At 39.0% G+C, this 144,179-nt stretch overlaps 5 protein-coding genes across 5 annotated transcripts; 1 reads left to right on the plus strand and 4 right to left on the minus strand.

Annotated features, from left to right (window-relative positions):
• The first annotated feature begins 13,168 nt into the window (after positions 1-13,168).
• Positions 13,169-38,172, plus strand: LOC110788425 (actin-interacting protein 1-2). The gene is made up of 7 exons (XM_021993064.2): positions 13,169-13,720; positions 15,513-15,674; positions 19,484-19,670; positions 23,945-24,364; positions 26,224-26,631; positions 36,527-36,989; positions 37,927-38,172. Exons 1-6 carry the CDS (start codon positions 13,323-13,325, stop codon positions 36,782-36,784), a joined length of 1,833 nt encoding a protein of 610 aa, XP_021848756.2. The 5' UTR covers positions 13,169-13,322; the 3' UTR covers positions 36,785-36,989; positions 37,927-38,172.
• A 13,384-nt stretch (positions 38,173-51,556) lies between these two features.
• Positions 51,557-52,502, minus strand: LOC130469247 (putative calcium-transporting ATPase 11, plasma membrane-type). Its single transcript, XM_056838300.1, has 2 exons — positions 52,343-52,502; positions 51,557-51,696 (listed from the first exon to the last, which is right to left on the minus strand). The coding sequence occupies exons 1-2, from the start codon at positions 52,493-52,495 to the stop codon at positions 51,577-51,579; spliced, it is 273 nt and encodes a 90-aa protein (XP_056694278.1). The 5' UTR covers positions 52,496-52,502; the 3' UTR covers positions 51,557-51,576.
• Positions 52,503-68,680: 16,178 nt separating this feature from the next.
• Positions 68,681-84,424, minus strand: LOC110788416 (uncharacterized). Its single transcript, XM_056839491.1, has 2 exons — positions 84,317-84,424; positions 68,681-70,876 (listed from the first exon to the last, which is right to left on the minus strand). Exons 1-2 carry the CDS (start codon positions 84,422-84,424, stop codon positions 68,681-68,683), a joined length of 2,304 nt encoding a protein of 767 aa, XP_056695469.1.
• Positions 84,425-121,640: 37,216 nt separating this feature from the next.
• Positions 121,641-123,341, minus strand: LOC110788415 (uncharacterized). Its single transcript, XM_021993058.2, has 2 exons — positions 121,976-123,341; positions 121,641-121,888 (listed from the first exon to the last, which is right to left on the minus strand). The coding sequence occupies exons 1-2, from the start codon at positions 123,339-123,341 to the stop codon at positions 121,641-121,643; spliced, it is 1,614 nt and encodes a 537-aa protein (XP_021848750.2).
• Positions 123,342-143,660: 20,319 nt separating this feature from the next.
• Positions 143,661-144,074, minus strand: LOC110788414 (uncharacterized). The gene has a single exon (XM_021993057.2). The coding sequence runs from the start codon at positions 144,072-144,074 to the stop codon at positions 143,661-143,663; it is 414 nt and encodes a 137-aa protein (XP_021848749.2).
• Between the last annotated feature and the right edge of the window lie 105 nt (positions 144,075-144,179).

Here is a 144,179-nt window from a genome sequence, read left to right on the forward strand (position 1 = left end):
TGGATAATATTTATATTTCCGATACGATCCATATTTCCGTTTCCGGCAACATCATCGTTTCCGGAGTATTCATTTCTTGCCTGTGACGATCTCAGCTCCCACTGAAACCAAGATCCGTCGATTCCGAATATCCATAGATGGAGTATCTAATGCCATTAAATACTTGATCCGTTTACGTACTATTTGTGTGACCCTACGGGTTCAGTCAAGAGTAAGCTGTGGATTAATATCATTAATTCCACTTGAAATGAAGCGGCCTCTAGCTAGGCATTCAGTTCACTTGATCTCACTGAATTATTAACTTGTTAATTAATACTGAACCGCATTTATTAGACTTAACATAGAATGCATACTTGGACCAAGGGCATTATTTCCTTCAAAAATCAGCCAAACACTTGCAACCCAAATAGCCAAAAATCCTAGTAACCTTAAGGGCGATTCTAGTTGGTCAAGCTTAAGGCGGATCCGGACGTGCTGTGGACTATCTACGGAGGGACGACACTTGGAGTCCTAAAGACTTGTTCTTGTTCGGTTCGGGCGCAGCTAGGGAGGGCACGTTACAAAGTGTATGCATCTGAATTATGCTAAATGATTACTCCCTCCGTCCCGGAATAGTTGACCTGTTTTCCTTATCGGGTCGTCCCTTAATACTTGACCTGTTTCTAAAAATGGAAATATTCTAACAATATTATATTATTTCTCACTCCACTCCTATTAACCCACCTACCCCCTACTCCATACAAAAAATAATTAAAAATTCAACCCCTACTCTCCCCCAACCCCACCTCTTAACCCACCTCCCACTAACTACATTAAAATAATACCCCACTATCAACTACTACCTATTAAATTAAATAAGTCAATTCAAGTCCCTTAAACTCTGTGCCGGTCAAACCGGGTCGAGTATTCCGGGACGGAGGAAGTATGTGTAAATAATATGTTTCCTGGCTTTATGGTTTTTCCGCATGATTTATGTTTATTCATATGTATCATAACCTAACAGTGGTATCACGAGCCTCTTATTATTTTCATAATCTAAATTTCATGAACATGGTTAAATTTTACAAATTTGCAAAGAATTAAAGGGGTGATTAATTTTCGTAATTAATTGCAAATTGCATTTATTTAATTATATGTACGCAGTTTTTCGGCAGTTTCTTCGTTACTCATCCAAATCGAGTGAGTTTTGTGTCAATTCCGCATGTAAAACGCATTCTAAAATTTTGACAAAATTCCCAAATTCGAAGCCTAACTATGACTTTTCGGAGGTTTTAGTTTTTCGAACGCAAAAGTTTGTAAATTTAAGATGTTAAATTAAGTATTTGCGATTCTTGTTGATAAATCTTGAGTTTTGATTGACCTACAGTATATGTTTAACAATTATGAATGCCTAGACTTGTTAATTATACAACCTAATTTGTAATTATGATTAATTTGTTGAAATTCGAATAATTTAGAATTGATTTGATTTTCATAATTAATTAATAATTTAATTAGGTATCCATGATTAAAATCCACCATAAAATTGTTAATTTATGTTAAATTTTTAATTTTTATGACCTAAATTTGAATCCATGTTAATCGGAAATTAATTGATTAATAAATTTTCAATTTTTCGCCCTAAAATTATGAAATTAATATGTTTTATTAATTCGTCATTAATTTTAAATTAAAAATTTTAAATTTTTAAGAAAACGCTCATGAATGTTGCACGCACAAAGAAATGGAAGCTACGTGTTACCCTTAAGGGGTGTTGTATAGTGCGGGCACGCGACGACGAGCAAAGGAGCTCGTCGCCCGTGCGGTACGAATGCAGCGAGCAACAAAGCGTGGCGCGCGCGCAAAGCAAAAGAGCTGGTCGTGTGTGCTATGTGATGGGCGAGGGCGAGGGACAAGGCAAGCGAGCAGTCGCGTGTGGGCGGCAAGCGAGCTGCGCCACAGCGCGTACTACCGCGCGCAGCGAGCGCTGGCCCACGTGCAGCGAGCGCTGCCTATGAATACATTTTTATGTTTAAAATTAGTAAAGCATATGAATTTATTGGTTTAAGTGGGAGAAATTTTAGTCATAAACTCTTGATTAGATCTACAAATCCTTTAAGGTTAAACAACTTGATTAGAATTAATAAGGACTGAATAATTGGTAGATTATTGGTGCCCTTAATTAATTGCTGCAAATATTTATGTGATGCATACAATGTGTTTTAACTAACCAATTATGTGGGCCATTCATGATAATGAATGGATGAATGGTATATATATTGTATATGTACTATTTTGCAGGTTATGAAGTGACTAGTATGGCCCAAATAGGATAGAAATATGGTCTGCGTACCATTAATTTGAATGTAATTGGTCTAAAGCACCAAATTTGTTTTTCAATTCAAATATGGTCAGCGTACCATCAAATAGTTGTAATTAGTTTAATTATAGCTTATCCTACTTGAAGAAAATGGCGCATCCCACGGTGAAATTCAAGACGGAGTTTCCAATCCATTTTCAAGACGAACTTTGAAGTTGAAGCTTCAAGATGAAGTCGGGCCATACTAGATCACATTTATCTTATGCATGCTTTAAGTTATTTATTGCTATTAAATATGTCTTAAATATGCATGAGATCAAAGCTTGATTATGTTGCATGATTAAGGATTTTAGTTCACTTAAAATCTAACCAACATAGTAAGAGCCTTAAGTTCCAAACTTAAAAATTGAGTTAAAAGGTGCCATTCCAAAATAACACTTACTTGGATATCCTTTACATCGATATTAGTAATAGTTTTCCGCCATAGCGAGGTGTTACTTATCGATACTAAAGGGGTAAGGTACACAAATAATTGTGAGTACATGTTAGTTTTGGTGAAACTCAACGATATAAGTAAGGAGTCCTTTTATGTCGTGGCAAAATCGATAGGTTTACCTAATAAGTTCTTAAACGTACCTATCAACCAAGAGTAGTTTCTAGACTATTAGCAAAAGGCTTTTGCTTACCTAAAATATTTTAGAATTGAGTCTAAATACATAATGTGCTTAATTCTTCAATGGTTTTTAGGATCTTGGAATCATTTTATTCACACCTGCAGGAACACATAACTTGAATAAAATGCTTAATGAACATTGAATTATGCATGTATGCTAGAATTTAAGTTTATTAAGAGAAACTGTGAATGATTATTTATTTGTTTATTCTTTTTTCAATTGTAGTTTTACTATGGCAAACAACAATCAAAACATCATCATGGGTTCTGAGCTTATGGTCAAGCTGAACCTAACAAATTTTCTTGAATAGGAAGCTAAGCTAGTTGAAATAGTCAGACTCAATGGACTTGAGTATGTACTGTTACATCCCATGCCAAGCTACTATGCCAGAGACATGACCCCTGAAATATTTTCCGCCTGGGATGCGGATCTCAAAAAGGTTATGAGTCTCATGCTGAACAATATCCCTGATGAATGGGCTAGAAGGTTTGTAGCTTATGAACCTTTTACGCTCATCAAGAATCTGAGGGATATCTGTCGTGGAAGCACGGAGGACAGGGACCTGAACGTCCATGAGTTGATTGAATCAATGTCTGGTCTAAAGGTTAGTTCTCCCAACAGGTTTTATAGGATGGAAGTCCAAGAAACACATGTTCAGCTCCTTCGCACTAAACAAAGGGTAGGCGTCCCACTAAGGTTCCATGTGGATCTTATGCTTTCATATTTCGATCGCCTAAGTCTGCTAGGAACACCAATAAGAGAAAGGATGGCAGTCTCTATCTTGCTCAATTCACTGCACAGTGGGTTTGGTCGGTTCAAGCAACTATACCTAAGTGAACCAAGAGAAGAAACAATTGCAGAATTTGTTCACCTTGTCAGAAAGGCTGAGATAATACTGGATTGTGAAGCCAAAGATTTACTCAAGGCTAAAGGGAGACCGTTCAAGAAAAGTGGAAAGTCCAAGGGCAATGCTAAATCAAAGCAGGACAAGTCCACATCAAGCTGTCTTTATTGTGATGGAATAGGCCATTACAAAAGAGAATGTCCAAAGCTAAAGGAAGATCAAAAGAACGGAACAGTCGTTCCATCTTCAGGTATTTTCGTTATAGACTGTATACTTGCTAATTCAACTTCTTGGGTATTAGATACAGGTTGTGGCTCACACTTATGTTCCAATTCACAGGGACTAAGAAGAAGTAGAAAGTTAAGCAAGGGTGAAGTCAACCTACGAGTGGGAAATGGAGCACGGATTGCTGCATTAGCTGTAGGAACTTATTATTTGTCGTTTCCCTCTAGGCTAGTTTTGGAACTAGAAGAGTGTTTCCATGTTCCAAGTCTTACTAAAAACATCATTTCTGTTTCTTGCTTAGATGCTAAGGGATTTTCCTTTTTAATAAAAGACAATAGTTGTTCGTTTTATTTTAAAGAGATGTTTTATGGATCTGCTAGATTAGTCAATGGACTTTATTTATTAGATCACGACAAACAAGTTTATAACATAAATACCAAAAAGGCCAAAAAGGATGATTCAGATCTCACCTATCTGTGGCATTGTCGATTAGCCATATTAACTTGAAACGCATAGAAAGACTTCAAAAGGAAGGAATTCTAGAACCATTTGACTTAGAGGATTATGGTAAGTGTGAATCATGTTTACTTGGAAAAATGACAAAGCAACCTTTCTCTAAAGTTGGAGAAAGAGCAACTGAACTATTGGGTTTAATCCATACAGATGTATGTGGACCAATGAGTACAAATGCTAGGGGTGGTTTCAGCTACTTTATCACTTTCACTGATGACTTCAGTAGATATGGTTATGTCTACGTAATGAAGCATAAGTCTGAATCCTTTGACAAATTCAAGGAATTTCAGAGTGAAGTAGAGAATCAATTAGGCAAGAAGATTAAAGCACTGCAGTCTGATAGAGGCGGTGAATATCTGAGCTATGAATTTGATGACCATCTGAAAGAATGTGGAATTCTATCAGACTTGACTCCTTTTGGAACACCACAATGGAACGGTGTGTCGGAACGGAGGAACAGAACCTTGCTAGACATGGTTAGATCAATGATGGTTCAGGCCGAACTTCCAATAGAATTTTGGGGACATGCACTAAATACAGCCGCACTCACTATAAATAGAGCTCCGTCTAAAGCTGTTGAAAAGACTCCATATGAGTTCTGGTTTGGAAAGCCTCCAAAAGTGTCTTTTCTTAAGATTTGGGGATGTGAAGTGTACGTCAAACGATTAATTTCAGACAAACTTCATCCAAAAACTGACAAATGTATCCTTGTGGGCTATCCAAAGGAAACAAAGGGGTATTACTTCTACAATACATCTGAGGACAAGGTGTTTGTTGCTCGAGATGGTATCTTTTTGGAAAGGAATCACATTTCCAAAATGACAAGTGGGAGAAAAGTAGACCTCGAAGAAATTCGAGTCGAACAACAAACTCTAGAGAATGCTCAAGATGACATTCAGGATGAAACTTAGAGATCTTTAGAAGTTTCTGGTGAGAATCATGGACAATCTAGAGATGTAACCCCGCGTAGATCGCAGAGATATAGATCTCAACCGGAAAGGTACTTAGGTATTTTGACGAACGAGAGCTATGACGTTCTATTACTTGAAAGTGATGAACCTGCGACTTACAAACAAGCTATGACGAGCCCTAGCTCCAAGCAATGGCAAGAAGCCATGCAATCTGAATTAGACTCCATGTCTGAAAACCAAGTTTGGGATTTGGTCGATTTGCCAGATGGCTACCAAGCCATTGGAAGCAAATGGGTTTTCAAACTGAAAAAGGACAAGGATGGGAAACTAGAAGTTTTCAAAGCTAGATTGGTTGCAAAAGGTTACAGGCAAGTCCACGGTGTGGATTACGATGAAACCTTTTCACCAGTTGCAATGCTAAAGTCTATTCGGATAATGCTAGCAATCGCTGCATATTACGATTACGAAATATGGCAGATGGATGTCAAAACCGCTTTCTTAAACGGCGTTTTAACATAAACTATGTTTATAACACAGCTTGAGGGTTTTGAAGATCCAGAGAATGCTAAAAAGGTATGCAAGCTAAAGAAATCAATCTACGGATTGAAGCAGGCATCCAGGAGCTGGAATATACGTTTTGATGAAGCAGTCAGTGACTTTGGTTTCATCAAGAACGCAGACGAATCTTATGTATACAAGAAGGTCAGTGGGAGCAAAATTGCTTTTCTAGTATTATATGTCGACGACATATTACTTATCGGAAATGACATTCCTATGTTGAACTCTGTCAAGATTTGGCTTGGGAAATGTTTTTTGATGAAGGATCTAGGAGAAGCACAGTACATATTGGGCATCAAGATTTACAGAGATAGATCTAAAAGGATGATTGGACTTAGTCAAAGCACTTATATCAATAAAGTACTTGATAGGTTCAAGATGGCAGACTCCAAGCGAGGCTACCGACCCATGTCTCATGGAATGACTCTAAGCAAGACTCAGTGCCCAAAAACACTTGATGAGCGTAGACGAATGAATGGGATTCCGTATGCATCATTGATTGGTTCAATAATGTATGCTATGATATGTACACGCCCGGATGTTGCGTATGCACTTAGTGCTACGAGCAGATACCAGTCAGACCCAGGAGAGGCACATTGGACGGCTGCCAAGAATATTCTGAAGTACCTGAAAAGGCACAAAGATGACTTCCTGGTCTATGGTGGAGATGATGAATTAATTGTTAAAGGCTATACGGACGCAAGTTTCCAAACCGACAAAGATGATTTCAGATCACAGTCTGAGTTTGTCTTCTGCCTCAACGGAGGAGCAGTAAGCTGGAAAAGTGCTAAGCAAAGCACCATTGCGGATTCTACAACTGAAGCGGAGTACATTGCTGCACATGAAGCAGCAAAGGAAGCTATATGGCTAAGGAAGTTCATAGGTGAACTTGGTGTAGTCCCCTCCATTAAAGGACCAATAGTCTTGTATTGTGATAATAACGGAGCTATTGCACAGGCAAAGGAGCCTAGACACCACCAAAGAGTCAAGCATGTACTTCGTAGATTTCACCTTCTACGAGAGTTCGTTGAAAGAAAAGAAGTCGAGATAAGCAAGATTGGAACTGATGACAACATATCAGATCCATAGACTAAACCTCTGCCGCAGGCGAAGCACAACTCGCACACTGCAGCTATGGGAATCAAGCATATTGGAGAATGCCTTTGATGTCCTTATTTAATGTTTTAAAGTTTTAGAGTTTAATACTTTGTAAAACATTATTGGTTAATCATTCACAATAAATGAATAGAATTCATTTTCCATTTAATTTGTGGTTTATTAAATGATGAGTCCCTTCAATTTGACGAAATATTCAAGATAGACTGTCAGGACCAGTCCTGTGACTAAGAAATGTCTATCAAGTGAACTTGAATGTCAAAAGTTGAAAATGGTCCCTGGTCAGAGTTTTCTATAAAATTGGACGCATAGAAAACGTTAGACGACTAGAATGCCAGATGACTAGTAGTTCTGTTTCTTGAACTATGTGGACATGGGAATGTCATAATCATTTGCATAGATACTTACTTTGGGAAGACTAGTATCGGACAGACCTATGAAACTTTACTATAAGTGATGAAAATCTGTCATAAGTAAATTTCATTAAAATTATTAGACACTAAATCCTAAATACCTGAGTGATTTGAGATTACTTGTTTGAGAACTGGTTACTTTGACGTTGACCAACCGTCGCACCGTAAAAGGAGGCTATAAAGGCAACGCTCAGGTAAACACCTATCAAACGAAGTATAATCTCAAGATCGCAAGATTGGGATTGTCCTCCCGTAAATCGGGATGAGATGCTTAAAACTTGTACAAGGCCACCCGGAGAGCTAGAAACTGTAAAATGCATCGCCGTGCTCGGATGAATCATAGGCTATGATTATCTGTTTATTTGATCAGTTGAACTCTGAAACCGAGAAACACCTCTGGACATAATAAGGATGACAACTCTTACCTTATGTTCAAGAGGAAGCATCGAGCGACAAAGGAATTAGGAAATGCACACTTGTCCCTAAGGACAAGTGGGAGACTGAAGGAAATAATGCCCTTGGTCCAAGTATGCATATAATATTAAGTCTAATAAATGCGGTTCAGTATTAATTAACAAGTTAATAATTCAGTGAGATCAAGTGAGCTGAATGCCTAGCTAGAGGCCGCTTCAGTTCAAGTGGAATTAATTATATTAATCCACAGCTTACTCTTGACTGAACCCGTAGGGTCACACAAATAGTACGTAAACGGGTCAAGTATTTAATGGAATTAAATACTCCATCTATGGATATTCGGAATCGACGGATCTTGGTTTCAGTGGGAGCTGAGATCGTCACAAGTAAGAAATGAATACTCCGGAAACGATGATATTGCCGGAAACGGAAATATGGATCGTATCGGAAATATAAATATTATCCAAGTCGTAGATTTTGCCGGAAACGGAAACATGGTACGTATCGGAAATATTATCGGAAATGGAAATATTGCCGGAATCGGAAATATTGCCGGAAACGGAAATATTGTCAAAATCGGAAATATTATCGGAATCGGAAAATAATTCCGGAAACGGAAATATTAAATATTTGTTCGAAACGGAAATTAATTCCGGAATCGGAAATATTAAATATTGTTCTTATCGGAAATGAATTCCGGAATCGGGAATTTAATCGGAAGCGTATCGTACGAATTAGCATTGGACGAGGCTTGCTAGACGAAGGCCCAGCACGAAGCCAGGCCATCTCCCAGCAAGCCACACGCATCACCAACACACGCCAAGCCTCGACCAGGCCCAACGCAAGGCCAGGCCCAGCCAAGGCCTTGGGCGCGCGCGTGGACACATGCAGCAAGCATGGGCCGAGGCGTTGTGCGCTCAGCGTGGGCCGCAAGGCCTGCGCGAGTGTGCGGTGCTCGTGCGATGCTCGTGTGCGTGCTATACGAATCCTAAAGCTATCAGGATTCGATATATGATTAAATTCCTAATCCTAAAAGATAAATTAATTAAATAAGAGTTCTACTAGGATTCTAATTTAATTAATTCGTATCCTAGTAGGATTCCAATTCTCTTTCCATACCCCTATAAATATGTGGCCTGGGTTCACAATTTATATCGAGATTTTGAAGTATTCAAAAGGTAAGATTTTCAAGCAAAAATCAGCCAAACACTTGCAACCCAAATAGCCGAAAATCCTAGTAACCTTAAGGGCGATTCTAGTTGGTCAAGCTTAAGGCGGATCCGGACGTGCTGTGGACTATCTACGGAGGGACGACACTTGGAGTCCTAAAGACTTGTTCTTGTTCGGTTCGGGCGCAGCTAGGGAGGGCACGCTACAAAGTGTATGCATCTGAATTATGCTAAATGATTATGTGTAAATAATATGTTTCCTGGCTTTATGGTTTTTCCGCATGATTTATGTTTATTCATATGTATCATAACCTAACAAGATGTGATTTTGGGAATGGACTGGTTGGCAATTGTCAAAGCTAAGATTGACTGTGAGAAGCAGAAGATTCACTTGAAGTTTAGTCTAGGAAAGGTTGTATCGTATCGCCGTTTTGGGAAACCTAGGAGTGTAGGAATCATCACGACAATGGAGCTCGTGAAGCTAGTACACAAAGGGAACCCTATTTTCTTATGCAACGTAAGAGACCTAGACCATGTGATGAAAGAGCAACCAGGGGATATTGCAGTGGTGAGTGAATTCCTGGACGTTTTATAAAAAGCAAGGAATTATTAGGGTATCACACGAATCCCTACTCAAATCTACAATGTTTTCTACTCTTTTACCTTTTTAAATCCAAAATCCTATGATGTTATCATTAGGGTTCATACCCTTGATTAACTAGGAAAAACAATGCCAAAGGTGTCATCTTTGTGAGGTTTCACTCTTGAAACCCTCTCCAAATGATTTTCCAAAACACCATTTCCATTATGTCATACAAGATTCAATCTTTATTCCGAAAACGATTAGTAAAGTTGACACGTTTACTCTTAAAAGTGTTACTTACAACAACCACACATTTCTACAATATCAAAACCCTTTTATGATTCAAATACAAGTTATGGATTCTATGATGTTTAAGGTTGTTTGTAATCACTTCCTTAAACTAGAATCAATGTCAAAGTTATGGAGCACATTAAAGTTGAGATCTTTTTCACATTAAAAGATTTAGACTTTAAGCATTTAGCCTCCTAAGTTCAAGATTCAATATTGAAGATTCAATATTCAAAGTTCAATTTCAACAATCAAAATCTAAGACACTTTGGGATGAACAACTTATCCTAAAGTTGAGATTTTTAGAATTGAAGCACTTATTATTAAGTAGTCGTTTGGCGTTCGAATCTCAAATACAATAATACAGTTTCAATATCGCAATTTCAATATCGTCATTCAATACTGCATTTCAATATCGCACCTTTCAATATTGCACCTTTCAATACCGCGTTTCAATATCGCACCTTTCAATAACGCATTTCAATATCGCACCTTTCCATATCGCATTTCAATATTGCACTTAATTTATTCTTGCTATTTCAATTCCGCACTCTTTACTCACCTTATTTTAAGGTGATGTGGTTTTGTACGCACTTTCAATAATTCCTTTACTTATTGTGATGATGCTTTACTTGTTTATTGCTTTCATCACCTCACATGCTAAATTAAAAAAATATACAAAAGGTCACATCACGCTTAACAAAGATAATTCTTGGACAAACCGGCCTTAGGTTCCTTTAATTAACTTTAAAGCAAGTGATCACATACAAGTAGCAATATTCATGTTCTAAATGCATGTTCAAACCAACATAGTGTCATGACTAGGGTTATCCGAAAATGCTTCTTGTCATGTACTCGAATACAATTTTAAAAGCTCGTAAAATAAGCATCTCGTTTCCTTTCCCGGATCTCACCCATTCGTTTCTAAGATTCAATGCCTTATCCACAAAGAGTCAACCTTGGTCTTTCCAAACCGGACCCTTAAATATTGTTTGGTGACGACTCCTTCGAAATTCAAAAACTTACAAAACCCCGTAGGGAGATAAAAAAACGTACAAATAAACACCGCCCAAGTAGCAATCCCTTGACTCCGCCCAAGTTGATCCGCCATCGTCGCCGCCGCCAAGAAGGTTGAAGTGGAGGTTTATAGTGGAGTTTTGGGAGATTCCGAAAGATCCGACGGTGGAGGATTCGTCTAGCCTTTTCCATTAAACGAAAAGAATACAATCTCAGAAGTAGAAGACGAAGATGAATCGAAGAATGGAAGATAGAGAAAGGGAGATGATGAATATTTACCATGGTTGCTACTCAGGGATCGGTTTGGAATCTCTAGGGTTTGGACGATGAATAGAAGAATGGGAGATAGAGAAACGGGAGTGAGGAGAGAGAAAACGACGGTGGAGGAGAGAGAGCGAGAGAAAACGGGAGGAAGGAAAGCATTAAGGGTTGAATACTTGAATGTATCAGGGTATTTTAGTCTTTTTTCTTGGGGATACGAAAAGTGTAGTTACTAAACTGCCCCTCCCCTCTTGGCTTATATAATAGAGATGAGCACAATCAAATAAAACATAAAATTAAAAATTTCTCCTTATATTAAGGAAAACTAAAAAAGCAAGGTCAACCAAAACAGAATTTCCTAATGTGGGTTCATCTCATAATTCAAAATCGTTCAACAATTCCACAAATAAACATCAAATTCAATAAATAAAAAATTAACCATTGTTGTTAAAACTTACGTATACTCGTATCTTTCATAGGAGCCAAGCTCCGACCCATTCCCCAGTTGTCAAATGCACAAATCTCCATACTCGCATTCCCTGCACTCGCATCATCCACCGTTGATTCATCATCATTGGGTACCTCAGCCCCAACCAACCCTTTGATTTGAGGCCCCACGAATCATGTATTCCAGCTAAACCTGATCATTCAAAATCATCAAAATTTCAACTATAAGTTCTTAAGCCTATCTTCAACAACAACAACCTAAATAGATTGGAGATCATATTTCAATTTTATGAATAAAATTCAATTTAAAATTCCCCCAATAAATTTAAATTCTAATTGAGAAAATCCCAAATCCAACCATATTAACGATGAAATTCAATAAGCAAGAACCCTAATTAACAAAACTACAATTACACATTACCTCCAACCATACAAATTCTAATTAACCGGGGCTTCAATTGAAAATTCAGCAAGAAGTTGAATTGAATTGAACTGAAACTCTAAAACCAGATTAGACGAATCAATCACTGAATTGAAAAAGTGGAGAGAGAATCTTGAAATTAAATCTGAAAGGATGAAATTGAGGGTGAGATCTGAGAATTATAGCTACGTACCAACTTCTTGTTGCAATCTTCTGATATGTCGGTGCCATAAGAGCCTCTTTGTTGAAGAGGTTACCGAGGCGATCAATTACGCACAACGGCTTCAACGACTCGTTCGAAAGCGCGCAGGTTGTCCACTTGGAGAGCCGCTTCTCGCTTGGGTCCCCTATATCTGGCTTCTTCTTGGCGTACATATTCAAGTAGCAATCCCTTGACTCCGCGCAAGTTGAACCGCCATCGCCGCCGTCGCCAAGAAGGTTGAAGTGGAGGTTTATAATGGAGTTTTAGGAGATGCCGGAAGAGCCGACGGTGGAGGATTCGTCGTCTAGCTTTTTCCATTAAATGAAAAGAATACAATCTCAGAAGTAGAAGACGAAGATGAATCGAAGAATGGAAGATAGAGAAAGGGAGAGGATGAAGAATTACCATGGTTGCTGCTGAGGGATCGGTTTGGAATCTCTAGGGTTTGGAAGATGAATCGAAGAATGGAAGATAGAGAAAACGGGAGTGAGGAGAGAGAAAACGACGGTGGAGGAAGAGAGAGAAAGAGGGAAAGCAGGAATAGTTTAATACTTGAATGTATCAGGGTATTTTAGTCTTTTCGCTTGGGGACACGAAAAGTGTAGTTACTAAACTGCCCCCACTATTTTAGCTTATACAATAGAGATTATTTTAGATACCGTAAAACTAATTATCAATGATATATTTTTTTTAGGTAATGAAAAAATAGACCTATTTTCTAAGGTCAGTTTTCAATTCAAGTTATTTTTGACATCAGCATTAACCGGAGACAACCCTATTGAAGTCCATGTAAGAAGAAAGGGCGGACAGGCCAAGGGCGTTAGTTTTACCGTTAGTACTCCCGCCAGTGATCAAACCCCAAAACTAGGTGAAATATGTCTCCTCCAATTCCTAAAATTCCCAATAATTTTCCCACATTGTCTCCATTCTTACATTCCTCCTCTCATCTCCTTTTCTCTCTCATCCAATGGCGCAGGTGCAGCTAACAGAGACCTATGCTTGCGTGCCCTCCACCGAGCGCGGCCGCGGAATCTTAATCTCCGGTGATCCGAAATCCAACAACATTCTTTACTGCAATGGAAGATCAGTGATCATCCGTAACCTCGACAATCCTCAGAATGTCGAGGTTTACGGAGAACACGCTTATCCGGTAACCGTCGCACGGTATTCACCTAATGGCGAATGGATCGCCTCCGCTGACGTTTCCGGCACCGTTAGGATCTGGGGGACTCACAATGGTTTTGTATTGAAGAATGAATTTAAGGTTTTATCTGGTCGGATTGATGATCTTCAGTGGTCCCCTGACAGTCTTCGCATTGTTGCTTCTGGTGATGGCAAGGGCAAATCCTTGGTCCGAGCTTTCATGTTAGTTTTTGATTTTGATGTTGAATTTTGGTGAATTTTATTAATAATAGTAGTGATTGATTTTGGACCCTTTTTGTGGAACTTAAAACTGTTTGATGATAGATTGTCATTTTCTTTTTGTGGAATTTTCGGAAATGCTTATGCAATTGAGGTTAATTTGAATTTAAATGGTATTATTCTGCTACCTCTGTTGGTTTATCAATTTGATTTCTGAAATAGCTTTTTGTTGAGTTTGTGATTTTGTGAAATTGTTAAAGGGTAGGACGGTTTCGAGAGGGTTGTTGCTGCTCTTATATATAGTGGAATTCTAGGTGTTAATAGATCATATACAAGATGGAAGTGTTTTTGACACTCACTTCCAAAAAAAAAAAAAAAATGTGTTTTTGATGGCAGTAAAGTTGTATTGTATCTATTTTATGGTGTATTGGCATGATTAATAGGTTTTGCGTAATTGAGCTCGGTAAATTTTGCATTTCATTCCTTCCATTTGACAGTCTCTATATCCTAACTAAGTGTCGTTTCTGAAATTGTTTCGGCTAATTTTCCTCAATCTCTGCGCCAAACAAGGAGTTAAGCTAATATTTGGGAATCACCTTTCACATTCACCGTTGAGGACCTCCACTTTTTCTTTTTTTTTTCACCTTTTGGACTTACTATTCATTTTCCGGCCAAATTAACCAAAGCATAGAAAAGTTTAGTCCCTTTGGTTAAAAGTTTGGGTCCTTGATTATTGGTGCAATTTTGAAGTGTACCCAAAACAACCAATTAAAAGAAGGGAAGTTTTGATTATTGGCTAAATTACTCTGCATTTGATTATTAAGCAATTTGCTAAAGAAGTGTGGGATTTTCTTTAATTTTCAAAATTAGTTTTCAATCTGATTGTTAGTTAGCCAAACAACAATCAGAATTATTAGCTAAAAAGTGTGTGTCATGTAGATTGCTTCTCAAATGGTTCCTCATGTGCTAGTTCATGTAGTTTGCTTCTCAAAACCCAAAACGTCCCCATCAGTTATAAGGTAATTTTGGTGAAAGAAAAATGTGAAAACTTGGATTGTTAAACCACCACCATTGAAAAAACATGTTATTAAAGGAGCAATTTGATTTTTCAGGATTACAATAAAAACAAATGTTGCTAAGATCGAATACGAAAAATATAAACAAAGTAATAATGCAATGATTTGGTTTACTAGTTTATGTATCACAAAGATAAAACAACGCCTTTGAATTTACCATTGGCATGTTATTACTGCTGGTCCTCAAAACACTTTTGGTGTGGGATATGAAGGACGACACCAACCGTACTTGGGGCGTAAAAAGGTTTGTTGATCTTACACGTATTAATTGGAGTAGTATCAACGTATTTGCTGATGTGTGGCTGTGGGGCTGCTTATCAAAATGGAACAAAGAGCAACATTTATTTCCCTTTGTTTTGCATTTACCTACTTTTTTTTATATAAAATAATGTTGGTATGGTTAACGGTGGGTTAACATTAGGTTAGTTGACCGGAAAATGGGAATGAGGTTTGAAAAGGTAAAAAAAAGGTGTAGGTAAAGGTGAAAAATATAAAAGGTTAAAAGGTTGGCCCTAGCCTTTAACTTAACTCGCCAAACAAGTGGTCAAGCAAGCCCTTTAACGTTTTTCCATTGTAATGAAATGAATTATGTTGAGCTTTCTTTTTCCCTCATTTGGTCACTGTCCTTTTATGTTTTATGCGCTTGATTTATCACAATTTTTTTTTTTACTGTTAATGATTGAAACAACAGACTTACTTTTCATAATGACCTTTTGCAGGTGGGATTCTGGATCTACTGTTGGGGAGTTTGATGGTCATTCGAGGAGGGTCCTTAGTTGTGCATTTAAACCATCAAGGCCATACCGTATTATCACCTGTGGAGAGGACTTTTTGGTGAACTTTTATGAAGGTCCCCCTTTCAAGTTTAAGCAGTCGCAAAGGTTATTTTTATATTACTCCCGTCGCCTTCATATGCCTATTCTTTGTTCATTACATGAATTTAATCTTCATGTTATATGGCATTGGTTCACTTATAAGAAGATTGTAATATGGAGCAGGATGGTATCGATGTCCAATTTCTTATTAGGGGTTAGGAGGAGGGGAAGGCGGTTAGATGGTTGTGCCACTTGACTGAGAGAGGCGGCCTTCCCTTATAGTTATATCCGATAAGTAACTAATTCCTCAAACACATGACGTAGGTCGATTCTCCAACTACTTTAATCAGTGAATTTAATGGATCAAATTTTAACAAAGATGTTTAGTCTGTATAGCAATTAGCAAGTATCCAATTGGGAAAAACAAAATTTGGGGTACTCAAATGACAAATTTAGGATAAAGAGTTTCTGTAAACTCCTAGAAATATACTTTCTCCTTTCTTTTTTAGTTGACACATTTATTTTATCACGTTTGCCAATGCAATATTTCAATAATTAATATCTGTAAAAAGTGGAAATTATAAATCTATACAATGAAACGATTATAACAAGAAAACACATTACTATATTTTTTCTTAAGTATAAATCACAATGATAGTCAAAGTAGATTATATGAATAGTGTCAAAAGTCAAACTGTGTCAACTAAAAAAGAGCGGAGGAAGTATTTGCACTTTTTCATTTCTTAGAGATATTCTTGATATTTTAGTTCCTTTTTTTAAAGTTTCTTTTGTAAAATGCTTTTTACCATATTGTATTAGGTATATTAGATCACGCATTGAGTCCTTTTGTTCTTCGTACACACTTAATTCCTCGCCCCTCTCATCGTAACTTAGCCGGAAGGTGGACTTGATGAGAATCGGACTATATACATGTATTCATCTGTAGGTGCATATAAGACACATACACACAAAGGCATAAAATTTTAAATAGGATTTGGGTTATAAGGTGGCCAATGCTAGCCAAGCCATGGTTAGGTGGCTGTTGGAAGGATTGTGGACTTAACTTATCGCTTTAGAACTTATATAAGTCGTATAACTATACGTTTAGAGCCCTTTTGTCCTCACACGTTATGGGAATTTGAATTGCGTTCAGAGATTAAAATAAAATAAAATTCTTTCTTAGTGTTTTATGGTTGACAGGTTTTCCATTCTCCATGGTCACCCTGAAGTTATGTGTATTAAATTTTGTTGTTGGAGCTAAGCACAAAAGTTCCAGCTTTTTTCTGTTTGGGCATGACAAATCCTCGGGGTTTCACTTTAAAATTTCTCCTGGAGTTATGAAAGGCGGTAAAGCAGGATTTATTTTAGGATTGTTAAAATTTTTGCTGAAAATGGGACTGTAGCTGAAGTTTAAATTGTTGGAAATGAACACTGCAAAATCAGAAAATGGTTAATAACAACGTTGGCCGAATATTTGATTTAGTGTAGAGCTGCATGTATTTGAAACACTGTCTTAGAAGTAAAGACCTCATTTTGTTGAGAGGTTTGGGGGAAAAATTAGAGGTTCTGACCACTTTGGAAGGTTTGACTCTAATAGTGGTGTTTAGTGGGAAGAGAATTGGAAAAGTGGATTGAGCTCAAACCTCCAATTTCAAAAACGTTGTTGGGAGCAGCATTTTCAAAAGAGGATTGAAATGGAAGAGTTGAAAAGTCAAGTTTGCCCCCATCATCACCCTCTTCTCCTCCAACTTCCATCAACGGATCCAGATTTTTCTGGTGATAAAGCACATCGATTGCTTTCTCTTGCCGCAGAAGTCAATCATTTCAGCCAAAAGATTCTTTAATGCAGCACACGGACAAAATACCTGATTTCTAGCTTGCTTAAGAAGATTCACAGTTTCCGTTGAGCTCTCCAAGCTCTACATACCATGAAAATCGAATTTGAGCTTTTGCGAAAATTTTAGATTCAAAAACGAAAAGTTGAAAGTTGGATTATACTTCCGATCCTACAAGATATTAAGGTTAGGGTTAGTCCTTTAGATAAATTCTTTTAAACAATTAAACCCAAATTGTTCCCAGGGAGGAAGGAAGACGATGGTTTGGATATTTTGGGAGTTTTCCTTTTTTCTTTTCTTTCCTTTTCTTGAACTATAATTTCATTTTCCTTTTTTTTAAGAAAGAAACAGTTGCAACAACATTTAAAACTGAGTAGAACAGACTTTGTAACTGAAAAGTTTCATAAATCAGAACTCCCAGTTACAACATGACCCTTCTAGCCTATGCCACAACTTCCATTTGTATTATTACATGGAAATTTGTAGATGAGGTTTTAGTTTATTTTTCTGAAGGTCAAGTAGTTGGGTTGGAAAATCAGATCTGGAGTTCTAGGCACGGGAGTATCATCTGCCTTTTTCTTTGTATATGAGATGATGATCCAATATTGAATGTTTTTATTAGAGAGGTATTCCAATCTTAGTTTTAAAAAGCGCGAAGCGCACTGAAGCGCAAAAGGGCCCTAGAGCATAAGCGCAAAGCGAAAGCGCACGCTTTTCATAGGCGAAACACACCCAGAAAGAAATAATAAAATTTCAACAGTTCAGAAAATATGGAAAGAAAAGATGAAAAAAAAAGAGTTATCAAAACGATGAAAGAAAAATTCAGAATCCGACGAGAAGGCCAGAGAAATCCGGCTATGGGAGAAAATTGCACTAGGGTTTTCAAAAACTTCCCAAATATTCGCTTTTCAAAAAAAAGAAATCACGTGATACTTTAAAAAAGAAGATTAGAGTCACGTGGTTTTATTTTTTATAAAAAAGAAGGGTCTGATGTGCCCAGACTACAAGAAGCGCAAAAGCGCTAGGAAGCGCAGAAGCACCAAAGCGCTAGGAAGCGCGCGCTTCTTGTATGTCGCTAGGCCAGAAGCATTTTGCTGTGAGCTTCTGAGCTTCCGAGCTTTAAGCGCAAAAAAGCGTGCTTTTTAAAACTATGATTCCAATCGAGAGAAATCCTTAAGAACAGAAATTAGGTGATTTGGCCATTATTATTAGTAGTGTTTCTGATGATTTTTCATATAGGATGATGTAGTTGGATAACTTTTTTTTCTTTCTTGTTTTTTTGTAGTGCTATTAGAGGTCAAAACCTTTAGAATAAGTATGATATCTTCAATTTTTGTTTCTCATGTCTTCATACTTTCTGTATATTTTGGAGGAGATTGTCTATAGTTATGGGAATACTTGGGGTTTGCTTACTTTTTCTCTTGTCATATCAGAGTGGCAGGATATCTTTGGAATAGGATGACTACAAATATTTGAGTACATTGGGTTTACTCTATGTTCTGTTTGGTATTATCCGTGGTCTCCGATGTTAGCGTTTGAAGTAGGCTGTTCAGTAGGCTTGGCTGTTTTTCAGATTATGGTCAGAGAGAAATGACCATAAGTTTTGGAATAAAGCTATTACCGGAAGGCTTTTTACTTTGTAGAATAGAGTTGTGTATCTTGCGTCCCTTTGGTGTTACTTAATGTGGATTTCTTGGATGTATTTGTGGATGTAAAGCATAATTACCCGTTGTATATATTTTCCCATTGGATTCTTTACAGGATTCCTTTTCCTTGAATTTTGTGCTCATCTCTTCAGAATGAAATGTTTCCATGTATTGTAAACAGAATGAGAATCCATGCAGAGCACAATAAGATAATCCATTCAAATGCGACACAGAAGGAACTTAAATGCTCTAAATTACAATCTAAATGCACCTTAAAAGTTAAAATTGTTGATGATACATCACTAAATCAAATTTGATCAAGTCAATCTAATTGGATCAAAGCCAATCTGTGATCTTACTTGCCATTGGAACTAACTTGTGTTTTAATCTGTAGGGAGCACACAAATTTTGTCAATTGTGTGAGGTTCTCTCCCGACGGAAGCAAATTCATTACTGTCGGTTCTGATAAGAAAGGGATAATTTATGAAGGGAAGACAGGAGAAAAAATTGGAGAGCTGTCTGCACAGGACGGACATCAAGGTAGTATTTACGCAGTTAGTTGGAGTCCAGATGGTAAGCAGGTAACTACGTTGTATAAATGATGAACAACTTGTGTTTCAAACTTCCAATGCATGCCTTATCAGTTACCAATATGTTAGGTAAGAATCTGTTTGTTACTTATAAATTGTTCTCTTCTCTTTGGTGTGAAATATGGAGACACGACATGTTATGTTGAAAACTGTTCCTTCTCTTCTCTTTTCTGTTTTGGATTTTAAGAGTCAAAGATCCACTATTCTTTGTTCATTGGACTATAATGCTCTAAATTAAACTACGGCTCATTTCTATGCTTGTGTTCCTTATTCATGTCTGAATATAGAGAGTCATTGTGTATTAGATTAAAGATAAATTGGATTGTAGGGGTAAGGCTGCATGTATTCGACCCCTACATCCTGCGCCTCTCATGGGGTATAGGATAACCAATGATATTGTTGGTGGGCTGGGGAGAAGAAGAGTTCTGTAGAAACTAAGATCCATGTATGAAGACAAGCTGGTCACTCAAGTAAGACTGAAGACATACCAACAACACAGTTTCAATGTATACTTTGATTTGAGCTCTTTGCTGCAGTATATGCTGGCTTTTGTAGAATAGGGTGTTCTAACTTCTAAGAAAATAACTAAACGACATACTGTGGCATTGAGTGTTCTCCCATTGAATCCAAAAGTATATTCCGGATGCACTGTAAATCATGTAAACGACCTGTTGTGTTGCCAATTTTTGTATTCATTCTGCAAATTATGGCTGCCAATTTAAGAGAATCAACTTTAGCAGGAATGTTAATCTTCTTGGATGATATGGTAGATGTTAAAATACTTAAATTGCTGACTATTATTAGGTTAAGAAGTTAGTGATTTATATGAGAAAAGACTGCCTCCGTATCAATACCTATGTTACTTGGACTCGGGTACAAGTGTCGGACACGGGTACGTGTCTAAGTGTCCGACTCGGCTAAATTGCGAAAAATTTCTAGGATTTAAGTCGAAAATGAAGTGTCGGAGTGTCCGTACCCTATGTCGGAGTGTCGAGGATCCGACACGGGTACTTGAGGTAAAATGAAGAGTCGGAGTAACATAGATCAATACTAGATTGGTGATTAGAATTAAGATGAGAAGTTAGTGATTTATAAGAAGTAAGACTCGGCTCCATATCAATAACAAAATATTTAGACATTCATACACTTAGAGGTTGGATAACCGGAGAAGCTAGCTTTTCCAAAACTATTGACTTTTCCTAAATACTCTGCACATGCAAAATTGATTTCTATGTCACAAGTTAAGAAAGGAACTGTGATATGAGTGTTAATGTTTGGTTCTTCCATCTCTTTCTTGAGATTTGTTGTACTTTAGTCTCGCCGAAGCATACTGATGTATGGTTTCATCTAGAGATGGCCTGTTGGTCGGGTCTGACACAACCCATAGTGGGTCACATTGGTCGGACCCACTTATGAGTTATGACTCATGACAACAGTCACACAAAGCCCAACCCGGATTTTTTTATGTGTCGTGGGTCGAGTTTTTTCAACACAATTCATTTCGACCCACCCGACACAACCCACCACAGCACACCTAGCCCACCCAAACCCAATCCACCAACCCACCTGACCCGCCATCCTAATTTAAACTATTTTGCATGTTTAAGTTGCTAATAAATTTTAATATTATTGTTCAAATATATATTACCTACATAACTACATTTATGCGAGTATTTCAATAATATAAAAGTTAATCAATTTAAGTTCATACTACTTCCGTTTCTAAATAGTTACATCATTTTGACTTTTGGCACTATTCACTTACCTAGTTACCCTACTTTGACCGTAATTTTCTACTAATAAAAAAACAAATGTTATTATGTAAAATGTTATTAGATTTGTCTCAATGTTTATTTTAAGTATATCAAATTTTTTTTATAATTACATAATTGTATATATTGATGGTCAAAGTTATATGTTCACAAAGTTGAAAGTCAAAATGGTGCAACTCTTTTGAAAAGCGAAGTATTAATTTTGTAATTGTCTTTTACACTTAAGTAATCGTCCAAACCCGTCTGATCCGTTCAAACCAAAACCACCAGACTAACACAAGTACCCACATTAGCCCCAAAACTCATCTAAACCCGCCAGACTCGCACAACCCACTTACCCACGACCCACCTAACCCACGACCCTAACAGGTATTGTGTTTGTTTTCCCATACATAGCCCACGACCCGATCCACCCTGACCTGCTCTTGTTCAACCATCTCCGACCCAATAAACCATACCATGATCTACCCAACCTGCCTAGTTGGCTGTCTCTAGTTTCATCTAATGTGAAGAGTTAAGAATGGATTCCTTATTTGAGTCTTAGATTTTGGTTTTTGCCTCTCTAAGTCCTTGAAGAATTTTAAACAAACCCTACTTTGACTTCAAACTTGATGCTCTTGAATGCATGTAATGAAAGAAGAGATACAGGGAGTATTTAATTGAAATATGTTGCCTGCAAACATGTTACTCGATTTTTAAGTTCATGAGAATTTAGAGAGATATTTTCAGGGTAGCATATGCTTTATCTTGCAGAAATTTATCCTTCCATTGTAGAGGTTAAATATCATATCTTTCGACTGGTGCGTACTCCGTGTTAGGTATTGCAGTTGGTGAGAGCCTGGATGTGGATTCCCCGATGGTATATCTCCCGGGTGTGATGAGAAGTTACATGATACAGGCTGTGTTTCCCAATTTCTTTTCTCAAGTCTCCTTATCTTCAAAATCTGGCAACTGTGGTCGGGGTCAATGCACTGAGCTAACAGGACCGTGTTTCAATGCAGAAAAATCAATGGGCACGCAAACTTGAACTAAGTCAGTTTGAGAGTTGATGTTTATTTCCGACCCAATAAACCAACCCATGATCTACCCAACCTGCCTAGTTGGCTGTCTCTAGTTTCATCTAATGTTAAGAATTAAGAATGGATTCCTTATTTGAGTCTTAGATTTTGGTTTTTGTCTCTCTAAGTCCTTGAAGAATTTTAAACAAACCCTACTTTGACTCCAAACTTGATGCTCTTGAACGCATGTAATGAAAGAAGAGATACAGGGGGTATTTAATTGAAATATGTTGCCTGCAAACATGTTACTTCTGATTTTTTGAAGTTCATGAGAATCTAGAGAGATATTTTCAGGGGTAGCATATGCTTTATCTTGCAGAAATTTATCCTTCTATTGTAGAGGTTAAATATCATATCTTTCGACTGGTGGGTACTCCGTGTTAGGTATTGCAGTTGGTGAGAGCCTGGATGTGGATTCCTCGGTGGTATATCTCCCGGGTGTGATGAGAAGTTAAATGATGCAGGCTGTGTTTCCCAATTTCTTTTATGAAGTCTCCTTATCTTCAAAATCTGGCAACTGTGGTCTGGGTCAATGCACTGAGCTAACAGGACCGTGTTTCGATGCAGAAAAAGCAATGGGCACACAAACTTGAACTAAGTCAGTTTCAGAGTTGATGTTTATTTCCACGGAGTCAAGTGGAGTTGCGTTATGTAGAACTTGGCTTCACCTCTGCGAAAGCTCTAATATTTTGTCTAATAAGCTCTACGGAGTGAGAAAATCTCTCGCCATAGTTCATGACCTATGAGTTACTTATAAAGTTTTTACCCCACTGTTGAGTGTGTTTACCTCTGTATTCATAAATTGATTTAACTTTTCTAACCCAGTTCACATCATCTTTTTCATATAACGTTCTCTTTGAAAACAATGACCTATAATCTAGTCTTTGAGAAGATCTTTGTTTACTTTTCTTGGGGTTCTAGATGATTTCACCCTTCTGTTCCCGCCCACCCTTTACATTATCAAAAATACAGAACCCCTCTGATTTCACAGTAGTATTGTACTCTCTTTACAGTCTGGATAATTGTTTATTGATTCCCTCGTTAGCTGAGATACTTCCGCAGTTTAAGCTACAGAAGGAAAAAGTGACCTGCATTTCCAATCTTTGTGCAGGACACCTGTAGTGTAATTCTTTAAGTTCTCTCTCTCTCTCTCTCTCTCTCTCTCTCTCTCTCTCTCTCTCTCTCTCTCTCTCTCTCTCTCTCTCTCTCCCTCTCTCCCTCTCTCTCCCTCTCTCCCTCTCTCCCTCTCTCTCTCTCTCTCTCTCTCTCTCTCTCTCTCTCTCTCTCTCTCTCTCCCTGAATGAGTGTCTTTTGAATTTATATGCAGATAATATTTTTTCAATTTTTTTTGGTGTTGCTGCATCTTTTTATTTGTTAATTAATTCAAACCAGCTGTCTGTATTCTGTAACACTATACTGATGGAAGTTTATTCAGGTGCTGACTGTATCAGCGGATAAAACTGCAAAGATATGGGAAATCTCACAAGATGGCAATGGAAAGGCTATTAGAACACTGTCTTCCGGATCTGGCGGAGTGGAGGACATGCTTGTTGGATGTCTTTGGCAGAACGATCATCTAATTACCGTTTCACTTGGTGGTATTATCAATGTATATTCGGCAAGTGATTTGGAGAAAGCCCCTCGTACAATCTCTGGACATATTAAAAATGTATCTGCTTTGATTATGTTCCAGAGTGATCAAAATATGGTACTCTCATGCAGCTATGATGGAGTAGTAGTTAAATGGGTCCGTGGTGTTGGATATTCTGGAAATATAAACATGAAGGATCACGCACCAATCAAATGTTTTACTGCTGTGGAAGGCGAGATCATTTTGTCTGGATTCGATAACAAGGTAGGGATTATGGATCTTTCGGGCCACAAATTATTATTTACATGTAAAATAATGATAGGCCCCATAAATTAAAATATCTGCTTCAAGCACACATAATCTCCATTTATGTGGAATTTAGGAAATTTTTAATCAGGTCACCCATCCTGATACTGATTCTAATGGCGTGGCCTCCTCCTATAGTTATTACATGGTGCTTATAAATAGAGACCCCTGGCTACACAATCCGTCACTTGTTCTTCCACTACACTTAATCCATTGAAATATACACCCTGGGAAAGTTTTTAGGTCAGTCATTTAAGGAGTATATTAATATCTGGGTTTTCAAAAGTGAAGGTGCATCTTTAGTATAAATAATGTCACCAAAAATTTTCAAAGACTCTCTTTCAGTGATCACCTAGTGGTACAAGCACACTTTCTTGGAAATTCTGTTTCAGGAGGAATCCTCCACATGGGAAGTTGATGGAGCTTGCTAGTTGGTTGAGCTTTATTGAGTAAATTTTTTTTACAGCTTGTTTTCACCTTTACTCATTGACTACACATGTACAGGAGAAAAACTAGACTCACTTTTCTTCTATACGTTACTTTATTTAAAGGCTGAGATACCAAAGAAGTATGCAATGCATAGGGTATATAGGAGGGGTACATTGGGAAATGTCATTATGATTCAGTTAGAGGTAGCTTGAGCAAGAGGAAGAGGGGCATCAGAGTCTAAAAACACAGGAGTTTAGTGGAAGGGAAATTTAAAGAAAATTGACCACAGTACTACTTAGCTTTCAAATTCCTTTTGGCAGAGAATCATGCCTCTCAAAGAGTCAAAGCCCTGAATTCCCTTTTGTTTTCTGTAACTCCTACAGTTATTCATTTAAAGTTCTCCTGATAATAATGATTTTCATATAAGATATCGCGGCAGTCAGTAATTTTTGCTCTCATTTCCCATTGAAATGTCTTGGCTTCCTATGTATTTTGAAGTGGTAGATGATTCTTGCTACTTCTATGCAAGGTCTACTTGTTCTTATTTAAAAAAAGAACAAGGTCTAATGGAACTGATCAACTGACATCTGATCCCCTTTCCCACCTCACCCTAGATGGGTGCTTTGTTAGATTATTGTGGGAATTTGGTGGAGACAAATTAATGTGCATTCCAAGATTATTTGTCTAGTACTTTTTAAAATGTGCAGGGAAGTTAGTGTACTCGCCTGTCTCTTGGCTCTATGCTTATACTACGTTCCAGGAATCCCTTACTCAGATACACAGTGAGACTGGGACACTGTTTTTCTATCTTCTGAATCTGTATTTTACTTTTGGTTCTGCTCTCTTTTGCTATTGATTAACTGTTTCTTTAGTTTGAAGAAAATGCTTTGACACATTGTGCTCTGGACCTCTTTCTATAAAATTGAACCAATGTTAGTGTCTATCAGACAGTTCAGACTTCAGACTGAACATCGATCCAGACTAATAGTTACGTGAATCTTCAGAGAATACATTTTTTTAATAGTTGTTTACCTTTGACACCTAATTGATCTCCATATTATCAGAGATTCTTTAGCTGAAAGATTTATAATACGCTTAATGATATCAGGTGTAGATATCATATTGTGTTATCAGTATGGTTACATGCTAAGGAGTAATAGTTTTGATCTCCAAAACTCATAGACTAGTAACTGGTGTACACTAGTATATGTGTTAGGACTCTGATTTAAAGTTCTAATATGTTTCACTTGGTTCAACGAGCAAGTGCTGAAATGCATTATTGATAACTTGAAGGGAAAGTTAAACCATGTCATTATGTTAGAGCTTTGTTTTCAACAGAAACTTTCTGATGTACAGCAGCTTCTGAATCCATGTTGTTTAACTGCTAGGTGTGGAGAGCTCCCATCCAGGCAGATGAATGTGGACCTGCTGAGCATGTTGACGTCGGAAGCCAGCCAAAGGATTTGAGTGTTGCTATTAATGCACCTGAAGTTGTGTTAGTTGCTACTGATTCAGGAGCTTTGCTGATTAATGGTATGAAAGTTTTGTCAAGCATTAACCTTGGATTTACTGTTACTGCATCTGCCATCTCACCTGATGGAACTGAAGCTGTATTGGGTGGGCAAGATGGAAAACTGCACATATATTCTGTGTCTGGTGATACTTTGACAGAAGAGTCTGTTCTTGAGAAGCACCGGGGTGCTATTACTGTTATACGTTACTCTCCAGATGTTTCCATGTTTGCTTCTGCTGATGCCAACCGAGAGGCCGTTGTGTGGGATCGTTCTACCAAAGAGGTTTGTTGAAATGGTTTTTTCTTTTCCCGTCTTGTTCTATACTATTTTGGTTTCTTGTTTAGAAATGGGAGTTGTCTGTCTTTTCTTTAATAAGTGCCGATGTTATGCTCAATTAATTGGTTTTAGGTCTTATTTCGTTTGTTAGACGTCTCTTAATAACCATCATGATGACTGGAACGGTACATAAAAAAAATGTACTTAACTGCACAGCTGAGTTCATAAAGCATGTATACTTCCAACACTTGCATAACTAAGGGGTTAGCTTATTCTACAAAACCCCTTCCTTGGTGCTGTGTATATTACTAGAATACTAGTAGGTTTCCCATACTGACTATGCTTTCCTCTTGGTATGTACTTGGTATTTTCTGTTAGTTGACTATTCAACCAAGAGACAGCAAAGAAAAAAAATTGTGGAGAAGATTCTGCTTTTAAAGTATCTACGTGAAGAATAGTTATACTTGATTTAGGGTTACCTCAATCTACAATACCCTTTACCCCAAAAAGAGGCGTATATCTTATTTGTTTGGGCATAGGTAAGTATCTTAAAGCAATTTCACCATTCTGTCAAAAGGACATAAAGCTTTTTAATATCCATATAGCAAATTTCTATGTTCATGAAAGTTTATTGTTTTTGTTAATGATATGTGCAATGATATTTTTATTAACGATATCTCACCAAATTTAATTTTCCGTGAGATACATGTTGCATACACATAAATACGTGTGGGACTGAAACTGAAACTCAATTTACTGTAATGGGTAGCTGGAGGAAAAGTACGTTAATCCCTTTGTATAAGAACAAACATAATGATTGTGTCTTCTATTGAGGGATCAAAACTAATGATTCATAATATGAACTTTGGGAGTGAGTGATTTGACAGAGGTTAAGGAGACGTGTGAAGATTCTGAGAACCACTTTGGTTCGATGCGAGGAAGATCAACTATGTAGGCCATTCATCTTATAAGACGACTTTGATGGAGAACTACCGAGATAAGAAGAATGATTTCATATGGTTTTCATAGATTTGGAGATGGCCTATGATAAAGCACCGAAGGAAATACTTTGGTGGACTTTAACAATGAAAGACATCTCACAGAGATATGTTACATCATTAAGGACATGTATGAGTGAGCTAGCACGAGTTTGTGAATCTTTGTTGAAAAACAGAGGAGTTCCCTATCACGATTGGAGTAAATCAAGGTTCTGCACTTATTTTTTTTCTCTTTGCCATGGTTATATGGAGGAAATGACGAGTTCAACTATACCATGGTGCATGTTGTTTGTTGATGATATTCTGTTGGTTGATGAAACGAAAGAAGGTGGGGAAAGTAAGTTGGAATTATAGAGACATACTTTGGAATCTCGTGGCTTTATTATGTTGAGCAGAAGTAAGACATAATATTTGGAGTGTAAATTTAGCGGTGATAGAAGCAGAGAGATAGGGACGATCACCTTGGATGGGAAGACTGCTGAAGTAGATTTCTTCCGCTGTCTAGGACCTATTATCCAAAAAGATGGGTAGTTCGATGGAGATATTGCCCATAGAACTAAATTAGGTTGGTTGAAGTGGAAGAGTCATACAAGGTTTCTATGACATACCCCATAGAATAAAGGGGAAATTTTATTATGACAATTAAACATGGACTATTATCTGTAGGGATGGAAAACGGGCGGGGTGGGTACGGGTACCCCTTCCCCCGTACCCACCAATTTTTTTGATACCCACCAGGTGGCGGGTACTAATCTAACATCCTTACCCGCCTACGTGGTTGTAAACCAATATCCACACTCGCTCCACAACCCACTTAAACCCACCTGTACCCGCCAAAACTGCTTAGCCAACTGACCAAGAAGATGAAGATTTGTTCGATTCAATATGTTATTTTCTGCCTTTTGGAGTATAAATAAATAAATGCTCTCAATAAAAGTGAAATTATCAATGTACTTAAAGCTTACATGAAAGTACGAAACCTAACAACTATTATATTACCTAAATCCACAAATTAGACGAATACTGATAAATATTTGCCAAATAGTATTCACCTTCATCATTACACTTCCACTACATTATCAACTAACATAATTACACAAAACAAGAATTTAAAGGATGAGAATAAATAGGCTATTAAATTTACAAAGGGGCAAAAATTAGATTATACGCAAAGAAGAAAACCTCTGGCTAAAGTAAAATTAGACTAGCAGGAGGCAAACACCATTCAAAAAAACTTCCTTCTAGTTCTCCGTAGGGCGGGCGATGTATCGACAATTATTTTGATCTATTCCTGTTGAAACTAGAAAGAGAGGGAATAAGAAATTGATACTTGAGGAATGGGTTTCATACAAAAGGTTGGGTTCATGTGTTATGGCCTGTCATGCCTTTTTTTTTTTTTTTTTAAGTCAAAAGTCTTAAATTAAACAAACATGGTTAGTAGGTACGTGGGTCGGGGCAGGCGGGTATTTGGCGGATATGGCATCAAATCGACCACCTACCTGCTATCTATGGCGGGTATGACTTTTCGTATCCATACCCGCCTACTACCCATCCCTTCTCCAGCTGGCAGGTGCGGTGCAAAATCCGCAAAACTATACTCACCTGCCATCCCTAATTATCTCCCTAATTATCTGGCAGAGAAGGTTGGTACAAGGTTGGTACAGAAGTTAGGTTGTAAAACAATGTCACATTGATAAGATGAATGTGCGGAGATGCGTATGTTGCGTTGGATTATGACCATCATAGTTTTAAAAGGCACGAAGCACAAGCCTAGGCGCAAAGCACAAGGAATTGCAGATGCGCACCTTGAGTGCCAAAAATCCTCTAAATTCAATTTTAAAACATATTTTGTACTCAAACAACATAATAGTTATATTATAAATGCATAAATTAACAAAGGGAAGCATAGTCCATTGTTCCTAAGGAAGGTGTGCTTGACCCCTCATTGGTATCCATCTCACTCTACAAACTACAGTCTAATAAAACCTGAAATAAAAAAAAAAAAAAACCTATAACAAAAGAGACTTTAGACAAATAAATAAAAGAAGGAAAGAAAAAAAGAAGACCTGAAAGGAAAAAAAACAACAATAAATGTAGAGTTTTTGTTTTTCCTGAAGATTAATAAGGTTTGGAAAACAGGCAGAATAAGTTTGGGAAATCGAAAACGAAGATGAGAGAAGATGGAGAAATCCAAAAAAACAGATGGGAAAAGATGGAGAAGTAAAAAAAGATGACGTGAAAAAGAAAGGGTAAAAATGAGAAATCAAATAAGAAGATAGTAAAACAATAGAACAAACCTGAAGATTCAGATTTTCCGACAAGGAGATGGTTGGACGACAGTAGCAAGAAATCGTGGCTAGGGTTCCCTCCAAAATCCCTAAAATATGGAGTTGATCTCTGTCTTAAAACTACTATTTTGACCGGGGACACTAACATTGTGTTTGGAAACCTAGTTAAAGGATAAATGTGAGGGAAAGTAAAACTATGAAACTAAATTTGAAGAAATGTGTGGAAATCTAAATTTTTTAATTTGTTTAGCTAATTATTATGGAAAACTATAGAAAATGGAATATTATATATTTTTCACTTGTTTAATTTTGTTTTCCACAGTTTTTCAATCACTTTTGACAGGAGAAGCGTGGAAAATAAAATAGGCAAAATTGGGTTGATTTCCACATATTTCCCACATTTCATTTTTCTCACTTTTCTATTTAAATTACCAAACAGCTGTAAATATTTCCACAATTTTACACACTTTTCGTCATTAAACTAGAGTTCCCAAACACACTGCAAACACAAATCAACTAAAAAAGAGTCTCGTGATACTCGTGTGTTCTATTTTTAATAAAAGTTGATTTTCCAAAAGTTGTGCGTTCGCCTCCACAGAAGCGCACAAGAGCGAGCGTGCACCTCTTGTAGATAACTCCACCTGGGGCGTTTCCGGATGGCCCCACTCGCCTCTCGCTTCAGAAGTGCTTTTTGAAACTAAGGTGGCTACACAAGAATGAACCGGTTTAGGAATGAGTTGATTAGGAAGAAACCGTAGGGGTAGCACCGATTGATAACAAGATAAGAAAGAATCAACTAAGGTGGTTTGGCCATGTAAGACGTACAACAAATGGTACGCCTGCGAAAAGATTTGAAGAGTGGCAAACTTTTGGAATTGTTAGGGTAGGGGAAGACCAAAACAAACTTGGAATTGATAGTGATATGAGTTTATTGGGGATTGAGAAAAATATGGCAATAAATAGGGCGAAATGGTGGGAGATATTATATGCCAACAACTCAACATCATATCCGACATCAAGAAATCGCGGCTAGGGTTCCTCCAAAATCCATATAATATGGGCCTTTTTGGTTCTCTCTCCTCAAACAACTATCATGACCGGGAACACTAATAAAAATCAACTAAAAAAGTGTCTCGTGATACTCACTAGTTCTTTTTTTTTATTTAATTACAAAAGTTGCTTTCCATAAAGTTGTGCACTCGCCTCCACAGAAGCTCACAAAAGCGCACGCCTCTTGTAGATTGCTCCACCAGAATGCATTGGTTAAGGAATGAGATGATTAGGAATGGGCTACACCGATTGAGAACAAGATAAGGGAGAATAGACTAAGGTGGTTTGGCCATATAAGACGTACACCAAATGGTACGTCTGTTAGAAGACTTGAAGAGTAGGAAATTGTTGGAATTGTGAGGGTAGGGGAAGACCAAAGAAAAGTTGTAAGAGGGTTATTGATAGTGATATAAGTTTATTATGGATTGAGAAAAATATTACAATAGATAGGACAGAATGGTGGGAGATATTATATGTCGACGACGACTCAACCTGATCTCTTTTTTTTTTTTCCTATTTTCTTTTACAAACTTCTCTCATTTTTTACATTTTTTTTTTGGTTCCGTACATCTTTGTTCCCTATTTCTTTTAACTGGCCTTGTTTTCTTGTGCCCTTCTTCTCGTGTCTCATTCACGTCGCCTTCACTTTCTCAATTTTGTATGTTTACTCTTTTTAACATAACCTTTTACTTTTCTTGATTTGAAACTGACGGTTCCTTATGAAGGTTAATATTAGTCGATCTCACATCATTTTGGACCTATGGATTTGTTGTTGTTGTTGTTGGGTAGCTTGGATGGTTGGCAAAACTGCAAAAGTATGTATGATGTAATAGGTCCAAGCAACATTAAACATGTACTTGTGAGTTTCTTATGTTCAGTTTCTTGTAATCCTTGCCCTCTCCACAATGGTCACTATCAGATGGGCCATTACCTCACACTGCATCTTTCTCTCTCTTCTTCTACCTCTCCGTTCTGTGTCTCTCACCATTCACCATGGTCCCACCTGTTGTTATTAAGGACACTCAGGACACAAGTTGATTCGACTCTATCCACAAAATCTACCAATAACTCTTAGGCCCGGTTCGGCAAAATTAGCGGGTAGCGTTTAGCAGTTGTGTTATTCGGGTGCAACACTGCAAGAAGCTAAAATAATTGCGGAATTTAAAAACTAAAAGCTATAGGAACACAATACACAAGAGTAATTTTCACGAGGAAACTTCTCAGGCCCAACTAGAAAGAAAACCTCGACCCACTCGAGATTTGCTCTAACAACTCAGTTACAAACCTATTAGAAACTCGGACCTTACTTCCTCTACGAACTCAAGTTCCCAATAGTTGTTCCCTGAAACAACTACGCTTACTCCTTCTACTCTGAAGCTTTCTCTCTCTTCACTCAGGCTCAACTCAAAGCCTACACTATATGAGTTCACTCAAACCCTTACCCCAAACAAGACTTTACCTAGAGTCTCTCTCTCTCTCTCTCAAAGTAAAACAAACGCTTGAATAATAAACACTAAGAAACAGGAACACAAAACTCTAAAGGAACATAAACCCATTAGGAACTCGAAACTCTAAAGGAACTCCGACATCCAACAGGCATGTCCTCCAAACACATTGTTAGTGTCCCCGGTCAAACAGAGAACAAATCAACTCCATATTTTAGGGATTTTGGAGGGAACCCTAGCCACGATTTCTTGCTACTGTCGTCCAGCCATCTCTTTGCCGGAAAATCTAAATCTTCAGGTTTGTTCTATTGTTTTACTATCTTCTTATTTGATTTCTCATTTTTACCCCTTCTTTTTCACGTCATCTTTTTTTACTTCTCCATCTTTTCCCATCTGTTTTTTTGGATTTCTCCATCTTCTCTCATCTTCTTCTCCATCTTTTCCTATCTTTTTTTTTGGATTACCTTATTTATTATAAGACTTTTAATCAAATTAAAACTCTTAAATAGATTATCCTAAGTGCACGTTTATATTCTAAGTTAACTGACAATTAGATTAATGCTTATTGATGTTATATTTAGGATGCATACCAAGTTCCTAGACACGAGTTCTTCATACTCGAGTTCCAGTTTCCTTACATTGAAGCCCAGAATGTAAACTCATACAAACAGACTTCCTCTCTCCGAGTTCCCCCTCAGGAACTGCTGCTTCTCTTTCGTAGTTCCTCTAGCTTATGTGCAGGAACTTTATAACTTCCAGCTTCTCTAGAGTTCATCCTTAGGAACTGATTTACAGTTCTAGCTCTGGATTTTATGCATCTTTGTTATAAGCATCTCACAATCATCAACTTCCAGTAATCGCTATTTATTGATGACTTGGGCACAACTATTCATTAATGATCCTTGCACGCATACAACTTGAAGATGATGTTAGTTGATTACTTTAGTTTGTCATCATCAAAACCCTATTGGCTCAACACGTTGAGTAGCTGGAGTAGCGGGTAACGGTCAATAGTAGCGAGTAACGGTTAGCTGTCAAAGTAGCGGGTAACTAATATGCGTGTTTGGTAAGAGTAGCGGTTGTCATTGTAAAATACAATAAAAACTATATATATTGTTTAAAACTTGATTATAATTTTATCAAGCGCTACTATTTTTAACGTTTGACAAAAGCTACCCAGCCGTTATCTCTACCGCCAACCGCTTCCTCACCCGCTACCACACCAAACACTTACAAATTTTACAAGTAGCGTTTTGAATAGGTCAAAATGCTACCCGCTACCTCAAACGCTACCGCCGAACACGCCCTTAACCTATCCTTCTTTCATCTTTTTTGCCAACCACTTAAAGTGTTAAATTATTGGCTTTTCTACTGAACACAAAATTTGAAGCGCAATCAGTCAACCCTTGTTAATGTGAACTAAATCATGGGATAGTTTTGAGAAAACTGGTCACTGGAAATGGGATTATCTTCAGCCAAGTACGTGATTACCTAGCTGATTAACGTTCTATTTTGGTTGGTCTTAACTTGGAGGACAAGTGGTGGAAACTTCAAGGGGAGAAACAACTAAAATTTGTGGAAAAGGTGGCAAGTGAAGGTATTTGGGTCGGGGATATGGATTTGGATATAGACTCATTATGGACAAGAATGGAGCACACCATAAAGGGAGTGGAGAAAGAGGTCCTAGGGGAATCTAAAGGAATCATGCCACCAAGTAAGGACACATCTTGGTGGAACGAAGTTGTGCAACAAGCTATAAAGAGCAAACGAGAATGTTATAAGGAGTTGGGAAAATGTAGAAGTGATGAGAACTACGAGAAGTACAAGGAGGCTAAAAGGGAAGCAAAGAAGGTCGTAAGAGAGGCTAGAGCAAAGGTGAATCAGGATCTTTACGCAAGATTGGATACAAAAGAAGGGGAAAAAGACATCTATAGACTTGCTCGAATGAGAGATAGAAAGACGCGAGACATCGGGAGAATTAAATGTGTGAAAGATGTTGATCAAAAGTTTTGGTGGGAGATAAGGAAATCAAGGATAGATGGAGGTTCTACTTTGATAACTTGTTCAACGGGGATCAAGGGCGCGATATTGGGGATACAAATATCCATCGGGATATGGTTAACCTAGACTTTATGCGAAAAATTCAAAAGAGAGAAGTCGAAATGGCACTGAAAAAGATGGGACGCAAGAGGGCAGTGGGGCCCGATGGTATACCTATCGAAGTATGGAGATGTTTGGGAGAGAGGGGTTGTATGGTTAACAACTCTTTTCAACAAGATTTGGAGAAGTAATAGGATGCCAGTAGAGTGGAGGAAAAGTACTATCATCCCCTTGTACAAGAATAAGGGTGATGTCCAGGATTGTGCCAACTATCGAGGAATCAAACTAATGAGTCATACTATGAAACTTAGGGAGTGGATTATTGAGCAAAGACTGAGGAGAAATGTGAAATTTTCGGAGAACCAGTTTGGATTTATGTCTGGGAGATCGACTATGGAGGCCATTCATCTTATAAGGCAACTAATGGAGAATTATTGGGATAAGAAGAAGGATTTACATATGGTTTTCATTGATTTGGTGAAGGCGTATGATAAGGTACCAAGGGAAATTCTTTGGTGGGCATTAAGTAGGAAAGGAATTCCGAGGAAGTATATTGATATCATCAAGGACATGTATGAGAGAGTTAGCACGAGTGTGAGAACTAGTGTTGGTAAGACCGAAGAATTCCCCATTATGATTGGAGTGCATCAAGGTTCCGCACTTAGCCCGTTTCTTTTTGCTATAGTCATGGACGAATTGACGAGGTCAAACCAAGATGGTATACCCTGGTGCATGATGTTTGCAGATGATATTGTGTTGATTGATGAAACAAAAGAAGGAGTGGAAAGTAAGTTGGAGTTATGGAGACAAACTTTGGAATCTCGGGGTTTTAGGCTGAGTAGAAACAAGACGGAATATATAGAAGTTTAGTGGAGTCAAAGATAGAGAGACATGGGGGATTACCTTAGATGGGAAAATTGTCCAAGGCTCTGAAATGTTCCGTTATTTAGGATCTATTATCCAAAAGGATGGAGAATTGGATGGTGATGTGGCCCATAGAATCAAAGCAGGTTGGTTGAAGTGGAAAGGTGCCACAGGGTTCCTATGTGATTCAGGCATGCCCCAAAGATTGAAGGGAAAATTTTACCGCACGGCAATTCGACCAGCTTTGTTATACGGCACGGAATGCTGGGCAGTGAAACATTGTCACTTGCACAAGATGAATGTGGCGGAGATGCGCATGTTACGTTGGATGTGTGGGCATACAAGAAAGGATCGTTTGAGGAATGAGATTATTACGAAGAAAGTAGGGGTTGCAACGATTGAGTTTAAGATGATGGAAAATCGTTTAAGATGGTTTGGACATGTAAGCAGAAGATCAAGTGATGCCCCGATTAGGAGGATAGAAGGGTGGCAAAATTATAGAATTGCAAGGAGTAGGGGAACCCCTAAGAAAACTTGGAGGAAGGTGATTGAGCACGATATGAACTTTCTTTGGATTGAGGAAAATATGGCGTTGGATAAGACAGAGTGGAGGGAGAGAATATATATTAATGACTTCATTTGACTTATACAGCTTTCATGTTTCTGTTTCTTTCTATTTTTTAATTTATTTTTATTTTTATTTTTATTTTTTATTTTTTATTTATTTTTAAAATTCTTTTGAATATTTTTATTTTTACATGCTATTTTGAAATGTACATATTTACTTATTCATCTATTTTAAACTTTACTTAATTTTTATTATCTCTTACAATATTTCTTCTATAATATATATACATTTTTCTCTTATCTTGCTTTCATTAATTTCACCTTCTCTTCCTTGCTTTTTTCTTTCTACTTCCTTTCTGGTTTGATTGATGACAATAACGATATCCTGCGACGATTCATGTTAGCCGACCCCAAATCATTTTGGGACTAAGGCTTTGTTGTTGTTGTTGTTGTTGTTGTTGTTGTTGTTGTTGTTTAACTTGGAGGACAGTTAAAGTATGTTGACATCATTAATTGACTATAAACCATACATGCAATATTTTGCTGTGGTCTGATTAGTCATTTCTTTAATTTTAATGTGCTTTTGCAGGTAAAGCTTAACAACATGGTGTACCATACTGCTCGCATAAACTGCTTAGCCTGGTCTCCTGACAGCACTATGGTTGCTACTGGCTCTCTTGATACTAGTGTCATAATTTATGAACTTGGGAAGCCTGCTTCATCTAGGATGACACTGAAGGCTGCTCACTTAGGTGGAGTATATGGTGTGGCATTTTCTGATGAATGCAGCGTTCTTAGTTCGGGTGAGGATGGCTGTGTGCGTCTGTGGACAATAACCCCACAATAAAGAGAAATTAAGTTGCGGTTGAAAGAGTTAGCTTTTTGAAGCAGAATCAGTTTTTGTTGACGATGTATTATGAAGTAGTGGTGTGGTTTTTTCCTGGATCGTGGTTTTCTGGTTTCAGTGGTTGCTTACTTCTCAGAGCTAAAAGAACTGTGAGGAAAATGGTATCGGTTAAATGTATTTATAGCACAAATTTTCCATAAACCAGGTTGGTTTTCTTGCATTTATTCTGTTAACTGTTGTTTGTGTTCAAGTGGGTCATTGAAAAGATGTCATAGACTTTTTGGTGTCTGCAGAAATTGCATAATTTTTGTGTTACAGCTTCGTGTTGAAAATTCTTTTGTGTTGTTTGAATTAGCTGCTATACCCGATAGTGTTGTTTAAATTTACTGTCATCGCTACTTTTTGAGTAATTGGAAATACTTGCAACATGCATTTATCACAGAAGAATTAATGCACATTGAGATGTACACTTAGACTAAACGAGACCCCACCTCTCGTAATCACATCGGAAACAAATGTGTCCTGGAATGAACATTTTGGCGGATAACTTTGGAATGAAATGTGGTGGCAGTCACTTATTTAAAACTCGAAAGTTAAAGCACATGGGCAGATTTTTTGTATGCAGATACAACAAACATGGAAAAGGTTCAACGTTCAGTAATATTTTGTTGTTGAAGATAATAGATGTGCTTGATCTGCTTCATGTAACTTGTCCACGCATTCCATTTTTAATCTTGAAAGAATTCATTAATCTGAATCCTTGTGGATTTATCTACATTTGCTCCTTGTATAAACAAGTAACTGCCATTCCGCTAAGCTGCCATCTAGAAGAGCCTTTTGACAGACTATGTGATGGAGAACAGGAGAAGCCTCAGAAAAGGGACTTACATATTCTAGCTAGATAAAATGGGATAGCATTTATTTGTTGTCTGTGAAAAGATAAAGAATTACCTGCTTTATGTGAAGAAAATGTCTCAATGATTCCTTTGGTAAACATGTCTTAATTCTGGTGCAAAGGTTTGATACAGTACTGTTAATTCCCACCCTTCTCTTAAGGCACGCATAATGGATCCTTTTGATTAAGAGCGTTTTTCCTTGCTATGGATTTTGATGTATGTTTATTGCTTATTTATCTTGTGCAGGCTTGCGTTGGTGGACTCCTGTAGCAAGTTTTTTAATGTTTTCCGGAGAGTGTTACACCCTCTTCACTAATGAAACTGCATAGCAACAATTCTATTTTTTTTGTTTGAGGTATATAAATTTGTGGTTATAACTAGAAATGTTTGACTGTTTGAAGCGTGGAATTTCAAAGATTTTAAGACGTGAACTTTTGAATTTGACATGTAACTGCGTTGTTTGATGCAATTGCTGTCTTATTGGCTAAGCCATTTTCGGTGTTGTAGTTGCATAGAAGGTTAGATGTGACCCTGGAATATTCGCAAACCAAGCTTGCCATTTTTTTGGAGTTTCGTTATTTTTCTCCCGAAATACAAAATGCTACTCTGTACTGTTTTTTTTTTAATAGGTAAGAAGAATAGACCCTACTGAACCAGCACCTAGCATAGCTTAACCAGTCCAGCTACGCAGGTCTTCCCTTGAGCCACTCCCAAGCATTTTTGCAGCTGATGTGGCTCGACCCTGTGACATCCAAGTCACAAGGTGAGTTTCCCACAAACTCCACCAATTTATGTTGGTGCTACTCCGTACTTATTTAGGTGATTTCTACTGAATAGTCCTGCAAAGTACCAGAACACTAGAAGTTTACCAAGGAGGCTAAGAGTTACTCCCTCCGTCCCATTTGGCACGGTTTTTAGGGACAAAAAGAAGAAAAGAAAAAAAAAACTTTTTAATATTTTTTATTGTTAATGGAAGTGGTCCTTAAGACACATTTAATTTCATTAATTGGAATAAATATGTAAATTTATATGGGCCCACTTATAATATGGATATGTTGCACTAACTATGGGACAACTATAAAAGAGAAATGTGGCACTTAAAATGAAACGCAAGGAGTATAATGCCAACTAGATAACCAATGTCGGAGACTAGGTGATTGAAACTACGGATTTTTCATGAAATAACCCCGAGTTTTGGCGTAATTCACCAAATGTCCATCGACTTTCAATAATACATAAAATACTTTTATTTCAAAACTTAATACATGAAGTAACCTTATGACGTCATCAACCCTAATTAACCCAATTAACTCACCCATTAACCCATTTTCCCCAATTAATCCCCTAAACTTCTAATTAACCTAGTTTTCCTTTTTTCTTTCTTCTTCTCTCTCACCTCTTTCTTCTCATCTCCCCCATTTCACTGGGGAACTCCGTCGTAACGTCGGAGTAGGTAAATCGTATCAAAAAATTCACATATCCTCTCTCTTAGACACCACCACGGATCCACCATCACAACCACCGCATTTCAATAATCTCTCTATCTTCTCAATCTCCCATTATGCAACAACGACTCTGATGGCTCTCCGAGTGGCCTTGTACAACTTTTAGCATCTCATCCCGATTTATGGGAGGCCAATCCCAATCACGCGATCTTGAGATTAGACTTCGTTTGATAGGTGATTACCCGAGCGTTGCCGTTATAGCCTCCTTCTACGGTGTGACGGTCGACAACGTCAAAGTAACCAGTTTTCAAACAAGTAATCTCAAATCACTCAGGTATTGAGGATTAGTGTCTAATAATTTTGATGAAATTTACTTATGACAGATTTTCATCTCTTACAGTAAAGTTTCATAGGTCTGTCCGATACTAGTCTTCCCAAAGTAAGTATCTATGCAAATGATTGCGACATTGCCATGTCCACATAGTTCAAGAAACAGAACTACTAGTCATCTTGCATTCTAGTCGTCTAGTGTTTTCTATGCGTCCATCTTTATAGAAAACTCCGACCAGGGACCATTTTCAACTTTTGACATTCAAGTTCACTTGATAGACATTTCTTAGTCACAGGACTGGTCCTAACAGTCTATCTTGAATATATCGTCAAATTGAAAGGACTCATCATTTAATACTAAACCAAGATTAAATGGAATATGAAAATACATTTCATATATGATAAATGTTCAACCCCAATGTTTTTCAACCATGGGCCTCAAACCCATTTTTAAAACAGTTCATGGAATTCAAAGTTATGCTTGATTTCCAGTGCTACAATGTGAGTGTTGCTTCTCATTTGTTGCATAGGTTTAGTTATCATGCTTTGCCAATCCTAATATCATTTTCATCAAATGTCTTTCGAGATAGGATGATAAGATCTTTTGAGTTTGTTTATTATGTGATCTAGTCTTTCTTACTTCAAAAGTAGTTCTACGCATTTTGCAATGAAGGACCATTAAGTCAACAGACATGTGATCTACCCAAGTTCAGTGGAGAACTCTTTAACATAAACAACCCTATTTTATTGCTTCTTAGGCAATAAGTACTTTTACTTCAACTGTATAGGTTGCTAGTGATGCTTTGTTTGGATTTTCATATCCAAGCAGTTCACGGATATGTGGAATACTTTCCAGCTTTATCTTAGAACATAGAAATTAATATTTAATTTCCCACGCAACAACTCATGGTCTCTAATCCATGTTGCCATTTCAAAACATGATGCTCTTTAGCTCGTCCTTACCAATGGTTAACTCCAAAGGGATCTTTCTTGATCCTTTGCCATTGTTTATGCGTGTAGCATCAATATTTAGCATATCTTTATTTCCTTGAATCAAGAACTAATCCTATGTACCTTTTCAAGTACCATAAGTTTTTCTTGATCTCAATCTAGTTGATCTTTACTTAGACCAATAGAGATTGGTATGTGTTCGTTATGCCTAAAGCCATACGTTACATTTTTGGCGATCCTTATATTATATCATACATGATAAATTCGTTTGCAGAATAATTCCCAATTGAATTCTATCCATGTAACTTTAGCTCATCTAATTTCAGTAGATACTAAATCCAGCTAAATTCTTTGACATATAATATAGGTTAAGAATCTCATTTAGATCCTTTGATGTTTAACTTAGTAAATTCTTATACATAGTTCAAAGATTCTTTACTTAGATTTATTCATATGGGTCGAATATCTCCAATGGAGTCTTTCGTGTTTGATTTAGTAAATGCCATTACTTAATCCAAAACAATATTATAAGATCTTTGTAAATAGATCTGAATACCCAGTATATGTACAAAGTTTTGCCTTGGTCCATCATTGATGATGAATAATTTCAAATCTAAGTCATTAGCATTTGAATGTTATTTCACAATAGAGATATATGTGTGTGATACACATAGGACCAATTAAGTTTTATGTACTCCCACTAAACTTCTTATATATCTATAAGAATCATGTACATTTTATGAAACTAAAATACTTATTAGCTTCACTAAAATACAATTCCGATTCCCAATTGCTTGCTTAAATCTGTACTTAGATTTCATAAGCTAGCTTTCCTTTTCAAGTATTTATTTGGATCCACAAATCCTATGACATACCATGTACATAGTTTCTTCCAACATTTGATTGAGGAAGATGTTTTGTCATCCAATTGCCATATGTACCAATATGCAATCATTGCTTGAATTATAGACTTGAGCATTACGATTATGCATGAGGTTTCAACACAATCCACGTCGTGAATTGCTTGTAACCTTTAGCAACTAATCTAGCTTTGTGTGAAGACACAATTTCATGTTTGATGGTTTTTATCCTTAAAACAAACTTGCAACCAATAGGTGTGAAACTATTCTTGCAAATCAACAAAATGTCAATTTTGTCATCAAAACATTGAGTATGTTTTATGGCCTCTAACCATTTAAAACATTGAGTCTATATATGGCCTCTAACCATTTTAGGGAATTCATATTTCGTCATAGCTTTCTTATAAGTCACAAACTCATTATCATCTTGATAATAGTTTGACTGCAAGTTGTAGGTTTCTTCACTATCTAATAGAAGAATCTCATAGCTTCAATGACCTGAACTACATGTTTCTTCACTATGTAATAGAAGAATCTCATAGTTTCAGTGACTTGAACTCTATGCCTACTTGGGTATAGAACATCAAACAATAGAATATCAACATTTTGAGAGTCCTTTGAATATTCTGTTCTCCTTGAAGCACTTGTAAAGTCTCCTAAGAGATGTCTAGTCTTTAAAGCCACTTCTAAAGTCCTTAAAGAATACGTGTTCGGTTTTCTAAAGAACTTCGAAAAGCCTCGGGAATGTCCGTTCCGTTTATGTTTGTTGTTCTCCTCGAATACTTTCGAGGTCTATTTTCTCCCACGTGTCATTTTGGAAACGAATCTCCAAAAGGACTTTATTTCGAGCAAACAAACATTATGTTCTCAAAAATTCGTGGTAGAAACAATACCCTTGTGTCTCATTTGAATAAATCACAATGAAACATATATCTATTCTTGGGCCTTAGTTTGTTGAATAACAAACACTAAGCTCCCACTGAGTATAGCAACTCTTTAGATATATTATATATTATTGAAAAGATATTCTGAAATTACTTTTCAATAGCTTTGACGAATTTGGTTTAGTTTGGTGGTAGTTGAGCATTTTGTTTTAGAAATTATAGGAAAAGTCTTTATGATTCATCATTGATCAAATCAAGCACTAATTGACTTCGATCATTCCAACTTAGATATGCCATATCTTATGGAGCTATATCGTGAAATTACAACACACAATCATCGATGATCATTCTTGACTTAAGTAATCATCAACATGATTTAACCTAGATATTTATGATTTCTTGCCAAGTAGGTTTTATACTTCTGAATCTTTGAACTAGCCAAACAGATTCAATCTTATATCACATTTGAGTAAATAAACCTAATTCACTCAAATCCATGTGAAATAATAAAGTCATAAATTCTTTCTTTAGCTCTGAACTCTATTGTCTAGGCGTTCTAACAATAGTTCATATCCTTTGTTACTTTCAACAAGTAAGACTAGCTTGTCTTGAATTGATCTAGAAATCAACCAACTTTCAAAAGTCCATCAAAATAGAGCTTTTGAATGTTAACTCTATTGAATGTTAAATAGAGTTCTACAAACCTAAGCAACAATCCTAAAGGTTTGTAGAACTCAAATCAAGAGATTGATTTGAACCTAGTAAAGTTCTTATTGTTAAAGATTTGTTTGTTTTAATCAAGCATATTGACTCAACCCGTAAATGACCATTTCATCCAAATAAACAAACAAACATTGTTTTTGTTTTTCTTGAATGCGAGTCTTTCTGTGTTTGAAAAAGAAATTTAGGTATGCTGATTATGGAACAAAATAGCCATTAAGTTCCAGCCTTGAAAGGACTTAAAACAAACTAGATGACTCTACAACTAATGTAGCATTGCCATGCTTCATTTCCCACTTGTAGGTCATTAGTATAGCCTAGCTTCCATTGTTTGAGTTATTACCGAAGTAAGAACCTCAACCGGTATATGATACCAAGGAAGTTTGATTGCTAGGTCACTTCTCTTTAAACATAAACTTTTAGGTAGAAATGGAATCGTAAATTCCTTTCATTTGTTCCTTGTTTTCCTATTTCTTGTACCCTTTTTTATAGTCTCAAGAATTGACTTCTCTAGTGTTTACTTTTATACTTTGTTAGACATGTCCAATGTCACTCCAGGAAAGTTCTTACCATTTTATTTATGTTGAATATTCTTTTCAACTAGATGATCTTACCAGAAGCTTCTAAAGTTCTCTAAGCATCGATCTATTCGAATGTCTAGGGACTAGACTCATTCGAGAATTAAATGGACAAAGATATTAGGTTGTTAACCATTGGTAAAGCTGAGCGTTTAAACTCAATGCTTTATGATCTCAAAACTACATTGTATTTTGAATTCACAAGCACCAATCGGTTTGCCATTCGACTTTGATACTCGAAAACAACCATAAAAGTTGATGTAAGAAACGTACATATAAATTGCTCATTTTCTCTCATTTCCGTGAATCGTTCTTGGATTCACTACCAATCGAGGAAATTTATTGTTACCTTTCTAAAAGGATTTACTGCAGTGCAAGATATTTAATCATGAACATAAGGTAAGAGTTGTCACCCTTATTATGTCCAGAGGTGTTTCTCGGTTTCAGGGGTTCAACTGATCAAATAAACAGATAATCATTGCCTATGATTCATCTGAGCACGGCCATGCATTTTACAGTTTCTAGCTCTCCGAGTGGCCTTGTACAACTTTCAGCATCTCATCCCGATTTATGGGAGGACAATCCCAATCTTGCAACCTTGAGATTAGACTTTGTTTGATAGGTGATTACCCGAGATTTGCCGTTATAGCCTCCTTTTACGGTGCGACGGTTGACAACGTCAAAGTAAGCAGTTCTCAAACAAGTAATCTCAAATCACTCAAGTATTGAGGATTAGTGTCTAATAATTTTAATGAAATTTACTTATGACAGATTTTCATCTCTTACAGTAAAGTTTCATAGGTCTGTCCGATACTAGTCTTCCCAAAGTAAGTATCTATGAAAATGATTGCGACATTGTCATGTTCACATAGTTCAAGAAACAGAACTACTAGTCATCTTGCCTTCTAGTCGTCTAGCGTTTTCTATGCGTCCATCTTTATAGAAAACTCCAACCAGGGACCATTTTTATCTTTTGACATTCAAGTTCCCTTGATAGACATTTCTTAGTCACAGGACTGGTCCTGACAGTCTATCTTGAATATTTCGTCAAATGGAAGGGACTCATCATTTAATAAGCCACAAATTAAATGGAAAAATGAATTCTATTTATTTATATGAATGGTTAACCAATAATGTTTTACAAAGTATTAAACTCTAAAACTTTAAAACATTAAATAAGGACATCAAAGCCATTCTCCAACATGCTTGATTCCCATAGCTGCAGTGTGCGAGTTGTGCTTCGCCTGTGGCAGAGGTTTAGTTAATGGATCTGAGATGTTGTCGTCAGTTCCAATCTTGCTTATCTCGACTTCTTTTCTTTCAACGGAATCTCGTAGAAGGTGAAATCTACGAAATACATGCTTGACTCTCTGGTGGTGTCTATGCTCCTTTGCCTGTGCAATAGCTCCGTTATTATCACAATATAGAGCTATTGGTCCTTTAATGGAGGGGACTACACCAAGTTCACCTATGAACTTCCTTAGCCAAATAGCTTCCTTTGCAGCTTCTGTAGGAGAATACAGTTAAACATAATAACATGCGAGGAAATAATCCCCAAAGCCAGGAAGCATGTATAAAGCACAGATCAAGCATACTTACGTTTGAAGCGTGTTTTCCACAAATCCGTCAACGAACACGAACAAAGAACTCCACTTGTCATTCCTCTACTTGGTTCACCGACATGTTCAGATCCGTCTTGATAATCATAGCTTAGACAATTGATCAAGAGTTTGTGCTTTTGGGAAGAACAATTCTAATGGAGGCACAGAGAGTTTAGGGTTTCTCTTGCCTTAGGTTAGAATCTGATTTTGCATTAGGTTAGGGAAAACATGTGTGTTTGGAATAATATTATAACCCTTAGGTTATAATACTAACCGGCCAAGGCACAAAGGCCAAGCGCCAGCCAGCTCCGTCCGCGCAAGCCCACACGCGCACAGCCACATAGGCGCTGGGCCTTGGGCCGCGCTGTGTGCGCTGCTGCTGCTGTTCCTCGCGTGCGCGCGCGCGCGCCCAACCAAGGCATGGGCCTTGCGCGTTGGCTCGCTGCTACGCCCAGTGGGCCTTGCGCGCTTGCGCACCTTGGCTCGTTGGGCTGGCAGCGTTGCCTCCTCGTATCCGCGATTAATATATTTCCGATATATTTTTTTATCGTTTCGTATACGACGAATCACCGTCGTATGATACGATTTATTCGTTTCGCCTAGCTTACGAATATTCGCGATACGATATACGATTCCGATGCAAGGTCGTATCGTATAATACGTTTTCCAACTAATTCCCGAAAAGCTATTAAATGAATTTCCGATTCATTTAATCCGGTGATCTGTTACGTGTCATTGGTGTGACCTTGTAGGTTCAGTCAAGAGTAAGCTGTGAGTTTAATATTCATTAGAACTCACTGATCGGAAGCATTGCTCCAGCTAGCTGTTCCGATCACTTGATCTCACTGAATTAATTGTTCGCAATTAATCTGAACCTTGGTATTAGACTTAATGCACCTTGGGTGAAGGACATATTTCCTTCAGTCTCCCACTTGTCATTCAGACAAGTGTGCATTCACATTCCTTTGTCGCTTAGTGTTACTTACTGAACATAAGGTAAGATCCAAGCTATCCTTATTAGGTCCAGAAGTGTTTCTCGGATTACAGAGCTCAACTGTTAAACTTTTGCAGAAGGTTAAGCCTTAACCATTCTGAGCACGGCCATGCATTTTACAGTATCTAACTCTCCGAGAGGCCTTGTTACACAACAACACCATATCCTATCAAAGATAGGAGGACAATCCATTCTTGCAATCTATGAACACTCACTTTGATTCATAGTACGCCCAATAACTGCTTTTATAGCCTCCTTTTACGGTGCGACGTTTAGCTAGTATCAAAGCGAACTAATTCTCAAACGAGCAGACATAATCTCTCATGTTCTGAGGAATGGTTCTAATCACCATTAATGAGAACTACCTATGACATGACTTTAATCTCTTAAAGTGTTCTCATGGTCAATCCGATACAAGATCTAATAAGTATCTATGCAAAAGATTCTGACATCCAGTCACTCTAGTTCAAGAAACAGAACTAAGTAATCTACTTGCAATCTAATCTTCATTAGTCATTGGTCGTCCACCTTTCAATGACCTAGATTAGGGATCCTTTGTGACTTCAATATTCAAGTTCACTTATGGGTGTTTCTTTGTCGAAGAATCCATCTTGACATCCCATTTGAATGATTTGAATCACATGGACTTATCATTTAATACTAAACCAAGATTAAATGAACTATGAAATATAATTTCATAAATGATAAATGTTTAAACCAAAATGCTTACCAATTTGTGGGCATCTAACCCAAAATCAAGCATTTAACGTTTTACAGATATAGGCCTTTCACCCAATACTTAAAACATTCATGGAACTCAAAATTGATTCCATATCTGCATATGAATGTTGTGTATCATTCAATGCAGAGGTTTAGTTTATCATACTTTGCTATCCTTAGAATCTTTTCTATCGAAAGCCCTTCGATGTACGATGAAAAGATCTTTGAATATGTTTCTAGAATGATCTAGTCTTTCGTTGCTGTTTAGAATGATAATCATATCTAAAATAGAAAATCATCCAGGTAGCAGACTTGTGATCAACCTGAGTTCATTGAAGAACTCCCACTAAAAACAATTCCCTTTTATTGCTCCTTAGGCAATAATGAATTCATTTCAATTATGTAGAATTTCAAATGATGCTTCCCTTTTGGAATACTCCAACCAGTTCACATAGATGTGGGAGATACATCTTTCAACTGAGAACTTGGAAACTAATCATTGATTTAGTTTCCCATGCATCACATATGGTTTAGAACCTATGTAACCACCTTTTAATCACGACGCCTAATTGCCCGTGTTTGTTTGTGGTTTGCCTAACAACAAGATTCAACTTTTGCTTAGGAAAATGCATGTAGCATCAAAACTTTGGTTATCTTCCCTTCCTCTTATCAAGTGCTCATCCTACATATCCAAAATGTATTGGATGTTCTTGATACTGTTCCAATGATCTTTGATCCAGATCAATAGAGATTGGTATAAACTCGTCATGATCCAATGTTCACGAGTTATCTTGGCGATCTATATATTACATTATACATGATTGATTGTAATGCAAAAACCATTCGCATTTTAAAATCCATCCATGTAACTTTTAGCTTCATTCTGTTTCAAGAGACACTGAATCTTGCTAAAATCTTGGCATTGCCATGTGATATAAGGTGAAGGCACCTCTTCAAGGTCCTTCATGCTTAACTCTAGTGATAACAGCCTAGCTTTATACTTAGTTAAAGCATTCATAACTTAGACTTACTCATATGGGTTGAGAGTCTCTTTTGAGTCTCTCCATTGTGTTTGATTTAGTAATTACTTTTACAGAATCCAAACAACGCTTTAGATCCTATCCAATAGATCTTTAACCCAGTATGTTCTAAGTTTCGCCATGGTTCTAATATTGACAAATACTTTCAAATCTAACCATTTAGAATTTGAATGTCATTTTCAATAGAGAGATATGTATCTCATATATATAGAACCAATAAACTTGACCTAGCTCCCACTAAACTCCTCATCTATAAGATGATCCATATTTTCATAAAGCTATGATTGCTCAATAGCCTTTTAGACAAATATGGTCCAATTCCCACTTGCATGCTTTAATCTACGAATTGATTTCTTAAGCTTGCTCTTTTATCTAGCATCCAAAACTTTTACATTGTGTGATGTACACAATTCCTTTCTACAAGTCCAATTTAGTAAGGTGTTTCATTTTCCAATTTCCATATTTCCATATGCAATGATTGCTAGATTTATCCAAAATAGTTCAAGCATTCCGACTTGGTGAAAAAGATTTCAACATTATCAACGCCGTGAAGTTGTTTACAATCTTTAACCACCAATCTAGCTTTTCTTTTGTATTTGTATACAATATCATCTTTGTATGTTTTGAAAACATGTTTGCAACCAATGGGAGTGAACCCTTTATGCAAATCAACGTTCTATGTTTAGAAAACATGTTTGCAACTAATGGGAGTGAACCCTTTATGCAAATCAACCAAATCATAGATTTGATTCTTCAAGATGAAGGTACTTTGGATGAAATGGCCTCAAACCATTTTGTATGGCCTCGAACCATACTTATGTTTCTGATGGCCTCAAACCATACTTGGGAATATTTAATTCGTCGTAGCTAACCTGTAAGTCGTATGTTTTTGAAGCACTTACCAAAGTCTTCATAGTTTTATTTCCTCAAGATATCTATGTATCTATCTTGGTTGAATTCTATTCTTTATACGATTTACCTAGGTATTGAACATCAAACGTTAGTGTCTATAAACACATTACTCAAGTCCTTTGAGTATTAGGATTCTCTTGAAGCACTTCTAAAGTCTTCATGAAGCTCTTCCAAAGGCTTCTAAGTACGGAGCTTTTCCAAAGACTCCTAAGTATCCTACATTTGTTTGTTGCTTGACTCAAAGTCCATTCGAGGTCATTTTTCTCCCACTTGCCTTTTTTGAAATATGATGGTTTCCTAAAAGACATTATCTAGAGCAACAACCATATGTTCTCAGATTTGTGGTAGAATCAATACCTTTTGTTTCTATGAGTCGCTCATAAAGAAACATATATCTATCCTTGAGTTTATTTGATGTAAACACTAACTCCCACTGGGTTCGACAACCCTAGATATATATGTACTGAAAAGATGTACTGAATCGAAGTTCAATCCTTATGACATCTTATCCTTAGCTTTGACAACTTTGTTTAGTGTGAAAGTCACTTGAGAGTATCATTTAGAAACTATATAGGAAAATAGTCGTGATTATCGTTCATCGAATAGATTCCGATTTCTCCATTTGGACATGCCATATTCTTATGGAGCTTCGATTGTCATAATGCTATATAAACAATCTAGATAATCTTTCTTGGCTCATGCAAACATCACCTGACCCAGCCTAGATGTTCCAAAATTCTTGCCAAGTTGATTTTATACCCTTTTGTGAATCGCATTGAAGCATTTCACATATTTCACGTTGAGTAAATATAGCCATATATTCTCAAATTCTTGTGAAATAGGTAAGTCATAAAATCCATCTTTGGCCCATGAACTTTATTGTCTAGAAACTTCTAACAATAGTCCATTTCTATGTCATGTTCAACAAGCAAGACCCACGTGTCTTAAAATTTAACCAACTTTCAGAAATCCATGCCATGGAATCTTAGAATGTTGTCTTGTTGATATGGTCGTATGACATTGCCAAAGATATGTGGAACACAAATCAAAATGTTTGATTTGAACCTTCTGAAGTTTGAGTGTGAAGAGATTCGTTTGTTTATTAATCAATCATATGACTCAACCCTTAAATGACCATTTCATTCAAATAAACACTCAACGAATGTTCTTGTTTACCTTGAATGTGAGTCTTTCCGTTGTCCAAACAGAAATTGATTATGATGATTAAGAACATAATATCATTAAGTTCCAGCCTTTAGAAGGACTTTAAAACAAACATGATGACCCTACAATTAATGTAGCACAACTTTGCTTCATTACCTACTTGTAGGTCAATTACCAGACTTAGCTCCCTGAATTTGAGTTCTTAACAAGAGTTTAGAACCTCAAGCGGTAATCTAATACCATAGGAGTTTATTTGCTAACTCGTTTCTCTTTAACACAAACTTTTAGGTAGAAATTGAATATTGAATTCATTTCTTTTGTTCCCCTTTCCTATCCTTTCTAGCACGTTTTCTTATAGTCCTAAAGATTTTACTCTTTGCTTGATCTTCTTACTTTCACTACTACAAAAAAGGGAATAGAAAACTGTTGAAATAGGCTTTAGAGGACGCCTGAGGACCGTTCTCCTGCTAAGCGATCTCTATAGTTTAGTGGACGGTTGGGATAAGCGTTCTATATACATATGAATAAAGTATGGTGGTCTTAGTTAACCATCCTCTATTCCCTTCCTTAAATCAGAAAATACAGAAGGAATAGAGAACGGTTAAGACACTTAACTGTTATGTATTTATTAAAATAGAGGACAACTGGCTTAGATAGGCGTACTCTATTCCTCCTTTTTTACATAAAGATAGAGGACGATTTTCTTAGATAGGCGTACTCTATTCCATCTTTTTTTTATAAAATATATATATATATATATATATATATATATATATATATATATATATATATATATATATATTTTTATAATTATATATATATATATATATTTTTGGAAGAAACAAACTTTAATTTTTATTTTATTTTTGGACGAGAAAATGGAGTAACAAAAGTGGGGGTTTTTCCATCCAAATCTTAATCATATCTCTGATTTGGCCATGGAATCAACAACCTTATTACAAATTCTACTGGCAAAAAGAAACCTACAACGCATAAACTTCTGAGCATAGCTGAGAATATCATCAACAAGAACTTGGACAGACGATCTCTCACGGTTGTCCCTCTGCAGTACGTAGCTTCAGTAACGCAAGGGAATCAGCTCGTTTCAACCTCAAGGGAGCAGTAGCCTGCTTCATAAGCATACTCATGCCAAACCGTACTGCTTCAGCTTCAGCTTGAAGAGCTGGTAGAGCAGAAAATACACATTGAAATACTGATGGATAAAAAAAAACTCAGAGAGGCAGGGAAGTAGCAAGAAGAAACCTGGCAGAACACGAAGGAGTTGAATATGAGTGTATTCAGGATAGTATGCGAATCTGAACCGCTAAGTTTAAGTAGCCGCTCTCCATCAAAGATTAGAACAGCAAGAACAGTTAACTGATATACACTCTGGCCAAGGATATTTCTCCACATAGCCTTGCTAATAAAACTTGCATTTCTTCCAATAGGTGGTCTTTTCATCAGCTCATCAGTAGGTGGTTCTGTACCTAGGGCCAGCGCGCCAAGTGTATCCATAATCATGTTGACCCACAGCAAATGCACAACCGTCAATGGAGCAGAACCTACAAATCATTTTCCCAACTAATTCTATAAATTTCTCAGACAGACTATGCAAAGAAAGAAAATACAATAAACTGTTGACTAACCAGTGATGCATGCAGCTACGAAATTGAGCATGAGGGCGACGATGTTGACCGTCAACTGGAACTGAACAAATTTTTGATGTTTACGTAGACAGCTCTCCCCCATTTGACTACATTCACAATGGTGCTGAAATTGTCATCTAAAATGATGACATCGGCGTTTCCCTTTGCAACCTGTACACAACAGCTTCAGGGGTCAAAACTCAAAAGGATAAGCAGCATAACATCCACATGCAACTTTCAGTTCACAAAATTTTAGACGAAAGATGGTAACTGCTGGATGAAGCTCAAACTCCAGTCTGTTCAAATACGAGTAATATACTAATATCTAACCATATAGAGCACATCTGCAAGTTATCTGGATTTTGGAGATGATAGGTGTTCAAAATATCTTCTATCAGAAACATAATACTAGGAAAAGATAGGCAAAGCTATCAACAACAATAGTTTTGTCCAGAATTAGGTGATGATCAAGGGAGGGGTGATGAAATTAGGAGAGGGGGTATTAAAACGGACAATGAAAATGTATTCCCAAAACAAAAAGAAGGAAATTTAAGGATATAAACTGATGGGATCATGAAACATGGCACATTAATTGTTGTATTTGGATGCCAAATGGGTGATTAAGTTTATTCTTTTCTGGAGTAGTCAGTTACCCCACTAGAAACTACAAAGTCATTTACACAAGCACCAAATATACTTGACAGTCCACCGTGGGAATAATGAGTAGAAGAACTAATTGACCCCCGAATCCATTCTCTAAATAGAAGCAAGGCACATCAATATTGAATATTCACAAGTAATGAAATTATTGACAAACCTCTGTTCCTGCAATTCCCATAGCAAGTCCTATATCAGACTCATGCAATGCAGGTGCATCATTGGTCCCGTCACCTGTCACAGAAACCACCTCCCGGAGCAGTCTCAAGTTGCTCACCAGTTTGTGCTTGTCTAATGGAAGAGACCGTGCCATCACCTGATTTTATTCATTTAAAAAAAAGTCCATGCTTGTTAAGTTACTATTCAACTATAAATGCGTGCAACTAAAGAGAAACCTGCACAAGCAATTGACCGAACACTGTAAAATCTAACTTGTGATGATGTGATCATCTGCTAGGTCTAACAAATATATAAAAATTTATTGATTATAAATAATTTCAGTAGCAGGTGTTGCAGATGCAGAAGAAGCCCCAACTGCAAGACAGAGGTGAAATGGTAAGCCAGGACAATAAAGCAGCCAAAATAAATACCTGCACAAGGCTCTTAGGCAATACAAAAGCAGACATCGTATACCAGCATCAACGTTCAGTAAGTGGGATTTCCGAAAAAAGACCATTGATCTAAAGATGCATTTTTGAACCTGGAAAAGACTGCAGACATATGATAAACAATAAAACCTGCAAATTAAAGTTAGAGCAAGTAGGACAGCAACCCAATTGAATCATCAAGCTAGTAAAATAAGCCTGAAACCCAATAGCTTGTAAAAGAAGCTGAAAACCAACAAACAAAACACGAGTACAAGAAAAAACAAGCATTGAGACTTCAAAATATCAAATCTGACAATCTGTTCAGTAGACCCACTCTACCCAAAAATCCTTTCACTCACAAAATTATCCACGCGTACAAGGTACGGTAAAAAAATAATCAAAGACATGTCTAATGTTCAACGAAAGAAAATACAAAATAGGCCAGTAACCAATGTCATTGAGCTAAACCTCACATAGGTCGTCATCATCAACTTCTTCACCGTTATTCTCTTGATGATATCCGGTAACATATGAAATCTACCTCTCCCTAAGCTCGTCAATCACTTCTTGCGAATATGTGGGAGGAACTTTGTTAAAATACTGCAAGAAAATGTAAAATATAAAACTTAAATATACAATATATGTCAAAATTAATCATGGTTAATTTTGTGCACAGTACTCATCTAACCTAAAAATTGCCCGTGAATAAAAATAACCATAAGCAATACCTTATCAGGAATGAGCATTTGTCTTGATTCTATTATCTCGATCATGTAGCAGCAGACATAATATCCACTATCACTGGAGCCTGGAGGTTGACGAGGGCACTATTGTTAGGTTATGATACATATGACAATTCATAAATCATGCGGAAAAACCATTTAGCTAGGAATACATATTATTTACACATAATCATATAGCATAGTTTAGATGCATACTCTTTGTTGCGTGCCTTCCCTAGCTGCGCCCGAACCGAACAAGAACAAGTCTTTAGGACTCCAAGTGTCGTCCCTCCGTAGATAGTCCACAGCACGTCCGGATCCGCCTTAAGATTGACCAACTAGAATCGCCCTTAAGGTACTAAAGATTTTGAGCACTTATAGTCAAGAAATGTGTCTGAATTTTCTCTCAAAAACTTACTTTGAATACTTGAATAATCTATTGAAAATATGTGACCCTAGGCACTTATTTATAGAGTTATGGAAAGGGTTTTGGAATCCTATTAGGATACTAATTTATTTAATTATAACCCTACTAGGACTCTAATTAAATAATCATTATCTAATAGTTTTAGGATTTAATCACACTTCGAATCCTGATTGCTTCAGGATTCCCGCACAAGCATTGCACGAGCACCGTACACCCGCGCAAGCCTTGCGGCCCACGCTAGGCGCACAGCGCTCAGCCCACTGCTGTGCTCCGCGCGCGCGCCCAAGGCCTTGGCTGGGCCTGGCCTTGCGCTGGGGCTGGTCGAGGCTTGGCGTGCGCTGGTGCGCGTTGGCTCGCTGGGCGACGGCCTGGCTTCGTGCTGGGCCTTCGTCTAGCGGGCCTCGTCCGATGCTAATTCGTACGATACGCTTCCGATTAAATTCCCGATTCCGGAATTCATTTCCGATACGAACAATATTTAATATTTCCGATTCCGGAATCAATTTCCGTTTCGAACAAATATTTAATATTTCCGTTTCCGGAATTATTTTCCGATTCCGATAATATTTCCGATTCTGACAATATTTCCGTTTCCGGCAATATTTCCGATTCTGGCAATATTTCCATTTCCGATAATATTTTCCGATACGTACCATGTTTCCGTTTCCGGCAACATCTACGACTTGGATAATATTTATATTTCCGATACGATCCATATTTCCGTTTCCGGCAATATCATCGTTTCCGGAGTATTCATTTCTTGCCTGTGACGATCTCAGCTCCCACTGAAACCAAGATCCGTCGATTCCGAATATCCATAGATGGAGTATTTAATGCCATTAAATACTTGATCCGTTTACGTACTATTTGTGTGACCCTACGGGTTCAGTCAAGAGTAAGCTGTGGATTAATATCATTAATTCCACTTGAACTGAAGCGGCCTCTAGCTAGGCATTCAGCTCACTTGATCTCACTGAATTATTAACTTGTTAATTAATACTGAACCGCATTTATTAGACTTAACATTGAATGCATACTTGGACCAAGGGCATTATTTCCTTCAGTCTCCCACTTGTCCTTAGGGACAAGTGTGCATTTCCTAATTCCTTTGTCGCTCGATGCTTGCTCTTGAACATAAGGTAAGAGTTGTCATCCTTATTATGTCCAGAGGTGTTCCTCGGTTTCAGAGTTCAACTGATCAAATAAACAGATAATCATAGCCTATGATTCATCCGAGCACGGCCATGCATTTCACAGTTTCTAGCTCTCCGAGTGGCCTTGTACAACTTTTAAGCATCTCATCCCGATTTGTGGGAGGACAATCCCAATCTTGCGATCTTGAGATTAGACTTCGTTTGATAGGTGATTACCTGAGCGTTGCCTTTATAGCCTCCTTTTACGGTGCGACGGTTGGTCAACGTCAAAGCAACCAGTTCTCAAACAAGTAATCTCAAATCACTCAGGTATTGAGGATTTAGTGTCTAATAATTTTAATGAAATTTACTTATGACATATTTTCATCTCTTACAGTAAAGTTTCATAGGTCTTGTCCGATACTAGTCTTCCCAAAGTAAGTATCTATGCAAATGATTATGACATTGCCATGTCCACATAGTTCAAGAAACAGAACTACTAGTCATATTGCATTCTAATCGTCTAACGTTTTCTATGCGTCCAATTTTATAGAAAACTCCGACCAGGGACCATTTTCAACCTTTGACATTCAAGTTCACTTGATAGACATTTCTTAGTCACAGGACTGGTCCTGACAGTCTATCTTGAATATATTGTCAAATTGAAGGGACTCATCATTTAATACTAAACCAAGATTAAATGGAATATGAAAATACATTTCATATATGATAAATGTTCAACCCCAATGTTTTATAACCATGGGCCTCAAACCCATCTTCTAAAACAATTCATGGAATTCAAAGCTATGCTTGATTTCCAGTGCTACAACGTGAGTGTTGCTTCTCACTTGTTGCATAGGTTTAGTTATCATGCTTTGCCAATCTTAATATCCTTTTCATCCAATGTTCTTCGAGATATGATGATAAGATCTTTTCGAGTTTGTTTATTATGTGATCTAGTCTTTCTTACTTCGATGGTGGTTTTACTCATTTTGCAATGAAGAACCATCAAGTTAGCAGACGTTTTTCTTGCTTCAAGAGTGGTTCTACGCATTTTTCAATGAAGAACCATCAAGCCAGCAGATAGGTGATCTACCCAAGTTCAGTGAAGAACTTTAAACAACCCTGTTTTATTGCTTCTTAGGCAATAATTACTTTTACTTCAACTGTATAGGTTGCTAGTGATGCTTTGTTTGGATTTACCTATCCAGGCAGTTCATAGATATGTGGAAGATTCTCCAACTATATCTTAGAACATAGAAATTATTATTTTAATTTCCCACGCAACAACTCATGGTCTCCAACCCATGTTGCCATTTTCAAAACACGATGCTCTATAGCTCGTCCTTATCAATGGTTAACTCCAAAGGGTCTTGCTTGATCCTTTGCCAGTGTTTATGCGTGTAGCATCAATATTTAGCATATCTTTATTTCCTTGAATCAAGAACTATTCCTATGTACCTTTTCAAGTACCATAAGTATTCTTGATCTCAATCTAGTTGATCTTTACTTAGATCAATAGAGATTGGTATATGTTCGTCATGGCTAAAGTCATACGATACGTTTTTGGCGATCCTCATATTATATCATACATGATAAATTCTTTTGCAGAATAATTCCCAATTGAATTCTATTCATGTAACTTTAGCTTATCTAGTTTCAGTAGATACTAAATTCAGCTAAATTCTTTGACATATAATATAGGTTAAGAATCTTATTTAGATCCTTTGATGTTTAACTTAGTAAATGCTTATACATAGTTCAAACATCCTTTACTTAGATTTATTCACATGGGTCGAATATCTCCAATGGAGACTTTCGTGTTTGATTTAGTAAATGCCATTACTTAATCCAAAACAATATCATAAGATCTTTGTAAATAGATCTTAATACCCAGTATGTACTAAGTTTCGACATGGTCCATCATAATTTCAAATCTAAGTCATTAGCATTTGAATGTTGTTTCACAATAGAGAGATATGTGTGTAATACACATAGGACCAATTAAGTTTTAAGTACTCCCACTAAACTTCTTATATATCTATAAGAATCATGTATATTTTATGAAACTAAAATGCTTATTAGCTTCGCTTAAAATACAGTTCCAATTCCCAATTGCTTGCTTAAATCTGTACTTAGATTTTATAAGCTAGCTTTCCTTTTCAAGCATTTATTTGGATCCACAAATTCTATGTCATACCATGTACATATTATATTCCAACATTTGATTGAGGAATACGTTTTGTCATCCAATTGCCATATGTACCAATATGGAATCATTGCTTGAATTATAGACTTAAGCATTACGATTTTGCATGAGGTTTCAACACAATCCATGCCATGAATTTGCTTTTAACCTTTAGCAACTAATCTAGCTTTGTGTGTGAACACAATTCCATGTTTGATGGTTTTTATCCTTAAAAAAAACTTGCAACCAATAGGTGTGAAACTATTCTTGCAAATCAACAAAATTTCAATTTTGTCAACAAAACATTGAGTATGTTTTATGGCCTCTAACCATTTAAAACATTTGAGTCTATATATGGCCTCTAACCATTTTAGGGAATCTGGGTTTCGTCATAGCTTTCTTACAAGTCACAAACTCATTAATCTACATGATAATAGTTTGACTGCAAGTTGTAGGTTTCTTCACTATCTAATAGAAGAATCGCATAGCTTCAGTGACCTGAACTCCATGATTCTTCACTATTTAATAGAAGAATCTCATAGTTTCAGTGACTTGAACTCTATGCCTACTTGGGTATAGAACATCAAACAATAGAATATCAATAGCTACTTGAAAGTCCTTTGAATATTCTGTTCTCCTTGAAGCACTTGTAAAGTCTTCTAAGAGATGTTTAGTCTTTAAAGCCACTTCTAAAGTCTTTAAAGGATAAGTTCGGATTTTCTGAAGCACTTCGAAAAGCCTCCGGAATGTCCGTTTATGTTTGTTGTTCGCCTCGAAGACTTTCGAGGTCTATTTTCTCCCACTTGTCATTTTGGAAATGAATCTCCAAAAGGACATCATTTCGAGCAAACAAACATTATGTTCTCAAAAATTCGTGGTAGAAACAATACCCTTGTGTCTCATTTGAATAAATCACAATGAAACATATATCTAGACTTGGGCCTTAGTTTGTTGAATAACAAACACTAAGCTCCCACTGAGTTTAGCAACTCTTTAGATATATATAATTGAAAAGATATCCTGAAATTACTTTTCAATAGCTTTGACGAATTTGGTTTAGTTTGGTGGTAGTTGAGCATTTTGTTTTAGAAATTATAGGAAAAGTCTTTATGATTCATCATTGATCGAATCAAGTACTAATTGACTTCGATTATTCCAACTACGATATGCCATATCTTATGGACCTAGATTGTGAAATTACAACACACAATCATTGATGATCATATTTGGTCTCAAGTAATCATCAACATGATCTAACCTAGATCTTTATGATTTCTTGCCAAGTGGATTTTATACTTCTGAATCTTGGAACTACCGAAACAGATTCAACTTATATCACATTTGAGTCAATAAACCTATATTCACTCAAATCCATGTGAAATAATAAAGTCATAAAATCTTTCTTTAGCTTTGAACTCTATCGTCTAGGCGTTCTAACAATAGTTCATATCTTTTGTTACTTTCAACAAGTAAGACTAGCTTGTCTTAAGTTGATCTAGAAATCAACCAACTTTCAAAAGTCCATTAAAATAGAGCTTTTGAATGTTAACTTGTTGATATGGTATAAGCAACAATGCCAAAGATTAGTGGAACTCAAATCAAGGGGTTGATTTGAACCTAGTAAAGTTTTTATTTAAAGAGTTGTTTGTTTTTAATCAAGCATATTGACTCAACCCGTAAATGACCATTTCATTCAAATAAACAAACAAACATTTGTTTTTGTTTTTCTTGAATGTGAGTCTTTCTGTGTTTGAAGCAGAAATTTAGGTATGCTGATTATGGAACAAAATAGCCATTAAGTTCCAGCCTTTGAAAGGACTTAAAACAAACTAGATGACCCTACAACTAATGTAGCATTGCCATGCTTCATTTCCCACTTGTAGGTCATTAGTGTATCCTAGCTTCCATTGTTTGAGTTATTACCGAAGTAAGAACCTCAAGCGGTATATAATACCAAGGAAGTTTGATTGTTAGGTCACTTCTCTTTAAACATGAATTTATAGGTAGAAACGGAATCGTAAATTCCTTTCATTTGTTCCTCGTTTTCCTATTTCTTGTACCCTTTCTTATAGTCTTAAGAATTGAATTCTTTAGTGTTGACTTTTATACTTTGTTAGACATGTCCAATGTCACCAACAAGGTTCTTTACCATTTTAATTTATGTTGAATATTTTGTTTCAACTAGATGATCTTACCAGAAGCTTCTAAAGTTCTCTAAGCATCGATCTATTCGAATTTCTAGGGACTAGACTCCTTCGAGAATTAAATGGATAAAGATATTAGGTTGTTAACCATTGGTAAAGCTGAGCGTATTAAACTCAATGCTTTATGATCTCAAAACTACATTGTATTTTGAATTCACAAGCACCAATTGGTTTGCCATTCGATTTTGATATTCGAAAACAACCATAAAAGTCGCTAAAAGAAACGTACATTTTAAATTGCTCACTTTCTCTCATTTCCGTGAATCGTTCTTGGATTCACTACCAATCGAGGAAATTTACTGTTACCTTTCTAAAAGGATTTATTGCAGTGCAAGATATTTAATTATAATAATTAAAACATACATTGAAGCATGCAAAGTCTAAACATTTATCATGAATAATAACTTGAAAATCAAAGCAATCATGCAATTTCAACAAGTTATTAGCATTTTATTCAAGTTGGTGTTCCGGCAGGTGTGAATAAAATGATTCCAAGATCCTAAAATCATTGAAGAACTAAGCACAGTTTGTCGACTTAATCCTAAAACATCTTAGGTAAGCAAAAACCTTTTGCTAATAGTCTAGAAACTATTCTTGGTTGATAGGTACGTCTAAGAACTTATTAGGTAAACCTATCGATTTTGCCACGACATAAAAGGACTCCTTACTTATATCGTTGAGTTTCACCAAAACTAACATGTACTCACAATTATTTGTGTACCTTGCCCCTTTAGGACCAATAAGTAACACCTCGCTGAGCGAAAACTATTACTAGATTGATGTAAAGGATATCCAAGCAAGTGTATATTTTGGCATGGCACCTTATAACTCAATTTTTAAGTTTGGAACTTAAGGCTCTTACTATGTTGGTTAGATTTTAAGTGAACTAAAATCCTTAATCATGCAACATAATCAAGCTTTTGATCTCATGCATTTTAAGACATATTTAAAAGCAATAAATAACTTAAAACATGCATAAGATAAATGTGATCTAGTATGGCCCGACTTCATCTTGAAGCTTTAACTTCAAAGTCCGTCTTGAAAATCTCCGTGGGAGGCACAATTTTTTTCAAATAGGATAAGCTATAATTAAAACTAATTACAACTATTTGATGGTACGCAGACCATATTTGAATTGAAAAACGACTTTGGTACTTTAGACCAATTACATTCAAATTAATGGTACGCAGACCATATTTTCTATCCTATTTGGGCCATACTAGTCACTTCATAACCTGCAAAACAGTACATATACAATATATACCATTCACCTATTCATTATCATGAATGGCTCACATAGCTGGTTAGTAAAACACATTATACATCACGTAAACATTTGCAGCATTTAATCAAGGGCACCAATAATCTACCAATTATTCAGTCCTTATTAATTCTAATCAAGTTGTTTTAACCTTAAGGATTTGTAGACCTAATCAAGAGTTTATGACTAAAAAGGGCTCCCACTTAAACCAATAAATTCATATGCTTTACTAATTTTAAACATAAAAATGTATTTCTAGTCTAACCGGAAACATACAAATTTAATTAAAATTTAAAGCTCATATAAATTTATAATTGAATCCAAAAAGTTTAATTTAATTTCAGTCGTATTTAAATTAATTCATGATTTTAATTTTAGTAAAATAATTAGAATAAATAAAATGTATTATAATTACAATATTCAAAATTAAAATCCAAGAAAATAATTTAAATTATTAATTTTAAAATTAATTAAAATTACGTAAACTTAAAATTTCAAATTAAACATTCAAAACGATCTAATCGCAACGCAAACACCCTACGCATCGCACGCCCATGGGCCACACGCACACAGCCATCGCTGGCCATGTGCGCGCAGCCCATGCGCTCGTCGCATAGCTGCTGCATCTTCCCATCGCAAGCCATCGCACAAGTGGTGCTCGCTGCGCGCGCGCTAGCGCTCGACGCACGCGAGCCATCGCTCGCTGTGCGCGCTCGTCAGCGCTTGCTGCGCGCGCTCCAGCGCTTGATGCACGCGAGCCATCGCTCGCTGTGCGCGAGAAATTGCGCGCGATCAACGCTGGGCGCAGCGCTCGTGGCACGCGAGCTTGCGCTCGCTGCGCGCGAGGCTGCGCGCGCTTGCGCGAGGCAGTGCGCGTTGTGGCGCAGCTCGCTTGCTGCCCACACGCGACTGCCATGCCTTGCCTTCGCCCATGCCCATTCATCCATAGCTCGTGGCCCACGACACAAGGCAGGGCTGCTGCCTTGTGCTCGTGCACCATGCCCCTGCTCATTGCATTCGTGCCGCACGGGCGACGAGCTCCCTTGCTCGTCGTCGCATGCCTGCACTATACAACACCCCTTAAGGGTAACACGAAGCGTCCATTGCTTTGTGCGTGCAAGTTATATGAACGAATCGCATAAAAATTTAAAATTTATATTTAAAATTAATGACAAATTAATAAATTAATATTAATTTCATAATTTTAGGGCGAAAAATCGAAAATTTATTATTCAATTGATTTCCGATTATTATGGATTCAAGCCTAGGTCATAAAAATTTAAAATTTATCATAAATTTACAATTTTTATGGTGGTTTTTAATCATAGGTTTCTAATTAAATTATAATTAATTATGAAAATCAAATTAATTCTAAATTATTCTAATTTTCAACAAATTAATCATAACTACAAATTAGATTGCATAATTAACAAGGCTAGGCATTCAAACTTGTTAAACATATACAGTAGGTCAATCAAAAATTCAAGATTTATCAACAAGAATCGCAAATATTTAATTTAACATCTTAAATTTACGAAATTTTGCATTCGAAAAACTAAAACCTTCGAAAAGTCATAGTTAGGCTTCGAATTTGAGAATTCTGGGTTCGGCAGAAAAATATTAATTTTGTCAAAATTTTAGAATGCCTTTTACATGCGGAATTGACACAAAAATCACTCGATTTGGATGAGTAACGAAGAAACTGCCGAAAAACTGCGTACGTATAATTAAATAAACGCAATTTGCAATTAATTAACAATTACGAAAATTAATCACCCCTTTTAATTCTTGCAAATTTGTAATATTTAACCATGTTCATGCAATTTAGATTATGAAAATAATAAGAGGCTCGTGATACCACTGTTAGGTTATGATACATATGACAATTCATAAATCATGGGGAAAAACCATTTAGCCAGGAATACATATTATTTACACATAATCATATAGCATAGTTTAGGAAGAACATATACCAATAAGTAATTTGTTCAATACTTGTTGATTATTGCGTGAGCAAAACCACTAGGTTCATTTTCTGTTCCAGCCGGATCTAGCCAATGCACCAATGAAACCCATGGACAAACAACAGCTAACATCCAATGTTGACTGCACGCATAGAAAAAATAATGTTATCAAATATTTGTCCTTATTATCAAGTCCTTGTTGAGAAATATGTTATCAGTACACGTATTGAAACGAAGCACTTACTCTTCATTATAAGGCACAAAGAATAGTTGGTTTTTATTTTTGGCATCATTGCACCCAAAGACCCTAGCCAAATAGTCACAACGAAAATCTTCTTTTTCCATAGGAGTTAGCGGCGACAAGCAGTTGCAGTCACCAAATCCATAAAGCCCCGAGATACCTTCTGTATAAACCGTCTCACTCAAATGCCTTGCACATAAAAAAATTTAATTCATTTTCTGAAAAGCAATATATATGTTTACTTGAAATACCAAAGGGTACATCACACTTACATCATTAAAATAGATATGTGAGATGATCTTATCTCTCTTTGGAAGCACCAATCAAGCATTTCTTCATAATCAAGGATAACAGATTGCTCATTTTGAAACACTCTAGCCGGAATTGAAAAGGATTTGGTGTTTCCGCTCTTTTTCATTTCCACTGCTACACCCTTGAAAACTTGAATCAATTTAGAAGTCAACTTTAACTTATCTGCAGCAGTGATCGTATACTTTCGAGTGGATGATGATTGTGATGATGGAGAGCATGGAGATGGTATGATTATTTCCTTTGTGAACTGCTTATCAGGCTGGTTATGGAGTGACACGAAGAAAAAAATTACGTAAAAGACTATAGGATGAGTGAACTTAATGTATTCATTTTGATAGGTAATTGTAACACATAAGAGTTTGGTAACGCACCTTCTGTATTGGAAAAACCAAGTGTGCAGGCCAAATAAAGAATCCATCCTTGCCTTGACAAACATTTCATATTTCCCCATCAGGACATGGCAAACGTGCATTTGGCATGATCTCTTCCTTAATACAAACTCGATAATGACCACTAGGCACAGGTTTGAAATGATTCGTAACCACTTCTCCTTCTTTCCCAACGTACACTTCTCCATTGGCAACTATTTGGACACCTTTGTCATTCTCAATTGCCAAGGAACATAAACTGGTAACACCCTAATCATGTCACTATATTAGTACTCGTAGCAAATACTTAATTTAGCATGATATCACAAAAGTTTGAGGAACAATATGTGCCAGCAGGGGATTAGAATCAGAGGTCGGAATATAGCCTTAGTAAAACTTCGAAAAAGCAACCTACAAAGTATTTAAGAATTTAAAGTTACCTCTGGAAATGATGGCGAGCATGGACTTGGTGCGTTGAATTTCGTTGTGAATTGCTTATCAGGCTTGTTATACAATGACTGGAAATATACATAAAAGACTATAGGATGAGTAAACACAATATATACATTTTGATAGATAATTGTAACACATAAATTCTTGGTAACGCACCTGTATCGGAAAAACCAAGTGAGCAGGCCAAATAAAAAATCTGTCTTGGCTTTCACAAACATATCGTATTTTCCCGTCAGGACATGGCAAAGGTGCATTTGGGTTGATTTCTTCTGTAATACAAACTCGATAATGACCACTCGGCACAGTTTTGAAATGATTCTTGACCACTTCTCCTTCCTTCCCTACATACAATTCTCCAACGGCAACAATTTGGACACCTTTGTCACTCTCAATTGCCAAGGAACATAAACTGGTAACACCCTAATCATGTCACTATATTAGTACTTGTAGCAAATACTTAATTTATTCATGATATCACTAAAGTTTGATGAAGAATATACAGCAGCAGGAGGTCAGATGCAGCAAGGGGGGTCAGAAGAAGCAGGGGTCAGAATACAGCCTCACAAAAACTTTAAAAAAGCAATCAACACACTACTTAAGAAAGAAATGTTACCTTTGGAAATGGTTGATCAGTAATGACATGGCTTGAAATAATATTGTTATCTGAAATGTATCCTTCCTCAAGCTCAGGTTCACGCTCAGGCTCAGGCCAGACAACATGGTACACCTCGGTTTGATGCTCTAGTTCTTGAACTTTCTGTTTTGATGCAAGTTGGAAGTGGGCACCTCCTAAAGTCTCTGTTTGAACCTCTAGTTCTTGAACTTTCTGTTTTGATGCAAGTTGGAAGTGGGAACCTCCTAAAGTCTCTGTTTGAACCTCTAGCTCTTGAACTTTTTTCTGTTTTGAAGCAAGTTGGATGTGGACACCTTCAAGCCCTCGGTTAGTAGAGCTATGAATGTGAGCAGTCTCAACACCTCCTGACCCTGACCCTTGAATGCCTCTAGAATTACCAGCACCTATATGACCCCCTGACACGCCACCAAACCCTTGGCTAACTTGGTTGTCATTTGCAATAATCTGTTTGAAGTGTTCTTGGTTTAACTGACCACCAGACAAGTAAGACAACAACAAAGTCTGAGTGTTTTTCAGATTTGCTAATTCGGATTTGACACTTTTGAGTTCCAATTGCAATTGACTGGGTGCTATTGGTTTGTTATATCCAAAGTATTGCTTGTTTGTAACACCTGAACCAACGCCCCGAACACAACCACCATGTTTGAGAGTCTTCAATGCTCTCGCAAGGATATCATTTCGGCCGGTGGCATCAATTTCTCCTCGGATTTGTTGAGCCTCTAACGCTTTCTGAAATTAATAATAAGCAACCAAATTAAGTTAGCATAATTGCAATAGCAAAATGAGTTATTTGAATTAAATAAAAATGTGTTCTCACAATTGCTTGAGCTACTTCATAATCGACAGGATTATCAAAGGTTATCACACCATTTTCTTCTTTAGAACGGGATCTTATCCAAACCAAATGCCGAGGCACGTCTTTGGGTTGGATTCCTTGATTCTGAAGTTCTTTGGCCTAACAATGCATATAATTAAAAAAAAAATCAAATACATAAATTTTCAGTGTTATGTTAATTGTAATCGATTGAGCTAAACTTACAATCCCTTCCTCATAATACAAGTATCCCTTTCGACCTCCTCGGTAGCATGAAGTATTCTTGTTTGCCCTTTCTCGATTCAACTCACCCAGTTCCTTTCCATATAATGTACATAAAAGTTATTACACAAAATAAAACGTAAGTACGGTAACTATTCATTGGTGATATGGATCATTGAAAGATTACCTTGAACTTAGGATCAGTAGAGATTACAATGAATTTGTCCCAGTCAGCTTGAAGTATAAATGGATATAGCGAAGGTGGATTTTTCATTATCACAGTTTTATCCTTTCCCTTGGAGCCGTACATGAACTTTTTACGTAATCTAGCCTTGAAAGCTCTCCACCGAATCGAGGCTCGATTTAACACATAATCTCTACGTTCTTCAGGCACTTCGAATCCCATCTGCAGATTTAAAGTGAAAGTTATCATTAACACACACAAACCGAACACCCAAAACAGACATGATTCATTAAATTTAATTCATTAAAGAAGAAGATAAAACCTCCTTATCAGCTAAAAGGAGGTCGGACAATTAATTAAAGCAATCAGAAAACTACAACAATCCAACAAAAGCTACTAGAATTGAATAACGAGGCTAGCATGCAGCCGTACTGCATGAACTAGATGGCCAATCTTAAAAGTTACACCTTCATTGGAGAATTGGATCAGATTACTTAACTAGGGTTCTTTCCTAATTCTGTTTAGTATAAAATTCAACAGTGATATATGGGAAGATACTAGGGACTGTCATGAATAAATTCAAAATAAAATTTGACAACGACAGAAACAGAAGAATATAAATGGTGAAAATCAAATAGACAAATCACAGACATATCAGATAATTGACAAGACGACATTCTGAAACTTTTTAAAATAAAAATTCTGCTAAGAATCAACCAACAATACATTGATTCTGTATTCTTTAACACACAGACACTAAATCACTAAACGGAGATCCTATGACAGTTTCTCTTATTTAACTTCACGGGTAATTCCACTAGTTTATTAGAAACTCCGTGGAATAAAAAAAAACTCATTCTGGTGGAAGAATCTTGTATGTCTTCCCAGAGTATATTCATGCTAGAATTCAGTTTTCATTCAATTGGTTATTTGCATAAATTTAATGCCCCCTCTTGCAAAGAATAACAAACTTACTACTCGTTTTGAGCTCTCAGGAAAATGCCAATTATACACTTATACTGCCATACACAGGGTGATTGGTAAACGACACTAGGAGTTATGACTTGAGATGAAAGAGTGGAAATATAGCTTAATATAGCCAATAGACTAAAACAAGAACACTACAAAGCAGGAAAATAAAAAGCAAATCAGGGATTATTTAGATCAGAGTATAAGCAATCAAGCAGCAGTAGCACATCAGAATATAAGCAATAAGGCAGTAGCAGAATATAAGCAGATCAGAGCAGTAGCAGGTCAAAATATAAGCAGATTAGAGCAGTAGCAGATCAGAATACAAGCAATCAGGGCAGCAAGACAGAACAAACAGAAACTAGGCATCAAAATTTTCAGATTCACGGCATGTATACAAGCTTACCGCGATACACTCATAAACTTCATTGATGACTTCTTTTGGAACTTCATCCCATTCAAGATAAGTGATATTCACTCGTTCACGAGCAACTACACCAATGTAATTGACGAAATTGTCTTTGTTTTCCCCAGTAGGCACTTTATTATGATTCCATTCCAAGGGGATTTTGGTGCCGCGTTGCGTTGCTGTTCCAACTGTTGCAATTACTGTACGACCCCTTCGATTCCCACATTCGGCCGAAATCTCATCGGAGTTGAGGCCACTTACTTGCTTTCTCTTTTTACCCATTAACCTACAAACATACAAAAATTATTAGATAACATCACTAATCATTATAGTCAGATAAATATAAGCATTTAGTGTTAAAATAAGGCATCAGTTTATTAATGTAGAAACAAAAACCTTTACGCAGACGCTTTTTAGCTCGAATTTTATTTCTATTTTCCTCCTCAACCCAAATCCCTTCTTCATGGTCACTACGTACATATGCCGAAGTATCATCAACACTATCATTCACACTTTGCACCTCACTAGGGGTAGACCTTTCCTCAAATACAATATTGTCATCATGGTCATTAATGGCATATCGAGGTTTTGTTGTAAGTATAATTGACCTTCTTTTATCACTTGGGTCAGTCACATAAAACACTTGTTTAGCTTGACTAGCCAAAATATAAGGATCTTCCTTGTGACCAAGTTTGTTAAGGTTCATTGAAGTATGGCCTAAGCCATCAAAGACAACGTTGTTGTTGTTGTCTGCCCATTTGCAACCAAAAACAGGTATAGAAAAACCCAAATAATGCAACTCACAAATCTCATCAATTACCCCACAATATTGTATTTTACTATAGACAGGACGATTGTCTTTAGCACTAGAAAAATGCATTGCTTCCGCTTCAAGAGATACCCCGCTGTTCTGCATAGTACTCTTATCATCTTGCTCCTTTGTATAAAACGTACATCCATTAATGGCATATGCAGAGTAAAACGAGGCAGAGAAACTAGGACCATATGCTAAATGCTTAAGTCGACCAGAAAAGGGTTGTGATGAATTTTGGAACTCTTTCGTTACTTGATCTTTGAACCAAATACGAAATGATTTACTATGTTCAGTAGCTAATGCTTTCTGGTCAGCCTTTCGATTTCGCGACTTCAAGAAAGACATGTGCCGATTGACATAAGGTGCAACTTCATCTGCATTGAAAAGAATATATGTGTGTGCCATGTGCCACTTGTCAAGAGACATGTCAAGTTCCCTACGACCTATGGTTCCCTTACCATCAAATCGGTCACTGTGTCGAGATTTAGGAACCCCTATTGTGTTCACATGATCTATATGTTCAAAGGAATATTCCATAGCTAACTCATACAACATTCTCTCTGCGATACAAGCCTCGGGTCGATAAGCATTCTTAACATGCATATCCCTTATAGGTTTTCATTTGCCTTTCAAAGGCCCATTGAGCTCTCATGTGCACGGGACCACAAAATCTAATCTCTCTTACCAAGTGAACAGGCAAATGTATCATGATATCAAAAAACGCCGGGGGAAAATACATCTCCAATTGGCACAAAATGACAGCAATTTCAATCTCCAAAGAATCCAAATCTTTAGTTTTAATGGCTTTACTGTATATTGACTTGAAGAAAAAACATAACCTAATAATCTCATATCGTACATTTTTAGGCAAAATTGAACGAATAGCGATGGGTAAGAAATCTTCCATCAAAACGTGGCAATCATGAGACTTCAACCCCACGAGTTTCGTATTCTCCACTGAAACAAGCGAAGAAATGTTCGAAGAATAACCCTCAGGCACTTTAACTCCAGCTAAGGATGTACAAAGCTCGATTTTCTCCTTTTTGGACAGTGTATAAGCAGCAGGGGGTAAATACTTGCGCTTTCCGGTCTCCTCAACAATATGGAGTTCCTTTCTAATATCTAATTCTTCCAAGTCACTTCGAGCATTAAGACCATCTTTTGTCTTCCCCGGCATATTCAATAATGTACCAATCAGACTATCAAAAACATTCTTTTCAATATGCATCACATCTAAAGAATGCCTGACAAAAAGAAATCTCCAATAAGGAAGGCGCCAAAAAACTGAACACTTCTTGTATCCCTGTTTTGGGAGAGCACCTTTATTTTTCTTCAACTTGCCAAATGTAATTTGAATGTTTTTTACCTTTTCAAACACTTCTTCGCCAGTAGAGACGCTTGGACGGCTTTCAAAATTTTGCTCGCCAGTAAAAGCCTTTTTCAGTTTTCGGTACTCATGATCTTCGGGAAGAAATGGACGATGATCATAGTAGACCGTCTTTTTTGATGGGGATAACCACCTCCCCTCCCAACCATCTTCACATATAGGACAAGCACATCTCCCTTTCACTGTATGACCAGAAAGATTACTATAAGCAGGATAATCTTGGATGGTGCAGAACAACATGGGTCTTAAATTTATCATTTCATTCCGACTAGCATCAAACACTTCTACACCTTTTTCCCACAATAACTTTAAATCGTCAATAAGAGGTGTCAAGTACACATCGATGTCATTTCCCGGTTGTTTTGGCCCGGAAATAAGCATTGACAACATAATGTACTTTCTTTTCAAACATAAGGAAGGAGGTAAGTTGTAAGCCACTAACATGACCGGCCAAATACTGTAAGTGCTGCTAATGGAACTATATGGATTCATACCATCAGTAGACAATCCAAGGCGTAGGTTTCGTTCTTCTTTACCAAAATCACTAAACTCTGCATAAATAAATCTCCATTGTGGAGAGTCAGCTGGGTGTCTAAGTATCCCATCTTCTTTTTCTCGACCAAATTTATGCCATGTCAACCTCTTTGCATCTTCTGAATTTGAATACATCCTTTTGAACCTTGATATTATTGGAAAATACCACAAAACCTTAGCCGGAACTCCTTCCTTTTTCTTGTACCTCGAGACATTGCACTGGGGGCAATTCTTTAAAGATTCATATTCATCTTTATACAATATGCAATCATTAGGGAAAGCATGAATTTTTTCATAATTCAAGTCCGTTGTGCACAACATCTTTTTTGCCCTATATGTAGCGCCATGCAAAACATTGTCGGGTGGAAGTATGTCTTTAAAGAGCTTAAGGAACGCAGAAAAACACTCATCTGTCACACTGTGACCCACCTTCACATTGTATAGCTTAACTATAGCTGATAATTTTGAGTACTTAGAATCTTTGTATAAGGGCTTCTCGGAATCAGTCAACAATTCTTCTAACACATGAGGATCATCATCAACTTCTTCATGAAGTTGATCCATCATGTCCTCCAAACTATCACCCTCATCAGTATGGCCTTGTTGACCAGAAGTTCCTCCCATTTTTTCACCATGACGATACCAACAAGTATATGTTATATCAAATTCCCATTTACGCAAATGACTAAGGATTACGTCAACTTTGTGATGCATAAGATTATGACACATATAACAAGGACAAGGAAATTTATCACGGCCTTCACTGTTATTTTCCAAAGCAAATTTAATGAATTGCATAACTCCAGCATCATATTTTGGGTCACCTATCTTTGTTGTTGTTATCCAACTTCGATCCATCTCTACACGCTATCATGTTAAAAAAAATCACTTAATTGTTTCAACAACATTAACTAACATGCAATTAAAGGTTTCATTTGTTTTTGTTTCTTTTCCTCCTAGTCTTTTTTTTTAACTTCTTAGATTCTTTCTTCTTATCTACTTCGTACTTCTTAGTTCCGTAAAAAAAACTTAAAAAGTATATATATATTTATTTGATAAGCAAGTAATTATATAACCAAAAAATATTTACAATAGTTAGAGTTAACCTCAAGAAACAACAACCTATCATCTAAAGGCAAACCAAACAACAGAAGCACCCCTAAAACAACCATCACAAAAATAACCTCTTACAGAGAATGAGAAACAAGAAAAGTATAGTATTACTTCAAAAACATCAAAATATTATATTTAATCCATGTTTATTTATATAACATCCCAAACCTAGTATAATTTGAAATTTTTGTTTATACAATTTCACCCCCCAAGACGAATTCCTAGCTCCGCCACTGAAACTTAGTGCAGCAAATTCATTCGACTATAATTCAACAAGCACCAATAATTTGATTAAATTGATTCGACCTAATATTGGAGGTCACAATAAGAATTCTGTTAAGATATATACTTTAGCAGATATTATTAAACCAATCCTAGGCTGATCGATCGTGATTGGAGACTAAACAATTCCTTACTCTTTTTTATTTTGGCAATCAACAAACTGAATTCTTTAATCACACATTACAATTAGATAATTACAAATGTTCATAATTACTAGGTTATAGGTTGAATAAAATCGTATGAAAAACAGAATTAAGCACACTAACCGTGGAATTGATGGGAGCGGTGGGGAAGCCAGGTTTTACCGGAGGTTGGGAGGCGGACGAAAAGAGGTGCAAGGGAGCGGCGGTGCAGAGTGAGGAGCGGTGGTGCTGAGCGGCGGTGCAGAGTTTTGCGACTTTTCTTGCGAGCAGAGGGAGTAGTTTTCTGAGAGTTTCACCGGAGGTTGGGAGGCCGCCGGAAAGAGGTGCAAGGGAGAGGCGGTGCAGAGTGAGAAGCGATGGTTCAGAGCGGCGGTGCAGGGCGGCGTTACAGAGGTTTTGCGGGTTTTTGCGAGCAGAGCGAGGTTGGGGTGCGTGTTTTATGAGGGTTATGAAATATTGCGCGCCTAACTTTTAACTTTTAGGAAATCATGTTTTGCCGCCTAACTCCTAAAAATTTTCATTGCTTTGGTATTTTATTTTTTCTTTAAAAAAAATTATTTGATTTGGTTAAATTAAAGTTTATTTTTTATTGTAAAATAGTTTTGTAAAAGAATACAAAACAGTTATCTTGAAACAGTTTTATATTTTATATGTATTCTAAATTTTATATTTTTTATTATTATTATTATGGTAAAGAATATAAGACGGTTAGGTAAGGTAACCGTTCTCTATTCTTTTTTTCACACAACTGTTATGAGAGAAGTGCGTTCTCTATACACCTAGACAACGCTTAACAAACTTAACCGTCCTCTATTCAGCGTTTTCTATTCCCTATTTTGTAGTAGTGTTTTTTATGCGTACAAAGTCCCTTTCTTTTGTTCACTTTGAATGACAACATCCATTCATTATCGAATCAAAAGAAATTTGGTTGTTAACCATTGGTTATACATGAGTCTTTAACTCAATACTTCATTATTTCAAAACTACCCAGTATTATGAATATATGAGGTCCAATTGGTCTACCATTCAAATTTTATTTTGAAAACAACCATGAAGATCACTATAAGAAAATAGCATTCACGATAAGCTCTCACTCTCATTTCTTTGAGAATCGCTCTCAAAAATAGTTACCAATCGACCGAGGAAATATCGCAGTTCTATCGTCCGAACGCAATAAAGTTGAAGATTTACGATTCTACAAAATGAACTAGCAAAGAAAACATTTATCATACTTTAATAACTTGAAATAAAAGCATTCTCGCAATCATCAAAGCTATTAAACATTTCATTCATGCAAAAAGCAAAATCATGGTCCAAAATGAATGAAACGATTCCAAGACCCCAAAAGTCCTAAATCCTTAAGCAGCTTTAGCATGTCTTAAGTAGTTTAAGATTTTAGGTAAGAAAAACCTATTGCTAGTAATCTCCAAATTACTCTTGGTTAATAAATTAATGCCATAATTTATCCCATTGCCACAACATAATTCCATTGTTGTTTGAGTTGAAACCACAATCAACGTGCTCCTTTAGGACGCCTTACCACCTAAGTCAACTAAAATAGCACCTCGCTTTAGCGTAAACCTACTACCTTAGATCCTTAGTTTTTTGTAAGTGCTTGATTTGGAAGGCAATTTTTAAACTCAATATTACTTGGACCTAGTTGTTTCTATGTTGGTTCGATTATTTAGTGAACTTAATCTAATCGATTCATACGAAACAACATGTTCATGCAAAGCATACATACATTCATACATTCACGCATATATATAGATAGATATATATATATATATATATATATATATATATATATATATATATATATATATATATATATATATATATATATATATATATTAAATTGCATAAAGAAATGGTGATCTAGTATGGCTCAAAACATCTTGTCTTCAAGCATCCAATCTTCATCACCTCCTTGTTAGCTTGGCATCGTCTTGAATCTTCGTTCAAATGCTAACTTAAAGTTCTAAATTTGAAATACTTGAAAATAATAAAATTACATCAAAATTTCCATGGTACGCAGACCATATTTAAAACTTTACATTTAAAGATAGAACAGTACGCAGACCGTATTTAGCTATCCTAAATTGGCCATACTAGTCACTTTGGAGTACCTGCATTACATAAAACATACATTCTATGCATTTACCCATTCGTGTGCTAAAACGAATGGCCCGTGTAAATATGCAAGTATTTACGTGAATTAATTAAAATTCACGTTCACATAAACGCGTCCTAAAAGATTAATCAATTTTCAAATTATTAATCCTTAGACTTTATTCTAATTGAAATTGAATTTAATTAAAATAATGCGACCTACGAAAATAATTAAAATAATTATTTCATTTTAATTTCATTTAGTGGCTCCCACTCAAACCAATAATTATTCCGGATAATTAATTATGAAATATTAAATTAAAACTCGCGGCCCGGCCCAAGCAAATAAAATATTAAATTAAATATCCCGTTAGCCCAAATTAATGCAAATATGCGAAGCCCAACGAAATAAACAATTTTCAACGAAAACGTTCAATTACGTAGTTGGGCTAGGCTTGCGCCCATCCCAATGGCTCTTGCGTGTGGCCTACGAGGCGACGACCAAGCTCGCACACCCCGCAGCCTTCGCGCGCGCGCGTGCCAGCAGCCATCGCTACCCCTGCGCTGCGTCGTTGTGCATCGTTGCGCTGGACGTCGCAGGGCCTTGTGCCTTGCTTCGTCGCAGCCCCTTGCAAGCAAACGCCTGCCCCTTTCCTCACCCAGCGCGGACGAGGCACGCAGCATGCTTGCTGCTGCCCGTGTCGCTGCGGCTCGGCCATCGTATAGCAGCCCGCATGGCTCGTCGAGCCATACGTCCACCACACATCGTGTTCGTGCCTTTGGTTCGTGCCTACGGACCAACTTAATTAAAATTAATGCTGGCTGGGCGAGCCAGGCGCGCTGTGGCGCGGCAGCATCGCTGCACACACGCGTCTTGCTCGTCGCTCGCGCATTGCATCGTCGCCTTCGCTCATCGCATAGCACACACGCATAGGCTGCGTTGCCTCGTGCGCGCGCCATGCGCTATGTTGCTCGCTGCATTCGTACCGCACGGGCGACGAGCTCCCTTGCTCGTCGTCGTGTGCCCGCACTATGCAACACCCCTTGAGGGTAACACGTAGCTTCCATTGCTTTGTGCGTGCAACATTAATGAGCGTTTTCATAAAAATTTAAAATTTTTAATTCAAAAATTAATGACAAATTAATAAAACATATTAATTTCATAATTTAAGGGCGAAAAATCGAAAATTTATTAATAAATTAATTTCCGATTAACATGGATTCTAATCTAGGTCATAAAAATTAAAAATTTAACATAAATTAACAATTTTTATGGTGGATTTTAATCATAGATACCTAATTAAACTATTAATTAATTATGAAAATCAAATTAATTCTAAATTATTCGAATTTCAACAAATTAATCATAATTACGAATTAGGTTGTATAATTAAGAAGGCTAGGCATTCAAACTTGTTAAACATATACTGTAGGTCAATCAAAAATTCAAGATTTATCAACAAGAATCGCAAATACTTAATTTAACATCTTAAATTTACAAACTTTTGCGTTCGAAAAACTAAAACCTCCGAAAAGTCATAGTTAGGCTTCGAATTTGGGAATTCTGGGTTCGGCCGAAAAAACCTATTTTTGTCAAAATTTTAGAATGCCTATTATATGCGGAATTGACACAAAAATCACTCGATTTGGATGAGTAACGAAGAAACTGCCGAAAAACTGCGTACATATAATTAAATAAACGCAATTTGCAATTAATTAACAATTACGAAAATTAATCACCCCTTTTAATTTCTTGCAAATTTGTGAAATTTAACCATGTTATGCAATTTAGATTATGAAAATAATAAGAGGCTCGTGATACCACTGTTAGGTTATGATTTATATGACAAAAGATAAATCATGCGGAAAAACCATAAAGCCAGGAAAGCATAATATTTACACATAATCATTTAGCATAGTTTAGATGCATACACTTTGTTGCGTGCCCTCCCTAGCTGCGCCCGAACCGAACAAGAACAAGTCTTTAGGACTCCAAGTGTCGTCCCTCCGTAGATAGTCCATAGTACGTCCGGATCCGCCTCAAGATTGACCAACTAGAATCGCCCTTAAGGTGCTAGGATTTTCGGCTAGGTTAGTGCAAGTGTATGGCTGAATTTTTCTTTCAAAAACTTACCCTTTGAATACTTCAATTGTATCTATAAATTATGACCCTAGGCTCCTATTTATAGAGGTATGGAAAAGGAATTATAATCCTACTAGGATTTGGATTTATTAATTAGAATCCAACTTGAACTCTAAATAATAAATATAATCTTATTAGGATTAGGATTTAATCAATTTGTAGAATCCCGATAGCTTTAGGATTCGTACAGGAACACAAACACTTACGCACGCACGAGCCGCACGCCCATGCGCAAGCCTCGCGGTCCACGCACGGCGCACAGCCCTTTGTCCGCAGCACATTATGCGCGCGCGCAAAGGCTTGGCTGGGCCTGGTCGAGCTTGGCGTGTGTTTGTTGCGTGTGGCTTGCTGGGCGACGGCCTGGCTTCGTGCTGGGCCTTCGTCTAGCAAGCCTCGTCCGATGCTAATTCGTAGGATACGCTTCCGATTAAATTCCCGGTTCCGGAATTCATTTCCGATACGAACAATATTTAATATTTCCGATTTCGGAATCAATTTCCGTTTCGAACAAATATTTAATATTTCCGTTTCCGGAATTATTTTCCGATTCCGATAATATTTCCGATTCTGACAATATTTCCGTTTCCGGCAATATTTCCGATTCTGGCAATATTTCCATTTCCAATAATATTTTCCGATACGTACCATGTTTCCGTTTCCGGCAACATCTACGACTTGGATAATATTTATATTTCCGATACGATCCATATTTCCGTTTCCGGCAATATCATCGTTTCCGGAGTATTCATTTCTTGCCTGTAACGATCTCAGCTCCCACTGAAACCAAGATCCGTCGATTCCGATTATCCATAGATGGAGTATCTAATGCCATTAAATACTTGATCCGTTTACGTACTATTTGTGTGACCCTACGGGTTCAGTCAAGACTAAGCTGTGGATTAATATCATTAATTCCACTTGAACTGAAGCGGCCTCTAGCTAGGCATTCAGTTCACTTGATCTCACTGAATTATTAACTTGTTAATTAATACTGAACCGCATTTATTAGACTTAACATAGAATGCATACTTGGACCAAGGGCATTATTTCCTTCAGACTAACCTTCCTCTTTACAGATTTGGCGCCAGTTTGCTTAGTTGGGCTGGCCTTGTTGCCACCTTTCTTAGCATTCCTCTTCTTTTCAGATTTCTTGAACTTGCCCCCACGCACCATAAGCACATCCTGCTTATCACTTTTGAGCGTCTTTTCAGCGGTCTTCAGCATACCGTGAAGCTCTGTGAGCGTTTTGTCCAGACTATTCATACTGTAGTTCAGTTTGAACTGATCATACCCGCTATGAAGAGAATGGAGGATGGTGTCTATATCCATTTCCTGAGAAAATTGCTGATCCATCCGACTCATATTCTCAATGAGTCCAATCATTTTGAGAACATGTGGACTTACGGGCTCAGCTTTCTTAACCTTGGTCTCAAGAATTTGCCTATGAGTCTCGAATCTTTCGACTCGAGCCAGATCTTGGAACATGTTCTTCAACTCACTGATGATTGTGAAAGCATCTGAGTTGATGAACGTTTTCTGCAGATCCGCACTCATGGTGGCGAGCATTAGACATTTCACATCCTTGTTGGCATCAATCCAACGATTGAGGGCTGCCTGAGTGACCCCGTCGCCTGCGGCTTCGGGCATCGCCTCATCTAGGACATACTCCTTTTCTTCCTGCATAAGAACTATTTGCAAGTTCCTTTTCCAGTCAAGGAAGTTTTTCCCGTTCAACTTCTCCTTTTCGAGAATTGATCGAATGTTGAATGAATTGTTGTTTGCCATATTAAAAACTACAATTGAAAAGAATAAACAAATAAATAACCATTCACATTTTCTCTTAATAAACTTAAATTCTAGCATACATGCATAATTCAATGTTTATTAAGCATTTTATTCAAGTTATGTGTTCCGGCAGGTGTGAATAAAATGATTCCAAGATCCTAAAATCATTGAAGAACTAAGCACAGTTTGTCGACTTAATCCTAAAACATCTTAGGTAAGCAAAAGCCTTTTGCTAATAGTCTAGAAACTATTCTTGGTTGATAGGTACGTCTAAGAACTTATTAGGTAAACTTATCGATTTTGCCACGACATAAAAGGACTCCTTACTTATATCGTTGAGTTTCACCAAAACTAACATGTACTCACAATTATTTGTGTACCTTGCCCCTTTAGGACCAATAAGTAACACCTCGCTGAGCGAAAACTATTACTAGATTGATGTAAAGGATATCCAAGCAAGTGTATATTTTGGCATGGCACCTTTTAACTCAATTTTTAAGTTTGGAACTTAAGGCTCTTACTATGTTGGTTAGATTTTAAGTGAACTAAAATCCTTAATCATGCAACATAATCAAGCCACAATCTTATGCATAATTAAGACATATTTAAAGCAATAAATAACTTAAAGCATGCATAAGATAAATGTGATCTAGTATGGCCCGACTTCATCTTGAAGCTTTGACTTCAAAGTCCGTCTTGAAAATCTCCGTGGGAGGCACCATTTTCTTCAAATAGGATAAGCTATAATTAAAACTAATTACAACTATTTGATGGTACGCAGACCATATTTGAATTGAAAAACAACTTTGGTACTTTAGACCAATTACATTCAAATTAATGGTACGCAGACCATATTTTCTATCCTATTTGGGCCATACTAGTCACTTCATAACCTGCAAAACAGTACATATACAATATATACCATTCACCCATTCATTATCATGAATGGCCCACATAGCTGGTTAGTAAAACACATTATGCATCACGTAAACATTTGCAGCAATTAATCAAGGGCACCAATAATCTACCAATTATTCAGTCCTTATTAATTCTAATCAAGTTGTTTTAACCTTAAGGATTCGTAGACCTAATCAAGAGTTTATGACTAAAAAGCGCTCCCACTTAAACCAATAAATTCATATGCTTTACTAATTTTAAACATAAAAATGTATTTCTAGTCTAACCGGAAACATACAAATTTAATTAAAATTTAAAGCTCATATAAATTTATAATTGAATCCAAAAAAATTTAATTTGATTTCAGTCGTATTTAAATTAATTCATGATTTTAATTTTAGTAAAATAATTAGAATAAATAAAATTTTTTATAATTACAATATTCAAAATTAAAATCCAAGAAAATAATTTAAATTATTAATTTTCAAATTAATTAAAATTACGTGAACTGAAAATTTCAAATTAAACATTCAAAACGATCTAATCGTAACGCAAACACCCTACGCATCGCACGCCCATGGGCCACACGCACACAGCCATCGCTGGCCATGTGCGCGCAGCCCATGCGCTCGTCGCATAGCTGCTGCATCTACCCATCGCAAGCCATCGCACAAGTTGGTGGTCGCTGCGCGCGCGCCAGCGCTCGATGCACGCGAGCCATCGCTCGCTGTGCGCTCGCCAGCGCTTGCTGCGCGCGCTCCAGCGCTCGATGCACGCGAGCCATCGCTCGCTGTGCGCGAGCAATTGCTCGCTGCGCGCGGTCGACGCTGGGCGCAGCGCTCGTGGCACGCGAGCTTGCGCTCGCTGCGCGCGAGGCTGCGCGCGCTTGCGCGAGGCAGTGCACGTTGTGGCGCAGCTCGCTTGCTGCCCACACGCGACTGCTGTGCCTTGCCTTCGCCCATCCCTCATTCGTCCATAGCTCGTGGCCCACGACACAAGGCAGGGCTGCTACCTTGTGCTCGTGCACCATGCCCTTGCTCATTGCATTCGTGCCGCACGGGCGACGAGCTCCCTTGCTCGTCGTCGCATGCCCGCACTATACAACACCCCTTAAGGGTAACACGTAGCGTCCATTGGTTTGTGGGTGCAAGTTATATGAACGAATCGCATAAAAATTTAAAATTTATATTTAAAATTAATGACAAATTAATAAATTAATATTAATTTCATAATTTTAGGGCGAAAAATCGAAAATTTATTATTCAATTGATTTCCGATTAACATGGATTCAAGTCTAGGTCATAAAAATTTAAAATTTATCATAAATTTACAATTTTTATGGTGGTTTTTAATCATAGGTTTTTAATTAAATTATAATTAATTATGAAAATCAAATTAATTCTAAATTATTCTAATTTTCAACTAATTAATCATAATTACAAATTAGATTGCATAATTAACAAGGCTAGGCATTCAAACTTGTTAAACATATGCAGTAGGTCAATAAAAAATTCAAGATTTATCAACAAGAATCGCAAATATTTAATTTAACATCTTAAATTTACGAAATTTTGCATTCGAAAAACTAAAACCTTCGAAAAGTCATAGTTAGGCTTCGACTTTGAGAATTCTGGGTTCGGCAGAAAAAAAATATTTTTGTCAAAATTTTAGAATGCCTTTTACATGCGGAATTCACACAAAAATCACTCGATTTGGATGAGTAACGAAGAAACTGCCGAAAAACTGCGTACTTATAATTAAATAAACGCAATTTGCAATTAATTAACAATTACGAAAATTAATCACCCCTTTTAATTCTTGCAAATTTGTAATATTTAACCATGTTCATGCAATTTAGATTATGAAAATAATAAGAGGCTCGTGATACCACTGTTAGGTTATGATACATATGACAATTCATAAATCATGCGGAAACAACCATTAAGCCAGGAATACATATTATTTACACATAATCATATAGCATAATTTAGATGCATACTCTTTGTTGCGTGCCTTCCCTAGCTGCGCCCGAACCGAACAAGAACAAGTCTTTAGGACTCCAAGTGTCGTCCCTCCGTAGATAGTCCACAGCACGTCCGGATCCGCCTTAAGATTGACCAACTAGAATCGCCCCTAAGGTACTATAAATTTTCGGCACTTTTGAGCAAGATGTGTGACTGAATTTTTCTCTCAAAAACTCACTTTGAATACTTGAATAACTCGTTATAAATTGTGAACCCAGGCCACATATTTATAGGGGTATGGAAAGAGAATTGGAATCCTATTAGGATACGAATTAATTAAATTAGAATTATAATAAAACTCTTATTTAATTAATTTATCAAATAGAATTAGGAATTTAATCATTAAACGAATTCTGCACGTCTGCAAGCGTGCAGGCCATGCCCGCGCACAGCCCACACGGCCGCACGGCCCACGCGAGCTACAAGCCCACGCGAGCTGCAGCAATGCTCGCAGCCCACTGCTCGCAGCTGCGCGCGCTGTGCGTGCTGTGCGCGCTGCCACGGCCTGCTGGGCCTGGCCTTGCGCTGGGCCTGGCGTGGCCTTGGCTGTTCGTGTGGCGCGCTTGGCTTGCTGGGCGATGGCCTGGCTTCGTGCTGGGCCCTCGTCCGGCAGGCCTCGTCCGATGCTTATTCGTACGATACGCTTCCGATTAAATTCCCGATTCCGGAATTTATTTCCGATACGAACAATATTTAATATTTTCGATTCCGAAATTATTTTCCGATTCCGATAATATTTCCGATTCAGACAATATTTCCGTTTCCGGCAATATTTCCGATTCTGGCAATATTTCTATTTCCGATAATATTTTCCGATACGTACCATGTTTCCGTTTCCGGCAACATCTACGACTTGGATAATATTTATATTTCCGATACGATCCATATTTCCGTTTCCGGCAATATCATCGTTTCCGGAGTATTCATTTTTGCCTGTGACGATCTCAGCTCCCACTGAAACCAAGATCCGTCGATTCCGAATATCCATAGATGGAGTATTTAATGCCATTAAATACTTGATCCGTTTACGTACTATTTGTGTGACCCTACGGGTTCAGTCAAGAGTAAGCTGTGGATTAATATCATTAATTCCACTTGAACTAAAGCGGCCTCTAGCTAGGCATTCAGCTCACTTGATCTCACTGAATTATTAACTTGTTAATTAATACTGAACCGCATTTATTAGACTTATCATTGAATGCATACTTGGACCAAGGGCATTATTTCCTTCACACTTTCCCCTAAGGACAAGTGGGAGACTAAAGGAAATAATGCCCTTGGTCCAAGTATGCATTCAATGTTAAGTCTAATAAATGCGGTTCAGTATTAATTAACCAGTTAATAATTCAGTGAGATCAAGTGAGCTGAATGCCTAGCTAGAGGCCGCTTCAGTTCAAGTGGAATCAATGATATTAATCCACAGCTTACTCTTGACTGAACCTGTAGGGTCACACAAATAGTACGTAAATGGATCAAGTATTTAATGGCATTAAATACTCTATCTATGGATATTCGGAATCGACGAATCTTGGTTTCAGTGGGTGCTGAGATCGTCACAAGCAAGAAATGAATACTCCGGAAACGATGATATTGCCGGAAACGGAAATATGGAACGTATCGGAAATATAAATATTATCCAAGTCATAGATGTTGCCCGAAACGGAAACATGGTACGTAACGGAAAATATTATTGGAAATGGAAATATTACCGGAATCGGAAATATTGCCGGAAACGGAAATATTGTCAGAATCGGAAATATTATCGAAATCGGAAAATAATTCCGGAAACGGAAATATTTAATATTTGTTCGAAACGGAAATTAATTCCGGAATCAGAAATATTAAATATTATTCGTATCGGAAATGAATTTCGGAATCGAGAATTTAATCGGAAGCATATCGTACGAATTAGCATCAGACGAGGCTTGCTAGACGAAGGCCCAGCACGAAGCCAGGCCGTCGCCCAGCAAGCCACACGCAACAAACACACGCCAAGCTCGACCAGGCCCAGCGCAAGGCCAGGCCCAGCCAAGCCTTGGCGCGCGCGCATAATGGGCTGCGGACAAAGGGCTGTGCGCCGTGCGTGGGCCGCGAGGCTTGCGCATGGGCGTGCGGCTCGTGCGTGCGTAAGTGTTTGTGTTCCTGTACGAATCCTAAAGCTATCGGGATTCTACATATTGATTAAATCCTAATCCTAATAAGATTATATTTATTATTTAGAGTTCAAGTTGGATTCTAATTAATAAATCCAAATCCTAGTAGGATTATAATTCCTTTTCCGTACCACTATAAATAGGAGCCTGGGGTCATAATTTATAGATACAATTGAAGTATTCAAAGGGTAAGTTTTTGAAAGAAAAATTCAGCCATAAACTTGCACTAACCTAGCCGAAAATCCTAGCACCTTAAGGGAGATTCTAGTTGGTCAATCTTGAGGCGGATCTGGACGTACTGTGGACTATCTACGGAGGGACGACACTTGGAGTCCTAAAGACTTGTTCTTGTTCGGTTCGGGCGCAGCTAGGGAGGGCACGCAACAAAGTGTATGCATCTAACTATGCTAAATGATTATGTGTAAATAATATGCTTTCCTGACTTTTTGGTTTTTCCGCATGATTTATGTTTTGTCATATAAATCATAACCTAATACTTTCTTTGTCTTTTTATAGTTTGTTTAGCTCCCACTGAAACCAACATCCGTCATTTCCGAATATCCATAATTAGAGTATTTACTGAATATAATATTCACCTAAATACTTGATCCTTTCACTTACTATTTGTGTGAACCTACGGGTTCAGTCAAAAGTAAGTTGTGGTATTAATAACATTAATTCCACTTGAATTGAAGCGACCCCTAGCTAGGCATTCACATCACTTGATCTCACTGAATAATTAACTTGCTTAATTAATATTGAACCGCATTGATTAGACTTAGCATTAAATGCAAACTTGGACCGAGGGCATTATTTCCTTCACGATCTTCTGGATAACCTGCAAAACCAAAATATTCCCTAAGGAAATGTTTCATATGTTGCTTAAGTAAGTATTTGCTAGAGAGAGAAAATAGGAAAATTTTAGAGAGAAGGTGTTGTGGGAGTTTTTCCTTTGGATGATGACGAGGAGGTATCAGGTTCCACGTAGTGTCGAGTCTAGTCCACGTTGGCGGCGTACCTACAAAACAAGAATATTCCCGAAGGAATATTCCCTCCGATGCTTAAGTAAGACACAGGTTTTTAGGAAGAATTAATTAATGAACATAAAGCATTAAGTATAAATTGTAGGATGTTTCTCTATCTAGAATTCTGTGTCAATTGCTTGGGAATTGAGTATATTTATAGTCTCCCCCTTTTGGGGGGAAACCCTAGGGTAATCTCATAAGATTGGCCAGTTTATCAGATAATGACATGTGTCACTATCATAACATTCCCTACGGGCCATGGGCCTTAAAAGTAATTGGAACATTTAGGCCAGTCATACATCAGCATACACTGACTCCTAGATGGCAGCCAAATAGGCGGCTGACCAATCGGGAGGTGCCACGTGTCATGCAACAATTGAGCCACGTAGGCGGGGTATTTTTACCCACATCATTTTCCCCTGAAGAAGGGTAGTAGCATAAAATAGTTCGTGTACTGCCCGTTCTTGATCATTGATTTCTTAATCAGGTTCCTTGAACCGCAGCAAGTGCACCACGTGGCGACTCTTCCCATTCTATCCCTCCTATATATATGAGGGAGGTAAAAAAATTTCGGTTTTTACTTTTCAGAAATTCACCTCCTTGCTTTCTAGAGAGAAGTTACAGAGAGACTTTTGACGCATTCTTCGAATCGGCTGATTTCGCAGGACGAAGAAGGACTATATGAGCTCTTCGTCCACTTTCTGGGACGCCTGCTTTTGACGCCATTATCTCCGACATTTTTTAAGGTAATTTCCTAATCATTTCGTCTTCATTTTTTAGGTGTTTAATTTTTGAATTACTTTCGTTGTCCGTCTATTGTGGTACCGTCCATTATTTTGGTCGGTGCGTTTTAAGGTTCTTGAGTCGTTAATTAAGGTTACAACTTCTAGGTATGGTGGTCTGATCTGCGCCACACCAATATCCCACATTGTTAAAGCCCGTCGTTAAGTTCGACCTCCCATTGCGTCTTGTGAAGGACACGATGGCGAGGACGAAAAAGACGGCAAACATTGCTGACTTACGGCTTAGAGGTCAGCAGATGGACCCTTCTTTCTCGGGGGGGGGGGGGGGGGGGGGGGGGGCGGGGAGAGAACCATCAAAGCGCCGGCAGGGGAAATAAGCCGGACTCCCCCAGGCGAGACTAGCGGTGCCCGTCAAGGGGTTACACAATTTGATGAGTTTTGGATGGAAGAGATGGAGGATGTTGGTCCATCAAGACAGCCCGCCGACTCGTTCGAGGAGTCGGAACCAGATGAGAGCGACCGCGAGGCTGTGGGTGAAGAAGTTGAAAAGGAGGCAGCTGGAGTGCCTGAAGTTTCTGCAGGAGGTGTCCAGGGAGAGAATGATCAAATTGATGCGGGTCATATTGGAGCTGACCCAAAGTGGTTGAAATGGTTGGAGAAGCATGTGGAGAATTATGCGGCTGGCATTAATACTGGCCTTGGTTATGAGATGAGGTTTCCAGAAGACGAAGCATCTACTATTTTTGACGTGGGCCCTGGGGAGTTTCCTGTGTATGCCGGTGCTTTCAAGAGCGGCTTACGTTTCCCCGTCCATCCCTTCGTGGAGGAAGTGTTGGATGGATTCGGCATTGGTCTTTGCCAATTGTCCCCTAATTCATGGATGAACGTACTTGGGTACGTTGCCAAGTGTGAGTTGTTGGGCCTGAGGCCGTCTTTTAATGCTTTCCTCAGGCTGGTGAGCTTCCAGAAGGTGAAGGGAGCCGAAGGTTGGTTTCAATTTGCCAACAAAGGTGAATATGCTGCTACTTTTGACAAGCCGTCAAAACATCATTTTTGGAGGATGAGATGGGTTGTCATGTGGACCGCAGATGAGGCAGCGGAGCTGAAGTTTAGCCGTTGGCAATTGGAGCCTCGGTTCGCTGGGGGAACGAGGAATTGCCGGCCTTAACGGCTCAGGAGTGGGATCAAATCGCCGTTCATTTCCAAGCTGAGTCTGTGACGGTGCGGACTAAGAATCTGAACATCCCTAAGTCTTGGCTCCCGTCCTGTTCTCAGTTTAAGGACCCAGTGTTCTTGGCGGCGGCTGGTCTAGATCATGGGTTAGACCAAGGTATCAAGGTATTACTGCTTTTATGTAAAATATTATTTTTTAACTAATTGGTGTAAAACTCTTCTTTTGCAGCCGTTGCCATGTCTAAGCTCCCAGCCCAGGACAAAGGAGGGATTAGCACCAAGGAGTGGTTAACCCAGATGGTTGACCAGAAGCTGAAAGGGATCGTTGGAGGTGCTCCGGCGAAAGTAAGGTGTCTATTTTTATTGATGTTGGTGTGTTGGTTCGGCATTTTCTTTATAGTGCCTGTTTTTGTTATTACAGAAGGGCGAGAAGGGTCCGGCCGGCTCAAAGCGCAAGGTCGAAGACAGGGATGCTTCCATGGCGGGGAAACGTCCCAAAGTCAAGGCGGGGATCAGGCGTCCCAAGAAGGAGGACTTGCCGGAGAAGTCAACGGATTCTCCGGTGGAGGTCGTTCCTATGTCTGTGAGTCCTTTACGGCAGCACCCTCCCCCTGAGGGTTCGGCCAAGCGGGGGGACGCCAAAGGAGGAGCCGGTCCCAGCAGGAGGGCTGCTTCCCCTACGCCGGTTGAGATCCTCGATGGTGAGGACGATCAACCATCGGCTCAGGCGGCTCAGACTTCGGAAGCGCCTCGTCCTCCTCTCCGTGGAAGTGACGATCCAGGTAGTTTCAGGATTCTTTAAGTTCAGTTGTTTCTTTGGTTAAGGACTTTTGTAGACTCTTACCTTTCTTTTGTATAGCTTCTGGTCGGCAGGCGGCATTGGACGATGAGGTCCACAGTATTCCTCTGTCTCGGCATTTCTCATCCCGAGATAAGGCTAAGATCATCTCTTCAGTGATTAAGGCCGTGCCGAAGGAATATGTGGACCAATTCCCTCCGACGGCGGATGCGCAGTTTGGGGCTATGCAGGCGGTTCTTCTGGATGTAAGCGTCCGACTTTTTGCTTCATCCGTGTACTTAGTAGTTCTTATCCTTTCTTACTTGTATTTTTCTCGCAGCTGCTTATTAAGGCCGAGGGCTTTAAACGCTGGCGAGCTGACGTCACCAGTCAGCTTCAGCGGCAGGTGCATAAGGCTGCTAATGCCGGTGACTATGCCATGGCGACGGTGGAGAAGGTTCGACTTGAAATAAATAATGCTCTTGGTCCAAGTATGCATTTAATATTAAGTCTAATAAATGCGGTTCAGTATTAATTAACAAGTTAATAATTCAGTGAGATCAAGTGAGCTGAATGCCTAGCTAGAGGCCGCTTCAGTTCAAGTGGAATTAATGATATTAATCCACAGCTTACTCTTGACTGAACCCGTAGGGTCACACAAATAGTACGTAAACGGATCAAGTATTTAATGGCATTAAATACTCCATCCATGGATATTCGGAATCGGCGGATCTTGGTTTCAGTGGGAGCTGAGATCGTCATAAGCAAGAAATGAATACTCCGGAAATGATGATATTGCCGGAAACGGAAATATGGATCGTATCGGAAATATGAATATTATCCAAGTAGTAGATGTTGCCGGAAACGGAAACATGGTACGTATTCGAAAATATTAATGGAAATGGAAATATTGCCGGAATCGGAAATATTGCCGGAAACGGAAATATTGTCAGAATCGGAAATATTTTCAGAATCGGAAAATAATTCCGGAAACGGAAATATTAAATATTTGTTCGAAACGTAAATTAATTCCGGAATCGGAAATATTAAATATTGGTCGTATCGGAAATGAATTCCGGAACGGGGAATTTAATCGGAAGCGCATCGTAAGAATTAGCATCGGACGAGGCTTGCCAGACGAAGGCCCAACACGAAGCCAGGCCCACGCCCAGTAAGCCAGGCGCCCAACACGAAGGCCACAACCTCGCCAGGCCCAGCGCAAGGCCAGGCCCAGCAAGGCCGTAGGCGCGCGCGCTGGAGCGTATGCTCGTGGGCTGCGAGGCAACGCCCACTCGTGTGGGTCGCAAGGCCTGGGCGGGTGCGTGCGTCCCTCGTGGTCGTGCGACACTCGTGTTCGTAACGAATCCTAATCCTATCGGAATTCGTGCAATGATTAAATCCTAATCCTAAAAGATTAAATTTATTATTTAGAGTTCAAATAGGATTCTAATTAATAAATCCATATCCTAGTACGATTATAATTCCTTTCCATAAACTCTATAAATATAGGCCTAGGGTCACATATTTAATAGACGATTATTGAAGTATTCAAGGTAAGATTTTTAAAGCAAAAATCAGCCAAACACTTGCACCCAAATAGCCGAAAATCTAAGGAACCTTAAGGGAGATTCTAGTTGGTCAAGCTTAAGGCGGATCCGGACGTGCTGTGGACTATCTACGGAGGGACGACACTTGGAGTCCTAAAGACTTGTTCTTGTTCGGTTCGGGCGCAGCTAGGGAGAGCACGCTACAAAGTGTATTCATCTGAATTATGCTAAATGATTATGTGTTAATAATATGTTTCCTGGCTTTATGGTTTTTCCGCATGATTTATGTTTATTCATATGTATCATAACCTAACAGTGGTATCACGAGCCTCTTATTATTTTCATAATCTAAATTGCATGAACATGGTTAAATTTTACAAATTTGCAAAGAATTAAAGGGGTGATTAATTTTCGTAATTTAATTGGAAATTGCATTTATTTAATTATATGTACGCAGTTTTTCGGCAGTTTCCGCATGTAAAAGGCATTCTAAAATTTTGACAAAAAAAGTACTTTTCGGCCGAACCCAGAATTCCCAAATTCGAAGCCTAACTTTGACTTTTCGGAGGTTTTAGTTTTTCGAACGCAAAAGTTTTTAAATTTAAGATGTTAAATTGAATATTTGCGATTCTTGTTGATAAATCTTGAGTTTTTGATTGACCTACAGTATATGTTTAACAATTATGAATGCCTAGACTTGTTAATTATACAACCTAATTTGTAATTATGATTAATTTGTTGAAATTCGAATAATTTAGAATTGATTTGATTTTCATGATTAATTAATAATTTAATTAGGTACCAATGATTAAAATCCACCATAAAAATTGTTAATTTATGTTAAATTTTAAATTTTTATGACCTTGATTTGAATCCATGTTAATCGGAAATTAATTGATTAATAAATTTTCGATTTTTCGCCGTAAAATTATGAAATTAATATGATTTATTAATTTGTCATTAATTTTAAATTAAAATTTTTTAATTTTTATGCAATTCGCTCATAAAACTTGCACGCACAAAGCAATGGACGCTACGTGTTACCCTTAAGGGTGTTGTATAGTGCGGGCATGCGACGACGAGCAAGGGAGCTCGTCGCCCATGCGGTACGATGCAACGAGCAAGAGCCATGGCACACGAGCACAAGGCAGCACGCTGCCCTGTGTCGAGTGTTGTGCGCATATGGGCGAGTGGGCAAGGGCGAAGGGCCAAGACGCAAGCCATCGGGCAAACACGTGTGGGCAGCAAGCGTGTTGCGCCACAGCGCGCGCTGCCACGCCCAGCAAACAAGCAGACGCGAGGCAAGCAGGCGCGACGAGCGAGCGGGCGCGCGCAGCGTGGCCTGCACTGCTGCGTTGCGTGTGGCCTGCTTGCGTATTGCTATACAAACAGTCGAGGGGCGCTAAGCCTCGTGCACTCGATGGGGCTTGGGCGCAAGCCCAACTGCCTCGTCGTGTGACGATTGAGTCGTTCTTAAATTTAATATTGAATTCTCAGTTCCGAAACGTTTTAATTAATTTTAAAATTGATAATTTAAATTGTTTTCTCAGGTTTTAATTTTGAATATTATAATTATTATAAATTCTATTTATACTAATTATTTTACTAAAATTAAACGTTGAATTAATTTAAATTCATTTAATTCAACTAAAAATAAATTAAATAAAATGGATTCAATTATAAATTTATATGAGCTTTAAATTTTAATTAAATTTGTATGTTTCCAGTTAGACTAGAAATACATTTTTATGATTAAAATTAGTAAAGCATATGAATTTATTTGTTTAAGTGGGAGCAATTTTAGTCATAAACTCTTGATTAGGTCTACAAATCCTTTATGGTTAAACAACTTGATTAGAATTAATAAGGACTGAATAATTGGTAGATTATTGGTGCCCTTGGTTAATTGCTGCAAACATTTATGTGATGCATAACGTGTTTTACTAACCAGCTATGTGGGCCATTCATGATAATGAATGGGTGAATGGTATATATTGTATATGTACTGTTTTGCAGGTTATGAAGTGACTAGTATGGCCCAAATAGGATAGAAAATATGGTCTGCGTACCATTAATTTGAATGTAATTGGTCTAAAGCACCAAATTTGTTTTTCAATTCAAATATGGTCTGCGTACCATCAAATAGTTGTAATTAGTTTAATTATAGCTTATCTTATTTGAAGAAAATGGCGCCTCCCACGGAGATTTTCAAGACGGACTTTGAAGTTGAAGCTTCAAGATGAAGTCGGGCCATACTAGATCACATTTATCTTATGCATGTTTTAAGTTATTTATTGCTATTAAATATGTCTTAAATATGCATGAGATCGAAGCTTGATTATGTTGCATGATTAAGGATTTTAGTTCACTTAAAATATAACCAACATAGTAAGAGGCTTAAGTTCCAAACTTAAAAATTTAGTTAAAAGGTGCCATGCCAAAATAACACTTACTTGGATATCCTTTTTTCATCGATCTAAGTAATAGTTTTCCGCCATAGCGAGGTGTTACTTATCGATACTAAAGGGGTAAGGTACACAAATAATTGTGAGTACATGTTAGTTTTGGTGAAACTCAACGATATAAGTAAGGAGTCCTTTTATGTCGTGGCAAAATCGATAGGTTTACCTAATAAGTTCTTAGACGTACCTATCAACCAAGAGTAGTTTCTAGACTATTAGGAAAAGGCTTTTTGTAGACACCTACTTTTGTCCCCATTTCCGAAAGGGAAAGGTTCGATGATGAAAACATAAATCTCCACTTGACAACGCATCTCCTATAAAATAACGAATCTCAATTCCCCTTTTCATTTCACCCGAAACCTACTATTTATGGAAACTTGCTAAAAATAGTAACTGTTGTAAAGGGTAGCTTCTAAAATTGGCAAGTCATAAAAGATAGAAACCTGTCAGAATTAGGTGTTGCACTCCAACATAAATCCTAAATGAGATAGAAAACTGCGAGAATCCTATTCCTAATATGATTCGGAAATAAGAGTTACGTATTAATTAAAATACTAACGAGCCTAGAGTTCGTAACGGGCCCAGACGCATTCCGTCATAAAATTGATAAGCACTAAAAGACTCGATTAAGTCTCAAGCACTACGGATTTCAGGAATCCGAATCTGACTAAGAAAACAGCCCAGACCCTATTTTCAACGCCTGGCTCTGGGCGCCAAAATCTTCGGCGCCCAGGCCTGGGCGCTGAAAATACCTGGGTACTTGTTTTTTCCTAATTCTTTGTGGATTAGAACTCTGCAAATTCTATCTTTCCACGAACTCTTCTCTATAAATACAGCCCCAAATTCGACGTGAAAAACACAACACACAATTATATTCTGAGTATTGACTCTAAACCCCTAAGCCTAAGCCTCACGCTGCAAAACTGATCACGCGTTCTGTCGCAATCGATCCATAAATCGAACAGAACGTATCCTGTCCCATAATTTGAGATTCGTTAAATAAAAGGAGAAATAGAAAAGTCAAAGTGGTTAGTTTTCTGAGAACCGTGACGCACCTCTCAAGGGTGCGTCGTAATGTGTCCCTTTTCCATGGTTTAATTGCTTTCCTCGCCCTTTTTATGAACTGTTAAACTAACTAAATCTGATTGTTCTACCACACCTAACAAATATAATATTTATGGGAAATTGGATTATCATGCTAGGTCCCTTAATGCTATTTAAACCAGATAATCGCGATCGATCTAGTATTATATGTTGCATATTGCTAAAATCAACTCAGATTAGTTTAATAGTTAACGCATGTCCCTTCAATTATTTATGCTGAGGTAGTAAGGATATCCTGCCTCTGGAGTTATCGAAGAGCGAATACTCCTCTCGGTAGTTACAGTCCCCCGAACCCTCAATCTCTACCTTGCGGGTGTATGTTGAGAGATCCCCACACCAGGGATCACAAGGGAACCTACGGCCGTCGTGGTCAAACATAATTGCACTCCCTTTATGTCACGATAACCGGGTTTTGTCAGTTTTTCTCATTGTTGTAAAAAACTGAATGGCGACTCCTATATTACTAGTCAATTGGGTGTAAACTCACAGGAAATCCAATTACACTTGATTGAATAAAAAGAATCGTCACACCCACGAGGGACGAGGTCACTCATTAGCCTCGTGCTTTTTCGACCCCCTCACAGTGGCGACTCCACTGGGGATAGTGAAGGAAATACTCGCGCTTGTAGGTAATTAAAATAGCCGAAGGGTGAAACGATCCTACCCCGCGTTTATTTCCCAATCAAGTTGGGACGACCTGAAAATCAGCATATTAATGTGAACGGGCAGAACAGCATAACGAATCTCGGCTCCCTCGGGAGTTGGGACTAAGGATACCTTCTTTCGCCAATAGGGGGTGCATACGCCGCGCATGTTTCCCACTCGGTACTTGTGCAGGTAGTACACCTATCCCGAACCCAATCGCTCGCTAATTAGGTCCCTCTCGCCTGCATGCCTCCTTGGCTTGCACTTGCGGGTTGGCCTCTTGAGCGAAATTCGTCTGTTGAAGACACTACCTCGACCGGGGCATGTGTTGGATCTACGATAGAAGCGGTACCGAGCCAGGCGCAAATAACTACCCATAGAAGCCTATCATAAACTACATGACATGTTATTATCGCCTCATGATGAATGTTAGTTATGTGTAGCGAAATATGTGATTGTGTGTGACAAACTATGCTAGGAAACCAACGACCTTAAAAATTGCCCAAACATTCATAGACTAATTTGCCAAAGAGTTATACCGAAATACGTGTTCCGCAAACCCGAACGATCGCCACAAAAATAAGCGACGCTCGGGATGGCCTGTAACGAATCCCACAAACGCTGCACAACGCGTAAAGGACGTTATTAGGCAAGCACGCAAATCGAAGTCGCATAAACAAAAGTAGACGTAAGCAGAAAACGAGAATCAGCCAGGGACGCATTTTCAACGCCCCTGGCTGGGCGCCAGAATTTCTCACGCCCGACGCTGGGCGCTGAAGTTGCTGCTTGGCCTTCTGGTCAGGCGCAGCAGCCTCGGTGCCCGCGCGAAAAGAAAATACGTAGCACAAAAAATGTTCGTAAAAAGAATTTCTACGAGGGCGTAAGAAAAGCACTCTATTTCAAAAGCGACTCGTGAAAAAATCAATAACTCTTTGCGTCGTTGTTAGGCCTCCTACGACAACAATGTTCGGCACCAAAACCGAACACGCTAATAACTATGAATGTCACACGGGCAAGTGTTTCGAAAATTCAAAGAATGACCAAAAAAAAAAACCAAAAAGTGTACCAATAAAAGAAAGAGCGAAAAAAACCAATAGAGAGAGAGTCGAAGTCTAGACTAAGTAATGCTTGAAACTTTGGGAACCTAATTTTTAGCTTATCTTATGCCTAGGACTGGTCCTGCCACTTGGTGCCGATCAGGAAATCAACGGTTAGTGCGTCTCGAAGATACATCGCCAACATCAGGTTTAGTGACTCCAAGCTCCGTCCGTCATCCCTCATTTCAAGGATCTCCGTTTCCCCAACCTCGATTCGCACCTTCAAACATGTCCATCGAAGACTTGCGAGACCAGATGGTCCAAATGACCCAACTTGTGGGCCAATTGAAAATGGAAAATGAAGCCTTAGCGGCTGCACAAGCCAAAAATGACCTCGATAACGAGAAGAGGATTGAAAAAATGGTCCTACAGCAAACCATGGGGAGCAAATACTTCTCCCTCGATCCTGAACCTTTTCCTGGCAAACTACCAGAAAAGTTCAGTTCATCTGACTTACCAAAGTTCAAGGCCACGGACAATCCCCGTGATCATCTACTGAGCTTTGTGAATGCCATGAACTTGAAAGGCGTGGACAAGTCCATATATTTACCTGCCTTTCCTTTGTCCTTGGAACCTGTGTCGCTCAAATGGTACTATCACCAGGACCCTAAGCTCTTCCCCACTTGGGAAGACTTTGTCAATGTCTTCATCAAGCAATACTCGTCGAACATGGATTTCCAAGTCACCATGCGCGAGCTGGAAGTTCTCTTCCAAAAGAAAAATGAGGGTTTCACGACCTACTTTGCTAGATGGAGGGACCAGGAGGCCCAGCTAATCAATAGGCCCCCCGAGACAGAATTGGTCCAAAAATTCATTGACAACCTGGACCCGGCCTACAGACAGCACCTTAGGTACCTGGGACTTGACACTTTCAAAAGATTCTATGATGTGGGAATAAAGATCGAGGATGATCTCGCAAAAATAATACAAAGTAAACCCGCATACAAAAGCAACACCTACAACAGGGGCAACACGTCCCAAGCCCAAGAAGTCCATGCCATAGAAGAGACTCCCGCCCGAAGAAGCCCTGGAAGATGGGTCCGAGACCGAAAGTTTGCCCCACTCGGGTCAACTTTGGTACAAGCCTTTGAAAGACTAACCAATCAAGGAAAGTTGAGACCTATAGGCCCCACCCGTGACCCTCCTGTCAAGGGCAAATATTGGGTCGAAGGTACTTACTGCAAATTCCATCAAGGAAATCGGCATGACACTGAAAACTGCTGGAATCTAAAATATACGATCCAGGACATGATAGAGGATGAAGTGATACCTCTCCCTAACGTTGGCAAACCCAACAACAACAAGAGCCCACTCGGCTCTTGTCACATCTCTCTCGACCAACCAAAGAACTTCGACCCCACGGTGTATATTACACCTCAAGGTGCACCACTCGCTGTGGTCCCTATGGATCGAATCGAGAGAGAAGTGTGCGGTGTGTGGGATGATGATGCTGAAGATATTTACCTATCTCAAGTGTCGGGCCAGGACCTCTTCACTGAAACTTGGCCCGGGTATGCTCTCATTGACACCACCCCTCAGGAGCCCGAGGTCCACAACCTCACCCGATCCGGAAGAATATACCAACCGGATATTCACCCACCTCCTATGGACGACATCCCGGTTAGGCAAACTCCTGAGAATGGACGGCACGCCACCGTCGCAGAAGTCATTGAAAATCCTCTCTTGAAACAACTAAAAAGAACCAAGGCTGAGATTACCATCTGGGATCTCATGTGTACTTCAAAAGAACATCGCGAAAAGCTTATTCGCTCACTCGACCTCATCTCAGTACCTACAGATATCACACCTGACTCATTGGTTAGCCATGTCACGAGAGATGCCGGAGAAAAGGCCATAGTTTTCACTGACAAAGACTTGCCCAAAGAGGGGGGTGCTCACAATAAAGCCCTTTATCTAGTGGTTGGATGCAAAGGACAAAACATCCCCCTAGCGCTCGTAGATAATGGTTCGGCGGTTAATGTCTGCCCATTGCGAACCGCCCATTGCTTGGGGCTAGGAAACGACGACTTCCAAACCTCCACGCAAGGGGTACGAGCTTATGATAACTCCCGAAGGCTTGTATTGGGAAAAATCAACCTTACCATACAAACCGGGCCTGTGGCACGCACCACGGAGTTTCAAATAATCGACATCAAGCCCACTTTCAACCTCCTCTTGGGGCGACCTTGGCTCCATGACTTGGGAGGTGTGGCTTCTACCTTGCATCAAATGGTTAAACTTAACCATAACGGGGTAATACTAGAAATACGCGCCCCTCCTCTCGACGTCAGTTTTACTATGGTTGGAACGGCCAAAACTGCGGACGACCTTTACGGTTTTCAAATGGAAGAAACAATCCAGTTCATCGAAGATTATGATCCAGCATTCCTAGACCCGCACGCATCCCGAGTCATCCCTAGAATGCTGTTAGCTCAAGGTTATTTCCCTGGAACCCCATTGGGCATAAGGAAGAAGGAATGCACATTCCATCCTTTACCCAACAAATCTACTCCCTTTGGCTTAGGCTATGAACCAACGGAGGAAGATATCGTTGACCGCCTGTTTAGGCTACGCCTTAACAAGGCCAAACAAACCACCCTCCTTCCCCCATATCAAAGAACCCTTAACGGGATGTTCGTTCGGGAAGGAGAAGAACACCCGTGCTGTGTTTTCCCTGAACCCTTCGTTCAGGATGGCTTGCTAAAACCCGGATTTGAAATTTTCCATGACTGCCACACCTTGGATGAGGCACCCCACCTCACCAAGACTAAAACAGCTGAAATATTGGACAACCAGGCCCTATGGACATTGTTTAACGAATCGAGGCCTATGGAGGACGAGACTGTGATGACTACCCTAGCTTTACAAGATGAAGGTTTCGATCCAACCCGGTTAATCTCTCCTGCATCAACACTAGAAGAGATCGAGAACGGATGGGTGAAGACATATCAGTGGATCAATCCAAAAGGAATAGAATTCAAGATGAGTACCGGTGAAGGACCGAAGTTTTATGAGACTAAACCCCAGGCTTGAGCCACATAGAGCACCCGTAGTAAAAAGCGCCTAGTAGTTCTTTAGATTGGTAGAAAAATAATAAAGACTTTAGATGGTCCTAAGACCCCTTAGAATATAGGTCAAGTTTGTTTCAGTGTGTTTTCCTTACTTTCCAAATTAATAAAGGCGTAATATTTCTCCTAAAGATTTTATTCTAACACTAAGTAAACACCAAATATACTTGCAAAATACTAAAATAAAGAGGCGGCCCACTCTAGGCCCAACAAACGAGGCCCATTCGGTCTTGAAATAGTGCCATGGGAACCAGTTCCCGAAAACCCACCACACTATCCCATTCATATCCCCAAAACCTAAAAAGCCAACCAGTGTCATCATAAAAATCAATCCATGCAACCCAAAGAAATCAAAAGGAAATCGAATTCAAACAATACAAAGGTTGCTCAAGAAAAAAACTCATAAAAAATAGACACCGCCCCCCGCATCAACACGCACCTCAACCCACCCAAAAGCCTACACAAAGATCTTCATATCTTCCACACCCTAACTCCATTTTTAAAACCGTTTCAAGTCACGGATAGAAAAAAATAATCCGGACAAAAACGCATCTCACACTAACAGTCAAAAAAGCCTCCAAAATAGCCTTAAAATTGATTTTAAATATGAGCAAAAATCAAAGCACTAAAAAAAGAGAAAAAGAAATAAATGCAAGAACACGTGAAGCAAAGCGTCAAAAACGACCGCCCAAATCATTTTCATCGCCCAGGGTTGGGCGCCGAAATCTTTGACGCCCCAGCCTGGGCGTTGAAACTCTCTGCCTGCCTAAATTTTTTAGAAGTGCTCGTCATTTTATCCGCACATAACGGAAAAATAACGAACACTTGGGGGGTACAGCACGTATGCAAATAGGCTCACCAAGAATATAGCCATACAAAACATAGTCGAATTTCATTTTTTACGCGACTTACGGCAAAAAAACGGCAGACGAAAATAATGATAATACTTCACTCATTTGACCGGTTAAGTAATATGCTACCACCTCAAGGCATATCTATTAAAATCTGGCATCCTAGAACTTATTCTAGCTAGAACTACGCGCGACCTTATTCTGACAAGATACGTAGGCAATCCTTACCAAGGATTCGGTCCAATAAAAAAAACACATATTCTTTGTGCAAAAAGTTTTAGACATATAAAAACATAAAAAGAGGAGAGACAAAAATAAATGAAAATGAAAAATAAAAATACGCCTTTATTGAAAAAATAATAAGAAGGAAAACAAAGTGCTAAGAATAAAAACAAACACAACTGAAATAAATAAAGGGCACCTACACCCTAGCAAGAACTACACTACTCTAGTTCTTCCGGATCATCAAATAAAGTCTTGTAGAGGGCAATGTTCGCAGGATCCACCCCCAAAGTCTTCTGCGCTGCCCGAATATCAATCTCCATAAGAACCGGCTCCTGGACACTAAATTCCAAAGATGCCAAGGCTTCAGAAACATTCTCAGTTATAGCCCGCTCAGCCTCAAGGGCACAGACAATGGTGGGAGAAGGATTATTATCATCAACTAGACTAGCCACTGTTTCTACAGGCGGCTGAGCCTTCCTAACCCATACATTGTTCCGGCGAGGATCTCCGCGAGAGCTTGCATTTCTTTTAACAACAGCAGGCCCCTTCATGTTAGGCATCTTTTTAGGCCTGAAACTGGAACGGGGAGGAACTTCCTTTCGCTTTCGATCAGTACGAGCTTTCACAGTCTTAATACTATAGGTACGAGGTTTGGCAGAATCAGGACCCTAATACCTAACATGAATACGAGGTATCAAAAGCTCAGCCGGCTCCCCATTTTGAGCCTCGGTCCTCACATCTTTATCATCGGAGCTCATCCGCAACTTGTAGTTTTCAGAAAGACCCACAAAGCCATTTGTAGCTACGGCCCAACGCGGGAGACCATCATAATACTTAGCCCACGCTAGAACCCGTGTTTGTGAAAAGGCCGCTACCTTAGGTGGTACCGTATCAGAAAAGGGGATAGTCTGCCTTAAACCATATTGACGCATGACTCGGTAAGGGAAAATATAAATGGGACGAGATAGCCCCAACAAGGAAACATAAACCGATACATCAGAACCCCCCGTCATAGTAGTCAAACCCCACCACGGTACCACCCACTTAATAGAACAAATGCCATAAGTAAAAAAGGAGGTCCATTCGGCCTCGTCCTGGCCTTGGTGCAAGTATTTTCGGTTACCCAAGGCTATAGGGCGATAATGTTTAGGATCGGCAGGAGCTTCCAAAAGTCTAAGCCGTTCCACGAGCCAAATCTGCAAAAACGGGCACGATCAAGAAAAAATAATAAAAGAAAACGGTTCCTGGGGCGCAGTTTCAACGCCCAGGACCAGGCGCCGAAAATTCCAGCGCCCAGCCCTGGGCGCTGAAACTCATTGTGTACGCAAAAAAAAACGTGCATACGTGCGCAAGGAAAAATCGATTACCTGCAGTAATAGGGGGCTTCCCTTAAAATGTTCAGATTTGGCATCCTTCTTCAGCTCATCTGCACTCAGCAAAGTCTCGGCAACAACCAACGGCATAATAGAATAGCAGCTTTCCATCTGGCTAATCAAGGGGATCAACCTTATGTCACCGAACACGCCATTGTTATTCGACAGCAAATAGTGATTCAACAAGAAAAATACAAGGGCTCGAATATTCAATTTATGTTCGGTCATATTCTTACTAGGCCTAAAGTGATGTTTTACAAGTTTTGCCAAATTAACCTCATCGCCTACAACAACTTCAGCAAGCATGTTAGCATCTAGTCCTAGGAAAACCCCTATGGTTGTTTTACTCTCTTCAATAGTGCCAGGAGTGGCAGGGGTAGCATTAGTAGGATATCCAAGGATCGCAGCAAATTCATCTGGCAAAGGACATATTTCGTTACCCCGAAAGGCAAAAACATGATGATCGGAGTCCCAAAAGCTTAGGGCAGCATGCAGAAAGTTATAATCAATGTTAATTTGTTGTAAGCCTAAAAGTGCCTCTAAGTGGTATTCTTTTAACAAAGCCTTTTCTGTGGGAGTAAGGGCCCGTAGCCAACGCCTAACAGTCCGTTGGAGTGAGAAAGTAGGGATTGACATGGCAAAAGCAATGAGTAATTAAAACACAGCAAAAAGAGAGAAAGAAATTGAGAGTGGTGGAAAATAGGGACGTATCTAGCCCCTATATATAGCTGAACGCACCCAGTGACATCCTGATCCCATTCGGAAACGTGTTAGGAAATCCGAAAGTTAAATATCACCAGGAAAATACTTCCAGCGCCCACGGCTGGGCGCCGAAATGTTTAACGCCTAGCCTTGGGCGCCGGAAATGCAGCCCAAGGCCCAGATTTCACAAAACGCGGAACAGGAAAGGACTTAAGACCGTGTTGCTAAACACGAGGCCCTATTGCAAGTAGGATCAAGCCCAAAGCACCTTTGGCTCCCAAATAAACAAATATAAACACTAAAACTTGGTCGAAACTTAGACTTGCCTCAGAAAATGCTTATGTACACTTTTCAAATCAAAATAAATATCATGGTCATTCTTCGAAACACCAAAAATGTGTGTCGTTAAGTCGTTGGTCTCCCAAATAAAAAATGTTTGTCTGTCAAAGGATTAATCCGGGCCAAGCTAAAACCGGATGTCGCCTGAAAACTGAAGTCGCACTCCACGACTTCGCTAAAGTAGCACACTACTATAAAAGGTCACTCGCACATACGAGCATAACCCCAAACATGATTACAAGATGCGAAAAACGACTGACGAGCCCCAGTGCTTGGGGGCTCGCGAAAAAATATACTGCAACAAGGAGCGCACGATCAAAATCACATTCCCGGACTACGCCATACACCATCTCATGTTTGGATATCTAAAAAAAAAACAGGTTCGACCTCAGAGAAAGGTCGTCATTGACACTTGTGCATGGTCCTCTGATCAAAGACCAAGTAGTGGCAAAAATCGAGCCGTAAAGACTAGCTCAAACCACGAAAGCAGACGGTCGCAAGACAAACGTCCGTCTGAACACGTTGTCATCCCACGTTCAGGTTACAACTAAATTCGAGCATCCCTCGAAAGAATTCTCTCTTGCAAGAATGAATAAAAGGAAATTCTCAAAAGAAATCACAAAGAACAAAAGAAATAGGAACTTGCCCATCTTCAGTTGGCAAGATCGCATCACAAACCACGCGAGTTCCCAAATCGAAAAAACGAATTCAGGGATGTCCACCCTTAGCGGACAGGGCTCGCCCACCTTCAGCGGGCGGGGTCTGCGTCACTAGCCGCGCAGGTCCTCAGTTTTCGAAAAATAGAATCTTCAAAAACAAAATGAAACAGGCTCGCCATGTTCAGCCGGCGGGGTCTACGGCGCAAACCACGTAGGTCCTTATTTTCAAAAAATAAACACAAAACAAATTTCAAAATAGATTCGTCCACTTCTATCGGACGGGGTGTCCACCCTTAGCGGACAGGTTCACCATCTTTAGCCGGCGGGGTCTACGTCACAAGCCGCGTAGGTCTTTATTTTCAAATATTCAAAAACAAGCACTACAAAAAAAATATGATATAGCGACAAACCAAATCCGTTGTTAAATTACTAAAATCCGTTGCTGCGTATGGTTAGAAGCGGATTGAGCGACAGATACATTCCGTTGGCAAAATCATTGTCGCTAAATGAGTTAAGCTACGGAAAACTGTAAAACTGTCGCTTAGCTAGCGATAGAAAATGATCCGTCTCTGATTTTCGTTGCTCGTTTTAGAAACGGATTGTAAATCCGTTGCTAGACTTAGAAACGGAAAATTTATTTTCTGTCTCTAGGCTTAGAAACGGAAATTTAGTTCCGTCGCTGGTCTTGGAAACGAAAATTTAGTTTCCGTCGCTGGTCTTAGAAATGGATTAAAATTTTTCCGTCGCTCAATTTTTAGGTAAAGAACCAGAAAATCTCTAATTGTTGCTTTTTTGTTTGCCTTTTCATTTATTTTGGTGTTGGTCAATATTTATGATGCAATAGACTATAATTAAGTAAGTTAGAAAACATATTCAAGTCTAATTCCAAAAATGAATTCAATAAACTTTCGGATGTTTTTATAGATATACACTTTTCAATTGCATTACAAACTTGATTTGTAATATACAAATAATAGAACTATATACAAACTTGATATGTAATATCTTAAGATTCTTAACGTAAACACAGTCTCGATTTTCTCCGTCTTCTTTGCTCAAAAACATCTTCAGACTCTAGCTTCCCTGAATCAGAACATCTGTTGGAAAGAAAAAAAACACAAATTAGCTTACAAATCAACAATAGAAGAAACTCATTTAAGTTTCAAACACAACAATAAAATCAGGAAACAAAATTATTTTTAATAGCAAAAAGAGAATAAAATAGAAAAACTACAACATCTAATTATATATAATGCGAATATCAAACAAACAAGAATGTAGCTAATCAAAACCCAGATCTAAAATATCTTACCTAATTTTAGTTTCTATCTACATCTTTCGATCAAATTGACTACATATATTTACATTCCATCCAAAGTAAGAGACGCAAATGCAATTCGTCCATTAAAATTCAGAATACCCACTTTTCTTCTTTCTCTCTCCTCATCTCTAAAAAGATCAATGACTAGAGACCAGAAAGACAGAAAATGACAATTGATATGTGTTCCTTCTTGTCGTTGAAGATCTCAGCAAACCCCATCAAAGTCTAACATGGGAAGAGAAAGATCGATTCAGAGTGGATAATAGAAAGGAGGGAGAAGGGGCTATTGAGAGAAAGGAGAAGAGAGGCGCAATATAACCCTAAATATTTATTTATATACTATGTGAGTTGGGTTGTCGATTTTCAGTTTAAGTTAAATAAAGAAAATAATAAAAATCTTGCAACGGAAATGGAGTTTCCATCGCTGAGTCCAGCAACGAAAATAAAAGTTTGTAGCTGGTCTAGCTACGGAAATAAAAATCTGTAGCTGGTATACCTACGGAAATAAAAATCCGTAGCTGGTATAGCTTCGGAAATTAATATCTGTCGTTGGACCAGCAACGGAAATAAAAGTCTGTAGCTGTACTAGAAACGGATTAATTAATCCGTCGCTCAGCTTGCGACAAATAAATTATTATCCGTCGTTGAAAGAAACTTGCGACAGATCCTCAAAATCCATCGCTAGCTTAGCGATGGTTAAAACTTCGGTCACTCAAATCCGTCGTTATATCATGTTTTTTTTGTAGTGAAGATTCGTCCACTTTTTCGGACGGGGCGTCCACCCTTAGCGGACAGGCTCGCCATCTTTAGCCGGCGGGGTCTACGTCACAAGTCGCGTAGGTCCTTAGTCGCTGTAGCGATAACTTTTTCTGGTTTTCCCTTTTCCAAAAATTAAAAGGATTGGTTTTTCGTTTTTTCCAAAAAAGAGCGATGTGCTGGATTTTCCTTCGTTTTACGTCCCATAAAAACAAGGGGGTTTTCTCGTTTAACTAGCCCTGAAAATGAGAATCTTTAAAAACATTTTTACCTCGTGATTGGGCTTGGCCAGGCCCAATTACACTTTATAGCTTTGATTTCGAAAACATCTGTAGCTACTCCCAATGACAAAGTGAGGGAGTTTCTATGCCTCTTTAGATACTTCCAATGACAAAGTGAGGGAGTATTCTATACTATCCGTTGACAAATCCCAATGACACGTGAGGGATATGTCGACATTTCAAGTGATGACCCTTAAGTCAAATGTTATCACTCGGGGGCTCGTGAGACCCTCGCAAAACAGGTCACGTACACCATGGCTTGTGTGACGCACTCCGTCTAATACTTTGACCATCGTCTCATCCCGAGACTCAGTCAAAGTGGGGGCTAACTGTAGACACCTACTTTTGTCCCCATTCCCGGAAGGGAAAGGTTCGATGATGAAAACATAAATCTCCACTTGACAACGCATCTCCTATAAAATAACGAATCTCAATTTCCCTTTTCATTTCACCCGAAACCTGCTATTTATGGAAACCTGCTAAAAATAGTAACTGCCGTAAAGGGTAGCTTCTAAAAGTGGCAAGTCATAAAAGATAGAAACCTGTCAGAATTAGGTGTTGCACTCCAACATAAATCCTAAATGAGATAGAAAACTGCGAGAATCCTATTCCTAATATGATTCGGAAATAAGAGTTACGTATTAATTAAAATCCTAACGAGCCTAGAGTTCGTAACGGGCCCAGACGCATTCCGTCATAAAATTGATACGCACTAAAAGACTCGATTAAGTCTCAAACACTACGGATTTCAGAAATCCGAATGTGACTAAGAAAACAGCCCAGACCCTATTTTCAACGCCTGGCTCTGAGCGCCGAAATCTTCGGCGTCCAGGCCTGGGCGCTGAAAATACCTGGGTACGTGTTTTTTCCTAATTCTTTGTGGATTAGAACTCTGCAAATTCTATCTTTCCACGAACTCTTCCCTATAAATACAGCCCCAAATTCGACGTGAAAAACACAACAAACAATTATATTCTGAGTATTGACTCTAAACCCCTAAGCCTAAGCCTCACGCTGCAAAACTGATCACGCGTTCTGTCGCAATCGATCCATAAGTCAAAGTGGTTAGTTTTCTAAGAACCGTGACGCACCTCTCAAGGGTGCGTCGTAATGTGTCCCTTTTCCATGGTTTAATTGCTTTCCTCGCCCTTTTTATGAACTGTTAAACTAACTAAATCTGATTGTTCTACCACGCCTAACAAATATAATATTTTTGGGAAATTGGATTATCATGCTAGGTCCCTTAATGCTATTTAAATCAGATAATCGCGATCGATCTAGTATTATATGTTGCATATTGCTAAAATCAACTCAGATTAGTTTAATAGTTAACGTATGTCCCTTCAATTATTTATGCTGAGCTAGTAAGCATATCCTGCCTCTGGAGTTATCGAAGAGAGAATACTCCTCTCGGTAGTTACAGTCCCCCGAACCCTCAGTCTCTACCTTGCGGGTGTATGTTGAGAGATCCCCACACCAGGGATCACAAGGGAACCTACGGCCGTCGTGGTCAAACATAATTGCACTCCCTTTATGTCACGATAACCGGGTTTTGTCAGTTTTTCTCATTGTTGTTAAAAACCGAATGGCGACTCCTATATTACTAGTCAATTGGGTGTAAACTCACAGGAAATCCAATTACACTTGATTGAATAAAAAGAATCGTCACACCCACGAGGGACGAGGTCACGCATTAGCCTCATGCTTTTTCGACCCCCTCACACTTTTGCTTACCTAAAATATTTTAGAATTAAGTCAAAATACACAATGTGCTTAATTCTTCAATGGTTTTAGGGTCTTGGAATCATTTTATTCACACCTCCCGGAACAATAAAATTGAATAAAATGCTAATAACTTGTTTAAATTGCATGATTGCTTTAATTTCAAGTTATTACTCATGATAAATGTTTAGACTTTGCATGCTTCAATGTATGTTTTAATTATTGTTTATAATTAAATATTTTGCACTGCAATAAATCCTTTTAGAAAGGTAACAGTAAATTTCCTCGATTGGTAGTGAATCCAAGAACGATTCACAGAAATGAGAGATGTGAACAATTTAAAATGTACGTTTCTTTTAGCGACTTTTATGGTTGTTTTCGAGTATCAAAGTCGAATGGCAAACCGATTGGTGCTTGTGAATTCAAAATACAATGTAGTTTTGAGATCATAAAGCATTGAGTTTAAACGCTCAGCCTTACCAATGGTTAATAACCTAATATCTTTGTCCATTTAATTCTCGAATGAGTCTAGTCCCTAGACATTCGAATTGATCGATGCTTAGAGAACTTTAGAAGCTTCTGGTAAGATCATCTAGTTGAAACAAAATATTCAACATAATTAAATGTTAAGAACCTTGTTGGAGTGACATTGGACATGTCTAACAAAGTATAAAAGTCAACACTAAAGAATTCAATTCTTAAGACTATAAGAAATGGTACAAGAAATAGGAAAACGAGGAACAAATGAAAGGAATTTACAATTCCGTTTCTACCTATAAGTTTATGTTTAAAAGAGCAGTGACCTAGCAATCAAACGTTCTTGGTATCATATACCGCTTGAGGTTCTTACTTCGGTAATAACTCAAACAATGGAAGCTAGGCTACACTAATGGCCTACAAGTGGGAAATGAAGCATGGCAATGCTACATTAGTTGTAGGGTCATCTAATTTGTTTTAAGCCCTTTCAAAGGCTGGAACTTAATGGCTATTTTGTTCCATAATCAGCATACCTAAATTTCTGTTTTCAAACACAGAAAGTCTCACATTCAAGAAAAACAAAAACAATGTTTGTTTGTTTATTTCAATGAAATGGTCAATTACGGGTTGAGTCAATATGCTTGATTAAAACAAACAACTCTTTAACAATAAGAACTTTACTAGGTTCAAATAAAACCCTTGATTTGAGTTCCACTAATCTTTGGCATTGTTGCTTAGACCATATCAACAAGTTAACATTCATAAGCTCTATTTTGATGGGCTTTTGAAAGTTGATTGATTTCTAGATCATTCAAGACAAGCTAGTCTTACTTGTTGAAAGTAACAAAAGATATGAACTATTGTTAGAACGCCTAGACAATAGAGTTCAAAGCTAAAGAAAGAGATTTTATGACTTTATTATTTCACCTAGATTTGAGTTAATATTGGTTTATTTACTCAATGTGATATAAGTTTGAATCTGTTTGGCTAGTTCAAAGATTTAGAAGTACAAAATCCACTTGGCAAGAAATCATAAAGATCTAGGATAGATCATGTTGATGATTACTTAAGTCAAGAATGATCATCAATGATTATGTGTAGTAAAATTCACAATCTAGCTCCATAAGATATGGCATATCTAAGTTGGAATGATCAAGTCGATTAGTACTTGATTCGATCAATGATGGATCATAAAGACTTTTCCTATAATTTCTAAAACAAAATGCTCAACTACCACCAAACTAAACCAAATTCGTCAAAGCTATTGAAAAGTAATTTCAAAATATCCTTTCATAATATATCTAAAGAGTTCCTAAACTTAGTGGGAGCTTAGTGTTTGTTTTTCAACAAACTAAGGCCCAAGTATAGATATATGTTTCATTGTGATTTATTCAAATGAGACACAAAGGTATTGTTTCTACCACGAATTTTTGAGAACATAATGTTTGTTTGCTCGAAATAATGTCCTTTTGGAGATTCGTTTCCAAAATTACAAGTCGAAGAAAATAGACTTCGAAAGTCTTCGAGGCGAACAACAAACATAGACGGACATTCCGGAGGTTTTTCGAAGTTCTTTAGAAAATCCGAACACGTATTCTTTAAGGACTTTAGAAGTGGCTTTAAAGAATAGACATCTCTTAGAAGACTTTACAAGTGCTTCAAGGAGAACAGAATATTCAAAGGACTCTCAAAGTGCCTGTTGATATTCTATTGTTTGATGTTCTATACCCAAGTAGGCATAGAGTTCAAGTCACTGAAACTATGAGATTCTTCTATTAGATAGTGAAGAAAAATAGAGATCAGATCAATGAAACTATGAGATTCTTCTATTAGATAGTGAAGAAACCTACAACTTGCAGTCAAACTATTATCATATAGATTAATGAGTTTGTGACCTGTAAGAAAGCTATGACGAAACCCAGATTCCCTAAAATGGTTAGAGGCCATATATAGACTCAATGTTTTAAATGGTTAGAGGCCATAAAACATACTCAATGTTTTAATAACAAAATTTCAATTTTGTTGATTTGAAAGAATGGGTTAACACCTATTGGTTGCAAATTGGTTTTAAGGATAAAAACATCAAACATGAAATTGTGTTCACACACAAAGCTAGATTAGTTGCTAAAGGTTACAAACAAATTCACGATGTGGATTGTGTTGAAACCTCATGCATAATCGTAATGCTTAATTCTATAAATCAAGCAATGATTGCATATTGGTACATATGGCAATTGGATGACAAAACAATTCCTCAATCAAATGTTGGAATAAACTATGTACATGGTATGTCATAGGATTTGGTGATCCAAATAAATGCTTGAAAAGGAAAGCTAGCTTATGAAATCTAAGTACAGATTTAAGCAAGCAATTGGTAATTAGAAATGTATTTTAGTGAAGCTAATAAGTATTTTAGTTTCATAAAATGTACATGACTCTTATAGATGTATAAGAAGTTTAGTGGGAGTACATAAAACTTAATTTGTCCTATGTGTATCACACACATATCTCTCTATTGTGAAATAACATTCAAATGCTAATGACTTAGATTTGAAATTTTTCATCAATGATGGATCAAGGCGAAACTTAGTACATACTGGGTATTAAGATCTATTTACAAAGATCTTATGATATTGTTTTGGATTAAGTAATGACATTTACTAAATCAAACACGAAAGACTCCATTGGAGATATTGGACCCATATGAATAAATCTAAGTAAAGGATGTTTGAACTATGTATAAGCATTTACTAATTTAAACATCAAAGAGTCTAAATGAGATTCTTAACCTATATTATATGTCAAAGAATTTAGCTGGAATTAGTATCTACTGAAACTAGATGAGCTAAAGTTACATGAATAGAATTCAATTGGTAATTATTCTGCAAAAGAAATTATCATGTATGATATAATATGAGGATCGCCAAAAACGTATCGTATGGCTTTAGGCATGACGAACATTTACCAGTCTCTATTTATCTAACTGAAGATCAACTAGATTAATCTAGAAAAACTTATGGTACTTGAAAAGGGTACATAGGATTAGTTCTTGATTCAAGGAAATAAAGATATGCTAAATATTGATGCTACACGCATAAACACTGGCAAAGGATCAAGAAAGATCCCTTTGAAGTTAACCATTGGCAAGGACGAGCTATAGAGCATCGTGTTTTGAAATGGCAACATGGATTGGAGACCATGAGTTGTTGCGTGGGAAATTAAAATATTAATTTCTATGTTCTAAGATACAGCTGGAAAGTCTTCCACATATCTGTGAACTGCTTGGATAAGTAAATCCAAACAAAGCATCACTAGCAACCTATACAGTTGAAGTAGAAGTACTTATTGCCTAAGAAGCAATTAAAACAGGGTTGTTTACATTAAAGAGTTCTTCACTGAACTTGGGTGGATCACATGTCTGCTGGCTTGATGGTTCTTCATTGCAAAATGCGTAGAACCAATATCGAAGTAAGAAAGACTAGATCACATAATAAACAAACTCAAAAGATCTTATCATCATATCTCGAAGAACATTCGATGAAAAGAATATTAAGATTGGCAAAGCATGATAACTAAACCTATGCAACAAGTGAGAAGCAACACTCACATTGTAGCAGTGGAAATCAAGCATAGTTTTGAATTCCATGAACTGTTTTAAAGATGGGTTTGAGGCCCATGGTTGTAAAAACATTGGGGTTGAACATTTATCATATATGAAATGTATTTTCATATTCCATTTAATTTATGGTTTATTAAATGATGGGTCACTTCAATTTGACGAAATATTCAAGGTAGACTGTCAGGACCAGTCCTGTAACTAAGAAATGTCTATCAAGTGAACTTGAATGTCAAAAGTTGAAAATGGTCCCTGGTCGGAGTTTTCTATAAAATTGGACGCATAGAAAACGTTAGACGACTAGAATGCAAGATGACTAGTAGTTTTGTTTCTTGAAATATGTGGACATGGCAATGTCGTAATCATTTGCATAGATACTTACTTTGGGAAGACTAGTATCGGACAGACCTATGAAACTTTACTGTAAGTGATGAAAATCTTTCATAAGTAAATTTCATTAAAATTATTAGACACTAAATCCTCAATACCTGAGTGATTTGAGATTACTTGTTTGAGAACTGGTTACTTTGACGTTGACCAACCGTCGCACCGTAAAAGGAGGCTATAAAGGCAATGCTCAGGTAATCACCTATCAAACGAAGTCTAATCTCAAGATCGCAAGATTTGGATTGTCCTCCCATAAATCGGGATGAGATGCTTATAAGTTGTACAAGGCCACTCGAAGAGCTAGAAACTGTAAAATGCATGGCCGTGCTCGGATGAATCATAGGCTATGATTATCTCTTTATTTGATCAGTTGAACTCTGAAACCGAGAAACACCTCCGAACATAATAAGGATGACAACTCTTACCTTATGTTCAAGAGCAAGCATCGAGCGACAAAGGAATAAGGAAATGCACACTTGTCCCTAAGGACAAGTGGGAGACTGAAGGAAATAATTCCCTTGGTCCAAGTATGCATTTAATATTAAGTCTAATAAATGCGGTTCCGTATTAATTAACAAGTTAATAATTCAGTGAGATCAAGTGAGCTGAATGCCTAGCTAGAGGTCGCTTCATTTCAAGTGGAATTAATGATATTAATCCACAGCTTACTCTTGACTGAACCCGTAGGGTCACACAAATAGTACGTAAACGGATCAAGTATTTAATGTCATTAAATACTCCATCTATGGATATTCAGAATCGACGGATCTTGGTTTCAGTGGGAGCTGAGATCGTCATAAGCAAGAAATGTATACTCCGGAAACGATATTGCCGGAAACGGAAATATGCATCGTATCGGAAATATGAATATTATCCAAGTCGTAGATGTTGCCGGAAACAGAAACATGGTATGTATCGGAAAATATTAATGGAAATGGAAATGTTGCCGGAATCAGAAATATTGCCGGAAACGGAAATATTGTCAGAATCGGAAATATTATCGGAATCGGAAAATAATTCTGGAAACGGAAATATTAAATATTTGTTCGAAACGGAAATTAATTCCGGAATCGGAAATATTAAATATTGGTCGTATCGGAAATGAATTCCGGAACCGGGAATTTAATCGGAAGCGCATCGTACGAATTAGCATCGGACGAGGCTTGCCAGACGAAGGCCCAGCACGAAGCCAGGCCCGCGCCCAACAAGCCAAGCGCCCAACACGAAGGCCACAGCCTCGCCAGGCCCAGCAAGGCCGTAGGCACGCACGCTGGAGCGTATGCTCGTGGGCTGCGAGGCAGCGCCCACTCGTGTGGGCCGCAAGGCCTGTGCGAGTGCGTGCGTCCCTCGTGGTCGTGCGACACTCGTGTTCGTAACGAATCCTAATCCTATCGGAATTCGTGCAATGATTAAATCCTAATCCTAATAGATTAAATTTAATATTTAGAGTTCAAATAGGATTCTAATTAATAAATCCATATCCTAGTAGGATTATAATTCCTTTCCATAAACTCTATAAATATAGGCCTAGGGTCACATGTTTAATAGACGATTATTGAAGTATTCAAGGTAAGATTTTTAAAGCAAAAATCAGCCAAACACTTGCACCCAAGTAGCCGAAAATCTAAGGAACCTTAAGGGCGATTCTAGTTGGTCAAGCTTAAGGAGCATCCGGACGTACTGTGGACTATCTACGGAGGGACGACACTTGGACTCCTAAAGACTTGTTCTTGTTCGGCTCGGGCGCAGCTAGGGAGGGCACGCTACAAAGTGTATGCATCTGAATTATGCTAAATGATTATGTGTTAATAATATGTTTCCTGGCTTTATGGTTTTTCCGCATGATTTATGTTTATTCATATGTATCATAATCTAACACGGCTTGAGATGCAGGAGACCATTGAATCTCAGAGCAAGGAGCTGGCCGTCCTGAGGAGTGACAAGAAGTAGTGCTTGATCAAAATCAATGAACAAGTTCTTGTTATTGAGACCCTTAATGCCGAAGCCCTTTCTGCCCAGTCGTTCCTCCAGGAGGCCGAGGCCAAGGTGAAGGAAGCTGCGAGCTTGCGCCAGCAAGTGGCCAGTCTTGAAGAGATGGTCTCGGCTTCTCAGGCTGAGGTTTCTCGGGTCAAGGCCGAGGCCAAGTTGGCTGCAGAGGAGGTGAGATAGAGAACTCGCCGAGCCTGGGACGCCTGCATGGAGGACTTCTCATTTGCCTGGTTTGAGCGGCAGATTAGAAAGCAGGGTGCAATCATTGAAGCTGAGAAACAAGGTCTTCCTCCTCCCGTGTTTGAGGATTCCGATGCCGAAAGTGAGTAGGTGAACTCACCGGCTCCGGAGGAGGGGACTTCAGCTCAGCCAACCTCAAAGCCTGCTGTCGAAGGTCCAGATGGTGTGGGCACGTCGGCCTCCGCCTGTAATACCTCGTATTTTTATAATATTTATAAGTATATTTTATTATATTTATAAAGCATTTTACGATTAGTTAGCATTTAAATAATGTTTAAATGTATTTTATTTAATGTATTTTAATTAATTAGAATATTTATTATTTTAATTAATTACGAAACGAATTTAATTCTTGAGTCGGGAAATTAAATAGGTTGCAAATGATTTTTAAAGGTTTCGGGTTTTAAATGAAAAGTCCAATTCGTTTTATTAAACGAGCCCAATCAAAAGAATTTAATTCCAAGCTCTAATGTTAGCCCGATCATTTATTCCTAAGCCCAACTCAAATCTCCTCAGCCCAGCCCATCAAGGGATTAGGGAGCCTATAAATAGGACTCCCCTTCATTAAATGATCCCCCTATTTTGTCATAAACCCTTTTCTCTCTTACTTGCCCCACACCCCTCTTTCTCTCTCCCTTTGTTCGTCCGGGTCACTCGGCCCGCAAGCACGAGCCTCGTGTTGTTGCTGCGTGTCGCTGCCCTCCCTCTTGTTGCGTCATTGTTGCGGTGTGGTGCTGCCAGTCGCACGCCCACACTCCCCCTCTCGTTGCTCTGCCTTGCGCTCACCCTCGCGCACCAGCTCGCGCGCCCCTGCTCTCTCTCGCCCCTTCGTTGCGCACAGCGCCCCTGCTCTCTCGCCCCTTCCTCGCGCACCACGCCCAGCGCCCAGCGTGTTGTGCTGCCTCGTCCCGCGCGCGCCAGCTCTGCTGTGTCCCGACCTCTGTCGCGCGCACACACCGAGTGTGTGTGTGTGTGTGTGTTGTTTTTGTTCGTTGTTCAATCCTTTTCGCCCAATCACATTAATTCGTGGTTGTTCCGTGCTATAGGCCGGATTGGTATAATTCTCTTCTTCCTTACGTATTCTATTTAAATTCCGTATTTTAAATTATAATATCAATATTGTTTTGAGTAATTAAAATGCTGGGAACCGGTTATGAATACCGTGGTTTGAGGATTTGCGTGTTGTGATCATTAGGCTTGTTTTAAGTATTAAAGGACGAATTTTCAGATTTGTTTATTGAATGAAGAATTGATTTTTATGATAATAAATTAGTTTTATTGCGATTTTCAAGTTAGGGTTTTAACCTAGACCTAATGAGTCAATTGATTAGCATAATTAGGTGATGATTTTAATTAATTATGATAATCAATTATATTTTCAGATTTGAATAAAGGTTTAAAGTGTCGATTTTTATTGATTTTAAAGGCGGAAAAAGTATGTTTTCGTACTAGGGATTGGTTTTACAAATTGAGACGTTTATATTGTTGAAAAACGATGGAATTCTAAAGTTTAAATGAGGTTTTAAATTTTATTAAGTTGCTGGAAATTTAATGAACATGGAAATAATTTAAGTTTCATTATTTTGATGATAGGAGGTGATTTCTAGTTGAGTGCTCGTTATTGCAAAGTGGTCCCTACGCTTAGGTATTCAAGGTACGCACAAGTCTAGGGCGACCACACCAATTGTCAAGAGAATTCCATGATTGTTGTTGATGTGAATTATATTATGTGGAATCATGTTTATTTTGGTGAACGAGCATGTGATTTATGATGTTGGATTTATTGGATTAATTGTTGAACAAGCATGTTGAAATTATTATGAGTATGGATTTCATTGTCAATCATGTTGTTCAATATTTATGCATGTATGGTTTGTTTCACATGCAAGGGATGGATTATTTATTTGTATGCTATTGTACGGGATGTCTAGCATACTTTGAGCCAATTATTCGTACCTCGTTGTACTATTTATTTTACCACATGTGAAGGGTTAGCTCGTGTAAGCCACCGCACATGTAGGGTTCAGTTGGGAATATTATGTATGAAATGAATTAGGATTTGTCGTGCAAGGGCACAACCCTCATGTTAATGTGCATGATGTGGAGTCTCACTTTGGTGAGGAGGAACATGGTAGTAATTTCACAAGAGTCTTGCTTGGTTGATCACAAGTCTTAACGCATTAAAATAAGATTGTTTTGGTTGTTTATTAATTGTATGAATGTACATTGTTGAGTCTTGAGTTCACCTTTAATAAAATATTAATAAACGTAAAGTGCAACCAGAACAAGCTTCAAAACTCTTGGAACGTATATACCTTGAGTATGAACAATGGGGGGAGTCTTGCCGGAAAGCTGAATTCCGTCCGTATGGCCCGACACTCGGTATGGCCCGAATTTATTATTTATTATTTGGTGTATGGTTGGCTCCCATCACCTTTCCTTTATGGAACATTCTTTTGGCCCGTTCGAAGCTTATTCTAATTAAATTGTGAGTCAAGAGTCGAGTCAAGAGTCGAGTCTTGTATTCATGATTTACGTGTTGATTATTAAATGGCTTTTGCATGTTGATTATTACTTTAGCGAGTGATGCATGTTTATAGTTTCATTTCACTCCATTCTTGTAAGTACTCATCTTTTGCTGACTACGTGCTTTGTGTGTTTTTGGTCATGGCCTTTGCCTTAATGACCCTATGATGATCTATCATTTGCACTTGCATTGATGGGGAGTAGAATAATATAGCAGGTTGGTAGATCGAAATCATGTGGCTTGGGATGATCGAGAGAGTTGCATGTTTTCGTATTTTGAACTATTTAACTTTACTTTAATTATGTTTGAAATGTTTGAATTATTTATACTTTGGGTTTTGGGCCATTATGGTTCCAAATTGTAGGAGGCCTCGATATTTCATTAATTATGTTTTTAAAAGTAGTTGACATTAATTTCCGCTGTGTAATTCTTGTAATAGCCTTAACCGTTATCACGGTGGCGGTAATACTTTAGTAATTCCTTTATTTTAAGTTGGAAAATGATTTTATAAAAGCAAGGAATTATTAGGGTGTTACAAAGTGGTATACTAGAGCTTAGTTTCATTCCTTCTTTGTAGTAATCAATACTACAAAGTGGTAATCGGAGACTAATGCGGAACTTTAGGATTTTAAAATATTATTTTCCTAAAGTCAAAACGTATTATTTTGAGTACTCAATATTTTAAAGGTCAAATATCAATTATTTTGGGTTGTTTGAAATGAGTTGAAAAGTTGGGTTATTATTTAATTTAATTAAATTTTCCGAAATATTCTTTTTATTTCACTCGAAAATTTCGAATTAAATTCGAATAAATTTTATTATTTTCGGATTTCCTTAAAAATATCCGAATTATTTATTTATTTTATTTAATTATTTATTTATTTATTATTATTCGAATATTTTTTTTTCGAATTTATATTTTAAATTTTTTTCGGATTTCTTTTTTTTTTTTTAATTATCCGAAATTTATTTATTTATTTATTTATTTAATCAATAATTCTTATTAATTTTCGATTTTAATTTAAATAATTTCAACTAAGTTAGGAGTTATTTCTTAATTAATTTCAAAAATTAATATTATTTTCAAGTGAGAAATGGGTAGACTAAGAAGGGCATATTAGTTTAAGTATGCATTTTATGTGATTATGTGGATTATTAATTGCCATGTATATGTTCTAACCATGTTTTATCTTGCTTTATGTGATTAATTGCATCATACTTCATGTTGAGCATATATTTGTGCATTGAAAATTGTATGGCTCCACGAACTATTTATTGTATCCTTTTGGGGTTGGAATTTCTATGGAAACGCGTTAGTAAGACTTTTTTGTTGTGAATTTTCAGGAATTAAGGATGCTACCTTCTAAGTTCACCAGTCTAGGATACTTAGAGAAGATGGATAATGAGACTCCTCGCATGTATGTTCAGAAGATCGTGTTTGCTTGTGACTATTTGGCTTCGACCAAGAATATGCCCCACCTTAGGCACAAAGATATGATGGCTAGTATGGTTATTCATTGTTTGCCCCATAAGAACCCTTACATAGACCTCAAGAACAAGTTCAGTGACATGCATTTTGGTGATGGTACCCCTAAGCTGTACAAATATGGGACTAGTGATGGTAGGTGGAAGTATGATTCTGAGGTTCTTGCTACTATCTTAGAGGTTGCGGAAAATAGCTATGAGGATGGGAAGTATTCTGCGGGTCTAGGTATGGGCTATGGAGGAATAGAAAGTGATGGTGAGGATGGCATGATCCATGATGAGCAAGCTAGTGAGGTTGAGGAGGATAGTGATGATGATGTGGTAGAGATTGAAAACCCTAATCCTATAGTTCCTGAACCAACCATTGAGATATCCAGTAGATCTGAAGATGAGCTTGAAAAGAACAATGTGGTTGATAGTGAGCCACAGCAAAATGATGAGGCTATGGATGAAGACTCGGATCCGGAAGAAGACTTGGATGATCCTAATGATCAAGACTTTACTCCAGAGCAATACAATGAAAGAAAAGATCGTCGTGACGTTAGTCTCTAGAGAAATGTAATCCTTAGTTTTATTTTTCGTTGATTAATAAAGTGGCAAAGCTACTATTTATGGTTTTTAGTTTCCTTATAGTTGGAGAATAAATGTTATGGAATTAGTGGATGTAAGACTTATTCATTGGAGTTTTAATAAAAGAATAGAATTTTCTTTTCGTTATCTCTTAAGTTCAATTCTCAATTCTAAGTCTTGTGGGTATCGCAAAGGGATTAATTGTTATTTCTTCAATGAAATTTTATGTGCAAGGTGGTCTAGTAGCAACCATCTAAATTTACTTGCATCGAATAGTGGGGTGAGAAGGCCCAAAAATGCCGCCAACTCTTCCCCTAGGGTGCGCCTAAACGTGTTCTTGTTGTGAGTAGGTTCGTTGTCGAACTAGTGCCTTAGTAATGTCATGTCCAACCAATATTAAAGTTAGCCTTTTTATTTTATTCAGGAGAAGGGATATGGCTAACCAAGAGATTCCTGAAGTGGTTAGAGAACTAGCTAAGGTAGTTCGAGACCTAGCTCAAACTAGAGCCAACCCAGTGCATGATCCGGCTGGGGAAATGTTTAAGAAAATAGCTCAAAGCAAGCCTCCGCTATATAGCGGAGAGATTGAACCAAGTGTGCTTGAAAACTGGTTGAGGGAGTTTGATAAACTCATTGTAGCTGTGAATTGCCCCGAAAACCTTAGGGTGAACAGTGCTGTGTACTACCTGAGAGGTGAAGTTGATTTATGGTGGCAACGATGTGAGAATACCCTTAGAGCCACACCTAACTTTGGGTGGGAAGCATTCAAACCTGCACTAAGGAACAAGTTTTACCCACCTTATCTGAAGAAGCAAAAGGCGCAGGAGTTCATTGAACTCAAAATGGGGGGTCTGTCTGTGACGGAATACTATTCTAAATTTATAGAGTTGTCTAGGTTTGCACCTAAAGTGGTGGCAACGGAAGAGCTCAGGGCTCAAAGATTTGAGAATGGTTTGACCATGGACTTACAGCTGTTGTTGTCTGGAGAGACCTTTACCTCATTAGACACCCTGTACGGAAAAGCTGCTCACCTGTATGGGTTACAACAAAGGAAGAATGGTAGTGCTGAAAAGAGAAAGGATGGTGGAAGCTCGAATCAAGGGAATAACCATCAGAATCAGGGGAATTTTAAGAAGCACATGTTAGGTTATGATACATATGACAGTTCATAAATCATGCGGAAAAACCATAAAGCCAGGAAAGCATATTATTTACACATAATCATTTAGCATAGTATAGATGCATACATGTTGTAGCGTGCCTTCCTTAGCTGCGCCCGAACCGAACAAGAACAAGTCTTTAGGACTCCAAATGTCGTCCCTCCGTAGATAGTCCACAGTACGTCCGGATCCGCCTCAAGTTAGACCAACTAGAATCGCCCTTAAGGTTACTAGGAATTTCGGCTATGTGTTTGCAAGTGCATGGCTGATTTTTATTTCAAAAACTTACCCTTTGAATACTTCAATCGTACCTGCAAATAATGACCCTAGGCCCTTATTTATAGAGGTATGAAAAAGGAACTGGAATCCTATTAGCATACTAATTAGTTAAACTAGAATCCTAGTAGGACTCTAACTAATTAATTTTATCCTTTTAGGATTAGGAATTTAATCATCAAACAAATCCTATACAATTTAGGTTTCGTATGTGAACACAAACTCTACACGAGCATGACCCACGAGCGTGCAGGCCATGCCCGCGCACAGCCCACACGGCCGCTCGGCCCACGCGAGCCGCAAGCCCACGCGAGCAGCAGCACAGCTCGCAGCCCATTGCTGCGCGCGCTGCCATGGCCTGCTGGGCCTGGCCTTGCGCTGGGCCTGGCGTGGCCTTGGCTGTTCGTGTGGCGCGCTTGGCTTGCTGGGCGATGGCCTGGCTTCCTGCTGGGCCCTCGTCCGGCAGGCCTTGTCCGATGCTTATTCGTACGATACGCTTCCGATTAAATTCCCGGTTCCGGAATTCATTTCCGATACGAACAATATTTAATATTTCCGATTCCGAATTTAATTTCCGTTTCGAACAAATATTTAATATTTCCGTTTCCGGAATTATTTTCCGATTCCGATAATATTTCCGATTCTGACAATATTTCCGTTTCCGGCAATATTTCCGATTCCGGCAATATTTCCATTTCCGATAATATTTTCCGATACGTACCATGTTTCCGTTTCCGGCAACATCTACGACTTGGATAATATTTATATTTCCGATACGATCCATATTTCCGTTTCCGACAATATCATCGTTTCCGGAGTATTCATTTCTTGCTTGTGACGATCTCAGCTCCCACTGAAACCAAGATCCGTCGATTTCGAATATCCATAGATAGAGTATTTAATGCCATTAAATACTTGATCCGTTTACGTACTATTTGTGTGACCCTACGGGTTCAGTCAAGAGTAAGCTGTGGATTAATATCATTAATTCCACTTGAACTGAAGCGGCCTCTAGCTAGGCATTCAGCTCACTTGATCTCACTGAATTATTAACTTGTTAATTAATACTGAACCGCACTTATTAGACTTAACATAGAATGCACGTTATTTCATTTATATTATGCGCAGGAATTCCGTCGGTATGGCCCGACACTCGGTATGGCCCGAATTTATTATTTATTATTTGGTTTATGGTTGGCTCCCATCACCTTTCCTTTATGGAACATTCTTTTGGCCCGTTCGAAGCTTATTCTAATTAAATTGTGAGTCAAGAGTCGAGTCTTGTATTCATGATTTACGTGTTGATTATTAAATGGCTTTTGTATGTTGATTATTACTTTAGCGAGTGATACATGTTTAGAGTTTCATTTCACTCTATTCTTGTAAGTACTCAGCTTTTGCTGACTACGTGCTTTGTGTGTTTTTGGTCATGGCCTTTGCCTTAATGACCCTATGATGATCTATCATTTGCACTTGCATTGATGGGGAGTAGAATAATATAGCAGGTTGGTAGATCGAAATCATGTGGCTTGGGATGATCGAGAGAGTTGCATGTTTTCGTATTTTGAACTATTTAACTTTACTTTAATTATGTTTGAAATGTTTGAATTATTTATACTTTGGGTTTCGGGCCATTATGGTTCCAAATTGTAGGAGGCCTCGATATTTCATTAATTATGTTTTTAAAAGTTAGTTGACATTAATTTCCGCTGCGTAATTCTGGTAATAGCCTTAACCGTTATCACGGTGGCGGTAATACTTTAGTAATTCCTTTTTTTTAAGTTGGAAAATGATTTTATAAAAGCAAGGAATTATTAGGGTGTTACACCGCCCATTCTGCCACTGCTCGTCCTACTGGGTCCTAACTCCACTCCCCTTCATCAAAATCAGTTTTTATGGCGCCTAGAGCGTCTGTAATGAATAATTGTTATTTCTGTTTTAACGCCTAGGGCGCCGTTTTTTGAATTTGGCGCCGTTTTGAGCGCAGACCAGTGGTGATTCGTCACCTTTTTATGTTTACCTTTTCCAGTTTGAGACTTTTAAACGCCTTCTCTGTTATTTTAGTTGTGTATGATTGGACGTCTACTAGGTGCCCCAGAGCAGGTGTTAATAAGTCTCTGGACAAGACTCCCATGCCCAAGCTTATTTTAATTGATTGATTGACGCAAGTCAATCAATCAGTATGATTGCCGCTGAACTTGGGTATGGGGATTGTTGAGCGTCTCCTGGTGGTCGGCTTACTTTATGCTTCGACGTATAGGAGTGATCCTGTGCCTTGTAAAAATAAACTCGTTTTTAAGAAAATGATGATTCGAATGGGGGTTTGCCCCCGTCGTAAATTGGGCGCGGCACGTTTGATGCCGCGGCATATAGGAGTAATCCTATTTGCCTTAGAAGAATAGACTCGTTTTGAGAAAACGATGATTTGAATGGGGGTTTGCCCCCGTCGTAATTTGGGCGCGGGATTTAGGAGTAATCCTATTTGCCTTAGAAGAATAGACTCGTTTTTGAGAAAATGATGATTCGAATGGGGGTTTGCCCCCGTCGTAATTTGGGCACGGCACGTTTGATGCCGCGGCATATAGGAGTAATTCTATTTGCCTTAGAAGAATAGACTCGTTTTTTAGAAAACGATGATTCGAATGGGGGTTTGCCCCCGTCGTAATTTGGGTGCGGCACGTTTGCTGCCGCGGCATATAGGAGTAATCCTATTTGCCTTAGAAGAATAGATTCGTTTTTAAGAAAACGATGATTCAAATGGAGGTTTGCCCCCGTCGTAAATTGGGCGCGGCACGTTTGATGCCGCGACATATAGGAGTAATCCTATTTGCCTTAGAAGAATAGATTCGTTTTTGAGAAAACGATGATTCGAATGGGGGTTTGCCCCCGTCGTAATTTGGGCGCGGCATGTTTGATGCCGCGGCATATAGGAGTAATCCTATTTGCCTTAGAAGAATAGATTCGTTTTTGAGAAAATGATGATTCGAATGGGGGTTTGCCCCCGTCGTAATTTGGGCGCGGCACGTTTGATGCCGCGCCATATAGGAGTAATCCTATTTGCCTTAGAAGAATAGACTCGTTTTTAAGAAAACGATGATTCAAATGGAGGTTTGCCCCCGTCGTAAATTGGGCGCGGCACGTTTGATGCCGCGGCATATAGGAGTAATCCTATTTGCCTTAGAAGAATAGACTCGTTTTTTATAAAACGATGATTCGAATGGGGGTTTGCCCCCGTCGTAATTTGGGCGCGGCACGTTTGATGCCGCGGCATATAGGAGTAATCCTATTGCCTTAGAAGAATAGATTCGTTTTTGAGAAAATGATGATTCGAATGGGGGTTTGCCCCCGTCGTAATTTGGGCGCGGCACGTTTGATGTCGCGGCATATAGGAGTAATCCTATTTGCCTTAGAAGAATAGACTCGTTTTTAAGAAAATGATGACTTAAACGGAGGTTTGCCCCCGTCGTAAATTTGGCGCGGCACGTTTGATGTCGCGGCATATAGGAGTAATCCTATTTGCCTCAGAAGAATAGACTCGTTTTATAGAAAACGATGATTCGAATGGAAGTTTGCCCCCGTCGTAATTTGGGCGCGGCACGTTTGATGCCGCGGCATATAGGAGTAATCCTATTTGCCTTAGAAGAATAGACTCGTTTTTAAGAAAACGATGATTCAAATGGGGGTTTGCCCCCGTCGTAAATTGGGCGCGGCACGTTTGATGCCGCGGCATATAGGAGTAATCTTATTTGCCTCAGAAGAATAGACTCGTTTTTGAGAAAACGATGATTCGAATGGGGGTATCCCCCGTTGTAATTTGGGCGCGGCCCGTTTGATGTCGCGGCATATAGGAGTAATCCTATTTGCCTTAGTAAAAATAGACGTTCGCTTTTAAGGGAACGGTTTTTATAACTTTGATAGGTGATCAGCCTATATTTATGCTAATCTGGGTCACTCCTTAGGCTTCAATCAATTAGGCTTGTAAGCGTTTTGCTAATCTAGGGCCACTTCTTAGGCCTTTATTCGATTAGGCTTTTTGCATGCACATGTTAGGTAAGTTAGTGTTTAGAGTATTGAGTAATAAATAGTACGAAACAAGGAGTAGTATTATTTATACTTTGTAAGGCGAATTTATCCGGTTACAAGAGAGATTACTACTCTATTAGGACCATTAGCGGTCGTTGTCTAGACAGCAGAATCTTCCATAAAGGATGAAGTCAGAACACATCTAGAAAAAATATCTTTTGAGATTGTCGGCATTCTAGGTGCGTAGAATGGGTCGGCCTTGCATGTCCTGAATGCGATAAGTTCCATCCCTGACCTTGTCATAGATCTCATAGGGTCCTTCCCAAGTTGGTGTCAGCTTGCCCTGCTCATTGGCTCGTCACACAGACTCCATTTTTCGGAGAACAAAGTCCCCAATCTTGAGCACTCTTTTAGAGACTTTCTTGTTGTACTCCCTCGCCATCCTTATCTTGTACAAATGTTTCCTCAATGCCGCATTTCCTCTTACTTCGGGTAAAAAATCCAGGGCCAACTTCATCATTTCCCAATTGGCATTCTCGTCATATAACATGACTCTTAGTGTAGGTTCACACATCTCTATGGGCAGTACGGCCTCGGCACCATAGGCTAGCAAGAATGGGGTTTCGTCGGTGGAATTCTTAGCCGTGGTGCGGATTGACCATAAGACGTTTGGCAACTCATCAGCCCATAGACCTTTAGCTTCATCTAGCTTCTTTTTTATCCCCTCGGAGATTATCTTGTTAAATGCTTCGACCTGGCCATTGGCTTGAGGTCGTCCTACAGAGGCAAAGAAAATGTGTATGTCGTGGTCTGCTAACCACTCCTTCAGCTTAGGCGTCTCAAACTGAGGCCCATTGTCAAAGACGATAGCTTGTGGTATTCCGAAGCGAGTCATAATATTTTTCCAGATAAATTCCCTTACATCACTAGTCCTTATATTCTTGAGGGCTTCTGCTTCTACCCACTTAGTGAAGTAGTCAACGACTACAATCACGTAGCGCCGGCCTCCAGGGGCTGCTGTATATGGTCCCAATAGATCCATTCCCCACTTGGCAAAAGGAATGGGGCTCATGATAGGGGTGAGAGGGTGAGACGGCCGGTGAATGAGATGCGCAAATCGTTGGCACTTGTCACACTTCTGCACCATGGCCAGAGCGTCTTCTCTCAAAGTGGGCCAGTAATAACCAGTTCGCAGGGCTTTTTCAGCTAAAGCTCGTCCTCCAATAAGAGAGCTACACAATCCTTGATGCAGGTCGTCCATAATTTCTTTCCCCTTCTCAGGAGTAACGCACCGCAAGAGGGGTCTGGAAAATGACTTTTTATACAAAACTCCATTCCACCATTCAAACCAAGAACTTCTCTTTTGAATTTTGGCGGCTAGGCTTGGGTCGTCTGGAAGTGAGTCCTCTACCTTATATGCAATGATGGGGGCCATCCAAGTTGATGACCGGCCAAGTATGGCTACCACAGGAGTGCACAACTCTTGTTCAATGCTTCGTCTTTCTTTCACTTCCCAAAACACATGACGTGGAGTGTCATAGGAAGCCGAGCTAGCTAGTTTAGACAGGGCATCGGCCTGATTGTTCTCTGTTCTGGGAATTTGCTTAGCTTCGAAACTCTTCAAATGTTCTATTTCTTGACGCACAGCTTGCATGTATTTGATCATGTTGGGATCTCTTGCCTCGTAGTCTCCGTTTACTTGACTTACAATGAGCTGTGAATCAGAAAGAGCAAGTATCTCTTGAGCTCCGGCGGCTTTGCACATTTTTATGCCGGCTAGCAAAGCTTCATATTCAGCCTCATTGTTTGAAGTTTGGAAGTTAAACCTCATGGCGTACTCGTACTTGTCTCCTTCAGGGGATTGACATATTATGCCGGCTCCACATCCGTTCTGGGTGGACGACTTATCTACATATACCGTCCAACGGGTCGCCACGTTCTTCTCAAAAGTAGGCCTCGTCATTTCTGCAATGAAATCGACAAATGCTTGTCCCATGATAGCCTTTCGCGGTTCATATGAGATGTCAAATGCATTCAGCTCAATTGCCCATTTTAGCATTCGTCCGGCAGCGTCTAGCTTAGTAAGCGGTTGTTTCAACGGCTGGTCTGTGTACACCACTTGTAATACCCCGAATTTTTAAAACTCGATTAATTATGCTTAATTATTTTTATTTAGCTTAAAATCATTTTAAGCCCTAATTTCGAACATTTTAATATTAATATTATTTTATAACATAAGATGGGATTAAGTTAGAGTATATTAAATAATTGATTAAGTATGAAATTGATATTTTATATTAATTGTTCGATGGACCGTTCTTCCCGAGCACCGAAGTTTTATGTCGCTTGAAATTTTAATATTGTTACACGATTTATTTTTCAGATTTTATAATTTAATTTCATATTTACGAGCTTAAGCTACTCTTTAAATCTTAATTATTTCGTAATTATTTCGGATTTTAATAATCTCGGAACGTTCTTATTTTATACGAAGATATTTTTATAAAGAATTATTTTAGCTAAACATTTCTATTTTTAGTAGTTTTCTAAAATAGCAATTAAAATTCAGAAGTTTGCCTAACTAGTGAAAATTACTAAAATGCCCTTGAAAGAGCAAAAAGTTCCATTTTTCTTCTTCTTGCATCTCTCCGCGTATTTCTTCACTCCCTTTCCTAAAAAATGAGTCTAAATTCATGCCTTGGGGAGCAAGGACTTCTCCTTCTCCTACACTCTACCGATTTACAAATTAGGAAACTCAGTTTGAGTTTCATCAACAAAACCAAATCAATTTGACAAATTCACTTCCATCTTGTTTTTCTCTGATTTGATCCTCCACCACCTATTTCCCAACCACACAGACTCACCACCTTGCTGCCTCGACCACCCTCCTCCACTGCACGCACCACCACACCCCTCCTCCTATCCTCCTCTCCTTCGCACTCCCCTGCTTTCCTTTTCTCTCCTCCTTGCGCAGTCGGTGTCAATCACCACCACCTCTAGCCACCTTCAATCACCATACCATAACCACCATTGTCGCCACCTCAATCACCGTCCAACACCACCTCAATCCCTCGACCACCACCGTACCCCACCGTACTCCCCCTGTTTTCTCTCTCTCTTCTCCTTTGCGACCCACCTCCCCTGCCTCCCCTGTTTCTTTTTTTTCCCCTGCTCGATGCACCACCCACGCAGCAACACCACTTCCCGGCCACCTCACTAACCCTCCTAGACCCACCTCCGCCTCTCAACCCCGGCGAGCTTCTGATTCCGCCGCCCAGAGCCGCCCAACCATTCTCAAACTCCTCTTCTTTCCCTCCGTTGCTCGACCTCCCTCGCCCCTTCCGTGTTGTATCACCGCCGCTCAGCCACCACCATCGGCGTCGCATCACCGGCGCTGCGCCGCCCAGCCAGTTGCTTCCCTTCCTCCCTCCTCTCCTTCCTCTCCTCTCCTTCCTCTCCTCTCCTCCTCTTCGAGCCTTCCCCTACTCGTGCCTCCCTTCCCAGAAACCAAAAATCAGTTTCAATTGAAACTTGATATATTTTCCCCTCAAACCCATAACTAAGTTGGGCCACTTTCCTTTGGGCTTTGGGTATGTTAAAAACTGAATTATAATTTTCAGATTTCCAATATTATCAATATTTATGTTTTAATAATTCTTATGATATAATTATTTACTAATAAATTATTTATTATTTTTTCAGGTTTTTAAGATTCTAGTATTATTTATCAAATTGGAATTTAAATATTATTTTCATAAAAATTGATTTATAAAATATATGTATATTTCGATTGAAAATTCTATTAATAACATTTTCGTTAAATTTCGAAAATATAATTTTATGAAAATTCGTTATTTATAAATTCATTACTTGCAAAATTTATTACTTATAAAATGTTGATTTTAAATTATTTATCGTTTTAGTTACTAATTCAATAATTTAATATTCTGAAAGAAATCGGACTTGGAGCTCAGGAAGAACGATCCATCAGACGGGAAGTATAAAACTACAGTTGAGGTAACGGCTATTGCTAGTACCCGCAATCCCCTTATAAATATGATTTATGAAATTATGACGTTATGATTGAATTTATGAATTAAATGTTTTGATGTGTTTTATGGATTGTGGGATGAAATATGATTTGATTGAATTGTTTCCTATAATATGATTTGATTGAGTTTTCTCATAAAATGATGTTTATGCAATGCTATTGATATTTTATTGATCTCATGATCAAAATGATGTTTTATGAGTTAAATGAGTTATGTTATTTCAACTGAAATACAAGCCAAGGCTTAGTAAAATACATAAAACATGATAAATGAAAGTGAAAGACATAGTTTGTCTGGCGGTATATAAACTACCATCTTCCTATCTATCGGTCATGCATGCACCACGGACACCTGTCCACCCATGGATTACGAGCCCAGGCTCCCATGGTTTATGAGCCCAGGCTCAGGGCCCAGGCCCCATGTTACGATGATGAGCCCAGGCTCAGGGCCCAGGCCCAGTGGAGAATTCCTTCACGGTTCGTACTTGCCGAAAACTAGCATGTTAATTAAAAGTTTATGAATGACGTTTTTCATTAAAAGTTTATGAATGAATTAAATATGATGTTTTATTAAATGTTTTACTTATTCTATTCTCCCTGTGTTATTAAATAAAATGAATTGAAATGAATTTACGTCGCTAGGGTAGTCGTTACTGAGTCTTCGGCTCCCCGTTTTGTTTTCCGATTTAGGTACTGCGGGGAACGATGGAAACGAGTAGTGGCGAGGAATTTCACTTTAATGTTAATCACCGAGTTTATGCTTAATGTTTTAGTAGTTTAATTAAAGACTTCTAGTAAGTTATGTACTTGTATTTTTTGAATATAAAGGATTATTATATTAAATTGGAGGTTTTTATGGCTTACGTATGATGTTGCCTTGTAATTTCCAAGAGGGAATTACGGCAGGTAAAGCCCCGACCAAATTAGGTTAATTCCGCTGCTAATTACGCTTTAATAATTGAATTAGAGGTCGGGGTGTTACACCACTAGTTTGTGTGCTAGAAAGTAAGGACGCAGCTTTTTACTTGCCATAAATAGCGCAAGTGCAAACTTCTAAATTGGAGGATATCTCAGCTCGGCATTCTGCAGGACATGGCTCACAAAATAGACGGGGAGTTGCACTCCCTCCCTTTCTGTCAACAACACAGCACTCAAGGACCACTCGGAGATGGCCAGATATACATACAAAGTTTCTCCTTGAAGAGGACTGACCAGCCGGGGTAAGGTGTGGAGATGTTCCTTTAACCGGACGAAGGCAGTTTCTGCCGATTCGGACCATTCAAATTTACTCTTCTTCTTGATTGTTCCGAAGAAATAGTGACACTTGTCGCCTGCTCTTGATAAGAACCGTCCCAGGGCCGCTAGACATCCAGTCAGACGTTGGACTTCTTTCACTGATTTTGGCGACGTAATATCTATTACTGCTTGCACTTTGTCAAGGTTGGCCTCATTTCCCCTTTCATCAATAAGAAAACCCAAGAATTTCCCAGCCGTTACTCCAAAAACACACTTCTTTGGATTTAACCTCATCTGATATTTCCGGAGCGTCTCAAAAGTTTCTCTCAAGTCAGCCATGTGTTCTTCACGTTGTTTGCTTTTTACTATCATATCATCAATGTAGGCTTCGATGTTTCGTCCCAACTGATTAGAGAAGACAGTGTTGACTAGACGCTGAAATATGGCCGGCGCATTCTTTAAGCCAAACGGCATCACCTTATAGCAGTACAAGCCTTGCTCAGTAACAAATGACGTTTTTTCCTGGTCCTCTGGCCACAAAGGAATCTGATGAAACCTGAATAGGCGTCCATGAAGGACATCATAGCATGACCGGCCGTCGAGTCTACCAACCGATCTATTTTGGGCAGAGGGAAGCTGTCTTTTGGACAGCCTTGTTTAGATCCGTGTAGTCCACACACATTCTCCATGACTTATTAGGCTTTGGCACTAACACTACATTTGCTACCCAATCCGGATATTGACTTGGCCGAATGAACCCAGCCTCTAACAACTTCCGAACTTCTTCAGCCGCGGCTTTGTTTCTTGCTTCCCCATGATTTTTCTTCTTCTGACGAACAGGTTTTAAGGACTCATCTACATTGAGTTTGTGGACGGCTATACTTGGATCAATGCCCGGCATCTCCTCCACAGCAAAAGCAAAAATGTCCTAGAACTCTCTCAGGAGAGTGACCAAATGTGCCCCAAGCTGATCGTCAGGAGAGACCCCTACTGGCACCGACCTATCTGGACGCGCTTTATCAAGAATTATTTCATAATGCCCACCAACCGGCTCAGGTCACCTTGCTTCCATGTGAGCCATGGCAATGGTAAAGGTTTCTTTCTTGACTTTCTCCTCTATCTCGTCTAGCTTTCTTTTTGAGCTTGCTCTCGCTTCGTCAGTTTTCCCCCAAGCCTCGGGACTTAGCGTAGTGAGATAACAATCTCTTGCTAGCTGTTGATCACCATGAATAGTGCCGACCTAGCCTTTATCACAGACATATTTCATAAGCATAAGATGAGTGACGACCACTGCTTTGGCCTGATTCAAAGTTGGGCGGCCCAATATGATATTGTAAGCAGTGAGGTCTTTCACAATTAGAAATCGGACGTTCAAGTTCTTACTTTGATGCCGAACTCCTACTCGTAGGGGCAGAGTGATTATCCCTTGGGGATGAATTATGCCGCCTCCGAATCCAATGATCGGATAATGTATCTTTTCAATTGTCTTAGAGTCATGCTCAAGACGATTTAGACAAGCTGTGCTGATAATGTCTAATGAACTCCCCGTGTGTCACGGTCCGAATGTTTTGGGCACCGAGCCGTGCGGCGCGCTCCTACCTAGAGGGCGGTAGGGACGCAAGCCTTGTGCGGAACGAGTTCAACGGGGCTCGTGAAGCACGAGCAAGCAGGGTTTCTGAGAATGAGCGCTCTTGTCTTTTGGCGACAAGAAGGGACGCGGGCGCCGATCGGGCACTTGTGTGCGCACAGCAGTCACAAGTGGGACCGACGACGCGAGTGTATCTGTTTGAGGGACTTTGTTGAGGCAAGTAAGCTTAAAAACGAGCGACAGCACAATATCAATAAAGGCACACAACAACGCAAGTGATTAAGCAAAGGCAACTTCTGGTGAGAGGTATTGAGTCAAACCCCTCATAGCGGTTTATTTTGAATTAGCTAAAAGAACCTAGTGAACACTGGAATGACAGTAACATAATAATCTTATCTAAAGCCTAGAAACTTCAAAGAAAAGTCCTAGAAAGTTTAGATAAGATCAATACAAGGGAAATTAAGAAAAGTACAATGCAAGGAAGGTTGGATTCTAACATCCTCCCCCACTAAAGATGTCGACGTCCTCGACGACTTACAAGATTACAAAAGAAACTAAAGAAAGAAATAAATAGAGAAGCTGCTTCAGTCTTCAGTTGAGGTGGTTCCGCGCTGGCGGAGCCTGATGTTGGCGCGGGTGCTGATGTTGCGGTTAGAATCTTCTTCATCTGGGTGGTAGGGTTTGAGCCTACTAACATGGAACACCGGATGTATCTTCATCCATGTAGGAGGGTCAACCTTGTAAGCACTCTTCCCAATCCGTTTAGTGATGCGGATGGGGCCTTCATATTTTCTGATGAGCCTGCGATCTCTGCCTCGAAGGAACCTTAGTTGTTCCGGCAATACCTTCACCATTACCATATCTCCCACATCAAACTCGACTGGCCTTCTGTTTTGATCGGCCCATTTCTTCATGCGCTTCGATGCTCGTTCTAGATAGGCACGAGCAATTTCAGTATTCTGTTCCCATTCTTTTGTGAACTCTCGAGCTTGACGGCTTCTCCCATCTTCGGTTCCCGCTACCGTGTGTGGTAGAAGGGGTTGTTGGCCAGTCACCAGCTCAAAAGGGCTTGTATTCGACGCAGAGATTTTCTGAGCATTGAAGCAGAGTTGTGCCACATCAAGGAGCCTGACCCAATCTTTCTGGTTGGCACTCACAAAGTGACGCAGATATTCCTCCAGTAGTCCGTTGAATCTCTCAGTTTGCCCGTCCGACTGGGGATGGTGACTTGATGACATATTCAGCGCCGACCCATCATTTGGAACAATTCTGAACAAAAGATACTTGTGAATCTAGGATCTCTGTCACTGACAATGTTCTTCGGCAAGCCCCAATACTTCACTATGTGCTTGAAGAATAGAGCAGCAGTTTCTTCAGCACCACATGTCTTATGTATCGGTACAAATGTGGCATACTTGGAAAACCGATCAACTACTACCATTGCAGAGCAAAACTGGTCCACTTTCGGTAATCCACTGATGAAGTCCATCGAGACACTCTCCCATGGCCGAGTGGGGACGGGGAGTGGCTCCAGTAGGCCTCCAGATTTCTGTTTATCAATCTTATCTTGTTGGCACACGAGACAAGTCTTCGTGTAGCCCATCACATCTTCTTTCATTCCAGGCCAGTAATAGCCCAAGGAGAGCAAGCTGAGGGTTCTCTGCCAACTGGGGTGACCTGCCCACAAGGTATCGTGACATTCTTTCAAGAGCATTCGGCGAAGGCCTCCAGATTTCGGGATGAACAGCTTGTAGCCTTTGGTGTATATAAGATCATCTTCTATCCAAAAGCGTCTGGTCTTCCCCTCTTCTATCATCTTCTTTATGGTGTCCGTCATAGGATCCCCCGCAAGATGATGCTTGACTTGATCTTTGACTGATGTGGCCACGTTGCTTGCGGACAACGGAGCAAGTCTTCGCAAAGGAGCTAGGTCGGCACGCCGACTTAGGGCATCTGCAACTTTGTTGCTCACTCCAGTTCGATATGTAAATTCTACATCGAACTCTGCAAGTAACTCCTGCCATCGAGCCTGTCTACCTGTCAGTTTGGGCTGGGTGAGGAAGTGGCTTGCAGATGTGTTGTCCGTGCGGACGATGAACTTCGAGCCCAACAAGTAATGTCTCCATCCTCTCAAACAATGAACGATGGCAAGAAGTTCCTTCTCTTGTGCAGCATACTTTCTCTCAGCCCCATTCAACTTTCGACTCTCGAACGCAACTGGATGCCCTTCTTGCAAGAGCACTCCCCCGAGAGCAAAATCGGATGCGTCTATTTCTACCACAAAGGGTTTGTTGATGTCGGGGAGAGCCAATACTGGTTCCTTCATCACTGCTTCTTTCAACTTGCGAAATTCCACTTGATGGGTCTCCGCCCATTGCCAGGAGTTGTCTTTTCGCAACAAGTCTGTGAGAGAACTAGCTATCTCCGAGTAACCCTTTATGAATCTTCGATAGTAATTAGCTAGTCCCAAGAACGACCGTAGTTCAGAGGCGTTCTTTGGGGCTTGCCAATCACGTATAGCTTGAATTTTCTTCGGATCCATTCTGATACGGCCAGCTCCTACAAAGTGACCAAGGAAGCCAATCTCTGCCTGCGCGAACGCGCACTTCTCCCGCTTCACAAACAAGTGATGTTCTCTTAGTTTCTCGAACACCTTCCTCAGATGCTCAATGTGTTCTTCAAGTGTCTTGCTGTAGATCACAATGTCGTCCAAGTATACCACTACAAACTTGTCGAGGTATTCATGGAAGACTTGATTCATGAGTGTGCAGAATGTGGCTGGAGCATTGGTTAGCCCGAAGGGCATGACGAGCCATTCGAACGCTCCGTATCTCGTAACACATGTTGTCTTTGGTTCGTCGCCTTGAGCGATCCGAACTTGATGGTACCCCGACCTCAAGTCTAACTTAGTGAAGTAGACTGCATCCCCCAACTGGTCGAACAAGTCTGCCACTAGTGGAATTGGATAGTGGTTTCTCACAGTCACCTTGTTCAGCGCCCTATAATCGATGCACAAGCGGAGACTACCGTCTTGTTTCTTCTGGAATAGGACCAGAGCACCATAGGGTGCCTTAGAAGGGCGGACAAATCCACCTCTCAGCAAATCATCTAACTGTCTTCGCAGTTCAGCAAGCTCTGGAGGAGCCATTCGATACGGACCTCGTGCCGGAGGCTTGGCTCCGTGCACTAGCTCAATTTCGTGATCAATGGCCCTCCTCGGCGGGAGAACTTTCGGAAGTTCCTCTGGAAGGATATCAGCAAACTCTCTAAGTAAGTCCATGAGATCTGGTGGTGTATCTCCTTGTGTTTCATCGTCTTTCATCGACAGGGTAGCGAGGAATGTAGGTTCATTCCTCTTGAGCCCTTTCTTCAACTGCATAGCTGATAAAAGAGGCCCCTTTTGTTTCTTCGTCTCTTTGCCAGGGGCACATGTCTTAAGAAGGAAAGGTTGTTGCCCTGCCACTAGTAAGGAACCCAGGTGCGGCATCGGGACGGCTTTGCTGGCACGGAGGAAGTCCATGCCCAACACCAGATTGAAGTCGTCCATAGTCGCCACTGTGAAGTTGAGATGTCCACTCCAGTCTCCCAGCTGGGTGGGAACATTCTTTGCAATGCCGTGAATGGGCCTCGCTGCCGAGTTGACAGTTTTCATTTTCCCCCCTTCACGCATCAACTTTAACCCGAGTCTTTTTGCTTCGCTTTCAGTAACGAAGTTGTGAGTGGCACCTGTATCTACCATAGCTCGGGCTCTCTTCCCATTCACCTGGACTTCTACATACATCAATTCAGTACTGTGGGGTTTTTCTCCTTGAGATTCTTTTCCCATGGCATACATCATGTGGACGGCGCCCAGCTTTGATGGTTCCTCTTCATCATACTCCGACTCTTCTCTATCATCCTGTGGAGTCGACTCTGAAGTGGTCATGGCGGACAACTTCTTCTGCAAACTATCAATTTCTCCTTTGTGCTTGCATTCAAACCATTTGTGTGGTCCACGACACAATATGCAAGTGAGGGTTTTGTTCCACGATGAAGATCCGGACTGAGCTCCCCCTTTATTGAAAGAGGAGGGACCGCCACTCCTCTGTGATTCTTCTCCCCCACTTCGGTACTTGTTCCACACACTGTTGGAACTAGCTTGGGAGCCATTCCCAGAATTCTTAGGAGTGCTCACTGTAGAGTTGTTGTTCCCCTTCTTCTGAGCGGGTGCTCTATCGGACGAGTAATCCATCAACCTTTCTGCTGCCGCAATGGCCCCTGATAAGGTGTCAACTTTTGAGCGCCAGATCTCACGCTGAGCCCACTCCTTCAATCCCTTGACGAAGTTGAATAACCGATCCTTCTCGGTCATGTCTTTAATGTCGAGCATGCACGCGGAGTACTCCTTCGCGTACTCTCGGATGGATCCCTTATGTTGCAAGGTTCTTAGCTTCGTCCGAGCAATGAATTCTGTGTTTTCAGGGTAAAATTGGGATATGAGCTCTACCTTGAACTCTTCCCATGTATCAATCACCACCTTCTTGGCTTGGATGTCGGCGTACTTACACCGCCACCAGAGTTTAGCATCATCCGCCAAATACATTGTTGCAGTGTCCACCATCAGATTGTCCTTCAGTTGGGATATCCTGAAGTATTGCTCCATGTCGAAGATGAAGTTGTCGACCTCTTTGGAGTCCCTCGCACCACAGAAGGTACGAGGCTTGGGTGGCTTGATTCGGCTTGTACCGCCCCCACCAGTGTCTCTGTTAGCACGCATCAGAGTAGCGCACTTGTCCTGCGAGTCATCCACCATCCCTTGTAGATAGTTGAGATGCTCGCGCAATGAGTCTCTTTCAGTTTTCAGTTCTTCGACGTCGGCCTCAAGATCGTCTATCCGCTTATCCTGCTTGATGACGATCTCTTCGGTCTGGGTCCATGATTCAGACTTGCCCTCCAGCCAGGCTAGTCTCTCTAGTATTGCTTCCATCTTGAGGTTCTCCCTCGGGTCTCTCGGGTCTAGATTTGAGCCTTGGCTCTGATACCAACTGTCACGGTCCAAATGTTTTGGGCACCGGGCCGTGCGGCGCGCTCCTACCTAGAGGGCGGTAGGGACGCAAGCCTTGTGCGGAACGAGTTCAACGGGGCTCGTGAAGCACGAGCAAGCAGGGTTTCTGAGAATGAGCGCTCTTGTCTTTTGGCGACAAGAAGGGACGCGGGCGCCGATCGGGCACTTGTGTGCGCACAGCAGTCACAAGTGGGACCGACGACGCGAGTGTATCTGTTTGAGGGACTTTGTTGAGGCAAGTAAGCTTAAAAACGAGCGACAGCACAATATCAATAAAGGCACACAACAACGCAAGTGATTAAGCAAAGGCAACTTCTGGTGAGAGGTATTGAGTCATACCCCTCATAGAGGTTTATTTTGAATTAGCTAAAAGAACCCAGTGAACACTGGAATGACAGTAACATAATAATCTTATCTAAAGCCTAGAAACTTCAAAGAAAAGTCTTAGAAAGTTTAGATAAGATCAATACAAGGGAAATTAAGAAAAGTACAATGCAAGGAAGGTTGGATTCTAACACCGTGTCTACTAAAATACGCCTTACTTTGAGGTTTTCTACCTTCAGCTTAATAACCAAGGGGTCGTCATGAGGAGTGGCTATCTTGCCCCTATCAGATTCACAAATCTCCACTTTAGGGAAGTGGTCCATTGGAGCTTTTCCAGACAACATGACTTGCCCCAGCCGGCTTGCATAGTCCTTTTGTCCTCTCATTGTTGGGCCCCCAGCATCTAGGCCCCCTGAGAAAACGGCTACGATTTCTGGATCAGTGTCATTGTCATCACGTCGATATGACGGTGACTTACTTTTCTTGTAGAACTTTTTACCACTTCCCCCCTGTGTTCAACCTGAGATATGATTTCAGAAGTCCTTTGGCGGCTAATCCATCAAGAGCTCTTCGCAGACTCTTGCAATCTTTAGTTTCATGTCCCACATCACAATGGAACTTACAGTAAAGGGAGCTGTCCCTGGTTTCTACCGGCGACTTCATGGGGAACGGACGATCAATCTCATATCTGTCACTGACGTCCAGCAGTATTGTGTACAAGTCGGTGAAGGAAATATGTCCTTCACCCAAGGTGCATTAAGTCTAATACCAAGGTTCAGATTAATTGCGAACAATTAATTCAGTGAGATCAAGTGATCGGAACAGCTAGCTGGAGCAATGCTTCCGATCAGTGAGTTCCAATGGATATTGAACTCACAACTTACTCTTGACTGAACCTACAAGGTCACACCAATGACACGTAACAGATCACCGGATTAAATGAATCGGAAATTCATTTAATAGCTTTTAGGGAATTAGTTGGAAACGTATTATACGATACGACCTTTGTCGGAATCGTATATCGTATCTGGAATATTCGTAAGCTGGGCGACAAGAATAAATCGTATCGTATGACGGTGATTCGTCGTATACAAAACGATAAATAATATATAGGAAGTATATTAAATCGCGAATACGAAGGGCATCGGAGTTGCCGGCCTGTCGAGCCAAGCACGTAAGCGTGCAAGGCCCAACGAGCCAGCAAGCTCGCGAGCAAGCAAGGCAAGCCCATTGGGCGCGAGCACGCAACAGCAAGCATTAGCGCACAGCACGACGAGCGAGCAAGGCCCACGGCCTAGCTGCTCGGCGCGCGCGCTGTGGGCTTCGGCCTGCAGTGTGTCGTTGGGCGCGGGCGTGTGTCTGTGTTGCTTGGCTTGCACGGCTTGCTAGCCGGCCTTGCTTCTTGCTTGGTCGGTTAGTAAGGTTAATGATATAACCTTACAAACTTGTTTTCAACACACACACAATTCATACACTCAAACCCTAGAGACACAGAGAACCCTAATTCTCTCTGTGCCTCCAAAGTGAGTTTTTCCCAAAAGCAAAGTATCTTGATCAATTGTCTAAGCTACGATTATCAAGACGGATCTGGTCGTGTCGGTGAACCAAGTAGAGGAACGACAAGTGGAGTTCTTTGTTCGTGTTCGTTGACAGATTATTGTGGAAAACACGCTTCGAATGTATGTTTGCTTAATCTGTGCTTTATACATGTTTTCTGGCTTTGGGGATTGTTCCGCACATGTTATTATGTTTAACTGTATTCCCCTACAGTGGTATCAGAGCCTTTATGTATTCAAAGCATGAATTAGCATGATTATTATTGTTTTTGCATCTGTCAAAATTTTGGATTTTTTGTTGATTTTTCGAAATTTTTTACGAATTATTGGATGAATTGCGTATAATCAGGTCCGAAATCAAAAATCATCGCTTTTTCGATTTTTAAAACCCTAATCTGATGGAAAACGATTGTCTAAGATCAACTCATGGAATAGAATTGCGTAAACAGGCTTCGAAGTATCATTTTTTGGGCGTTTTTGTTAATTTTTCATTAAAAATTAAAAGTGTCAGACAGTAATTCAATTAAAAGGTCGACCTAAACTACTCGGAAGTGCTTGAAATATTGACAGAATGTTGCTGAGTACATGCTTGATCTATGGTAAATATTTCAGATTTTTCCGATAAGTATAAACCCTAATTTTGCCTTTCCCCAATTCGTAAAATTTGCAACCCTAATTGAATTTTAATTAATTTTGGTTTAATAATTCGGTTAATTGGGGAAGGGGGTATAATTTCATGGGTCAGTGGCTATTTTAAAAATTATTGGATTAAAATTTTGAATGGTTTAGTTAATTTTAATCGCACTTAAACCAAATTATTAATAATCTGAAATTTAATTGTTTATGAACGATATAAAGTTTCGGATTTCTTTAATTAAAAGTTCAAACTTTAAAGTTGATTCGATCGTTCTTGAAATTTTGAATATTGTTAGCCCTTGATTTATTAATTTTACGAAATTGGATTGTCGTTAAAGTTTATTAAATCGTTAAAAATCGTTGTTTTTCGAAAATAAAAATCGTAACTTTTTTTTGGAAAATAAAATTAATGCAAGTTCGTGAATTAAATTTAATTTTAATTAAGTTGGTCCGTTTTACGAACCAAAAACACGAACATACGAGGCCATTGTGCTCGACCGAGCCATACGACACGGGCAGCAGCAGCTATGCTGCGTGCCTCGTGCGCGCTAGGCGGGGGAGGGGCAGGTGAGGTAGCTTGCGGGGCTGCGACGAAGCGAGGCGCAAGCCTTGCGACGTCTAGCACACACGATGCACAACACGCAGCGCAGGGGCAGCGATGCTGCAGGGACGCGGTGTGCGCGCGCGCGCGATGGGGCAGGGGGTGCGCGAGCTCTGCTCGTGTGCTCTTGGGCCTCACGCAAGGCGGGGCTGGGCGCAAGCCTAGCCCCATTAGCAATTGGAAATTTTTTTAAAATCGTTTAATTCGTTGGGCTTCTTATATTTGCATTAATTTGGGCTAACGGGATATTTAATTTAATATTTATTTGCTTGGGCCGGGCCGCGAGTTTTAATTTAATATTTCATAAATAATTATCCGGAATAATTATTGGTTTGAGTGGGAGGCACTAAATGAAATTAAAATGAAATAATTATTTTTAATTATTTTCGTAAGTCGCATTATTTTAATTAAATTCAATTTTAATTAGAATAAAGTCTAAGGATTAATAATTTGGAAATTGATTAATCTTTTAGGACGCGTTTATGTGAACGTGAATTTTAATTAATTCACGTAAATACTTGCATATTTATATGGGCCATTCGTTTTAGCACACGAATGGGTGAATGCATAGAATATCTATTTTATGTAATGCAGGTACTCCAAGTGACTAGTATGGCCAATTTAGGATAGTTAAATACGGTCTGCGTACCGTTCTATCTTTGAATGTAAAGTTTTAAATATGGTCTGCGTACCATGGAAATTTTGATGTAATTTATTATTTTCAAGTATTTCTAAGTTTAGAACTTTAAGTTAGCATTTGAACGAAGATTCAAGACGATGCCAAGCTAACAAGGAGGTGATGAAGATTGGATGCTTCAAGACAAAAGTTTTGGGCCATACTAGATCACCATTTATTTTATGCAATTTAATATATATATATATATATATATTATGTGTGAATGTATGAATGTATGTATGCTTTGCATGAACAGGTTGTTTCCTATGAATCGATTAGTTTTAAGTTCACTTAATAATCGAACCAACATAGAAACAACTAGGTCCAAGTAATATTGAGTTTAAAAATTGCCTTCCAAATCAACACTTACAAAAATCTAGGGATCTAAGATAGTAGGTTTACGCTAAAGCGAGGTGCTATTTTAGTTGACTTAGGTGGTAAGGCGTCCTAAAGGAGCACGTTGATTGTGGTTACAACTCAAACAACAATGGCATTAAGTTGTGGCAATGGGATAAATTATGGCATTAGTTTATTAACCAAGAGTAATTTGGAGATTACTAGCAATAGGTTTTGCTTACCTGAAATCTTAAACTACTTAAGACATGCTAAAGCTGCTTAAGGATTTAGGACTTTTGGGGTCTTGGAATCGTTTCATTCATTTTGGACCATGTTTTTTGCTTTTTGCATGAATGAAATGTTTTAATAGCTTTAATGATTGCATGTTTAACTTTTATTTTAAAGTTATTGAATTGTATGAATGGTTATTTATTGCAAATTCTTTTCGATTGTAGTAATCAAATGGCCGCGAACAATAACACTTTCAATCTGCGTTCAATTCTCGACAAAGAGAAGTTGAATGGCAACAATTTCCTCGCCTGGCAAAGGAACTTACAAATAGTTCTTATGCATGAGGAAAAGGAATATGTCCTTGAGGAAGAGTTACCGCAAGAGGCTGCGCCGGAGGTAACTCAAGTTGCCCTTAATCGTTGGATTCAGGCCAACAGGGATGTCAAATGTGTGATGCTTGCATCCATGAGTCCTGAACTTCAGAAAACGTTCATTAACTCGGATGCTTACCAAATCATCTCGGAGTTGAAGAACATGTTTCAGGACCAAGCCAGAATCAAAAGATTCGAGACTCAGAGGTTGATCCTTGAGGCTAAGCTCAAGAAAGGTAAACTAGTGAGCCCACATGTTCTTAAAATGATTGGACTCTTTGAGAACATGAGAGCTCTAGATTCTGACGTCTCAAATGAAATGGCTATTGACATCATTCTCCATTCGCTTCATAATGGCTATGATCAGTTCAAGTTGAATTACAACATAAACAGCATGGAGAAATCTCTTACTGAGCTTCACGGTATGCTGAAAATCGCTGAAAAGACGCTCAAGCAAGAGAACAAGCACGATATGCTTATGGCGCGTAAGGGAAAGAACTTCAAGAAATCAGGCAAGAATAAGGGCAAGAAGGGTAAGGGCAAGGCTTCGCCCTCATCCAAGTCCAACGGTGCCACTTCTGGTAAATAGAAAAGGGCGACTCGTTCTCCTGCCGACTCTGAATGCTTCTACTGCAAGAAGAAGGGGCATTGGAAGAGGGATTGCTTGAAGAAGAAGGAAGATGAGAAGAACGGGAACGTTGCTTCTACTTCAGGTATGTATGTTATACATTGTAATCTTGCTAATTCTACTTCTTGGGTATTAGATACTGGTTGTGGCTCACACTTATGTTCCAATTCACAGGGACTAAGGAGAAGTAGAAGGCTTGATAAAGGCGAGATGGATCTACGCGTGGGAAATGGAGCACGGATTGCTGCATTAGCCGTAGGATCTTATTTTATTTCTTTGCCTAGTGGGTTTGTTTTGGAACTAGAAAACTGTTACTACGTTCCTAGTATCACCAGAAACATCATTTCCGTTTCAAGTTTGAATTCTAAAGGTTTTAGTTTTCAATTGAAAGACAATAGTTGTTCTTTTTCTTTGAATGGAAAGTTCTATGGTTCAGCACAACAAGAAAACGGTCTTTATGTGCTAGATACGAGCAAACACATTTATAACATAAATACCAAAAGGGCTAAAACTGGTGATTCGGATCTCACATTTATGTGGCATTGTCGATTAGGCCATATAAACATAAAGAGCATGGAATTACTTCAACGGAAAGGAATTCTAGAATCATTCGACTTAGAGAAGATTGATCAATGCGAATCTTGTTTACTTGGCAAAATGACAAAGCAACCTTTCTCAAAGGTGGGAGAAAGAGCAAGCGAACTACTAGGGCTAATACATACGGACGTATGTGGGCCTATGAGTACGAAAGCTAGAGGTGAGTTCAGCTATTTCATAACGTTTACGGACGACTTCAGTAGATATGGCTATATTTACTTAATGAAGCACAAGTCTGAATCGTTTGAGAAATTCCGAGAATTTCAAAATGAAGTAGAGAATCAACATGGCAAGAAAATCAAAGCTCTAAGATCGGATCGAGGAGGTGAATATCTTAGCCACGAGTTTGATGACCATCTAAAAGAATGCGGTATTCTTTCTGAATTGACTGCTCCGGGGAGACCTCAATGGAATGGAGTGTCGGAACGGAGAAATAGGACCTTACTCGATATGGTCAGGTCAATGATGGGTCAGGCCGAACTTCCTTTACAGTTCTGGGGACATGCGTTGCAAACTGCAGCACTCACATTGAATCGTGCTCCGTCAAAAGCTGTTGAAAAGACTCCATACGAATTATGGACTGGGAAACTTCCAAAGTTGTCTTTTCTGAAGATTTGGGGTTGCGAAGCATTTGTCAAGCGATTAATTTCGGTCAAGCTACAACCTAAAGCTGAAAAATGTTTCTTCGTTGGGTATCCAAAAGAAACTATGGGGTATTACTTCTACAACAAGTCAGACAACAAGGTATTCGTTGCTCATGACGGTGTCTTTTTGGAAAGAAATCATATTTCCAAATTGACAAGTGGGAGAATAATAGACCTCGAAGAGATTCGAGACGAACAACGAACTCAGAACTCTTTAGAAGCAGTTCAAGTTGATGAACCTCCAAGGTCTTTAGAAGAGCCAATGGGAGTAGTTCCTCAAAACGTTGTTGCCCCTCGTAGGTCAAATAGAACTATTTTTCAGCCGGACAGATGGACAGGCGTCCTCATGGCTGAAAACTTAGACGTTCTCATATTGGATAGTGATGAACCGTTGACTTACAAGCAAGCTATGACGAGCCCAAGCTCCATTAAATGGTTAGAGGCCATGCAATCTGAAATAGACTCCATGTCTGAAAATCAAGTCTGGGATTTGGTTGATTTGCCAGATGGGTTCACACCTATCGGATGCAAATGGGTCTTCAAGTTGAAAAAGACAAAGATGGAATTTTATACATATACAAGGCTAGATTGGTAGCAAAAGGTTACAGGCAAGTTCACGGCGTTGACTACGATGAAACCTTTTCTCCAGTCGCGATGCTTAAGTCTATTCGGATAATCCTTGCGATTGCCGCTTTTCATGACTATGAAAATGGAAAATGGATGTCAAAACTGCCTTTTTGAACGGTGTTCTTGAAGAGATTGTGTTCATGACACAGCCGGAGGGTTTGGTCGATCAAAAGAACCAAGGAAAGGTATGCAAGCTTAAGAAGTCCATCTACGGACTAAAGCAGGCATCAAGGAGTTGGAATAAACGATTTGATGAAGCAGTCAATAAGTTTAGCTTCATCAAGAATCAGGACGAATCTTGTGTATACAAGAAGGTCAGTGGGAGTAAAATTGCATTCCTAGTCTTGTATGTTGACGACATACTACTTATTGGAAACGACATTCCTATGTTGGAGTCTGTAAAGACTTGGCTCGGGAAGTGTTTCTCAATGAAGGACTTAGGAGAGGCACAGTACATATTGGGCATCAAGATCTATAGGGATAGATCTAAAAGGATGATTAGACTAAGCCAAAGCACTTACATTGACAAAGTGCTAGCTAGGTCCAATGTGATGGAAGCCAAGAGAGGCCATCTACCCATGTCACATGGCGTATATCTAAGCAAGAATCAGTGTCCCAAAACATCTGATGAGCGTAGAAAGATGAGTGGAATTCCATATGCCTCGGCCATTGGATCCATCATGTATGCTATGATTTGTACAAGGCCGGATGTTTCGTTCGCACTTAGTGCAACGAGCAGGTACCAGTAAGAACCAGGTGAGGCGCATTGGACTGCTGCCAAGAACATCCTAAAGTACCTGAAAAGGACTAAGCATCAATTACTGGTTTATGGTGGTACAGATGAGTTGATTGTTAAGGGCTATACGGACGGAAGCTTTCAAACCGACAGAGATGATTTCAGATCATAGTCTGGGTTTGTGTTCTGCCTCAACGGCGGAGCAGTAAGCTGGAAAAGTGCTAAGCAAAGCACTATTGCGGATTCTACAACTGAAGCCAAGTACATTGCTGCCTCAGAAGCAGCAGAGGAAACTGTTTGGATTCGGAAGTTCATCGAAGAACTTGGTGTTGTCCCCTCCATTAAAGGACCAGTGGCTTTGTATTGCGACAATAGCGGAGCCATTGCCCAGGCAAAGGAGCCTAGGAGCCACCAAAAGTCCAAGCACGTACTGCGGCAATTTCATATACTTCGAGAGATCGTTGAAAGAAAGGAAATCGAGATTTGCAAGGTTGGAACTGACGACAACGTCGCGGATCCATTGACTAAACCGTTGCCACAAGTGAAACACAACGCACATGTAGCAACCATGGGAATCAAGCATGTTGGAGAATGGCTTTGATTTTCTAAGTATTGTTTTAGAACATCTGTTAGATCTATGTTTAAAACAGTTGGTTTAACCATTTCATATTTATGAAATTTATTTATTTCATATTCATTTAATTGTGGTTTAGAATTAAATGATAATTCCATGTGATTCAAATCATTCAAATGGGATGTCAAGATGGATTCTTTGACAAAGAAACACCCATAAGTGAACTTGAATATTGAAGTCACAAAGGATCCCTAATCCAGGTCATTGAAAGGTGGACGACCAATGACTAATGAAGATTAGATTGCAAGTAGATTACTTAGTTCTGTTTCTTGAACTAGAGTGACTGGATGTCAGAATCTTTTGCATAGATACTTATTGGATCTTGTATCGGATTGACCATGAGAACACTTTAAGATATTAAAGTCATGTCATAGGTAGTTCTCATTAATGGTGATTAGAAACCGTTCCTCAGAACATGAGCGATTATATCTGCTCGTTTGAGAATTAGTTCGCTTTGATACTAGCTAAACGTCGCACCATAAAAGGAGGCTATAAAAGCAGTTATTGGGCGTACTATGAATCAAAGTGAGTGTTCATAGATTGCAAGAATGGATTGTCCTCCTATCTTTGATAGGATATGGTGTTGTTGTGTAACAAGGCCTCTCGGAGAGTTAGATACTGTAAAATGCATGGCCGTGCTCAGAATGGTTAGGCTTAACCTTCTGTAAAAGTTTGACAGTTGAACTCTATAATCCGATAAACACTTCTGGACCTAATAAGGATGGCTTGGATCTTATCTTATGTTCAGTAAGTAACACTAAGTGACAAAGGAATGTGGATGCACACTTGTCTGAATGACAAGTGGGAGATTGAAGGAAATATGTCCTTCACCCAAGGTGCATTAAGTCTAATACCAAGGTTCAGATTAATTGCGAACAATTAATTCAGTGAGATCAAGTGATCGGAACAGCTAGCTGGAGCAATGCTTCCGATCAGTGAGTTCTAATGGATATTGAACTCACAACTTACTCTTGGATGAACCTACAAGGTAACACCAATGACACGTAACAGATCACCGGATTAAATGAATCGGAAATTCATTTAATATCTTTTCGGGAATTAGTTGGAAACGTATTATACGATACGACCTTTGTCGGAATCGTATATCGTATCGCGAATATTCGTAAGCTGGGCGACACGAATAAATCGTATCGTACGACGGTGATTCGTCGTATACGAAACGATAAATAATATATAGGAGATATATTAAATCGCGAATACGAAGGGCATCAGAGTTGCCGGCCCGTCGAGCCAAGCACGTAAGCGTGCAAGGCCCAACGAGCCAGCAAGCTCGCGAGCAAGCAAGGCAAGCCCATTGGGCGCGAGCATGCAACAGCAAGCATTAGCGCACAGCACGACGAGAGAGCAAGGCCCACGGCCCAGCTGCTCGGCGGGCGCGCTGTGGGCTTCGGCCTGCAGTGTGTCGCTAGGCGCGAGCGTGTGTCCGTGTTGCTTGGCTTGCACGGCTTGCTAGCCAGCCTTGCTTCTTGCTTGGTCGGTTGGTAAGGTTAATGATATAACCTTACAACCTTGTTTCCAACACACACACAATTCATACACTCAAACCCTAGAGACACAGAGAACCCTAATTCTCTCTGTGCCTCCAAAGTGAGTTCTTCCCAAAGCAAAGTATCTTGATCAATCGTCTAAGCTACGATTATCAAGACGGATCTGGTCATGTCGGTGAACCAAGTAGAGGAACGACAAGTGGAGTTCTTTGTTCATGTTCGTTGACAGATTATTGTGGAAAACACGCTTCGAATGTAAGTTTGCTTAATCTGTGCTTTATACATGTTTCCTGGCTTTGGGGATTGTTCCGCACATGTTATTATGTTACACTGTATTTCCCTACGGTCGGTGTTTTACTCAAACCTCTCTTTATCGTATGGTCGTCCTCTCTTCTGCCCCTGGGAGGTGTTTGTCTGATATCCCTTCTTTTCAATGGCCCACGTCCCATTAGGACGATTGGTCTTTTTGTCTGCCTTGTCTTTGCGCTGGGGATGCTCTGCAATCTCTATTCCCTTTGATTCCTTGGGGACGGAATAAATTTCGGTGGCATGAATAAAGGACTCGGCCTCATCCAGAGCATCGGCCATAGTTCTCACACTTTTCTTTACCAGATCGAATTTAAAGGACCCCTTCTTAAGCCCCCTAAAGAAGTTATCAAAAGCCACCCCATCAGGTAGGTTTGGAATCTGTCCTGACTCTAAATTGAAACATCGCACATAGCTCCGTAATGACTCGTCTTTCCCTTGCTGTATTCGGCCCAAATGCATACTCGTCTTCTTTTCCTCTTTATAAGCTATGAACCTTGCCGAAAACAATAATTCTAGCTCTGCATAAGTGTTGATCGTTCCAGTGGGCAACTTCTCAAACCATTT

This window comes from Spinacia oleracea, chromosome 3 (assembly GCF_020520425.1).
Source record: "Spinacia oleracea cultivar Varoflay chromosome 3, BTI_SOV_V1, whole genome shotgun sequence".
NCBI classification, from domain to species: Eukaryota; Viridiplantae; Streptophyta; class Magnoliopsida; order Caryophyllales; family Amaranthaceae; genus Spinacia; species Spinacia oleracea.

Coding starts and splice junctions, on each gene's coding strand:
- LOC110788425 (XM_021993064.2), top strand. CDS start 13,323: ATGGCGCAGGTGCAGCTAACAGAGACCTATGCTTGCGTGCCCTCCACC. Junction 15,675..19,483: donor AAGTTTAAGCAGTCGCAAAG/GTTATTTTTATA, acceptor TTTAATCTGTAG/GGAGCACACAAATTTTGTCA. Junction 19,671..23,944: donor GGAGTCCAGATGGTAAGCAG/GTAACTACGTTG, acceptor AAGTTTATTCAG/GTGCTGACTGTATCAGCGGA.
- LOC130469247 (XM_056838300.1), bottom strand. CDS start 52,495: ATGGCACGGTCTCTTCCATTAGACAAGCACAAACTGGTGAGCAACTTG. Junction 51,697..52,342: donor TGGGAATTGCAGGAACAGAG/GTTTGTCAATAA, acceptor TGTTGTGTACAG/GTTGCAAAGGGAAACGCCGA.
- LOC110788416 (XM_056839491.1), bottom strand. CDS start 84,424: ATGTCGGAGATAATGGCGTCAAAAGCAGGCGTCCCAGAAAGTGGACGA. Junction 70,877..84,316: donor ATTCGAAGAATGCGTCAAAA/GTCTCTCTGTAA, acceptor TTAACATGATAG/CGTGTAGAGATGGATCGAAG.
- LOC110788415 (XM_021993058.2), bottom strand. CDS start 123,341: ATGCTAAAATGGGCAATTGAGCTGAATGCATTTGACATCTCATATGAA. Junction 121,889..121,975: donor GAAGCTAGATGAAGCTAAAG/GTCTATGGGCTG, acceptor CATTCTTGCTAG/CCTATGGTGCCGAGGCCGTA.
- LOC110788414 (XM_021993057.2), bottom strand. CDS start 144,074: ATGCATTTGGGCCGAATACAGCAAGGGAAAGACGAGTCATTACGGAGC.